The sequence below is a fragment of the Pseudorasbora parva genome, chromosome 1, assembly GCF_024679245.1.
Source record: "Pseudorasbora parva isolate DD20220531a chromosome 1, ASM2467924v1, whole genome shotgun sequence".
NCBI lineage: Eukaryota > Metazoa > Chordata > Actinopteri > Cypriniformes > Gobionidae > Pseudorasbora > Pseudorasbora parva.
This window is the reverse complement of record NC_090172.1, coordinates 44,744,243-44,866,138: the sequence shown is the minus strand read 5'-3', so window position 1 is coordinate 44,866,138 and position 121,896 is coordinate 44,744,243. Positions and strand designations below refer to the sequence as shown.

General features: G+C 37.7%; 1 protein-coding gene and 1 long non-coding RNA gene across 3 annotated transcripts; one reads left to right on the top strand and one right to left on the bottom strand.

Annotated features, from left to right (window-relative positions):
* Positions 1-590: 590 nt before the first annotated feature.
* ccdc102a (coiled-coil domain containing 102A) lies at positions 591-84,059 on the top strand. Of its 2 annotated transcripts, XM_067442624.1 has the most exons (9): positions 591-728; positions 36,846-37,608; positions 39,734-39,951; positions 40,272-40,380; positions 42,473-42,589; positions 44,201-44,410; positions 67,899-68,069; positions 68,778-68,881; positions 82,530-84,059. In XM_067442624.1, the coding sequence occupies exons 2-9, from the start codon at positions 36,934-36,936 to the stop codon at positions 82,669-82,671; spliced, it is 1,746 nt and encodes a 581-aa protein (XP_067298725.1). In that variant the 5' UTR covers positions 591-728; positions 36,846-36,933; the 3' UTR covers positions 82,672-84,059. The 2 variants fall into 2 exon arrangements, with proteins under 2 accessions (XP_067298725.1, XP_067298733.1); XM_067442632.1 differs by lacking the exons at positions 67,899-68,069; positions 68,778-68,881; positions 82,530-84,059 and adding an exon at positions 45,288-45,589.
* Positions 84,060-109,785: 25,726 nt separating this feature from the next.
* Positions 109,786-112,780, bottom strand: LOC137084737 (uncharacterized). Its single transcript, XR_010906789.1, has 4 exons — positions 112,717-112,780; positions 112,503-112,624; positions 112,128-112,262; positions 109,786-110,639 (listed from the first exon to the last, which is right to left on the bottom strand). It is a non-coding gene; the product is annotated as an uncharacterized lncRNA (long non-coding RNA).
* Between the last annotated feature and the right edge of the window lie 9,116 nt (positions 112,781-121,896).

Genomic DNA, 121,896 nt, shown 5'->3' with positions numbered 1-121,896 from the left:
TTATATTGAAACCCTTTCCCCCCTAAGAGTGTTTATTGCATAACCATGGCATTGGAACTATATATAGCTATATATATATATATATATATATATATATATATATATATATATATATATATATATATATATATATATATATATATATATATATTTTTTTTTTTTTTTTTTTTTTTTTTTTTTTTGATAGGCTACACGAAGGCCTCTACAATTACAATCATCAAAACTTTGCTGAAAAACTTGTACATCTTGTATCATTGGCCCTCTCATTGAGAGTTCATATATTTTATCAAGTAAACAACCTTTTAGTCTACTTTAGCCTATACTAATAAGTCAAATCTTTAATGATTTTATAAATTACATGTAAAAAAAATAATTGTGGTATTTTGGTAATAACTGGTATTTTTGCATAAGCCTACTATGTAGTAACACTGTTATTTTTCTGTAGGGCAATGGCGGTTTTCTCACATATTGTGGCAAAATACAGGTTATTGTATGGTGTTAACAAAATGCTTCCAGGCTGGAAGTTTGGTGACGGTGAAGGCGCCGCCTCCGTTCTGTTCTGTTATCCCTCCCCTTCCATCATTCGCTCACATTGCTCTTTCCTTCGGTGGGAAAATTCCTGCTGGAACATCCACGGTGGATTTGAACTCAGGAATTGTAGTGGAAAAGCAGGAACCTGCAAAACACGCCGGAGGATTTTCTCGTATGTTCTTCTTCATATTGTTCAGGTAACGTATGTGCACGTTCTAATGGCTCGTGGCATGATCAGAGATGTATTGTTGTGAATTATCCGAACAGCGGTGTCGAGTGACATTCAACACGATAGAAATGAGCACGCAGGCGTCGGTGTGGACGCGCTGAACTTCCCAAATATACAGTTTACCCGCGAAATGCTTCGCTGTTTACTCTGAAGCTGATGTGTTGCTGTCACAAACAGTAACGTTATCTTGTTACGTTGAGTCACGTCGTTGGAAATGTAGTTACTAGATCCTGTGTGAGAACTGTTATGGAGGGTGGAATAGAAAAGTTTAAGGAGGTTTCATTGTTGTTAGTCTTTTTATTATGGTTTTTGTATCAGACTTTTTTATTAGCATTGTTTATATTAGCACATGATCTAAAAAATAGCATACATAAGCTTAAAATTCACTCTGAATATAAGTTAGTTGCACGACTATTTGGAACAAAGTCCACACTTCCTTTGCAAGCCATAGTCATTCATTCATGTTGTATGGCATGTTACAGACTTAAATGTAACCCAGTGACAGAGCCATTCAAATGTAGACTTTTGTCAGGTTGTGGATATGGTTTTAACTATATATGCTTTTCTTAAAGAATACATCATTGTGTTTAGTCCCTTAAAGCCTATAGTGCAATTCGCTCCCTCTGTGAAACTTGCAGTAGGCCTACATTTCACTGACTGGCTAATGACAGTTGACAAACTGGGCTTTTAAGACCATGACATCTGTTTTCCTCTGGGCTCGGTTGTCCCCTTTAACGCCCAGTTTTAAAACAGGTTAAAAAAAATAAGAAAAAAACAAAAACAATAAAAGGAAAAAATGGGCCTTCCTCGTTAATTGGAGATCACACAAGTTCAATAAAGCCACAAGCACGGGGCTCACTTTTTCCATACTCAAAATAGCAAATCTGTGACCACAGAGAAATACATTTTGGTGATATACCCTAATAGCTGTCAGAGGAGTTTATCCGACTAATTTATAGTTATCCACAAATATTAATTTGCTTTCTAAAAATATACATGCATCCCCAGAATGATGATTTGTAAATTACATGGCATTTATTGTATGGTTGGGACCAAAGTTGCACTTTTTTTTCTTCTCTTGTATCTGTCTTCATGTTTTTTTCTCTTCTGCTTTTTTTTTTTTTTTTAAAGGAATGTTGTAGAATCCCACATCTGGAGCACTCTGTTCGCCCACAGATATAGTGATTTCTTAGTTCCTCCTCTGCATCACTGCATGAAAAGAGGAGCAGTCAAGGCCACACTGAGCCTGGCCCTGTGGCCGCTCTAACCACGACCGTCCCAACTGCAATCGCAATGACCAGTTATGTGGTCTGTACAAGATTGAGTTTGAATATAGTTTGTCAGTTCCAAGGACGTTGGGCTTGGTGCATAAAATGTCCCTCTGTCTTCTTGTGTCTTTGGATTTCCTTCAGAATAGTTCACGCAAAATTCACATTTCATCATTGATTTTATCATTCCAAACCTGCTTTACTTTCTTCTGTGAGACAAATAATGTTTTATTTTAAGAATCTGCAAACTTATATGTATCATACAGGGACAGTTTCTAGTGATCACAGCTGTTAAGGTTAAAGAAATTACTTAAAAAACACCAAAAGAATAGTCAACGCATTATTGTTCATTTTTTTATATATATATTCCAGGTATTTGATCAAGCTATCATATGATAGCTTTTTGTAAGGTACCAATTTGTGTCATTATTAATTGACAGTGTTCCCCTCCAGTGAGTTCTTAAGGCCACAAAAACTGTGATAGGATTATTGATTTGTAAACAAACAAGTCATTGAGTCAAAAATGTAACTTAAATTTCACTATTTTAGAAGACGTGGAATTCAACACAAGCAGTGTGTACTATTTTATGTTCTCTTTTTTTGTCTTTCTTGGCTCTTAACAGATGAATTGCCCTATGAATGGCTATATTAAATCATTCATGCCATTTTGTCATCTATATAATAAAATTAAACAAGAAATGTCCAGAAATGTCAAGAAATCAATAATCCATGTAATAAGATGACAGTATTCCTAAATGTAAAATAAGGGAAATGTGCACCAATTAAATATCCAATATTGTCCAATGACCATTATGGTAGACAGTGCATCCCTGTTTTATGTTTCACTGAAAAATAACAGCAGGCCATTTTAAAACAACATGAGCAAGAATAAACAATGACTGAATTGTAAATTTGGGGGCACAGAAACCAAGCAATGCTTCTGTAATGGAGATCTGTATCATGGACTCTCTGTATTCAGGTGTGTCGATGGCCTTCATCAGCTTGATTTAATTACACATCTTGTTTTGGTCTGGGGGTCAGACTGGCCAGACTCCCCTCCCTTTTAACTGTCAACCTGGCAGTGGTCAGCAGATGGTGGATTGCTTTGTGAAATACCACCGTAAGTCACAGAGCCTCCCTCCTTCCTTCTTAAGGAATTCACTTCACTTATGTTGTTAGTGCAGGCAGCTAGCAAGCAAGACAGATGGAAGGTGAAAAAGCACTATTGTCCCCTTTTCACTGAAAAGAGAAAACGACACATGTGAGTTGTTGCTATGGCGACCTCACATTTTCAGATGACTCGAACCCATCTGCTTGCAGGCTGCACGTAGACTGAGAAAGCGGGATATTGAGAGCAGTTATAGTGATTTTCATATTGTGTACGTGCTTCATATTTGCTGCTTAAATGTGAGAATCTGCTCTGTACAAAAACCACATCCTTGTTTTGTTTCATGAGCGGTATTTTTTCTCATGGTGTAGCTAAGTCAAACCAGTGTTTTTTATATGGTAATATTATATTGTTATTATTTTTTTCATTATTTTTATCTTATGCTGTCAGGTTTCCTTTGTCTCAGAGCTTTCGCAGAGACTCAGCTTCTCTAGCTTGCATGCTACATTGACAGTGCCTGTTACAAGTATGCTGGTGGTCCACACCCATCCCCTAACCTCACCTTGAAAATCTCCTCGCTCTTTTTTTCCCCTCTTTTTTCTCTCTGGTTCCAGTCTCCTCCCTCTTTTATGGGCTGTAATCGGTTGTGATGGTTTTGGAATGCTGGCTCTGACTGAAATGTTTCTGTTTCACACAGTTCAGGGATGTGTAGACAGGATTAAATAGCTACAGAAAATCTGGTCCTTCTAAATGATTGATTCATCTCTGAATGTGAAATACAAACCTCTTTGATAGCAGATCCACAGGAAACCGAAATGCGGTCTTCGAAGTAGAACTTATTGTCGTACGATATGACAGCCCTCCTGAGGTACCTCACACCCCTACCGTGATAATTACGGCCAACTCTGAGGTCTGTGTGACCGCAGAACTTTTATGCTGCCTCTTGACAATCCTTAGCATCAGATACAGTTTCACATTCTCTGGCTGTTTTATAAAGTCAAGCTGAGGGTCAGGATTGATCTGTTTAAGCACCTAATTGGTAGTGGCAGCCAAGCTCATGATCAGCATTTCTGTGATGCTCTGTAGTTTGGTGTGATTAGTACAATTTTACTGTTGAAGCCTCAAAAGTTTGTGAAAGTCGAGATGATTTTTTACACTTCTGCTGCACTTTTCTGTGTATTTGATGACATGTATGTTTAGTTACTTATCATACCTGCTAGGGCTGTCAAAATTCCTCAAAAATGACGAATACTCCTTCTAAAAAAACACGAATATTCAAACAACGTTTAAACATATTTGACAACGTATTCTATAACACAAAAACATGTAAATCAACTAGATAAAGCTGTTCTCTGCGGGTACATGAGCGATGGCGCCGCTAATGATCTGGAGCTCGCATCATAATGGCCAAGAGCGCAGACCTCACTCCCTCTCGCCCTCTCTCTCGGCGCATAACGTTTTTTTAAATGAACAAACTTTGAGTGCTGATCAGATTTGTGCAAGCAATTTAAGGTCGCAAATCTTGTCCCAAATATAGCAGGCTTCGTTCAGTGATTTTAAACAAATATTATTAATATTAATTGAAGTTTTACAGCGCTCTTAGCAAGCTGTACTGTGGTAACGTTACGTTAAACATGGAACTTTTCATTGACATGAAACGGTGAATAATCAAACCAGTGGAAGCAGTGCATTTATCCTTTATTCATGCAGTATCTCTTCAGTCAGTACAGTAGCTTACACTTTAGTAATGTTTCTGTTTAACGTTAAATAAAATGAGGCATGATGTTCTAACTGTGTCTTTCATAGCTTGCATACAACTTTATCTTGCGGCTCAACATTTTTACCTCCTACCAACCAAAATCCAAAGTACTTTCAGACATGGCTTTAGATGTTTAGAGTTAAAATCGTTTTTTCTGCCGCGGTCGAGTTGGGCTCTGAACTTTCTGCCATCTTCAATGCATGATGCGCCGTCAACTTTCGGCAGTGATTCCACGCAAGCACGCCCACTCGCAAAGCATACAGCTACTACCATGGGCGTCCCCCCCCCCCCCCCCGCGCCTTTTTTACATTTTAAATTCAAATATTAATTTTCACCTTCTAAATTTGTTATTTTCAAATTATTTTCAAATTTAGAATATTCGTTGACAGCCCTAATACCTGCAGAGGCAGCAGACATAATGCACAATTAGCACTTTTGAAAGTTTATGGGAAATTGTCTGTCAACATCAAGTCAGTTTTAAATGGCAGCATGTGCTTGCCTTTGGGCTAAAGGTCTGATGAAATAAGTGCATGATAGTATGGATTACTTCTCCATAATTATTAAATGTACACCATACTGGCAAAAGTTTTTGGGAAGCCAGCCTTTACATGCACATGAACTTTAATGTCATCCCATTCTTAATCCATAGAGTTTAATATTGAGTTGTCCCACTCTTTGCAGCTATAACAGCTTCAACTCTTCTGGGAAGGATTGCCAGACAGGAAAGCGTTATTCGTCACTCCAGAGAACACTTCTTAATTGCACTGGTCTAGAGTCCAGTGGCAGCATGGACCAGCTTTTACACCACTGCATCTGACGCTTTGCATTGCACTTGATGTAAGGCTTGATGCAGCTGCTTGGCCATGGAAACCTATTCCATGAAGCTCTCTTTGCACTATTCTTGAGGTAATCTGAAGGCCACACAAAGTCTGGAGGTCTAGCTATTGACTGCAGAAAGTTGGCGACTTCTGCTCACTGTGCGCCTCTGCGTGAACTGACCCTGCTCTGTGATTTTACGTGGCTAAACGAGTTGCTGTTGTTCTCAATTGCTTCTGCTTTGTTATAATACCACTAACAGGTGACTGTGGAATATTTAGTAGTGAGGAATTTTCAAGAATGGACTTATTGCACAGATGTCAACCTATCACGGTATCACGCTTAAACTTCACGCTTCACTGAGCTCCTAAGAGTGACCCATTCTTTCACAAATGTTTGTAGAAGCCACTGCATGCCTAGGTGCTTCATTGTCTGCAGCTTAATTTAGTTAAAAAAAACATTCAGCTAAAAACGTCTATGAATGGTTTGTCTCCTACATTTACAGTATTGTATATTTCAAGAGTTTAAACCTGTACCTCCACAGTGATTGGTGTTTTTCTTCTTATAAATAACTCCAAATAATGTGGAATAATTAAAGGAAATAGCCTTAGAATTCTTAAGTCAGACTGGCTTTTCACTTGGAAGTGACTGGATTTAGTATTCAATATCCATGGGATGGGAGGAAAAGTTTTGTCAGCTCTGAATTTGATGCATGGGGTTTGGATTAGGATCTGCGATAAGAAACACTGCGTTCTCACATATTGTCGCCAGATACCTGGAATCTCTATTTTTCTTTTCCCCCCACCCACCCTAATTTATGTGTGTAGAGATTCATGGGGAGAATAAATGTTCTATTAAGAATCGTCTCATTCATGCATGAAGTGTGTTGTGTCCTGTTTTGAACCGGCACTCTAGTTAATAATTGCACCAATCATATTCTTCCCTCATTACAACTTTATGCTTCATATCTCTGATGACATCTTGGCATATAGAAACATCCACTGATCCTGCATCAGTCTGCAGGCTGTCCAGATAAGCACTGGGCAAGCATACTGTATTTGCACACAGCTGATGTTTTTTAAGCCTTTTTTTCTAAAGGTCCTGCTTTTTTGTCACTTCTCCAGCTGTGTCTCTGGACTGTATATTATGGTGGTGATCTCAGTGCTAAAGTTAAGCCTGGTCACGACCACACTAGCTGTTTAGAAAGACATGTAGAAAAAGCAGTTGTTCATAGCTTGTTTAAAGGGATACATCACAGCTTTTTAATATTAAATGTTATTCCCTTAAAGCAGCCTTTCTCAAACTTTTTTCAGTCAGGGCACCTTTCAAAAGTGCATAAAATTTCAAGGCACCCCCGTTTAAAATATATTTTAAAAACACTGCATAACCCAAATTTAAATGCAAATGTCCTGTTTATTTAGACCGGACAGTAATGAACAGAGCATAATACTCCATTTCAAAGTAAAAACTGTCCGGTTCTTGTGGGGCTTTTCTTTTTAAAAAACGATCCATGCTGCTGTTGCTTGTTTCTTGCTCTTTGTGAAATCAAATGTATTTTCGTGGTTAAATTATAAAACAATGTAGCCAACTGCACAGTCACGCGACCCCGGTGAGGACGTCATGACAGTTACTGATGTGAGACGGATTTTTATGGTTAATTTTATATATATATTTATCTAAAATTAATTTACAATTTTATTAATCAACTCATATGTTTAACTCTTTCACACGCAAATGTAAAACATTCTGGCTGACCCCCCAGCGTGAGTTTTTCAAAGCGACCGTTATTAATGTGTCACTTTATGGTTTCCATGGTGACGCGTCATTGCTTGTCATGTGACACGCCGCAGCAACAACAGAGCTGAATGAATGATGATCTGCTTTTATGTAATTTTTCCTTTTTTATTCAAAATATTCACAAATTTGTTAGATATGGCATGCAATATCTGATATTCCGATTGTCAAATATATACAAGTGGAAGTGTTTTGTTGTTTAAACACCTTAACGATCGCGTTGAGCTGTATGCACGACGGGTGCCGCCATCACCGCCGCAGGCGCAGTTCAGAAAATCGGATCTGTTGGATTTACAAGACGTGAATTCATCCACTTCTCCCAAAATACATAAAAGTAAGTGGCAGGTGAACTGGGAGAAGAATAGAGTAAACTTTAAAGTTACTGACACAATGTGTATCTGATATGAATAAAACTAATTATAATGGAAAGGATTATTATTGCCTCTTCATTTTTCATCATTGTGTATTTTACAAACTCTAAATGTATTGTATTGTTAGTACGTATATGTATGAAACCCAAACTAAACATTATGTGGCTGAAAACACTGAAAAGCTGTGATATATGACAGCTCTGAGCGCGCCTGTCTCCAGTGCAAGCCAACGCGAAAGCACATTTGAATTTACATTTGAATGAACGTGATGCACTGACCGTTCTAATCACATGTGTGAATGTGTGATCGTACGTGCGAAAGGGATACAAAGAAGAAGAATGTATTTATATAAATTCAACTATATTTTATATATGAAATTTCAGATTTTTTTTTTTTTAGCCTACGTAATTTTTTGGCGGCACCCCTGACACAGTCAGGGGGCACCCCAGTGTGCCGCGGCACCCACTTTGAGAAAGGCTGCCTTAAAGGGTTAGTTCACCCAGAAATAAAAATGATTTTGTTAATTACTCACCCTCATGTCGTTGGACACCTGTAAAACCTTCGTTAATCTTCGGAAAACAACTAAAGATTTTTTTGTTCAAAGCTGATGGCTGAGAAAGGCTTCAGATAGGACTCCATTGGCTTTTAGTAACATTTCCACTGACCCACTTACAAGACACATAAAAGGCACTAAAAACATCAATACAAAGTCCATCTCACTACAGTGGGTGTACAATAATTTTACAATGCGACGAAAATAGGTATTGTGCACACAAAAATCTAAATAACGACTTTATCCACCTATCGGTGCCGATTAATCGGCAAATCCCAATGAATCGGTCGACCTCTAGTTTTATTTTATGTCACCACACTGGGTCGTTAAACTATTTGTGTAACTGTATTTAAATTGGGAAAATGTGGAGGTGTTTGGTCACTTTTAACTTGATCTCTGTTTGGTACCATAGTGAATGAACTGGGCTTAGTGGGCTAAGCTTATGCTATCAGAATGTCACCGCGCGTCAGAGAGATTAAGAGCACGCACTCAGACGAGAGAGGGATGTATCAACTCGTTTTAGTTAACGGAATAACATAGTTTAATCTGAAAAAGCGGTGAAGTATCCCTTTAACACACAGCTTCTTACACGTTCATCAGTTTCAAGTTCTCAACGAGACCTTTTAAAACCATGTTAATGAAACAAAAAAAACAACAACCTCTCTGATTTTATTTTTCTGATTGCTGTTGTTTACCTGGATCTTTATGTTGTATTCTTGATAAAGATCTTTGGCATTTTGAAGTTGGAGCTCCAGGAAGGAAGCCTGATAGAATGAGAGTTAGACCAAAAAGGATGTTGTCTCAGGGGCCCATGACGACCCCCCCTTACTTTCCTTACTGTAGAAACAACTGTTCAGGCCGGCTTCAGAGTGCTTATAAGTCACCTTTTGGCCCTGCAGCAGGGGCCAGTCCAGCTGGGAATAAATGCACTACATCATTGGATATACTGTGCCTTCCTGTGGCCAATTAGCTTGCACCCCAAGCCCATGAGCAGCCTGCCAGATGCACCATAGCAGTGGTCTGTGGCTTAAAGAGGGAAGGGCTGTGGCATAGTCTATGAGTGGTTATTAGAGAGGCCCCTCTCTGAGTCCACACAAGCCTTGGGATTTGCTGCTTGCCCTTCATTTAGACTGCATCCGGAATCGAACCCTCTGTCAAACTAAAGAATTTCGATGCGTCTCAATAAAATATTGTCCAAACCTTTCAAGCCACTTCAGTTCCCACTTTAATAGTATAATTTACAACAATTCGCCGACTGACTTTCTTCTGTGGAACACAAAGGATGATATTTAGAAAAATGACTGTGTAATGGAAGTCAGTGAGGTCCAAAACAACACTGGACCCCATTGACTTTCATTAAATGGACATCTTTCTAAATATCTTCTTTTGTGTTCCACAGAAGAAAGTCTTACAGGTTTGGAACAACATGAGGGTGAATAAATGAGACAATTTTATTTTTTGGGTGAACTTTCCCTTTAAGTTCAAGTCAGAATTCAAACCATACGTTTTGCAGGCATTCTTTAATATTTTGCCAGATATTGAGTACCATTATCATACTTTAAGAGGTTTTTGAAGGCTTCGGCCTTGACTGGATGATGTCTGACATGGGACTGGCAAATATTGCACACACTCATAAATGTTAGAAGACTTTTGTATTGTTCCGTTGTACCGCTGAGCATAGATGAGAAAACCATGACAAGGCTTTATTTTGTGCTGGCGTCAGCCCTAACATTAATAGTTGTATTAGGAGTGCCGTACCTTTAGATACAATCATCTTAAAGTCCCCAAAGTGTCTTCAGATTTCTTCTCAGTTGCTTTGTGGTTGACTGGTTTGAATCCAGCTGTCCATTGAGATCCCTGCTGCGTTTACTTGGCAGTAAGGCGCTTCGATTGTGATTCCCACTGAACTGGACCTCACGGAAGATGATTTATGTTGACTATCATGTGAGATTCAAAAAAACAAAGTCGCTCTTTCTTTCCGTAGCTCAATGGAATGAGTCTTTTTCAAAAGCTTGGCAACTTGTGATAACTTTTCCTCTTGGGAGTTCACATCACACTCTTTGGTCTTTTAGTTTCTCTTTTTGGCCATTAGCTGAGATATTTACATTGCTTGGTTGGTCACAGATGCAGTACAGTCATATTTTTGATAAGTCATGTCGGCAACTCGGCATACAAACATGAGCCTGCTTACTTTGACCGGCAAATTTCATATACATGCTTAATGACTATTGAACGTAATGTTTAATGTTCCTGCATTCTGAAAATCCTTCAAGACAAAGACAAGCCGGAATATTTGAAAGGGTTAGTTCACCCAAAAATGAAAACACCGTCATATGCTCATGTTGTTCTATAATACTTTTGTTTGTCTTCTAAACACAAGCAAATATATTTTTAATGAAAGATTTTTGTCCCCTCTTTGAAAGTTGATTTACCCCAAACTGATGCTTTAAAAGTTCATACAGACGTTGTAAACGTAATCCATAAGAATCAAGCAGTTTTATCTAAGACTTCTGAAGAGACAAAATCACTTTTTATGATGAACAGATTTAATTATGGAAGCTCAACAAACCATATTGGTTTCTGCACATCAAGCAAACACATTTGAGCTTCTGCTTTATGTGCAAAGTTTATATGTGAACAAAAGCCTAAATTAAATATGTTCATATTGTGTCTCTTTGGATTTGGATTAAACTGCTTGGTTCTCCCAAAACTTTGATGATTCAAAAACTTCATAACAAGGTCGTAACTTAAAACCATATTTTACAGTCTCTTATTAACTTTTTTGAATTATTAACGTTTTGAGTGATTGGACTTTAAATGTTTCATTAAAAACCTCTTTATGTTTTGATGAACAAAAGCCTTAAGGGTTTGGATTAACATGAGGGGGAATAAATGATTCCTTTAAGTAAGGAAAAAGCATTGTCAGTCTGAGAACAGTCGCCTCTGGGAGGGGTTTTTCCTAGGATGTGTTGTCAGAAGTCGATAGACTTTGCTTATATGTGCTCAAATGTTGTGTCTGTTTTGAAGGTTTTGTCCCCATAAACTTTCCATTGCAAATTGTGATGTGACCTCCAACCTGCTCTGTCTGAACAATTCATCTGATTGGTGGGTCAAACAGTCTGCCTGTATGTTTTATCATTTTCCACTTTGTGTATTTATACACCAAAGCACCATGTGTTCCTTCTGTCTAAAATTAACATACGTTAGACTGTGTTTATAGCGCTCTATCCTTTAATCAAAGGAAAGTATGTGAGAGAAATGGGGATGCTTGTTTTCTTTCTGGCGGAGGGGTTGTCCTGATGGCTTTTGTGTTCTCTGGCTGAACCACAGAATAATTTAGATGATTTAGTCTCTTTTGTTTCTCCATTCATAACCAGAGCTCTCAATGGTAGAATGATTATTAAGAAATGTGTAAGTTAATATACCTCCATTATCCTTATTAAATGACCTTAAATAGCTTAATTGTCTCAAGATGCAGTTAAATTCAGTATAGCATTACAATATTTATGGATCATGCAATATTTGGTAACAAATTTGAAGGTATTATTTACATCTTTACCTACCACAGGCATCAAGTGGAGTCTTTTTATGTTTTGAGTGTGTGTGTGGTTTTGGTGTATCATGTTTCTCATCTGATCCTCATTAGAGGTGGGGAACATGAGTCTGTCTGCGGGACTGTAGACAGTCTCATCCTCTCTGCATGTGTCTTACCCTTATGTTGCACCAAAGAAATGACTTAGACCCAAGCAGATGGCCTTTATAATCCCTCTGTGTTGCTGTGAGTGTCAATTGTTTGTCAGTTTGTTTGTTGTTGTTGAGTTTAAAACGGTAAGAAAAGTCAAAAATCTTCTTGAAATATCCTTTTTGAATCCAGTGTTTGACTCCATGAGGGGTAAGGAGGGTGGACAGAACTACATCAGACCAGGATGTTGTAGAGTAAAACATCAGTTATGTGTTGGTTCAAAAATTATTCACAAATTATTCCCATTTCTATTCACCTTGACAAGAAGGAACCCAAAATCAGATATTTTGAGTAATGTTGGTAACTAAACCCCTTTGGTGACCTTTGACTTCTATTATATGGATCAAATATCTTTCATATTTCATAGAAGAAAGTATGTCATATAGGTTCGCAATGAAATGAGGATGAATAAATGAAGACAATTTTTACTTTTGGGTTAGCTATCCCTGTAATTGTGTGTTCACACTGGTAGTTCAGTTCTCTTGGTTTTTTACTTGGCCATGTTAAGGACATTTTCACACTGGTACATAATATTGGTATTACTAATAACACCAGATGAGGAGAGATTGTATATAATTTGTGAGTGTCAGGGAGCTGCTATTAATATGCAAGGTTTGAAATCATTTATTTAATGCTCATTTTTCATTTTCCATCTTGCACATTTTCCATAAGACATTGGTCAATGACACTTCAAAGGTTGTTGTGCAAATCTTTCACCGTCACCTTTCCAGCATCTCTCTTTACTCTCGTTATGTGATAAGTGTGATCTGCTCTTGCTGCAATGTGGTACGACTGTAGGAGATTGTGGTTTGCACAACTGTATGCAGGGCTTGACATTAACACCCGCCATTTGCTGGTGGATTTCAGCTGTGGCGTGTAACACAGCCACTCTGATGTTCCACTAGCCACTTTGGTGGGTTGAAATTGTAGTCTTTTCAAAAGTCATCTGTTATAATCGTGTTGCACATTATAACTCATCAAGTGCGATTCTGTTGATCTTATGAATTCAATGTCTACTTAAGTGTTCAGATTATTCATCACTGAAACTGCAGAGTTTAGTTCAAAGTGTGCTCACTCACTGAAATTGGCACTCATTATAAACAACAAAGCAGAGATGTACATGTGATGTATGTATGTATGTGATTCATTCATAATTCAGTGATTGACTGACTTTGAAACTATTTTCGCTGCTGAAATAGAACAAAGAAAGATCACAGCAGAACCAGAGCACATCTGATGTGACTGTCAATGACAATGACATGAAGTTGGCTTAATGTTGGGCGTTCGATATTCGCAAATTTAGAGTTCTCTATCCCTGCGTTCCAATTCGCATACTATCCATCCTAAATAGTATTCGAAAATAGAATTAGTATGTCCCAAATCATAGTATGTTGAAAAGAGTATTCCAAAGATTCCCGGATGGTTTACTATTTCCGGTCCGAATTCGAAGTATGAATCGATGGGCACTCTAACGGCTGATATTGCCCACAACCCACTGCGAGGTGTATGGGGATTCGACTAGAACTACAAACGCGGATAAAAAGCGTTAAAAACTACAAACATGACGGATGTGCGAGTTCGACGGTTAAGTAGAGAAGTTTAGATAAAGGGGTTTGAGTGACAACCTATCAATATTTAACCTGACAAAAATATATTTATTCAGTGTTGTCCACATTATATTTCACCTGCAGCAGCATTGTGAACTTTTGTAATGACACGTTTGGCCATTAACTTTTAAATGCATCATTATATTTAAACTGCAAACACATGAGGAGAGTCTCTGCATTAAAGACCCACAAATGGCAGATCAACGAGCGGCTACATTTCTCTCCGATACGGTAAGAGATTAATCTGAATGTGGAGGATTTGAACTGTGACGAATCTGACGATGATTGACAGGACAGTTAAACGGTGACGGGATGCACGTAACTAAGCGACAGAGTCCGTTAAAGATGGTGAAGTAGTATGTCCCGAAGCTTGCATACTTTTCTGCTACACACTCAAAAGTATATACTTTTTCTTCACAAAAAGAGTACATACTTTTAGGACGTAGTATAAGTAGGCGAATTGGGACGCAGCGTATGTCTCTAAGTTACATATATCATTGGTGTACACGTTTCTAACTTCAATAGCATTTGAAGAGGATGGCTTCCAGTTTAAAAACAAACTGTAAAGTATTCATCAAGGTGTCTGGTATGATGCATACCTTTTGTGATATTTAATCAAATAAACTGTCAAATCACATGGAACTATGTATTTCACTAGACTTTGTGATCATACACAAAATATGCTAGATTAAAATATTTCATAGCCGATAGAACACAGATGAAAATATTGTTTGAGAATAAATTATATTTAAAAGCAGGTGTTAGTGTTTCTCTGTCTTTAAAGGTGCCCTAGAATGAAAAATTGAATTAACCTTGCCATAGTTAAATAAAAAGAGTTCAGTACATGGACATCACATACTGTGAGTCTCAAACACGATTGAATCCTCCTTCATATGGAAATCTTGTTTGTGAAAAACACCACAGAAAATCAGACTATTTTCAACATAACGCCACATGTGACACAATCGCTGGGATCATTAATCATACTTCATTTCTCAAAAATTGATATTTATTTAACAAATTGACTAGAAGCCTTGTCAAAAATGAAGAGTGGCTAGTAACTTTGGAAAACCACTAGCCACTGTGCATTGAACATTATGCAACATCATGAGAAGAACCAGTTATGCTTAAGCATTCTGTCCTCTTTGGGGTCGCATTTGGTGTTATATTATATCTTGTCTTTGGTCCATGTTGCGTTCATATTTCAGTTAAATTGCACCAAAGTTTGTTTGGAAGCAGACCGAGACTTGTCTGGCTATCACCAGACCAAGCTCAATCTATTAAGATTGAACGTTGGTCTAGGGAGTCTGCTCTGTATTTTTACTGCAGAAGATGTTTGATCAACGGGCATGGTTCAAATGACTGTACGAAACTGGATAGTCCTTCAACCAATTAGACCAATGATCAATCGCTTCTCTCTCCATCATTGTGTTAAATCTGCCAGTCGCACCGCCAGGTGGATGAGCCAGTTTGTGATTGGTCCCTGCAAGTTTGTAACAGAAGCAGGAATGAAAAATTTATAGGTTTCCAGCCTGAGCTGCAGGGCGAAATCAAATCGCCAGCAGATCGGGATGGGTTTACCCAGTCTAGACCGAGATGCTTATTAAAAGGAACCACACAAACAGAACAATCACACTAGCGTTTGTTTTAATCAAACAAACCTGCCATGTGTGAACACCTTAAAAAACATCTTGTCTGCTTTGAATATGGATTTTAGACAGATGCAGAGATCTCAGCAGTTTCGCTGCTAGAGTAAGCAGATAAATATCAGCACTCTCAGGGCCTCATTCTGAGGCAGATCTATCCTTATGAATAAGTAATGGCCATCTGACACTGGTGCAGATCTCCAGAAAGCCACCAGCTTTGCAACTTGACTTCATCCTGTGTTAAAATAATTCTGTCATCATTTACTCACCCTCATGTGTTTCTAAACATTACTGATTTTCTTCTAGTATTGTAGTAAAGAATACCATATATAGTATGGAAGCTATTTCCAAGCAGTAGCAGTAAGATGTACAATCACTGATCTGTAGCATGAAGTGACTTATGGCTCAAAATCAATAGCCATCTTACTGTGTCGAATGTAAATCACTCGTCAGTCCAGTTAACTGTCAGCTGCATCTAATTATGGTGTTCTCTGTGTCCATCACATCAGCTTCAGCACTTGCACTGCAGGAATGTAACCAGTTTAGTCCAAGGACAGGATCTAAGCGTCATGTGTTAATTAGACTAGAGACACAGTGTCCTCATCAGTCTGCATTTAGAACTGTGGCATGCAGCAGGGGGCACATTTATAAACCTTATCAGCATGGCTCATGAATATTAATTAGGTGACATTCTGGGTGCTAGCCAAATTAGGATTATTGCTTACCGATTGTGCATTTGTTTGTTCAGTCCATTGCCAGCATGGCAATGCTTCACAAAGAGCTCCTGCAAATATGCTTGGGAGCCTTTGAAAGCTATCAGCTAGCATAGTCATGACAAAAAAGGGGAGTGAAATTGGCTTGCTTTGGCAAAAATGTTACTTTATAGTGAAATTCAAAAATTTCCCTAATTATCGTCAGCAAATATATTATCTCTAAGTCTATTATCTCTAATATTCAATGTATTGCCCACCCCTTGTTGCTATATCTGTGTTGCTTCAGTTAGTTAGAATTTTTGTAGACTACCATTGTCCCGACGTTTACTGAGAGATCATCAGAAGATTTGATTAAGAAATTGATGATTACATAAGCAAAAACTTTTACTTTGACTTCTATTGCAATTTGGATTTAGGTTATTTTACAAGACATTTTTTCTCAGATTCATGCAATCTGCCGTGATTAACATTTTAATTCCCTCAAGATTCAAGATTGAAGTTTCTCTGTGTGTGTGTGTTGCGACAGTCTGCTGCTCACCAGACATTCCTTTTGACTGTGTTTTGTCGTTTTTAATTGGACCCTTTCAGCTCTCAGATGGAGCTCGGTTGAGATTTCACTGCAGTTTTTGCCTCACAGTCTTCGTAGCGTTTGATCACCCAAACCAGTCTCAAACTTTTATATGTTCAGTCATGGTCATGATGACAAATGTGTTTGTAGTGTGAGGGATCCGACTTATTACTTAAATTGCGTTTGATAATTTCATTAAAGCAGAAAATATTTTGGTCTGGAGTGAGGAATTTTTTTCTGACTCGGAGTAGTTTGATCTCCTCTTTGCCTTTAGAAGATCGTTCTGAATCACCATAATACTTTGCCTGAAGCTGCATAAAAGATGAGCCTGTGGTGTTTTATTTTGCTGTTAGAACCGCTGATCAGTGTGGTCATGTAGGAGCTTGATGTTTTCTTTGGTCTGTTATTGGTACTTCAGTATATGTGTGTGTGGATTTGAGTGCTATGTATATATGCATTTGTCATTGAGTCATTGTTCAGGAATGCACAGTGTGTCCTAGACTAGACTGATACCTGAAACCTGGAGTCCTGGAGAGCTAGAGTTTTCTGTTGACACTTGAGATTCAATATATGATGGGATTAATCAATGTGGACCAGGCTGACGATTGAGAGCTAATGATGCCTGTTATGAGATGATTTTGGAAAGAAATATCATAGTGGAATTGGGAACTTGTCCCAAAGTGTTCCAACCACGGCACACACCACCCCTGCACAGATGAAGAGGAAGTGGTTTACTACAGGCCATTTGAAATGGTCTCATTGGTCACAGGCACCCTAGTCAAGCAGAGCCATAGTAAAAATAATTTTTTTGGGTGGGGCCATATGGAGTTGTTTTACACTTACTCTGCAGTTTGCCTTTTACGTTTATTAGAAAAAGAAAAGCACAGGAGAAAAACTGATCTTTCTTGTGACAACTTAATTATTTCTGGGAGTTCACTGTGGAAACCACCAGTCTGATCAATTTTCAGGCTGGTGAGTGGTTTTCATTTTATTTATTTTTATTTTTAAGAATGTAAATTTGCTTAATCAGTAAAATTAGCAAAAATACAGGTTTGTTTTAAGGTATATTAGGCTAGGTTCTTGTCAGATTTTATTGTTGATTGAATACGTTATTGAAATGTAGTCAGTTTTGGATTATATATGGATTATATATCTCCTATTATTATAATTCTATTCTATGAATACCCTTTTATTCTGTTGTGATCTACTACTCCTGATGGCAGTTTTCATGTGACTGTGCACATCCTTCTAAGGCAGCATTGTTGACTCTGAAATGGTAACATTGGCTTCAAAGTCAAAACCTTTGTAAGTGCAAATCACCACTGAGATTCATCTGGTTAAATATGCTTATGTTGCTGACTCTGGTCTGTAGTGCCGCTGTAGTGGTTTGGACGTGTTTGTATGTTTGCATTGTGACCAAGTTTTGTAAGCACTGCAGAACATCAGGGGCATTTTGTTTGATTCTTCAAGAAGAGTTTGGGTTTAATTTTTGGGTTCCATGCAAAGCTTTGTTTAATGCATGCTAAAGTATGATTGAGTTATTCTGTTTGATGTTTGCAGATTGTTTTTGTGGCTTAGTATCAAAGCAGAATGTTAAATTGAATCATATGTCATAGATGTGAGAGAAAGAAAATGAAATGAAATAAAACACAGTTTTCACAAAAATCAAACCAAAAAAAGTAGTTTCTTCTGTAGTGTTACGACCCCTTCTCACTTTTTCAATCCACCTGCTTTCATCAGCAACTTATTTGCATGTTTATGTAAACCCAGCAGCTTCATCACAGACGTTGCAACACCAATAATTGTGAGAAAATGATTTTGAATGTTTGATTGTAAAGCTCTACATTCCCTCTCTTGCTGGAAAACATACGTTTTCTAATGGGAGCAATTCACATCCAGACCCCTTGAGAGCTGTCCAGATCTCTGCCTTGTTTCAACAATCACATGAATTATGAGGAAATTTGCCATTAAGAGCACGGCTGCATCTGTGCCAGTCACATCCCCACACACTGTGACACTCAATAGTCTTTTTGTTCAGAGCAAATTGATTGAACTGGCAGCTATATAATTTGTACTTACAATGTGTCCACCACCCCTGATAAAATATTTAGGTCATGTAAAACTGACGTGCCATGTTTTTGGAGGTACATTCATTTTAGGAAAGGACAGTTAATGCTAGACGCAGGGTATATTGGCTTTTGGCTTTTTATTGATTATTATTATTTATTTATTTTAATTGTTTTTAATTAATTTTTATTTATTTAGTGATTGCAGTGAAGGGTAAAGCATCAGAGGTGTCACAGTGCAATTCTCAGTGTTGCGGCAAGGCTATAGCTGGCATTAGCGCAGTGGATCTCAACCTTTTTGATTTTAAGGCTCCCATTTTCGACAACAATATTTGAAACCCGCCTCACAATTTCTATCCAATAAAATATTTTAGAGCTTGAAGTTGACATTGCAAGAAAAATGCATTTTTGTTATAAATGTGTGGGCGGTGCGCATACAACAGCACGTGCAAGAAAGAAGAGACAGAAGATTCACAGTTGTCCAACCAAATGAATTATAGGTAGGAGAAGGACACTGGAAATATGGCAGTTAGCCTATGATGTTTTAGTAATGAAAATTATCTAAATCAACTTGACTTTTGACTCCTATTTTGAATTCTGTCTTTGTATTGTCGGCAAAATGTGAGAAGTCACTCCAAGGCAAATGGAAGTAACTTCCACATTATCAATATTTGGTTGCTGATCACCATTTATAAAATCATTTATAGCAACACCTGTATATCTAGTGAATATGGTATTTATTTTGGAGGATTTAGAATTGTTTTGTTATATTTAACAGTTTGGTAGCCTATTCATTGGATAGCTGACTAGCCTATGTATGCTATAGGCTGCTAGCTAGCTAAATGAAGTAAATTGTGATCAATTTAATTTGTTAGTCTAATGCATCTTTTGTCACACAATTTCTTATCTTGACATTGATGTTTGCATTTCAAAGCAATCCCAACATCCATAAACACTATTAGTAAAAGTTGTTTTACCTACATTCAGGTATCGTGTGTGTCAGAAGTGCTTCAGTGACAGATGTATGACACAGGCTACACTGTACTTTAAATGGAGAACTTGAATGGACAGTAAAACAAAAAGGCTGTATACTGTAACTCCAGGCCGACAGTAACTTCTAAACAACGGCTAAACAATAGCAGAGTACCCTGATTCAATGTGATCATTCTAAAACAAAGACAAAGAACAGTAACTGCTGTTATGGTGTTCGGCCTTGGTTTCCCCTGGGAATTTGGAAGTTACTTTTAGGGAACCCATTATTTTCTCAAATAAACAGTAAAATTGACTCAATATACTTATTTATCTAAAGGAGGTCTTGAATGTCTCAAACATATCAATAACAAATTTTCACCCAATTGAAGTTACTGCATTTTGTCTTTGTAGGGCAGAATTGTGTTGAACGCTGCCATCTGCGGTTGAGTATACTTTGAAATCTGTGCGGACACGACTGTATGCGATGTGCGTCCGGACCAAGCCTGCAGCACCCCTCTCAGATACTGAAGCTTTTGCGCCTTGATCGCCTCCCGGTGACCGGTCCCAGTATAGCCGCCCCTCTGTGTTTTCTAATGGACGCGAGGCAAACTAAACAATAAAATTACACTTCCAATATTTTTTATCTCTACTGCGCAGACTCGGTCCCAAGATGTCAGCGCCGTGCTGGCCGCCTGAAAGCTTCAAATCTGGCAAGCGGAAACGGATGATGTCGAGTCGTCCATAATTTTTTACGGTCTATGGTCCGGACGTGGAAATTGAATATACCCAGGCCTTAACTCTGCACTTCAGCTTCTCATCAGATGTTCTGTCCAATCAAATGCTCTCTAGAATCTAAAGTGTCCCGCCTGCAGCTGAAATCGATCACTTGTGCATACAATTACGATTTCTATATGGTGAATGGCACAATGCACTAGGGAAAGGGAACGATTCAGACAGTGTAATGCCCTCCATTGGGGCGAATAATGTCTGGTTTCACATTAGAGCCACGAGAACCGCCGCAGTGTGCGCAGGCTGCTCGGATCCAGAGACACGATAGCGCAGAGCGGCTCATGATTTGGCGCAGGCCACAAAACCTATCGGACCCATTTGAAGTCTACACAGAATGCTATATTTTAACGTGATTAAGAAGGAGATCAGGAGGAGAAACAGTGAGAGACGGACTCGGCATTAGAACAGCATTGACATGTAGAAGAGATGAAGTCGATGCACCAACCTCAATTATACACTTTTCAAACTACACATCCTCAACATCACTATGTTCACTGTTTTGATTAAGTAAAAGTTTCATATTAGATTTAAAAGGGGAATCTTTTTGACTGTAGTAAATGGGACTTAGCCAAACTCAACAGCTCTGGCTGAGCTCTGCAGCAAATTTCGAATAATTATGACATATGCAAATTTTGACCCATATGTGGGTCACACAGCTGAAGTAGTTACATGTTATTGGCCATTTAAAAAAAGGGGAGGAGCTGCTCTATGTCCCGCCCTGTCGTCTTGTTTCAGTGGCAATTGCTTCAACACATTGAATAACGCTGTGTTTCAAGGCACCTCAGTGGGCCTTTAAGTTCTGACTTGTTTTTGTTTGCATGCTTGCATAAGTATGTTTCTGACCTTAAGATTTATGACTGACACATAGCACTAAACTGTTATTTGTTTGAATAAAGGTTTCAGCTTTTATTTGATCAAATGCTGAGTAGAAAAAAAAGAAGTATGTTAAGGGGTAACCAACCACTGCAGTTTAGACAAGAGAAGCTAGCAAAAGTAGACTCCTTCAGATAGTGTGAATGTTGTTTAGGCAGAGCATAGGAATCATTCGACTATATGATTAACACACTGGCTCACAGCCATTTGAAATTAAGTCATGAATTAAAATGAAAGTGTCACCTCTAAATGACTCCATGGTGAGGTCTGAAAACAAATGCCGCATCAGTTCATTAAACCAAGAAATTGGCTTTTATGGGGCGTAATGTGGGAAGGGATACAAATAACATGAAAAAGAAGTAGGCGAGGTCAAAGAGACATTTTGGCAATGAGATTATGATGACGGGAAGATTTATAGTGGGAAATTTGACTAGAGATAGATTGAAGAGAGTATAGATCTATGAGCCAGTTTGCTAAAAGACACTTTCTCAAGGTTCTGAAGAAACTTGGCTTGTGTTTTTTCTCCTCTCATTTGAGCAAACGAGAGAGCTCATTTGGTTGAATCAGCAAGTGGTTGATGTTTCGTCATGCTGATGAGTGTTAAAACGCTCTTGAACTCTGTCAAGAATCCCATCATCTTTATCTATATGAATAACTAAACTGCTAAACTGTGGTTTTGTCACTTTCAGTGACACTGGAAAAGTGCTTTCTGACAGGAAATGGATGGTTGATGTGACATGATTTTTAGCAAGGTGTTTTATCTTTTTAGCAGAGCTTTTGGTTGATTTGTTTTTTCTGTATTACATGGCCCACACGATCTGTGGATATAAGCGTGAACACACGCGCACACGCACACACTTGCCCAGATCAAGAAAATATTATTTCTTCTGACGGGCGTACGTTTTGCTTGCCCGTCTGGAAACACACACCCCCGGGACTGCTATTACATATAAAAAAGACGTTTTACTCACATAAGTTTGTTGCACCATTCCTGTCGGATCCAATATAGAAGGCACAACATTGTGTCTGCAAATCCAGCTCCTGAGACTTATTTACAAACAAATTTGCAGTGAAATGAAGTGAAGACACAAAAGTTCTTCTCCACATGAGCTGGAACTTCATTAAAAATAAATGTAGTATCACACATTCCTAACATTAGGATCCAAAGGAAGCTTATGCAGCAACTGAATCATGTATTTAGAGAAAGAGATAGTAAAATAAATACCTGGTTCTGCAATAGTCTTCAGTCGATGGACGCATCCTCGTGCTGGTCTTTCTCTGGATGAGGACGAGCCTTTTATCTTGCGCTGTGAAAACACTGATGCTCGTGATCTCCATAGCAATTGCCATTGACGCCGAGTGGGGCTGCAAATCCTCCAGTCAGTGTGGTTTGGCCTATTATCTTTTTACATGTCGACAGAGGTGACTAGACTGGAGCCTCTCACTGTGGTGATTATTAGTCGTCAGATAGTCAAAATGCCATCACACTTCCGATTTGAATGGGTTAAAGTAAACTAAGTGCTTGCTGTCGCCATGCTTCTGTTTAACGGTGCATGTACACAGGTGCGTTAACAGCGCTCGCAGCTAACTTTCGTATGAATGAACTGAAAACATTTGTTTATTTCTATCTTCTTCGCGCTAATGTGCACGTACAGTTTGTAACGCTAGCTACAACTTGCTCGTTGCTATCGTGCCTGTAAAGTGAGGTTGCAGTAGGCTATATTGTTTTAGCGTCCCTGCAGTTTGAAACGTGAATCATGATTCGTTTAAAGGGTAACTAAACCCTAAACCAACTTTTTTTAGTTAATGATCTGCAAGACTGGGGCTTTATTAATGCGGTTTATTGATTAGAGTAAATGTTTTGACATTTGGGTATCAAGTGTTTTAATTCTATAATATATGGTTTAAAAACTTCTTAGTGCTGTCCTCTTAAGGTTGAACGGTGGCTACTGCAGTCGAATTTTCCTATTGGACGTTGTGGTGCTTCGTAATGTAGGATGGTACTTCCAACGGCTCACTACCACGCCCCTGGCACGAGCTCACCACGCCCTAAGAAATGTTTTCCCTTGATCACATGATGAGAACGGCTTCAGTCCAGTATGAGCGCTCATGTTACATGAAGTAGAAACATTATGAATGAAACTTTCTCGTCACTTGCTTTCAACATCCCAATGAAGAAAATACAGATAAATAATGCAGTTGTAAGTACATATTAAGCTTTTCTTTTGATATTTTTGCCGCCCGTCATGTCTACAGATAATTTTATACTTAAGACGCTTTCAGACAAACCCTGACGCGCAAATGGTTGCCGTGGTAACGAACAACAAATCCGTAATGTGCTAGACTGCTGGCGTATGTAGTCTAACTTTTTTATTTAAGGAAATCTGTTGTAATAGGCTGTTAGGTTTGAAGAAGGTCCTGTGCTTTTTTAGTGACATTCAGTATAAGGATATGGCTGTTCAATGTTCATAGATTAGTTAGTGGTCTCATTCTTTCTTGCGCTGCTGCTTCGCTAGCATGAATGAATGAATGAAAGCATCGTCGGCCTCGGGAATTAACGCAGTTTGAGCCAGCGGCTCGATTGATAAGGCTCTGTGTCTACAGACATTTCACCCTCCTCCACTTCAGGTGAAGGTGGTGGAGAAAAGTCCTCTACTTTAGATGACCGGTCTGTTGCAAAGCTACTGTTATCAAACAAGTTGTCACTACGGGTCTCAGGTGCACGCCCTCTCGCTCAGCCCCGCCCTCGTCTCCGCTGGGCTCTGCCCACTTTTGCAGCATTTTTCAAATATTGCTAGTGGGCGGAGTTAGGCTGTGAACAGGGGTTTAGTTACCCTTTAACATCTCAACCAATTTGAATCATCAAACATTTGTATCGGTTTTCAACCGACTCCGACTGAATCGTTACATCCCTAGTGAATTTTACAAGTCAAGTCAATGTATCAGAATTAGGGTTGCAAATTAAAGGGGGCAGAACATTTCCAGTACATTTCCAGAATCTTTCCACGGGAACTTAATCTGGGGAATTTTCGAAAATATTCAGATTTGGAAACTTAACAGGAATTTATGGGAGTTTATGGGAATTAATAGGAAATTTAGGGAAATTTTATATAAATCGTATCATTTATAAAACATAAATATTAACACTTTATTTGGTCATAAGTGGTCTCATGCATATTTATATATTTTCCAATTAATTAGTTTTATTTATTAAATGTAAAATAAATAAATAATGTATTATTTATCCTTCAGAAATCATTAATAGGCTACCAGTATGCTGATTTGATACTCAGTTATCAATTTTGAAAACAGTTGTGCTGCTTAATATTTTTTTGGAACCTGTGATATTTTTTTCAGGATTTTAAAAAAGAACAGCATTTATCCAAAATAATAAGCTTTTCTAACAATAAAAAAGTATTTATCACTTTATCAATTAAACACATTCTGGCTGAATAAAAGTATTTATTTATTCATAAAAAATATTAAGCAGCACAACAAATGTTTCCAACATTGATAATAAATCAGCATATTGGAATGATTTCTGAAGGATCATGTGACACTGAAGACTGGAGTAATGGCTGTGAAAATTCAGCTTTGCATTACAAAAATTAATTCGATTTTAAAGTATATTAAAATGGAATAGAAAATAGAAATTTCTAAAATAGAAAACCATTACTTTAAATTGTAGTAATATTTTACAATATTACTGTTTTTTTTTCTCCTGTATTTTTGATCAAATGTGCATGTTATGGCCTGAGTAATGCCCAGTGCATGCAGGGGTGTGGCCTCAACAGCCCTGCAGTACGTAGTGTGCTGTGTGTATTTGATTTGTTTCGCATTTGTATTACGACACTTTAAAACAGAAAACATTGCTCAAGTAGTTTTGTTTTACCTGAATCTTTTGGATCATAATTGTAGAAATTAAGAAAGTAATGATAATTCAAGTAACAATTGCAGGGTTTATTCTAAAATTTAACAAACATTAGGTTGTGTTTTTATCAAGAATAATGTCACTATATAATTTTCATTTCTTGTTTGCTAAGGTATTAACTTTTCATGCTTTACGTCAAACATGTTTCTTCTTGCTCTGAAACCACAGTGCATAGCATCAATTTGAACTTCCTACCAGAGATCAGCAGTTTTGTAATGAACAGTGATCAATAGTTTAAGAGCATTTTAATTAAGTTATAGTCCCATTCGCTTGTGAAATTGCTTTCATTTGAAAGTTCATCCACTTTTTTGTATTTGAATTGTATTAGTGCTCCTAAACTCAGCATTTCTGGATGGCAGCATGCTTTCCTTTTTCTGGTGGCTTTGATATTTCATATTGCTATCTCCCCTGCACTTTAAGATTTTAGTCCGTAGCTATTTCATGGATCATATGGTTGCAGAAATGTAGCATTGGCTTCCTCACTGTGAAGAAAGACTGATCTGCTCATGGTTAATGGAAAACTGCCTCAGTGGAGCGGACCAAGGTCACATGGTCAAGCTGGAGGAAGCGCTTTTGTCACGGTCTGAGATTTGCCACAGCGAAACTTGAACACACAACAGGCGTTAAACTACAGCCAATTGTTTAGTTTGCTTGTTTATGGCCTGGTTCTGATCACATAAATTCTCATTTGATCTGTTAGCTCCCCTAGAGACACGGCAGATTAAATTGGATTAATTTGTCACACGCTGTGTAATATGGTACAAATTAATGTCCACTTTTATTTTGTTATTTGTTTTACTTTGCACTGAACTGCATTTCACAGGATGTTTGTAAATCAAGCATCCTGTCTTTTGCACTGTGGATGAGCAAGAGACCCAAAAGGACATGGACAGAGAGTGGACTCAGACTGACTCGCTCAGCTGTAAGTAAGTGTTATATATTTCACCAGTGGCAGGAGGAATCCCGTTCAGTGGAGAAATATCCTCTGTCATCTGCCCACAAAGACACCCCCCCCCCCCACACACACACGCACACTCCATTTCCTTCCTCCTTTGTTTCTGTCCCATTTCCTTTTCATCTTCCTCAACTTTTTGCCCTCTGTCACAGCTTCTTTTCATGCCTTTCCTCCCTTACTTTGGCTGTCTGCATTATTCAGTCTGGCTTGGATTATTCCAGTCCATTTACATTTTACATTTTCCAGGATCCTTATCACACACATGAATCTGTCGGCCTTTAACATCTGATCCTTATTAAACCACATCAACATACACATACTCCATATAACCGGCGCTATAAGACTGAGCACCATTAGCTGTGGTGAGAAGAATGCACTGTTCCTTGAGTCGTATCATATACCTTGTTTTCATCTTTATATATATATATATATATATATATATATATATATATATATATATATATATATATATATATATATATATATATATATATATATAATTACAATAATAGATTTTATTTATAATGCACTTTTCATTCCGAAGAACCTCAAAGTGCAACAAAGAAAGAAAAAAAAAGATTACTACAAACAATCAACCAACACAGAAAACAACAGAAACAGAGCTGATGGTGAACAGAAACAGAGCTGATGGTGAACAGAAACAGAGCTGATGGTGAACAGAAACAGAGCTGATGGTGAACAGAAACAGAGCTGATGGTGAACAGAAACAGAGCTGATGGTGAACAGAAAACAGAGCTGATGGTGAACAGAAACAGAGCTGATGGTGAACAGAAACAGAGCTGATGGTGAACAGAAAACAGAGCTGATGGTGAACAGAAAACAGAGCTGATGGTGAACAGAAACAGAGCTGATGGTGAACAGAAACAGAGCTGATGGTGAACAGAAACAGAGCTGATGGTGAACAGAAAACAGCTGATGGTGAACAGAAACAGAGCTGATGGTGAACAGAAAACAGAGCTGATGGTGAACAGAAACAGAGCTGATGGTGAACAGAAACAGAGCTGATGGTGAACAGAAAACAGAGCTGATGGTGAACAGAAACAGAGCTGATGGTGAACAGAAACAGAGCAGATGGTGAACAGAAAACAGAGCTGATGGTGAACAGAAAACAGAGCTGATAGTGGAAGTCCCTGTAAGCTCCGCAGCACACTGTGGTCCACTCCATGTTTTAAATTTCTCCCAGCGGCAGTGTCCTGATGACATCGTCGAGGCATGACAGCTGAAGACCAGATGATGGGTCTTCATGACGATTCAAACGATGGGGATCGCCGCAGCACCATGCAGGAGGCAAAACATTTTTCCGGGCACTTCTGTGGACACACTGGGTTCGGTGCAGAAGTCCAAGCCGTCCTCTCAGTGGCTACCAGCAATCAGCAACAGTCCCAATTGTAGCTCTGACTGTTAGACTAGTCACAAACATAATAAAATAAAATCTAAATCTAATAGTACAGTTACATGATTTGTGGGTGGAGAAGCGGCGAACAGACAACGCCAGCGTCCTCTCCCCCACGTTGCCTAGCAACCCTCAATATAGAAATATATATGCTATTTGTGGTGAAATGTGGCCTTGGAAGTGATTGAATTCAATTATTTGGAGGGGTGACCCAATACTTTTGGCAAAATAGTGCATGTATAATTTCTGCTCTATATGAACCCTCCACATCCTGGGAGGATTGACTGTGTTGTCATCATACTGTGAAATCACAAGTTTAGGCATAATCCTGACTTGTCTCGTCAGTATTTCTTGCATGGTATGTGGTTGCTGCTTCTCTCTCGATTTTTCATCACCTTCTGTCTTTGTCCTACTTTTTCCTTCCTGTTTTTCCTCCCCATTTCAATGTCTTATAATGTATTGTTACATTTTTTTGAAAGCCCTGTTTTTAGAGGGCTTTTTTGGTTTCCAAAAAAATTAAAAAGTTGCCCAGCTGGGAAAGATTACAATACGTAAAGTCACATTAAGAGTTTTGAAGGTGCTATTTCAATATATAAAGTCACATTGCAAAATATAAAATCACATTATGAGATGTGCAGTGACAATTGGGACATATAAATTCTTAATTACCTTTTTACTCTGAGGCAGAAATGGGCTTCCACTATAACCTTATTCCCAATAGCTCTATTCAACTCACTTGTTCAGTGTTTTGCCTGACTGAAATCTTGTTATAGTTGATACATGTTTGCAGGCCTGACCTCCTATGTATAATCTGCTTATGCAGGATTTTGAGTTTATTATTGTCGTTTCATGCTTGTTGAATGAGATGAAGAGATAAGCATATTAACGCTTAACACTCTTTAAATGAGCACTTTCCTCTGACATCTCACCAGTTCTTGCTTTCTCTCTCTCTTTGGGTTCATGCTTTAATTTCATTATTCTCTCTATTACATGCTACTCTATATGTAAGACCTTCTAACTCCATGATCCATTAAATTCCTCCTGGGATACTAGCTTTGATCAAGTTACTAGTGATTATTTTCACTAGAGGCCCCTGTAAGTATGTGACAGGCTTGGCTGACCCCCAAATGAACCTTTTCCTGATGCCCCTCTGAGTCAAGATTGTTTTTGTGCTTGTGAGTGAGTAGATTTTTTAAAATAAAAATTATATTATTTATTCATCAATTTTGATATTCAATTGTGCAGTTTACTTAGAAACCTGTAGCACATCTCAAAATGAATATCCTTTTTTCATACTGTAGATTACAATGTTGTGATGCCTAAATTCACTTGTAGCATTTAAAATGGCTGATTTTTTTAAACTTTTTTATTTTATTAACAGCCTAATAATAACAAACAAAAAAAACTAGGGAAAACTCATGTTCACCTGTTGATGCCCTCTGAGATGTTATCTATTCCTTCTATTCTTTAGCAAAATTCGTTTCACTATAAAGGTGTCCAAGTCATTTTCCGTTCCAGACATAAAATACGGACAACACCATATGTTACCCATTTCTCAGACAAAATGTATTAACCACAGATGACCCCAGTATTACGCATGACCTGTAGATTTCATGCATATAGTAGTGTGTGTGTGTGTATGTGTGTATGTGTGTGTGTGTGTGTATGTAGTGTTGCTACAAAATGAGTTCACATTTTAAACTTTAAACGTGATTTATTTGTGTAACCCATATCCTAATTATTATTATTTTTTACACATTTCAACAACACATAGTGGTGTTTCTGTGCATGGTTAATGTAGATGAAGTAGATGCCCATACGCCCGTCTCTACAACAGGCATGTCTGGAGGGGCTGTTGTTGTTGTTTTTACTATGTGACAATTTTGGCTTGTCTACCCATTTCTGGGGTGTGAATCATTTGAATTGAATCAGCCGTGTCACAGTGTGGGGTAATGGCAAGCTTGAGAAAGAAAGCTGAACCTGTTTACACTTACTGTGCAGTCTTACTAAATTACGAACTGTACGAGTTAAACTTAATGCAGAACAGAGAAAATGATGTTGCAGTTGATGCTGCTGTTTTCTTATTTCAGTATTATGCATATTTTTTGCTTGCAGTATGGGTTACGTCCAGTGGTTCTGGAATTTAAAGTAAATGGCAGCTCCGGTTAGGTTCTTTTATTAAATCAGAATATTTAAAGTGTTAGCGTACTATGACTAAATGTTTTATAATAATACATCATTCATATGCCCTAAAGAATCACTTTGACAGTTCATCGTAGGATATTTTTTAGTGAATCAAAGCTATACAGAGAGTGTATATTTCTTTATTTTAACTCATTATGCTGTCTATATGGTATATCGTATGCGTTTACCATCTTTTTACAATATTGAAACAGTTTGGCTGTCACTTTTCAGCAAGTTGACTTGGCTGTAACGATAAGCAGCTTTTAAGGCATGCTTATTTACACTTGGCAAGAACGCTTTCATCCGAGACAGCGGAAGATCTTTTATCAAGATCATCTGCTCTAATGTGGAACGCAAAATGATTGTTGTCACTTTCACAGTCTGCGGTCGGAGACCACATGCGCTACAAGCAGACAAACTTCCTCTTCCTTTAGGGGCCAATTCTTCTGAAAACCACAAGGATCACAGGTTACAGCCAAGGTGAGCTTTCACTCTCACATGACTGAAATTTATGTTAACGGATGCTGTGCTCATAATACTCCCTTCTCTTGGCTATTTCAGAACATTTCTCTGAAGTTTTTGGGTTCAGATTCACATTTTTCTGTATCTTTATAGATATAGATCTCTGCAACATTACTCACTCCCTCAATATCTCTGTCTTTTAACACTTAAAACTTTGTCTTGATGGAAGATTTCTCCTGAGGCTCTACTTTGACAAGCATAGCTGATGAACCAGGGAACAAAAGATTGTACTCCTGGCTTTATGTCAGGAGGTGACAGTAGGGCATCTGAGGGAAAATGGACTGGAGCCATTAGATCGCGTTACACTTTCCCTGGCTCCTGTGAAGGACACTGTGTCTCAGTTTTCCCTTGTTCCTCCAACTCCTACAGAGCCACTGGGAAAAACACAAATGGATAGTGTTTTACACAGAGGCTTTATTTACATCCTGCATTGAAGAACTCTTCAGATTTGTAATTCATTGCTTGCTTGAGTTTGGACCAAGATGTTGCTCCGTGGTGTGTGGTCTTAGTTGTTTAAAATGTTCTTGTGACTTTTCTGTGATGTAATAATAATGACTGTTCTGGGGCCTCATGTATACAACTTTGCATAGATTTCCTCCTAGAAGTATGTTGTACCCACAAACAGAATTTTTTAAGTGGGCAGGGTATTTAGATTTATTAAACCATACATACCTGAGTGTGCTTTGTTAAATCCCAGATAGTACATGCACAAGTTTCAACCGTCTTCTCCAAAATCACCATAAATGAAGCTTAAAGGCATAATATGTACGATTTTTGGATTCAAATATCAAAAAACCACTAAAATAATGCTATATATTTTGTTGACTTGTGTACTTGCATGTTTAAATCCAGACAAATAAGCAATTTTAACCAGGACATGGGCCGTATTCATGTGTTGCCTATCAATGACATCATACCTGCGTTACCCTCTGTTTCCGATTTTATTTTGTAGAAACCATAGAAACACCTTTTTAAAATATTGTTGGGCTTATTAGACCGGTAAGCAACTTTTTGGATACATTCATTGACAGAAAAATATAATTGTTATATAGCTCAAGATGATTTACCGCGACCACGTTTCCATGCCTAATATCAATCTAGCTTACTGCAGTGTGCAACAAGTGTCTTGTCGAATGCACAGAGTAGCATTATAACTAGGGCCGGGACTCGATTAAAAAAATTTATCTAATTAATTAGAGGCTTTGTAATTAATTAATCGAAATTAATCGCATTTTAATTGCATATAAATATTTGACCTGGAACAATGAGAAGTAGCCCAATTTTTCTCATGGATTTTTAGCATACCATTGAATAATGACTGAATACATAAGCTTAATCAACAAAATATTGTTTATTTATTTCAGTCCAGCAGAGCAGTGCAATGTTTGCCATTAAGTGTAGCAAAAGCATATTTGTGATATTTGAGGCTCGATGTGCTGCGGTGATACGCTAATTCCTTGTTGTATAGCAGGGGTGTCCAATCCTGCTCCTGGAGGGCCACTGTTCTGCTGAGTTTAGCTCTAACCCCAATTAAACACACCTGTACCAGCTCATTAAGGTCTTATTAGGCATACTAGAAACTTTAGCAGTGTATTGAGGCAAGCTGGAGCTAAACTCTGCAGGATGTCAGTGGCCCTCCAGGACCGACTTTGGATACCCCTGTTGTATAGCTTGCACACAACCATGCTCTTGTCGACGCTTCCATCATTTCGTTTTTTAAAACTAAATTTCCCATCCACGGGGCCAAGCAAAGCGGTCTCATCAGCTTCTTCGTTCATGTTCACTATGGTTTGTTGTTGTCATGGTTGTTGTCGTGACTCATGAGCGCTAGTTGGTGTTCCAGTATAATCGGTCCGTCAAAACTCATTCATTGAAAAACGTTCCGCGGGGCAAAAATAAGTGCGATAAAATTTTTTTTTTTTGCGTAATTAATTAACGCGTTAAAGTCCCGTAGTTAATTAATCTTAATTAACGCGTTAAAGTCCCGGCCCTAATTATAACATAACTTAAAATACCGTTGTTCGTTTTGCAGAACAACTGCACATTGTTTTAAAACGTTTCCTTGAAATGCCAAGCATAATGGGGCTAATTTGTTTGGCTTATCTCTCATTTCCCAAATCATACTTTCAGGTATTGTTTGCTCTTCTCTTCTCTTCTCTTCTCTCAAATATCATCTTTTGCCCATTTAACATACTTTGTCTTGGCAAAGATTATAATCAATTTCTTCGTGCTTGAACCTAACTGGCTTTTGTATACACTCCATTATGCCTGTCAGCCTCATTCTGTTTTGGTAAAGGGTACTGTGAGCTTCCAGATGTTTCCTTGGCAGAGAAATATGACCTGAAATGGGTGAGTCAGCTTGGTTCAATGGTGAATCAAACTGATGGAAGCAAATTTGTGGATTTAAGATTTCCTGTTGAGGGTATACACTATAGGAGCAGTGTTTGGGGAAAATAATTGTGGCAGGAGAGAAACCATTTTATCCTCTAACACAGTTCATAATTAACCTCTGGCTTTGTAGTTTTGCATTGAATATGATCTATTTTGTATTAGGCAAGTGTTTTTCAATTTGACCTAGGCTGCAATTCCACTCCACTTTTAGACACGCACTTGCAAACTTCCCTAAGCACTTTCCCACGGGGCAATCCCGGCTGCTATTTTGAAGTGCGTTTTATAGAACTTCGCTCCCTCTGTTTTGACCGATTCTATGTCATATGAGTCTACTTCATATGTACACCTTATGCAGGTCCATTTACCACAAAGCAACACTATTGTGATGTCACCGCATATCATGTTTAATTTACCCCATCACAAACAACTGTGATGTATTATATGATATATCATTTTTTTTTTAAATATTTAAAACTTATCAACACACTTGCATATAGAATTCTGCATTAACTATTTCAGAAATAAATAAATAAATAAACTCCACAGGTTTTTACAACCTTGACTAGCAAGATAAACCTGGGACGACCAGCTTAATCAGTTTTTGCTATACCAGCACCAAACCAGTCTGGAAACTGGTGATGGTTTAGCTGCTCTTCTGGGAGAAGAAATCCTTTGTTAATGTCTTTTATCTATACTGTAAACCCGAATAAGTTGGGCTAACTCAAATAAAATTTAGGTAATCAGTTACATCAAATTTTTTGAGTTATAATGTTCCAAATTTTAAAGAGGAAACATAACTATCAAGTTTTGAGTTTGTAGTACTCATGCATGCTTATTGCTCCTAACTTGAAGTACTGAGTTAGCTAATTCATACATTTTTATAGCAATAAAATAAAATATTTAGTTAATTAACTTTTTTTTAATCGCTCTAACTTATGGTTTACAGTGAAGAAATATTTTGCTAGCTATAACAAACTACTTCAGAAAATGCAAACGATCTTCTGTCGTTTTACTTATCTAGTAAATGCATCTTGATTTAAAACATTTTTAGATATTAACAAGACAAAATTACTAAGTAAAAAGAGCATTTTTTGCAGTGTATTTTATTTTGCCTGGAAACGCTTCCAACACGCTTGCATGTTACGTGAAAAATAGCCATCTGTTCTATTTCTCGTATGCACGTGTTTTCAGAGCGGCTCGATCTGCGCCTGAGACGCGCCTCACGCAGGCAGTGTGTCACTGGCCTGAAGTCTCGAGAGATTTTGCGAGATTTCCTGTGTTTACGGTCGGGACTCTTGTTTAAAATCTGTTTGTGTGTGGTCTGCTGTCTTTGCCACATCATGGCACACCACACATCAAAACGGTTAAATCTAGGATTATTTGTCCTCATGTTTATGGTCTATCACATTTTGAAAATCTTGTAAGATGTAAAAAAATCTGTTGGTGTGTACCCAGCATAAGTTGACCCCAGACAACAATATATAAAAAAGACAGTTCATGACAGCTTTTAGATATTTGTTGAGCTTACAAATGTGTATTGAAAGCATGTTTTCCCTTATTGACTATTTGATTTAAGAAAAATCCATCCTTGGTGGGAATTCATTAATTTCTTTTTTAACTTTAGACAAAGGGCAAGCCTGAAACTTTGAAATCAACTGCTCTTTCTTCTAGCTGTCTGTCACAAGAATAGCAACAGGTCCAGTTACACATTTTCCCCTTCTCTTGCTCTTTCCTCACCTCTTTCTATTCATCCACTCATCTCTCCGTGCTGCTCATGTTTCTGTTGGAGATGCTGCTCAGATTGCATCATTAGGGTTAATCAAGATCTCCTGTGAAAGGCTCTGGAGCTAATTCAAATCTTCTGCCTCTTTCTCACTTTCACTGTTCTGTTGCTTTTTGCTGCTCTTTCACATCTTTGCAGGAGCTCATGACAACTGCTTTGCAGCCAACATATCAGCTGTAGCTTACAAAAGAGACACCCAGTGACATATAGACTAAACCATGTAGCCTGTGCTGATATGTTGATTCAGGATACTGATTTATTGTCCACTTGAGTTGACCCACATTGGTAGCAGTTGCTGTTCTTTGCCACCAAAACCATTGTGCACCCTTCGCAGCTTGCAGCAAACCTAATAGCCTTCACATTTTTTTCTCCAGCTGAGCTAATAAAAAGGGGGCTTTTGTACGAGTAGTATTTTATGAGGAGCCTATGCCTCTGTTTCTTGCCCCAATATATTGTAATGCACAAGTCGGCAGTTCCCAAAGCCACAGGCCCCACCCGTAAACTTCCGCAGGGTTTGAACAGTGGCATTTGAGTGTTTTTTTATTTTTATTATAGCCACAGTTTACAGTAGTGCTCTTACAAGGGAAATTTGTAGGGGAAGACATTTCACTAGAAAAAAAAACATTAAATAAATATAGGCACAATACTTAAATTATGCATGTTAAAATTAGACTAAAGAGATAAAATAATTTTTCTGATGTTGTCTATGCAAAGTTATATCTCGGCTTCATCAAAAATCCTTCATGAATGTAAAGTCAGTAAACTATGTAACTTTTACACAAGTATTAGAAATACTACAAGGAGAAAACATGAACCTACAGAAATTGCAGGACCACATGTACATTAATGGCAAAAGTCCACAACTTCATAGACTTCCATTTTAGGTGCATTAAATGTGCACTATGTAGAATTTTTGCCGGAAAAAATAAAAAAAACACTAGGCCAGTGTTATATATTTTGTTCAGTTTAGTACTTACAATATCCCAAATGTTTCCAACTATTTGTAAATTGTGAGAAAATTGCTATTTTAACTAAGGACCGGGACGTTTCAGCATAGCGTTTGAGGAAGTCGCCTATCAATCGCGTCATATCTGCGCAGCGTTACCCTCGGTTTTATTCTGCAGAAGCGCTTTTCTCTTAGCAGTGTGAACATGTCACAGCAGCGCCAAGCGAACGCACAGAGTAACGTCATAACATAATTTTAAACACAATTAAATGTATCTAATATGATAAGCACTACAGTAACGTTAATAACCGCATCCATGAACATGATTTCTGCCCGAGTCCTATTTTCCACCGGCTGTGATGTGAAGACCACATGTCCCAAGATACTGCGCTCACACTTGGCGTCATAAAACTATGACTTTGTTTAGAATAGGCGCCCTCCAGTGGACGGAAAGTTGCATAGTGTACCTTTAACATACCCATAATGTTTTTGTTTTTTTCACAGAAAAATAACCTAAGATACGTGAGTTCATGTCTGTGTATAACTGCATTAAGTAAGGCATATTATGTTTTTCTAGATTTATTTTGGCTTAAACAGATGACATGCTCAGTTGTCTTGCAGGTCAGACACAGGTCTGTTTTAAAAAATACAATAAATCTAATGCTTGTTCACCAAAGCCTTGCACTTTTTACATACACAAACACAAGTTCCTACTCCCGTTAGCTGTAGGGCTGTAACTCTCTCCTCTCGCCTGATGAGAGATGCTGGCTGCTCTGGAAGAAGGCTTGTGACCTGGAACCTCCTTTCTTTGTAACCCTGCACTCTTTTAAGTAAACACAACCTTGTGTGTGGGAGTGTGAGAAAGGGAGAGCACTTGTAAATTAAAGCTGCACTTGGTTGTCATGGTGTGGTCTGGATTGTTCAACAATATTAATGTTATTGGCCCTGTTGCCTCTCTCTGCTCCTGTATGTCTTTGTTACCTATTGAATTTATGTATACTGCTCTTCAGAGCCAATTATAGTGCTCGTTTTTTGTCCTATCTGTAATTTTATTCAAAATGACATTGACTTTGCAATGCATATTTACAATGACTTGAACAGACTTCTTCTAGAAGTATTTTTTTTAAGTCAGCTTCCTTTCCTTCCATTTTCCTTAAAAAATAATGGTATTATGGTTTTGAAAAACTACTGAATAATTAAACATTATTAGTACATTTCTAAGAATTTATGTATATATATATATTATTATGTGTGTGTGTGTGTGTGTGTGTTCTGTGTTTACTCTTCTAAACTCATCTTGCTCTTGTCTCACAGAAAACCATGTTGATGTGGATTATGGCTTCCTGATCAGATCTTCCTGACCACTATCTTCTCTATCTCTGGACTCATCATTGGCTCAGTGATGAACCACACACCCAGCCCTCACATGACAGAGGCTGCCAAGTCTGGGGCCGGCTTGTTGTGTGGCCTGGGCTTGGGCCCGGATCGGGTGCGCTCCCCGGACAGCCTGACCCACACGCCCAGCCCGTCAGGCGGAACACCCAGTTCAAGCCCTCCTCTGCTGCTGTCTCCAGGGCTGGGCTGTGATGGCACTGGGGACTGGGAGAGCCGTGAGGAATTGCGTCTGCGCGAGCTGGAGGAGGCTCGGGCACGAGCAGCTCAGATGGAGAAGACAATGCGCTGGTGGTCGGACTGTACGGCCAACTGGAGGGAGAAGTGGAGTAAGGTGCGGGCTGAACGCAACAGGGCAAGGGACGAGGTCAGGCAGTTGAGACAGCGTCTGGATGCCCTTACCAAAGAGCTGACGGGAGCACGACGGGAGCGGCAGGAATTGGTGGCGGAAAACGAACAACTGCGTCTGGAAGCCCAAAGGGTCCGAGCTGAACAGAACTCTCCAGAGAATGCTTCCACTGCACCAGCATCCAACTCCTCAACTGCCTCCACACACTCCAACCAGCCAAGGGAACCAGACATCAAGCATGACAACCAGGACGACGAGAGCATAAGAGATGGGCCAGGCTCTCCAGAGCAGGAACCTGTGAGAGATGTAGGCACTGACAAACTAGACAGGCAGAAGGTGAGTATTCCTCAAAGATGTAGGGCTGCATATTTTCTGAAAGGACTAGTTGGTGGGTTTCCTGATTTTACCAGACCCCAAATGGACACTCAAAATCAACTACATAGACCGAAACAGAATGCAGGGGTCAGTGTTTTCTCAGAGGAGCAAGGGACTAGAAAAAGCAATTTCAGGAATTCAGTTGCAAGAAGATTTGTGCATTAACCAAAACCGCAGAGAACCATACTTAATTTCACAGGAAGTGTATGCAATATAACCTTTTTAAAAGGGTTCTATTAAGGTTTTTGGGTGCACACCCAAGTTTGGAACAAAAATCATCCAAACGAACCAAACTCTGATGTCAAATGAACCCGGTGCGCATTAAAAGCACTAGTCAGAAAGCACATGTTAAATCAGTTGTAAAACAGATTAATATGAATTAAAACATTTAAACCCAGATGCTCAAACCATATGACAAACCCAGAGAATAACCAATTAGGATAACTCCCAATACAGGTAGCCAATTGTAAATAGGTCAGCCACCGACCTGGTTCAGTGCAACTCCCTGTGATTTCTTTACCTGACTCTGTGCTTTTTGCTTGTGTGCGGGTTTCTTTTTTTTTTTGGTCCTATTATTAGAACCAGCACAACCCCCCATGCGTTTCACCCATGGGGCCAGAGCCTGGGGTACCGCACCAGTTCCCACTACCCATAAACCACCTTTTTCATTCCTAGATTTGTTTGAGCATCTGAAACCCCTTTTTCATTCCTAGACTCGTTTGAGCATGTTCATTATTTCCTTAATGTGTTTGTAACTAATCTTTCAAAAGAATTACCCATCACACAGATGTTCACCTCTTTTCTTGGGTTGGTAAATAGATGCAAAGACAACACACCAGCAGAGAGAGAAGGAGAAATTAATGTCAGTGTCAAACTTGACCTTCAGAGTTTCGAGCATGATGAATGTATACTTCTGCACAGATATCAACATGGGGTAGCCTAGATAACTCAAGAGGCTGATCCCTGTGAACAGTGACGATTACCTGCTGAGAGCAAAGCTGTTTTTGCTTTTTTTTTTTATTCACCACAGAGACATGTACCTTTTCTGAAGTAGGACCCTTATTCAATCTTAGCTAAGTAAACAAATACTAGTTAGCTTAGTCTAATTCTCACTGGATTGTTTGATACCATCCCATTTCCTGATCTGTTTCCACACAGGCATGCTGAGTGCTTCCACATGTGGAACGCTGTCTCTATTTGTATGCGTTTGGTTCCCCCTGGTGGTAGGGAGGTGTCATAGGCCTTTTAGCGCAGTTACTCAACTGTGGCCGTTCTGGGATCCTAGGAAGTTGGCAGCATGTTTAGTGTCTCATGTCTGTATCCTGGGGCCCATGTCTTTGATATGTAATCCCTAATGTGTGTAGGAAGGAAAGAGCAAGGATGGTGCACTGAACTGTAAAGCCGTTTTTTATTACTCCTCCAAAGAGCTTGTGAATTTCATTCATGCACACAGGAAATAAGAGAAAGGTGCAATGTGATATTTGTTATGTGGATGACAGAGAAAATGCCTCTTCTGTGGTTTGGTTTAAAAGGGAGTAAAAGAAAGGATGAAAGTCTTTGTTTTTTATTGTTTATGTTTTTAATTAGTTTTCACATTGACTATGAAAGCAGTATATTTGTGAAGCTATATTTTGCTTCACAGCTCAGGTTTTACTTATGACATTGTTTTGCAAGCAACACAGTATCAGAATGGTTTATTGTACAAAAGTAAACAGAAACATTCCATCTTTGGCATCCATCTGTCTTCGAGAGGTGATGGTGTAGCTTCTTTTTGATTTTCTATCTACACCTTCGCGACTGGCTATAAAGCCTGACTTATGATTAGCAATCTTTGCTGCATTTTCTCCAGGTGAACGAAGATGCACGCTGAGACTGCAGTTGTTGTTTTTTTGTGTGTGGTTATTTTCATGTTATATTTTGACATGTCATACAACTTTCTTTCTTTCTTTCTTTCTTTCTTTCTTTCTTTCTTTCTTTCTTTCTTTCTTTCTTTCTTTCTTTCTTTCTTTCTTTCTTTCTTTCTTTCTTTCTTTCTTTCTTTCTTTCTTTCTTTCTTTCTTTCTTTCTTTCTTTCTTTCTTTCTCAGGAGTTGGAGTTATTGGAGGCTCTTCTCAGGGTGAAGTCAGAGGCTCCAGACTCATGGGACGTTCGCAGTGCCAGTAGCTTGCGCTCCGTTCTCAGTCGACAGGACCGGAGCAGACTGCTGTGGGAGGATCTGGCTGCCCTGGAGGAGGACTCTAGCAAGCTCAATGCTCTCCAGCTACGCCTGGATGAGTCCCAGAAAGTCCTGCTAAAAGAAAGAGAGTAAGAGATCATTGCCCAGGTGGCAACAATACATGCATCAAACAAAACAGAAGTCAACAAATTAAATCAAAGGCCTTTAGAATCTTTGAGCTCCTCATTACAATTACAGGGATAGCATAGATGTATCCGTCACTGCCAAGGATAACTGATAATAAAAATTATTTAAATTAACTGTGCAATTGGACTCATCATTGAAAGTGAAGGATACATCTTAATCTATCTCAGAACACCAAATGTTTTGAGAACAATCTATTTGGCTTTGCCTTCACCTCTTTATGATGATCTGTGCTGTGTGAGAAGCTATCATGTCTCTCTATCAGGGATAAACACGCACTCATTAAGAACATTGAGAAGCTAGAGGCAGAGCTGAGCCAATGGAAACTCAAATATGAGGAACTGAACAAGAGCAAACAAGAGGCACTAAAACAGGTGAGGAACATAAGCAACATAACTCACTTTTTCCCCTGGCAGACTGACTGAAACCTTAAACTGGTGTGCATATTATGGATGAATGGTATGTAGAATATTCTTCATATGTTTGCAATTATTTGCTAGTGATATAAAATAATGCAACATAATGAAAATGTCTTGATTACTTTTAACTAGATTTATACTTGGCATTAATACCCTGAATCTATTGATCAACAGTGACTGTTTGGTTTAAATTATTTTTTGATTGAAAAAAGTAATTTCAGTGCAGTTACATTACTATTGAGATGCATATTGTATATTGTCAAAATGTTGGGGAAAAACAGGAATCCCATTTACTCAATGAAAGTTATTCTGCAACTTGCAATAGATCACACTCAGAAGCCAAATAGTTTTGCAATAATTTAGTTTATTTGGCTTAATTTATTGGTATTATTATTATTTATTGCCGTATTGGTATTAAGCAATTTTTTTTTTGCTTTTCCGGCATCAAGTCAAGCTAATTGCTTTTTATGTTTTATTTATTACTTTTTTTAGAGTGTGTTATTTGGACAATAACACCTACTCGTTCTTTGCTGTTATTCTAAAATGTGGAAAATAACAAGTCATTTATTATTACTATACTATTGAGAAAATCAAGGAAAGGCAAGTTTATTTGTATAGCATATTTCATACCCAATGGCAATTCAAAGTGCTTTACATAGAAATTAATTAAAATAGTGATAACATATGCATGAGAAATAAGAATACCATGTGTAACAATTTAAAATAAAATAACATGGTCAAAATACACAACAGTGGTCTGAAATAAAAATAAACAACAAACTAAATAAATAGACAGAATGATATATCCAATTGCATTCATTCTCTACATAATACATTCTTCAGTTTACAGTCTACATACATGTACCATCTTAGTTAGATCACCTCTCATTCATTTCTTTCTCAAACACGTTCATAACATCCATTTCAATCACTGTTCCCTGATTTTTACTCAGGTACCTTCTTGTTAAACCCATTTCCACTCATACCTTTCCAGATTTATACTTACTCAAATCATCTTTAAACTTTTCCAAATGAAGCAATGCATATTATTAATAATAAGAAATTATTTATTGATATATTTACGGTAGGAAATGTACAAAATATCTTAATTGGAACATGATTTTACTTAATAAAGTTAAGATCATGTTCAATAATTTTTACCCATACAATGTTTTGTTGGCTATTGCCACGAATATACCCATGTGATTTATGATGGTTTTGTGGTCCAGGGACACTTTAACTGATAGTGTACAGGAGAATACCACCAGGGGGCAGCTGTTAGCTATGAATGAGACAGTCTGGCATTGTTCATGAATGATTAGACTTGATGCTTAGGATTTCTTTCAGTCAGGCAATTTTATGAAAGACAGCCACACTGATTAGCTACCACACCAGGGAAAGTTTCACTCTCAATTCAAGCCTTCCATAGAGAGAATAACGGACCGATTCATCATCATAGACCTAGACCCTGTCATAGGCATATAGTGGAGAGATGATGAGTAGGAAGAGATGTGCTTCTCTTTTTGATAACCTCAACCTGTAAGGAGTTGCATGAATATCATTAGATGGTGTGTAGGAAGAATGTGCATGCCACACTCGGTAGTTTAATAGATGAGCTGCCTTTCCTCAGCCCAGCTGTGTGAGCTCACGACCTGAAGCGAATGTTAATCACTACGTTTGAGTCACAGTATGCCGGGTGTGAGACGCTGCAGAGATATCAGACTTTAACCGTAGCGCCCCTCTTGCTTAATGGCAAATGTGCTAGACCGTATTGCCAAAGAATGTCAGTACAAGTCGTATTAAATAAGCGCAGTTTCACAGAGTTTCATCAACTGTGAAATTAGTTTAAAAACCAGAGTTATTCTCAATCAAAATGTAAAATCAGTTTGAATACCAATGACATCTACAGAGTATTGCATAGTTAGGCCGTGTGCTTTATTTGAATACTATAGATATCTTCCGACAAAGCAAGGGGAAGAAAGTTTTACTTAAGATCATAAGTTAAGAGATAAAAGAATGACTCTGTCTTATTCAATCTCTCACGCAGCTGAATTTGTTGAAGGAGGTGCATCAGGATGAGCTGGGCCGCATGTCTGAAGATCTGGAGGACGAGCTGGGAGCTCGCAGCAGCATGGACAAGAAACTGGCGGAGCTACGCACAGAGGTGAAACGCATGTACATTTGTTGTGCCCTACCCATGCTGCACTGTTTTGCATGGGCCAGCCGTTCGGTGTCACCCCAGGACTCGCTGTGATCTACATCAAAGTTAAACCCCCTTAGGGCTTTAAACATCCATCCACTGTCTCTCCTGCGTTTCGACTAGCGTGGTGCCAACCACCACATCTCTCTGTTAGTCAGGCTGGCGTAATGACAGGACGCTGGTCTAACACATTCCCAGCATGCAGTGTTATCAGCGGGGTGTTGCTGAGATGAACCTGGCAGGAGAGAGTGACATTATGCACTTTGATGCGCTCCTTAAAGAGCGCCGCCACTCCTGTGTCGGCTCAGATCCGCTGTGTCCCCTCATCTCCAAAACCCCATGGTGACCTCCCTTCATCTCTGCCCTCAGGAATCGAGGCAGTTCACAGGCACTGCCTCGTCTCAGCAGTCAAATGACATTATAGAAATATTAATGACTAGTTGGTCTGGAGAGAGTTTGGGGTATGAAAGTCAGCCAGCACTTAAGGTGAATCTAGGAGAGATGGTTTCCCATTAAGCTGCTTTTAGCAGCAGGTCAGAACTGGGAAATCATGGAGAGACCTTCACTTAGTTCAACATCATTCTGGGGTAATAGTTGTCCTGTGTGCTAATGCAGCATTAGTCCTTCCTGATTATGGGTATACACATGGGAAACGTCTTCAGTTCTGCATGCAGTATTTGCATTAGTAGTTTTCAGGAATATTAGTATAACAAAAAAATGATTTGGTCTAAATGATTTATATAATGCTTTGATGATACAAATTGTTCCAAAGCAGCTTAATGGGAAAAAAGTAACATGCATACAAAACTGTTTTTGTGAAGATTTTGTGTGTGTGCGTGTGTGTGTGCGTGTGTGTGTGCGTGTGTGTGTGCGTGTGTGTGTGTGTGTGTGTGTGTGCGTGTGTGTGTGCGTGTGCGTGTGCGTGTGCGTGTGTGTGCGTGTGCGTGTGCGTGTGCGTGTGCGTGTGCGTGTGCGTGTGCGTGTGCGTGTGTGTTTGTTTATTTGACAGGGTGATACTGAATATCGTACTTTTACAGTTTTTCTATTCAACATGAAAAATGTATCATCATTTCAAGTCAAATTTATTCCATCACAGGAATAAATTAATAATATTTTAAAATAACAATATATCACAATATTTCAGTTTTTATTGTATTTTTGATCAGTGAGAATAAGATGTTCTTTCAACGTCAGACCACAAACCTTTAGCCGACAGTGTGCATGCATGTATTATATATATATATATATATATATATATATATATATATATATATATATATATATATATATATATATATATATATATATATATATATATAATCAACCTACACAATATTGTACCATTGTAAATATTTAGATTAAGGGTTAAATGCTTCATAGTGATAGTGATTTTTTTGTTTGTTTCTAATCTTGTGCTAAAATTGTGCGCTTGTAGAAACTTTGTACATGTTAGGAATAGACTTTTACATTCAAATTTACTTTATCATTTTCCTCAAATATTTTGTTTTCTTATGTGTTGTCATGTCTCTCTTTCCTCACTCCTATCTTACTAAACGTATGTGTGTATATATGCAGATGGAGCGTCTGCAGGTTGAGAATGCAGCAGAGTGGGGTCGTCGGGAGCGGCTGGAGACGGAAAAGCTGGCTCTGGAGAGGGAAAACAAAAAGCTGCGCGCCCAGATGGAAGACCTGGAGGAGCAGCTGGCACGCAAGCGCAGGCAGGCCGCCAGCGCCCTGGACACTGACCTCAAGACCATCCAGTGTGAGCTGTTTGAGAGGAACAAGGTGAGTGAAGGAGAGTGTCGCCCACACCGTAACCTCACACAAATAATCACAAACCTATTTAAGCGTTTCTCAACATCTCGGTATCAGCTACGATTCTACTGTACAGCATATGAGAGATGGATGAGGTATAGCGGCAGTTTGCAAAGTATCCAAGCCTCTTCCTGCAATAAATCCAGGCAGTGTCAACTGACATAAAGAGGCCATATCCATCAGAACCTGTGCTGAGAGGCATGCATAAGACACGCAAGCAAGGATGTGTGCAATAGCTGCCGTGCAGTTTTAATGCCGGTCTTATGTTATATATTGGCTGTGTTGAGAAACTGTGCTTGAGTTGTTCTTTGTGTGTGTGTTTGTAAGATGCTGGTGAAGCTCTATTAAAGTAGTGTGTCAGGAAATCCAGACACTTATGGCCAGAGCCCTTATGAGCGACCATTAGCGCAGCAAGAGATTTATGAAGTGATCCAAAGCTCCCCTCATATATATGCTGTAAATCACTCGCTCACCTGCTCTCTCACTTCTGCCTGGAAAGTAGGAAAGATTTAAAGAGAGTGATGAAGAGGGAGTGATGAATATGAGCAGAGAGAGTTGTTTTAGAGGTAAGAGGTGTGCTGAAAGGAAAGGAGCAGCGAGAAAGAGGTTAGAGTGAGCATGGCATGTCAATTAAAACCAGTAACAAGGGAAAAAGGATATTGTGCCAGGAAATGGACATGTAATCCCTGCATGCGAGGCTCAATGTGTTGGCTTATTTGTTAAATGCACAACATATGGCCATCTGAGAATGTTGTTGCGCGCGTCTGTGCTTGCGTGTGTGTGTGTGTGTGTGTGTGTGTGTGTGTGTGTGTGTGTGTCCACATGCTGTTGCACATTCCCACACGAGCGATGTCCTGATAGTGGCCGGCGGCCTGCAGTCTGGGAGAGAAACACAAAGAGATTGATGAGCTTGCTCAGGAGCTGTTGAAGCAAATGGATCGATGAGGACAGGAGCGGCGAAACAGGCCACGGCACACTGAGGACGATGCACCATCACTGACAAAAAGAACAAAGTGTGATTGATACTGAAATCATATCCCACTCCAGTCGCTTTCTCACTTTCTCCTTCGTTTCCTTCGGCTCCCACCGGTAGATTGATGTATACTGTCTTCTTTGCTGTTAAACCCTGCATGTGCAGAATATTGGGAATGGGACTCTGTGGTTATTTCCTCTGTGTGTGATTTTTTTTTTTCTTTTTTTTTTTTTTCTGGTGTTTGCCATCCATACGAAAAATGAAATCTTAATTTGATTACTCATTGGTAGTGTCTTTTTACTCAGGGCAGGGTTCCCACAGTCATGAGTCATGGAAAACTGGGAAATGTCAGACAGTTTAATTGAGATTTGTAGGTGTGGTAAAGTTATGCACGTTATTAAAATCCTGGACATTTCTATAGTGAATACATTTCTATAGTGTGTTTGTGTGCAACTTGACTTTCACATGTATATGCATTTCTTTTGAACTTACTATTCATGAAAGAATCCAGAAAAAATATATCTGAGTTTCCACAAAAATATTAAGCAGCACTGTTTTAACATAATAATAAGAAATGTTTAAGGATAATAATAAGAAATGTTCCTCTAGCACCAAATCAGAATATTATAATGATTTCTAATGATTTCTGGAACATGTGACACTGAAGACTGGAGTAATGATGCTGAAAATACAGCTTTGACCTTTGACATCACAGGAATAAATGACATTTTAAAATATATTAAAAAAAAGAAAAATACATTTTTATTTTATATCAGTCTTTTTTTTAAATAAATTAATAATTTTATTCAGCATGGATGTGTTAAATTGATAAAAATGTATAGTAAAGGAGATTAATATTATTTGAAAATATGTTTTTATTTTGAGTAAATGCAGTTATTTTGAACCTTTTTTCATCAAATATATTAGGCAGCAAAACTGTTTTTAACACTCAAAATAAATCAGAATATTACAATGATTTCTGAAGGATCATGTGACACTAAAGACTGGAGTAACGATCCTGAAAATTTAGCTTTGCATTACAGAAATAAATGATCATTTACAGTATAATAAATTGAAAACCAATATTTTAAATTGTAATATATCACAATATAAATAAATAAGAAAGTTTTTTTGATCAAATAAATGCAGGCTTGATGAGCCGAAGAAACTTCTTTTAAAAACATATATATATAATAAATGTGTGTGTATGTTTGTGAATGAGAGTGAGTGCTGGGTTGTCAGGAAGGGCGTATCCTGCGTAAAACCTGAGAGAGAGAGAGAGAGAGAGAGAGAGAGAGAGAGATGCTTTCGCGATCTCTTCTTTATGTCAGTCTGATGATCCCCTCGTTGCTTAAGCATATCGAACATAGAGAGAGAGAGAGAGAGAGAGAGAGAGGAGTAATTCACAATATTACATTTTTTTCTGAATATTTGATCATATACACTCACCTAAAGGTTTATTAGGAACACCTGTTTAATTTCTCATTAATGCAATTAACTTATCAACCAATCACATGGCAGTTGCTTTTAATGCATTTAGGGGTGTGGTCCTAGTCAAGACAATCTCCGTAAACAGAATAAGAACATGGCTCCATCATGCCTTGTTACCACTGGGCAGGCTGGTGGTGGTGGTGTAATGGTGTGGGGGATGTTTTCTTGGCACACTTTAGGCCCCTTAGTGCCAATTGGGCATCATTTTAAATGCCACGGCCTACCTGAGCATTGTTTCTGACCATGTCCATCCGTTTATGACCACCATGTACCCATCCTCTGATGGCTACTTCCAGCAGGATAATGCACCATGTCACAAAGCTCGATTAATTTCAAATTGGTTTCTTGAACATGAAAATGAGTTCACTGTACTAAAATGGCCCCCACAGTCACCAGATCTCAACCCAATAGAGCATCTTTGGGATGAGGTGGAACGGGAGCTTTGTGCCCTGGATGTGCACCCCACAAATCTCCATCAACTGCAAGATGCTATCCTATCAATATGGGCCAACATTTCTAAAGAATGCTTTCAGCACCTTGTTGAATCAATGCAACGTAGAAACAACGTAGGCAGTTCTGAAGACGAAAGGGGGTCAAACACCGTATTAGTATGGTGTTCCTAATAATCCTTTAGGTGAGTGTAAATGCATCCGTGGTGAACATAAGAGATAAAATTCTTTCGCTTTGTCATTCATCTCAGCCTGTTTAAAAATCACAGATATTTCCTATTAGCAAGGAAATTTAAAGATTTTAGGTTTAATTGAATATCCCAGCTTTAAGGCCTGGATCACAGCCCGTCCTAACATGGTGTCTGGTGGTGCCCATCTGGAAGGCTACATGCTGATTCGAAAAAGGGATTCATCAGGTTGGCCGAGGCTCAGTCAGAGCTCGCAGTCTGACTGAGACAGTGGTGCATGTACAAACACACAGCTGCAGGTCGGACACACATACACACACACACACACACACACACACACACACACACACACACACACACACACACACACACACACACACACACACACACACACACACACATCAAAAAGGCTCCAGGTGAATCGTGCAGGTGGAGACTCTGCTTTTGGTTCTGCTGTTGTCTCTCTTGTTTTTTTTTGTGTTTTGATCAGGGACTCATGGTTTTGTTTGGGCGCATGACCTCTTACAAACTTCAAAGCATGTTTGTGTGGGGCTAATACACGATGACGCTTGTGTTTCAACAAACACAAATAAAATGAGTAGACCTCCATCCAGATGGAGGAACATTGGCAAAACAGGCTCTATTTTTTTTTTTATTCCTAAAGGGTTTGTTGAGTCTAGAGTAGACACTCTTTGAACTGAAGTAAAAGTCTGTCTCTCGTCCCGGATCAAAGAGAAGTTTCTTTCTGGAGGTCAGTTTAATACCATACTTTTTCAATCTCTCACACTCACACTTTTTTTTCTTTTCTTTTTTTTTCCCTTTCTCTCTACAGATCGTTCACACTTCTAGTCAAATGTTTGACCAAACATATTACAATGTTATAAAATGTAAAATGTTATAAAATAGTAATAAAGTCAACAATAAAGTCATATTGCATATAGTTGTGAGTATAAAATTTCAAAGTATGGGGACATTTTTTGAATTATTATTTAAAAGTTTTGTAATATATTAAAATATTTAAGCACAGTTCACATTTACATATTTATTTTAATGTTTTTATATTCTGGTCTGTAAAGCCCTTTAAACTACACTTTATACATAAGTTTTATACAAACAATTATATTATTTTTAACTATAGAATAACAAATAGAATAATAGGAATTGTCTAGTGAAATAAATAATTGATTACATTGTAAATTATTTAAATAAATGTAAAAGGTTTGTATAGTAATATGTTTTTATAATTATAATTTATTATTTCATATATGTATTATAAAAAAATACATAGATACAATTAACATTGTCTACAAAATTTATTTCAAGCATTTAATCATGATCGTTTGAGACTATGGATTTGGAGGATCATGAAAAACAATTGTCCCGTCTCAATTTTTCTCCGTATACAGGTGCTGGTCATATAAGTAGAAGACCATCAAAAAGCTGATTTATTTGATCAATTCCGTTCAAAAAGTAAAACTTGTATTCATTCATTACACACAGACTGATATATTTCAAATGTTTATTTCTTTTAATTTTGATAATTATAACTGACAACTAAAGAAAATCCCAAATTCAGTATCTAGTTTAGAATATTGTAAAAAGGTTAAATATTGAAGACACCTGGTGCCACACAGCTAATTCACTCAAAACACCTGCAAAGGCCTTTAAATGGTCTCTCAGTCTAGTCCTGTAGGCTACACAATAATGGGGAAGATTGCTGACTTTACAGTTGTCCAAAAGACGACCATTGACACCTTGCACAGGAAGGGCAAGACACAAGGTCATTCCAAAATAGTCTGGCTGTTTACAGAGCTCTGGGTCAGCACATTAATAGAGAGGTGAAGGGAAGGAAAAGATGTGGTAGAAAAAAAGTGTACAAGCAATAGAGATAACCACACCCTGGAGAGGATAGTGAAACAAAACCCATTCAAAAATGTGGGGGAGATTCACAGAGTGGGCTGCAGCTGGAGTCAGTGCTTCAAGAACCCCTACGCACAGATGTATGCAAGACATGGGTTTCAGCTGTCGCATTCCTTGTGTCAAGCCACTCTTGAACAACAGACAGTGCCAGAAGCGTCACTTGGGCTAAAGACAAAAATGACTGCTGAGTGGCCCAAAGTTATGTTCTCTGATGAAAGTAAATTTTGCATTTTCTTTGGAAATCAGGGGCCGGATTCACAAAACATTCTTAAGAATAAAATTATTCTTAACTGCCATTTTCTTCTTATTTTCTAACTTAAGAAATATATATATATATATATATATATTTTGTATTTTCAAAAACTTTTCTTAAAAATGTTCTTATCTTTTTTCTTATGACTGTTTTTAAGATAAAATTTAAGAAGTATTCATATTCACGAAAAGAATGTTCTTAAAACATTGTAAACATCTTAAAACATCTTAAATCATTGTAACTAACTTCTTAAACCAATACCCAAATGTAAGATGTTTAAACAACTTATTGGGTCGTTTAAAATATTAAGCTTGGATGTCTGAGATATGATTTGTCTTGTGTAGATCTAACGGACGATCCTTGGTACCTGGGCAGCATTCTTGATAAACAGCTAGGCTCTTATAAGATACAGATTTTACATACACGGCACATTAAAAACACAACATTTAGTGATTTACTCCCGTCAAGCCAGTCACGATGAAAATAGATTGCACACATATCTACAGTAATCTGCAGGAAGCACAAAAAGACAGGCTTTGAGGTGTTTTTCATTCAGCGAGTCTTCAGTACCTTTCAATAAAATAACCTAATTTTTTTTTCTTAAGTAAAAAATTAAGATGTTCTTAAGAAAATATTTGAGAACTTCTTAAGAATTTTTCAAGAATTGCACTTAGGAACATTCTTACGAACTTCTTAAAATTTATCTTAAGAATTTTCTTAACTTCCCTATGCTTTTGTCTCACACAGTGTCAAAGCAGCCAGTACCTGGTTAAGGACCATGGTATCCCTGTTCTTAACTGGCCAGCAAACTCGCCTGACCTTAACGCCATAGATAATCTATGGCGTATTGTGAAGAGGAATATGCGATATGCCAGACCCAACAATGCAGAAGATCATTTGTATTGGTCTCGAGTAATATTCAAATTTTCTAAGATACTGAATTTGTGATTTTCCTTAGTTGTCAGTTATAATTATCAAAATTAAAATAAAAAAAACTTTAGAAATATATCAGTCTGTGTGTAGTGAATGAATATAATATACAAGTTTCACTTTTTCAATGGAATTAGTTAAATAAATCAACTTTTTGACGTTATTTTAATTATATGACCAGCACCTATACAGATGTGTTCTTCACGTTCTGTTCAACAGCCTGCTTCTCCTTAAAATCCTTCAACATCTGGCCAGCCACTTGCTCCTCCACACAGGTGTTTATGCCTCCTGCTCTGATGGCGTAGAGAGTGAGTTCATTCACCAATCACTATGATTAATGAGCCTATATTGGCTGCTCATCTGCTGCTGTTGCTCCCACTTTCTGATGGAAATGCGGTAAACAGTATCGACAGCCAATGTGGGAGCCCATGTGCTCTGATTTGCATCTCTGGTTTTTGAAGCTGTGTGTGTGTGTGTGTGTGTGTGTGTGTGTGTGTGTGTGTGTGTGTGTGTGTGTGTGTGTGTGTGTGTGTGTGTGTGTTGTGTGTTTGTGTGTTTGTGTGTTTGTGTGTTTGTGTGTTTGTGTGTTTGTGTGTGTGTGTGTGTGTGTGTGTGTGTGTGTGTGTGTGTGTGTGTGTGTGTGTAAATAGTGTGCTACATCTGGAGTAAGCCAGTGTGAAATGAATTGTCTTGCCATTCAGGTTCTGGGCTGCTTCTCCAGAGGTTTTCCATTTGGGCCTGCTGTGTTTTTCTCACAGGGGTCATCTTAACTTATTGAGGTGTCTCATGCACATTTTTCTTTCTTTTTTTCATCCATCACCATTTGCCAGCTCTCGTTCCTCTAACTTTATCCTCAGAATCTTTTTATGATTATTCAGTTGTTACGCAGTGCAAGAGCTTAAATGAGAAGCGTCATTTTTTTCACTATTAGCAACAACAAAATGGATTAAAAAAATAATAAGTTTCCCACCCAAAATCATGCTCTTGGTTGAGTCCAAAATGTACCATGTTAGACTGCACAACCAAACAGAAAAATGTTTAAGCAAAATAGTTTAAACTGCATTTATCAGGAGCAGATTAGATATTGACCATGAAAATCTACACACACTTTCTTACCCAGTGTGGTTTACATTAATAAACCAAGTCTGTTATTTTAGTATTATTTATACTATTATAGTAGGGTAGCATGGAGCACAACGTGGGATTAGTTGTAAAATGCATGGTTTAACACTTTCCACACATGCCAGGATGATAAAACTTTGTGTATTTACTAGTTGCCATATCAACATTATTTAGAGACAAAATTGCACCAAAATGTAAAAAATCTTTGGAAGGTATCACTGAACATTATTTAGTCATAGCAAAAGCAAATTTTTTGTTTTTATTTAAAATAAGACAAATGTGATATTATTTTAATCTTTTTTATGTTATTTAACAGTTGAGATGGTTCTTTAATAGTGGTCTAGCCAGCAGAAGACACGAGCCGCTGTTTAAATCCCAGTTGCGCTGATCGGTTGTGTTGTAACACTGCGTTACACTGCAATGAGCCCCTATAAGAAATATGCTGTTACATTGCCTTGCGAAAGTATTCGGCCCCCTTGAACTTTGCGACCTTTTGCCACATTTCAGGCTTCAAACATAATGATATAAAACTGTAATTTTTTGTGAAGAATCAACAAAAAGTGGGACACAATCATGAAGTGGAACAATCTTTTTTATCAAATCAAAAACTGAAAAATTGGGCGTGCAAAATTATTCGGCCCCCTTAAGTTAATACTTTGTAGCGCCACCTTTTGCTGCGATTACAGCTGTAAGTCTCTTGGGGTTTGTCTCTATCAGTTTTGCACATCGAGAGACTGAAATTTTTGCCCATTCCTCCTTGCAGAACAGCTCGAGCTCAGTGAGGTTGGATGGAGAGCGTTTGTGAACAGCAGTTTTCAGTTCTTTCCACAGATTCTCGATTGGATTCAGGTCTGGACTTTGACTTGGCCATTCTAACACCTGGATATGTTTATTTTTTAACCATTCCATTGTAGATTTTGCTTTATGTTTTGGATCATTGTCTTGTTGGAAGACAAATCTCCGTCCCAGTCTCAGGTCTTTTGCAGACTCCATCAGGTTTTCTTCCAGAATGGTCCTGTATTTGGCTCCATCCATCTTCCCATCAATTTTAACCATCTTCCCTGTCCCTGCTGAAGAAAAGCAGGCCCAAACCATGATGCTGCCACCACCATGTTTGACAGTGGGGATGGTGTGTTCTTTGAGCTGTGTTGCTTTTACGCCAAACATAACGTTTTGCATTGTTGCCAAAAAGTTCAATTTTGGTTTCATCTGACCAGAGCACCTTCTTCCAAACTTTAAATGACATTTTTTATGGATATCATAAGAAATGGCTTTCTTCTTGCCACTCTTCCATAAAGGCCAGATTTGTGCAGTATACGACTGATTGTTGTCCTATGGACAGAGTCTCCCACCTCAGCTGTAGATCTCTGCAGTTCATCCAGAGTGATCATGGGCCTCTTGGCTGCATCTCTGATCAGTCTTCTCCTTGTATGAGCTGAAAGTTTAGAGGGACGGCCAGGTCTTGGTAGATTTGCAGTGGTCTGATACTCCTTCCATTTCAATATTATCACTTGCACAGTGTTCCTTGGGATGTTTAAAGCTTGGGAAATCTTTTTGTATCCAAATCCGGCTTTAAACTTCTCCACAACAGTATCTCGGACCTGCTGTTGTGTTCCTTGTTCTTCATGATGCTCTCTGCACTTTAAACGGACCTCTGAGACTATCACAGTGCAGGTGCATTTATACGGAGACTTGATTACACACAGGTGGATTGTATTTATCATCATTAGTCATTTAGGTCAACACTGGATCATTCAGAGATCCTCACTGAACTTCTGGAGAGAGTTTGCAGCACTGAAAGTAAAGGGGCCGAATAATTTTGCACGCGCATTTTTTCAGTTTTTGATTTGTTAAAAAAGTTTGAAATATCCAATAAATTGCATTCTACTTCATGATTGTGTCCCACTTGTTGTTGATTCTTCACAAAAAATGACGGTTTTATATCTTTATGTTTGAAGCCTGAAATATGGCAAAAGGTCGCAAAGTTCAAGGGGGCCGAATACTTTCGCAAGGCACTGTACATTGTATACTTTTATCAATTCATTTGAGAAACCATGAGAAAAGGCTGAATAATGACTGGGAGTCAATGTTCAGAAATGATTCACTATTATTATGTTTTGAACTATGCTGTATAGCTGTATTTAGCAGTGTTTGTTGTCAAACTCAAAAATGGGTGTTAATAATTGTAAAAAGTAAATAATTGTATTGTATTGAAAAAATATTTTAGTTTTGATACACTGTATTAATGAAACAAAACCACATAATTGTAGTAGACGTGTCCAATTAATATGGGAAAAAAATAAATACTCTGAACCACAAGTGAATTTACACAAACTGAGAAAGTCAAAAAGCGTTAGGTTGTGCCCCTCTCTCCCCTATTTAAATAATAAATTTTTCATTTGAATTTCAATTTTGGCTATGTGTGTTTGTCAATTTTTGTTTCTATAAATACTTCTATTTAGCTTTATTTTTACTTTTATTTCAGTTTTAGTTTATTTTAACTCTTCAACAAACTTTTATTGAAATATTATTTGCTAGTTTCCACAGCTATATTTCAAACTTTCACTTCCTTTTTTAAATAAATATAAATATATATATATATAAATATGTATGTATGTATGTATGTGTGTGTTTGTGTGTGTGTTATCTAAGTACACTTTTTTTATCTCTGTTGTTTAACAATAACAACACTGGTCCAGGATACTCGCACCCTATATTTAACATTGTCCTCATTTATTGACATTTGTGCCATTCCAAATTTGCGTGTGTATGGACAAAAACATTTGAATCATTCTTCAGATATTTTCTGCAGAAGAAAGTCAGTCGTGCAGGTTTGAATGACATAAGAGTGAGTAAATGACATATTTTTAACTTTGGTTGAATTCTCCCTTTTAATGCTGTTGTGTTCTGTGTTATTAGAGTTCCTATGTGTTGGGAGCATGACACTGTGTCCACACATTAGTCACTTCTCCCATGATCCCACGCCAGTCAGCAGAGCTTTATTAGACCTGGTCTGAGTTTAAATGAACCCATTAGCACCTACTGCTATGGCTTATTTATGAGCCATTGAGGCTAATGTCCCAGTTAGCCAGCACTGACAACATGCCATTACTGCTGATCTACAGCCCACTGTCTGACCCAAACGGGACAAACGACAAGGTGTACGTATCTGTGTGTGTGTGTGGTGCGTGGTGTAGAAAATCTGTGGAATGCATAAAGGCTCCAAGGTTTCTTTCCCCCCTATATTTCATATTGATAAATCAGTTTAGGATCTGAACTCAAGGGAAATCATCTTCCAGATTTGCATATTTGTAGATTTAGAACATTTTAAATTAAGATTCATAAGCCTAGACACTGATATTAAAGGGTTGAGCAGCTCTTATACCAATGTCTGGGTCCAGGTTTTTTTTTTTCTCTTCATATCGAGAGAGCTCTCAGTCAGCAAAAAAAGCCTTCTCTCAGGACCGATAGGAGGGAAAAGTGGGGGAGGTGAAATGAAGGTTAAACAGAAGTCAGTCTGCAAAAAGGAGTGAGAGAGAATGATGAGGATGACGATATGAGGATAATGTGCTGAAAAAGTGCTGTGTTCATCTCACTTACAATAGAGAGATTGTGAAAGGGGGGAAGAAATGGACGGCTGGACAATACAATCACAGAGGACAATGGATCCGCACTGTGAAATTGCATGGAGGTAATGAAGGTGAGACATAGAGGTTGAATGGAAGAGGTGACAGGAGAGTGAGAAAGAGAGAAGGGAAGCAAAGGAAAAAGTAATTGGAACTTCAGGATTGAATGAGGAAAGTGAGAGGGGCTAGAACAGGTGAAATAGTCTGGCTTTAAATCTGATCTCGGGGTTAAAGATCATGTGATGTTTTGAGGGGTGCTATGTAGTCTGAATGAGGCCTTTCTTGCATGCTGCAATTTATTGCTTCAAGAACCCCTACAGCAGTGCAAAAACTACCAGCACAGCTCTTCAGAACAAGCCCATGGTCAGGGTTGTTTTTGTGTGTGTGTCTATCTTGTGGCATTTCAATGAAGCTTTGTTTAACCTACATTAGATGCTGTGGTTAAAGGGTATTTTAAATTCATGACTTTTAATCAATCTGATAAGCAATAGCGTGAAATGCCACATATATACTAACTGACTGTCACTGAACTGAGAACATTTACTGGCCATAACTTACAACCATGATTTGTGTTATCTGTTTTAAAAAGATCCATTTATGCTTTTGTCAACAGAATTATTTGGATACTTACTTGATAAATTAAAAGTTATTTTAATTATTTTAAAAGTAATTATACTTTAAATGTACTTATTAATGATCTGTTCATAAAATCTGTTTATTTGTATTGAAAATATATATCTGGTAGACGCATTTATCCAGAGTGCTGTCCACTGGAATATGTTTTCTTTTTAATAAAAATAAAAATTAAAAAAATTATTACATAATATATATAATAAATTTTTACATTTAAATAAAAAGTAATAGCTGTTTATATCATAATTGTAATGAACAGCACAGGTCATTGTGTTACTGGTAGGATTATGTTACAGTTCCTGGTTTTTACTTTACTTAGCAAGTGTTAATTTTGGACCCGGTCTGGAGGGGATGCATCTTAAAACCTCCAAGGTGAACTCCAATTTAGGTTCAGGCTGTGTAGATTTGCCCACAAAGCACCATTCATTTGAAAGGCACAGCAAATTCTATTTGTAGACGGCACATCCATTTTCCTGGCCAGTTGGACTGCGTGTTCCCTGGTCTCAGGTCAGGGCCACTAAGAGCCACGTACACTGTTTGATCATAGCTCCTGGTCCCCTGTAAAGCTGGAGTGAGTGAATCATCCTTTCAGTCTGTCAAGAGAAATAGTGTTAGGAAGGCACAAACTGGCAGAGAAACCATTATGGCTCTAGCAGCTCCTACATCGCCCCCATTTTCCCATCGACTGAGGCGTCCCGCCCCCAGACTGTGCTCTCTCTCTCAGCTGTCTTATTAGACTTGATCTAATCCTCAGCTGTAACGATAGCTGTAAGGCAAGGTCAGGGGTTTGTGCTGGATTTCAGATGCACTTGAAGTTAAATATAAATGTAACACAGGTGTAGTGTTTGTTCATTAGAAGATGCATACTTATGTAAAGCAACCTAATGTAGGCATTTCCCTGGAGCAGCGCTCGAGAAGAACACCATAGTAATAGGCAATCTTCAGCTCGTGGATCCCCACTTTGTGGATTTATTCTTACAACCCTGTTTTACTTTTCCAGATCTTTAGCCACAAGATACCACAAAGTCCCTTGGCTGCCATATTCATAACGCCCCCGATCAGCTATTTCCAGCAATGCAAATTCAGCTTCTGTCTACTTAAATATGGACAGTCTTAAATCTATGGGTAACACTTTACTATGAGGTCCCATTTGTTAACTTAATGTATTAACTAACAATGAGAAATACAATTGTTATTGTTATAGTATTTATTAATCTTTCCTAAAATTCATGTTAGCTCAGTAATATTAATGGAACCTTATTGTAAAGTGTTACCAATCAATGTAACAGTTTGAATACTAAAATTAATAATTGTTGTTGAAGGTATTTTTATTATTATCGTTAATAAAATTACCTTTGCATGACCGTTTTCCACCATTTATCTTGCCTTTATAATTAAATTGGCATTTTTTGTTTAGTTTAAATAATATTAATAATTTAAATAATAAATTAAATAATGATTATATTACATTTACGATATAAGCATTCATCAGATCTTTGTTTATATGTTTAAATACTATTAATAAATAATATAATAATATTGTATATTAACATACATTTTATATGACAATTTTCACCATCCCTCTCAGGCCATTTTGGGCCCATTTATGTTTTATGAATTAAAAATAAATTACTAGGCTTTTGTTAATTGTTTTCCGGGCTGGTTAATGAACTTTCTAGAGCAAATTAGCAGGCAATTGACCCTTTTAACAGCTAAGCAAGACTATAACCTACATATTGAGCTTTATAATTTCTTCTGAGCATTACATATTCTCTGCTGGCTGGGTTGTATAACTAGATATGTGGGTGTGAGGCATCAGTATGTCAATATATGAACACCAGGAGTGGTGCTCGTTTTTTTTCCCCTTGTTGGGTGCGAGTGAGAGCTTCGGGTTAGTTGTAAGCTCCAGACATGATATAAAACCTACCGTATGCCATAAAACTGCAAAGAAGAAGTGCAAAGTGGACAGAAATAGTTTGACATTTATTTAGCTAAGGAACTAAATACACTAATAATATATATTCCAAATTAAAGCCTCGTCTGCTTTTATAACTGGCTGTGCATGGGCAGCAGCCATTGAAGCCACTAGATGCACACCATTTGGTGAGCACGTCAAAAACCTCTCGTCTCTCTTCTCTCTGTGCCGCTGCATGAAAGGCAAATTGAAAAGAAGATAGAATATTCTAAGACTGTGCATTTGTGTATTTCTGATCTTGGAAGTGTGGAAGTGGAAGTGAGAGACAGAAAGAGGTGTTTGTGTCTAGCGTCGCAAGGTGTGTGTTCTGAGCGCAGTGGGCCAGATGTTTAAGCAGATTTCAGGATCTGAAAGCCAGTGAGGGGGAAACATTTAACAGCTTTCCCCATGCGGCTGTACAGCCTCACCATCCCTTCATTTACTCTGTTTGCATTCATTTTTATATTATACTTCAAGTATTTTTTTGTCTTCACATTCTCTTGTTGTTTTCTCACATGTCTAGAACTGTACGTCTAAATCTGTGTGTTGATCAGGTGTCTGTTCCCATATCCCAGGTTTCCATTTCTCACTTTCCATTTCCTTCTGCTGCAGTAAATTTCTGTATAGCATCATAGATCATTCATCAAGATGTGGCATGTTTTATTCATCCAGCCCTCTCTTTCCTTCCACTTTCTTTTTTACTATCAAAACACTCACCAAAGATGGCTAGGCCCAAATTACCCCAGATGAAAAATTAAACTTTTAAGTGGAGAAGGCTGTTAAATCACAGGCTCCTTTCTTCAATGTGATGTCATTTGTAATTTTACCTTCCCCACACTTAACATGTATTTTTTATCTCCTCAGACAGTTTCTCCCCTCTGTCTCTCATGCTAATCTTTATATTTCCTTTGAAGTTTTCTACTTTCCCATACAATATTTCACCACTTTGCATGACCCCAGACTATATCATTTCATGAAACATGTTGTAAACTAGATGAGTGACATTAATTGATGTGAAAATATTTACAATTCAAGATCAGGGCGGCTCCAACATTCTTCCGATCAGGTTCAATCACTCTTAACACACCTCACACCACAGCAAAATCTGATAAGATAATCTGTATAACCATAATAGGGATTTTATCTAGCATTGTCAGAAGGGGAGAAATTGACCCAAAATCGCCCGATTGTTTTTTTTTTTTTTTGTGTGTTTCCAGTGTTATTATGTCTGGTTAAGTGATTTTAAAAAAAGCAGGGTGGCTTTAGAAGTTTTTCATCTAATATTTATATTTAATTTAAAGTGGTGATGAATTGAGAAATCAACTTTCCCTTGAGCTTTTAATATATTACCATGACCTTTTATATGAGAATATCCTGTAAGTTTCAGAGATGAAAACTTCCTTGCTAGTCAAGGAAAAGCTTTTATATGTGCTTTATCCTTACGTCATCGTGTGGCAAAACACGCCTCTACAGAATAAAAAGCAAGTGTAGTTTAGTAGCCCACTGACTCATCGGATCATGCTAGCCAGCAATAAACATGTCAAAAAAGATAGCAAGATAATGGAAGAACAGTTGCTGCATAATCTTCCTTTGGATCCTAATATTAGGAATGTGTAATACTTCATTTATTTTAAATGACGTTCCAGCTCATGTGGGGAAGACATTGTATGTGTTTACTTCATTTCACTGCGAAATCGTTTGTAATCAAGTCTCAGGTCGAGCTGGATTTGCAGACATATTGAGATTAAAGCACAATTCTGTGCCTTCTATTTTGGATCCGTCAGGAATGGTGCAACACATTTATGTGAGTAAAATGTGTTTTTAGTAGTATAGTAGTCCTGAGGCTGTGTGTTTTCCAGACAGGCTACCAAAACATAAGCCTATCGGCAGGCTGGTGTATCTCAAATGGTGAAATATAATATTAATTTCTTGATCTGGACGCGCATGTGAGTGTGTGTGGTTCGCGCTTCTATCCAATGATCATGCGGGCCAAGTAATATAAAAATAATATTACAATTAATCACGGCTGGATGAGAGATAAATCATTGTGTTTGTTTGATAAAGATGTTTACAAGCCCTGTGATCGAGAGAATCATTCCTGTTGCCGCTTTCAAAACAATCCCTCTCTCATGTGAACTGAACTGACAGGGGAGCTGAAGCTCATTAAATATGCAAATCTTATCCAATCCTAGCCGTGGGCGTTTATTTCCAAGTCTCCAGTGCGCATCATACGTGCGTAGCTGGCCTGTTTCCTCAGCCTTTGAGTAAGGCTGAAGCTATAGCTCTTTCTGTTTTAATACATTTCTTCAATATATGTCTTAATTACAGTAGGCCTATAGTTATTATTTGTGGTTGCACTGGGGTCCGTCATTACTAGGTTAAAGTTACGCCACTCTCCTTATTAAGAGAAAATATATGTCCTTTTAACTACATTATATCTTAAGTTGTTATTACGACACAATTGATTGGAAAATATAATAGGCTATATAGGCCCTATGTTGCAGCAATGCGTCACCGCACCAGGTGAGCTGTAAATGCGGAAAAAACGTTTTCATTGCAGTTTTGCGAAAATGTCCTTTTTTGAGTTGCCTGAAAAACCACCTCATGAGAGCGTAAAAACTTTTTTGCGATTTATGGGAGTTTTTGCGAAATTGCTGCGTTTCCATTGGGCGTATTTTCAATTCGCAATTTCAATTTGCTCATTTTTAAGGGTAATGGAAACGCGGCTAATGATGGCCTTCTGGACAGTAGTCAGGTCGGCAGTCTTACCCATGATTGCGGTTTTGAGTAATGAACCAGGCTGGGAGTTTTTAAAAGCCTCAGGAACCTTTTGCAGGTGTTTAGAGTTAATTAGTTGATTCAGATGATTAGGTTAATAGCTCGTTTAGAAAACCTTTTCATGATATGCTAATTTTTTGAGATGGGAATTTGGGGGTTTTATGAGCTGTGTGCCAAAATCATCAGTATTAAAACAATAAAAGACCTGAAATATTTCAGTTGGAGTGCAATGAATCTAAATTATATGAAAGTTTAATTTTTATCATGACATTATGAAAAAATAATGAACTTCATCACAATATGCTAATTTTTTTGAGAAGGACCTGTATATGTATGTATGTATGTATGTGTGTGTATGTGTATGTATATATATATATATATATATATATATATGACTGTGATTTTTTATATATATATATATATATATATATATATATATATATATATATATATATAGGGAAAGATATATAATTGGGAGAAAAAGTTGGGACAGTATGGAATGTGCAAATAAAATAAAAAAAGGTGATTTCTAAAATTACTTTGACTTGTATTTCATTGCCAACAATATGAACACAAAATATTTCATGTTTTGTCTGGTCAACTTCATGTCATTTGTAAATATGCATCCTTTCCTGTCATTCAGACCTGCAAAACATTTCAAAAAAAGTTGGGACAGTAAAGCATTTACCACTTTGTAATGTTGCCATTCCTTTTCACAACACTTAAAAGACGTTTAGGGACTGAAGACACCAAGTGATGAAGTGTTTCAGGTGTAATTTTGTCCCATTCTTCCTGCAAACAAGTCTTAGGGTGGGCAACAGTACGGGGTCTTCGTTGTCGCATTTTGCTCTTCAAAATGCGCCACACATTCTCTATTGGAGACAGGTCGGGACTGCAGACAGGCCAGTCAAGTATCCGTACCCTCTTCCTCCGCAGCCAGGTCTTTGTAATGTGTGCAGAATGTGGTTTTGCATTGTCTTGTTGAAATATGCATGGACGTCCCTGGAAAAGATATCTTCTTGAAGGCAGCATATTATGCTCCAAAATCAAATCAGCATTAATGGTGCCTTCACACAAGTGCAAGTTACCTTTGCCAAGGGCACTGACACAACCCCATACCATGACAAACCCTGGCTTTTGGACTTGTTGCTGGTAACAGTCTGGATGATCCTTTTCTTCTTTGGTCCGGAGCACACGGCGTCCATTCCTCCCAAAAAATACCTGAAATACTGATTCATCTGACCACAGTACACATTTCCACTGTGTGATGGTCCATCCCAGATGCCTCCGAGCCCAGAGAAGTCGACGGCGCTTCTGGACACTGTTAACATAAGGCTTCCTTTTGGCACAGTACAGTTTTAACTGGCATTTGTGGATGTAACTGCGTATTGTGGTACTTGACAAAGGTTTGCCAAAGTAGTCCTGAGCCCATGTGGTGATATCGCTTATAGATGAATGACGATTCTTGATGCAGTGCCGCCTGAGGGATCGGAGATCGCGGTTGTTCAGCTTAGGCTTGCGGCCTTGTCCTTTACGCACTGAAATTCCTCCAGATTCCTTGAATCTTGTAATTATGTTATGCACTGTTGAATGTGAAATATCCAAATCTCTTCCTATCTTTCTTTGAGGAACATTGTTTTTAAACATTTCAATAATTTTCTCACGTATTTGTTGGCAAACTGGCGATCCTCGGCCCATCTTTGCTCCTAAAGTATTAGATCTTTCTTGGATGCTGCTTTTGTACCAAATCATAATTTCGATCACCTGTTGACATCACCTGTTTCAAATCAAATCATTATTTAACCCTTTTACCTCATTACTAGCCCTAAATTGCTCCTGTCCCAACTTTTTTTGAAATGTGTTTCAGGTCTGAATGACAGGAAAGGATGCATATTTACAAATGACATAAAGTTGACCGGACAAAACATGAAATATTTTGTGTTCATATTGTCTGCAATGAAATACAAGTCAAAGTAAATTTAGAAATCACTACTTTCTTTTTTTATTTGCGTTTTCCAAACTGTCCCAACTTTTTCTGATTTGGGGTTGTATATATACACACACACCAATTCCCACCATTGCTCATATATATATATATATACATACATACATACATACATACATACATACATACATACACACACACACACACACACACACACACACACACACACACACACACACACACACACACACACACACACCAATTGCCACCATTGCTCTAACTTTTTAAATGGAAATTAAATGTTTTTTGCTTATGTAAGATGTGTAAACACATTTTTCACATGTGGAATGAATAACAATGCTTACTCAGGGTGGCAGGTTTGCTTTCGGGTCAAATCTAGTTTACGCAGCACATCTTCCAAACAGCCTCTTACTAAACCTATAATACATTGTGACAAGTTCTCAAAAGAATCTGCACACAAACTATTCCGATCTGACTGACATGATCAGGGATCAGTCACTCTTCCCCAACACTACTGATAATCACAGTCAGTTAATTCTCCTTATTATTGGTTATTAGTTATATATTAACAGAACTCAGGACAGATTGCCTTCGAATATAAATTTAAATGTCCTCTGAGGGAAGTGAAAATCTTAGTCTTTCCTTTTAACTGACAGCAGTGCTAGTGGCTGTGTCCCAATTCAAAGGCTGCATTCTTCGAAGGACTTGGACTTCAAAGGGAACACCTTCCAAGGCTGTGAAGGTTGGACTGAGCATTGTTGAATGTGATGGTGTAGCCTTTTGTCGCCTAGCAACTGTGACAGCTGCCGTTGGCAGTAACGTTTGTACTGCCTAAAAACAAAACAGGGTTCACAACCTGTCTACATATGTTCACTTTGGTCAATTTATGTACATAATAAGATTTTAAACAAAATTAAATTGCATCTTGGTAAGATATGGCAACATTTGAACTGCTTCAAAGGTTTTTTTTTGTTTTTTTTTTGTTTTTTTTACATTTTATATCATTTGATATTTGAGTAAACTAAAACCCGATACTAGATTTAAAAGTGTAATTCGGCAATTTCTCTCAAATCCTGTCGTCAACGGTGCACAAATAATTCTGGGGTTGGCAAAGTATTGATGGATCCATCTGTTGTAGTCATCATTACACAGGAAACGAAGGACTTATTTGGAGGCCGCATTTAGAGGAGCCTTCGAATTGGGACAGCCTTCGCCAGAATGGTCTTCACTTTGGGAGAATGCATTTTGTCATTGTCATGCTGAAAGAATGCCCAACAATGCAGGGAATGAGGCGAGGATAGCATTTTCTGTTTCAAGTTTTTGTATTACATCACACAGTGGTGTTTGAATTCATGACAGCATTGATAAAGCACAACTTCCTCACGCCTCAGCAATCATACATCCCTATATAAGAGCTTTACTACTGTTGAAATTCACTGAGGGAACTGGGAACTTCTCACTGTAGCAAGAACAGGACATTTTGGATGCTGTTAGATCCAAAATAATTTACTTGGTCTCATGAGACCAGAGTATGGATTCCCAGAAGTCTGTATTTTGTAAATATGGTCCTTGGAAAAGGCTAATTAACTTCTTTGTACTTTGGCTACAGTAAGTAGTTCCAGTGTGGACAACAACCATGCATGTCATTACTGCAGGCTGTATCTTACTCTGTGAAATAAACAGTCACTCTCTTCATAGCTTTTGCTGGCTCTGAGACACTCGCTTATTTCTCCTGCTCTTTGTTGAGCAAAAAATGACTCATTGCTAAATGAAAGCTTAAATTGAAGGCCTGATTAATTCAGGGTCTTTGTCGCAAGTCCATTGTTTTTGAATTTCTGTTACTTTTGCTATATTTTCATACTTAGAACAATAATTTAGTAATCCTCTTGTACAACTGTCCTCTTTTGTGCTAAAAAAATAAGTCTCCTGATAGTTCTCTCCCAAGTGATTCAGTGGGCTAAATTGCACTTTTAATTGTCCAGAAATGACTTCACTTGGTTCAACATACTTACCTGTTGATCAAAAATAGCCCTAAACTTGCTCTAGAAAACAATTATTGAGTTTTATTTAATAACTTTCAGAATGGTGTACATTTTTGCAACACTTTATTACTTTGATAATAAAATCTTATATTACTGAGTATTTTATCAAGAAGTCCTCCTGGAACATTACATCTCTGAAGAACCCCAACATGTCTTCTAAGTAAAGAGTAATTGCTGAATTTAAGTTTCAGAGGAGATGTACTCATTTATGCTGTGCACTATATATTTTCCACATGACTGTTTTAAAATACATTTGATTTTGCAAAACCACCACTTGTGTAGTTTTGATCACCCCCCCCCCCACACACACACACACACACACACACAAAGCACCTCGGCAGGCCATATTGAGCGATGTGCTCCACATACAAAGCAGTGTGATTTGCTCAGGGGTTAACTATGCTGTGGCTCTCTCGGTAAAAACACAAGTAGATCTTGTCCTCCTTTCCAGTGACCCAGAAATCAATAGAACACAGCAGCATGGGATTCTCATTCTGCCAGGTGGCCGTGTGTGTGTGTGTGTGCGTGCGTGAGGGTGTGCATGCGAGTGTGCGCGCGCGCGCTTTTCATTCGTCTTTATCTTTTTATGCTATTACTATCTTTTACGGTCTTTTCTTTTAGATTTACTCTTACTCTTTCATACCAGTGAGAAAAGGCTGAACCACTGATGCTAAACAAGTATGAATCTCCATATGTGTACATACATGCTCCCGTTATAAAACATATAGATAGTTTGGCTGCTCATGTGATAGGAAGGTACATTATGAATGAGATTTGTCTAGCTACTTGATTATCCTCTTAAATTATTAATGGATTCTCGTGCTTCCCTTTGGCTTCCACCCCCCTCAATCTCTCTAGATTTTCCCTCCCTTTGTTCTTCACTGTTATGGCCACACAGAGGTTTGTTTGAGCTCTCTCTGTGTGTGTACAGGAATGAAAGAAGGTCACAACACTAAGTAGATCATACTGGGTCATTTCTCACTTAGAGATACGCATAAGTATTTGACTTTACTGTTGATTTGAAGTGATTGTGTGTCAGACCATATGTTGCCAATGTTTTGGACAAACCCTTGCATTAATACATGGACTAAATTTGTAGATTTTAATTTGTAGATTTATTGATTATATTAGTTTTTTATTTTACTTGTTATTTTGTCTTCTCCAAACATGTATTTAGAAACACTCTCTCAGAGCTCAACTACTGTGTTGCCAAGTCCGCGTTTTTACCCACGGGTTGTTTTCTATTTCCGCGTGTTGAAGCGACTATTATGTGATATATAGACCCATGAGTGCAAATTTTAAGCAGGCAACCTTGCCAAAATAACACACATTTTACCCCAAAAACTCAAAGTCTTATTTTTTTCACATTTTATCCCCCAAACCTATTGTTTAGGGCTAGGAGTTGATGTGTTTTGTTGTAAAAACTTGGCAACCCTGTCTGCACGCGTGCTGGAATAAACAATCTTTGCCGGTTTTGTAAAAAAATAAAAAAATGTAATGGTACACAGAGTACTTACCCAACATGATCATCATTTCTGAGAGAAATTGTGAAGGTGAATGCATATACAAACAAGCTCTCCATTTAGGATTCGAACAAATGTAACCCAAGCCACTTTGATGACGTGCATGATTACGTTACTGTTTATCATCTGTCCGTCATCGTCTAAAGCCCGTCCTGATGATTTCATTGGTCTGAACAGTTTCTGTTCGGGGATAATTACTCCTCTATGGAGCGAGGCCAGACCAAACCACCCGACCTAAAAAAAATTGTGGGCGGGGCTAAGTTCAGCTGGCATCCAGGCTAGGTTTTCACAGGCACCCTTTATTTACATCAGTTTGTTTTGTCTTTACTTTCTATTGTCGTTCAATATATAGGATGTGGGATAACGCATACAAGAAACTGTCTCCCTTCAGAAGCCTTGTCTAACCGCAAAGTCTACTTGGACAAATACCTAGATACAGAACACATTGTCAGTGTTAGTTTTCTTGTCTGATTTAAATACTTAAGGCCGTGGTTTCCAGATCCTAATCAGGGCACAGCTTCTAGTGGCGGGTTTGAGCGGTTTTCAAGATAGTAATGTGAAGAGATTCTTCCCAGGCTTTCATAATATTAAAATGATAATTGAACATTTCTGTATTGCTGTTTTACGTACACTGTTCCTAAAACTTTTATAAAATGTGAGGCAGAGCAATTGTAATGAGAAATATGGAATACGCTGTTCTTTTGATCCATGGTGGGACACATTTTACAACTTTGTACATAAACATGACAACCACTAAGTTAAACTTTTTAACTATACTGCTCTATAGTCTGAACCAAACTCCCATTGCAGCAGAATAATAATAATAATAATAATAGGAGAAAACTCACTCTATAGGGGGGCAATGCACTTTCTGTTGGCAGCATAATGTTCTTTGTTGGTCGTGGGGTGTTTATTTGGTGATTAGATATGACTTGGGCTCCCCATCACAGTCCCCTGTGTTGTGATGAGAACTGAAGCACAGTGTCCTCTTTTATTAATGTCTAGGAAGGAACTCCGCTTTATTTTCATTACTAAGAATTTAATAACACTATGTAACCTGTGTTCTCTCCAAAACGGTTCAAAAAGGATATCCACTGGATAGCATGTGATGACATATTGAAAATGAGCATAGAATATTTTTTCTTATTTCACTCCACAATGCTAACAGCACTTTTTGTCTTTAGCAGGGGTGTAGTAACCATTATAGAACTTTAAGAATTTTTATAGATCATACCTCACACTCGGGCAATAATCATAATATGTATGAGCTTTGTTTTGCTTGGCTGCAGTGCAAAAAAACTGCACTTTTTTTATTATTTATTATTTACTCTTTCAGGCCAACAGCTTTTGCAAACCAGTGAATTTACCATCAGTAAAGTATAATCCCAATGTGTCTAGAGCCCTAATTAATATTCATGAGCCAGAATGATAAGGTATATAATACCCCCCAAAGTGCACACACACTCACATTTTATATCGATTCTGTGTCAAAGTATAAGAAAAAGTTACTGATACTTGGCAGTATACAGGTTGGTAATGATGATGATTGAGCTCTCATCTGTCTTGTATCTGGAACATGGTGTCAATACATGGTGTCAATACTCTTGCAGGAGCTGGCAGATTTGCGGCACGTCCACTCCAAGGTTAAAAAGCAGTACCAGGAGAAGATGGCTGAGCTAGCACATGCTAACCGGCGTGTGGAGCAGCATGAGACAGAAGTTAAGAAGCTCAGATTAAGGGTGGAGGAACTGAAGAAAGAGCTGGGCCAGGCTGAAGATGAGGTGAAACACTTTCTCAAAATTATATTCATAATTGCTTAGTGTGTATTCTGTAATTTTTATTTTTTATTTTATTTAAATCTAATACAGGGCTTAAGTAAATTGCTTTTATTTTTAGCCTTAGTTTAGAATTGTACTCTCTCTAGCAACATTTGAATGGGCTCCATCAATTGTGTTGTGCTTTGATGATATACAATTATAACTTAACTTTCATTTTAACTTTCGCCAGCTGAATAACATTGCTTTAGTGACATATTTACATCAGCAAAATTCTCAATTTGTGATTTATTTTAATAACTCACAGAAAACCAAGTTTTTAAAGTCCTCCTGTAGTCAATAATTGTATTCCTTAAAAAGTAGCACCAAAATGACATTTAAAAAATAATCCATGTGAAAAAAAAATCTTCATGCCTTAAAATAGCTTGACTGTAACTCTACACCCTCAATTTATTTAGTATACTTGGACTCATGAATATGCAAATCAGATTTGACAACTGTGATAGATCATGTGACACTGAAGGCCATAATGGCTGATTAAAATTCAGTTTTTCATCACATAAATAATATTTTTAGGAATATTTTATTATATTAATATTAGAAAACCATTATTTTATTACACACACACACATTTATATTTATATATTAATATACACACACACACACTGTAAACATACATGATCCCTAAACTATGAATTATGAACCTGTTTTTAGTTGGATGAGGCTCATAATCAGACCAGAAAGCTACAGAGATCCCTGGATGAGCAGGTGGAGCAGTCAGAGAACCTACAAGTTCAGCTGGAGCACCTACAATCCAGGTAACCTGATAAATATATTCACACACACTGACTCTGAAGTATCTCTGTAGCAGGTAAACTGTGTGATGTGTTTGAGAATATTGTGTTCAGTTCACATCTCTTTTGATCAGTAATGAATACAGGATAAGGTTCTCTGTTACACAACATCATGAATAAAATGGCAGGTTTATAGTGTAAACTGTCAACGATTCCCTCAGCTTATTCTCTCTTTCAGTCTCCCTCTCTCATTATTCTGCCTGCATTCAGGCTTGCACCTACCCGCAGCCAATCCCAGGCTGCCTGGCTGTGGGTTACCGTAGTAACAGGGAGACTTGAAGCACTGTTGTGGGCTTGGGCCCCCCGCAGCTGGAGAGAACAGTGACAGGCATGTCGGCATGGTGGTGTTTGTAGAGACTTTGATGAAAAGCTTCTAATTATTAAGACATTCACACAGCATAATTCCTCCACTTTGCACCTGTGCAGATATATATGATTAAATTATGAGATTGTCATGAAGACATAAGTCATTTATCTACAAAATGCAGCCTTGCAGATTGGGTTCTTCACATTGGATTTGTGCATGGCGTTGGTTATTTTTCCTTTATGGGCATAGTAAGAGATGACATTTGGATTCAATCGAGGCTGCTGATAAAAAAAAAAAAACAGCTGACTCTCATGTGAGGTCAAATGGCATTGAAATGGAAAGGCGATTTTTGAATAAAAAAATAAATGTTGTATGGTGGAGTGATTGTTAGAGCATTGCAATGTGTTGAATGATTTGTGTCGTTGACTTATTGCATTTCAAAAGAGCTCAGCCCCATGTCTCTGTGACATTCTTGTCCCACCTTTTAAATTAGTTTTTTATTGTTTGCCAGGCAAACTCATTAGCCTGACATAGCACACTTCTCAACAAGTTGCACAATTTGAGGTATCATGCATGTCTACATTTTGGAATAATAATAAATAATTTAAAGGTCCCATGGCATGACATTTTCATTTTATGAGGTTTTTCAACATGAATATGAGTTCCCCTAGACTGAATATTGTCCCCAAGTGGCTAGAAATTTTGATCGGTGTAAACTGAGTTCTGGCTGTCTTCCTCTTCTTTGATGAAAATGAGAGCCCAGACGAGCTGATTTTGAATTCTCCTGTTATGACGTCAGAACAGGAAAGGTTTCCTCCCCTTCCTCTGCTTTGCCCGCCCAGAGAATTAGTAGAGAATGGATTCAGTTTATCAGTCGCGATGACAGCAGCACAAGCTTTTCCATGTGGATTCAACAACACCGCCACAAACAGTGTTCATTAATGCCTGATCTGGGATCAGTGATGTGTAGATAATCATTCAAGTTCACACAGACTTTCTTTCTAAATCGTTTAATACTGTTAGTCCCGCCGCTGGCCGTCTTGATGCACTGTTGATGCACTCCTGACTAAACCACGCCCCCTCCGCATGTAATCTCATTTTAAATGCAGATGTCAGCCAATCACAACAGTTGGTGTTTTCACTGAAGACTCACAGCAGACACGCCCCTTGAAACAGAGCATTCAAGCCAGAGGGTTTATATCAGTATAGAAAAAAATGCCTTTTATTTATAAATGTTGACATTTTTTGATGTAAAAACCATACTAACAATATAAGTAAACCTCAGGAAACATTATAAAATAATAAAACAATCCATGCCATGGGACCTTTAACTAATCCTGTTCCTTAATGGTTTCATGAACAACAAACATACACTGCCTAACCAAAAAAAAAAAAAAACCTATTTGGATTTAAATAGGGAGATGTTTAAAGGATTAGTTCTCCCAAAAATTAAAATTAGACCATGATTTACTCACCTTCAAGTTATCCTAGGTGTATATAACATTCTTCTTTTTAAAATCAGATTCATATAAAAAATCCTGGCGCTTTCAAGAGTTTTTAATGGCAGTGACTTATTGGGTCATTTTTGAAGTCCATAAAAGTGCATCTGTCCATCATATTACTGCTCCCCACGGCATCGGGGGGTTAATAAAGGCCTTCTGAAGCGAAGTGGTGTGTTCATGTAAGAAACACATCGGTATTTAAAACTTTATAGACTAAAATAAGTAGCTTCCGGCAGTCAGCGGATACAAGTGGATATTTTTCTTACACAAACTTGCCACTTCCCTTCAGAAGGCCTTTATTAACCCCCCATATACACCTAGGATGTCTTGAGGCTGTGTAAATCATGGTCTTATTTTGATTTTGGGGGGAACTAATCCTTTAAGGGTATATAATTGGATTATTTTTTGTGATTATTATAATTCTAGCATGTTATATGTTTGGCAACAGGCTCAAATTGTGAAAGATTTTGCACCTCTTGATGGAAATTAATGTTGTGGTGATATTTCTATCAAGAGGTCAATTTTTGGTCAAGATCTTTTACATATGGTAGTTGTTATACCCTGGCATTCAGACAAAACAGGAAATAAACAGCTCATGATGCTGCTCCTTATTTCTGTTGCTTAAGTCGGCCTTTGGCTGAGAGCAAATTTCAACAGCCTAACACCGTGTCCTAACCAGATGTGATGCGATTTCCAGCGGCAAGCGATTTTGTGTGTCCAAACCAGAATCGACCCAAGACGTGACAAAATCAATCAAAAATCACAGCCAATCAGAAGAGCTTATGGACAGGCTATCTCTGTAAACTTGCATTCACAAAAAAAGCATGATTAAATTTCTTAATCTTATATCATTTTACCATGAATAAATATACATACAGTGACAGAAATATTTTTTTAACCATATAAAACACTGGTTTGTTCACCTTAAGTTGACAGTTTGAACATTTTATCAAGTAGGCTGTGTTTATAAAGGTCCAAGAAAATGATATTCAAACTCACATTAAATATAGCAAATAATCAGCACCTGAGATTATCATTGTCATACTTTGTGTTTCAGCCACAGAAATAGAAACTGTTTGTAAAATAGAATCTCAAATAGCCGTTGCAGCTGGTTAGTACGCTTTACAAAACATGGAAAATAAAACATTTCTTGCACACCGTGTCATGTTTTAGTTAGAACATGGTGTAGCCTTATAAGGTTTAGAATTTGCATTGATTTCGTATAGTTGTTAAGTTTGTGCATGTCTGTGCATTATGATTGCATTCTTTCAGTATGGTGGATTTTTGTTCAGATATAATATGATCACTTGGGAATGTTGTTGCATGTCCAGAAGGAATCATGCCATGCCCTATAGGTTAAATGTCAACTGATCTCAAGATCTTGATTTGCAAGATTCGAGCACTCTGTAAAGTCTCCTCCAGCACATCCTCAAGACTTTCAATGAATTTAAGGTCTGGACTCAGAGATGCCGATTCATGTGTGAAAAAAATCCTTCATGCTCCCTCCAGCAACCATTCTTTCACATTTTGACCCTGATGAATCTCGACTTTGACATCCTGGAATATGGCAATGTGTGTTCTTACATAGTTGTTTAAGAAATTAAAAGATGCACACTCCATCAATTAGGGTTAAAATAACTTTGACCAAATATTTTAAATGCTAGGAACAATCACTGCAATTCATCGTTTACACTTTTCGTCACGCTTATAGGAATGCCCACCTGGAGGTCAAAACAAGGCTTTTCTCCATTGTACGGCAGTAATTTCTATCAGGTTTGTAGTCAGTATTAATGCAGTAAGACAGTGATATTAAAATACTACATTTAGTATACTTCTTATTAAGTTGCATACTTTGTACAGGAAAGCAGATGAACACAATATTAGTGCAATACGAGATTTCTTGTTAGGTGTTTTCCCCATCGAAACTCATTATAAAGAAAATGCGTTGTGTTCATATTTGAAATGCTGTTTCATGCATACTGAGCTTTTTACACTGTTAAAGACTTGGATTCCAATCCTAAACATAGACAAAGTTTCAAAAACTAATGTTGGAAGTTTGCTGGAGTATTTCTGTGTCAAAAATACTCCTTCCGGTTTCTCACAAGTTTTGGAGAGTTTTTTTCGAGTATGGGTCGGCTTGACGTTGACAGAGCGGAGGGTCCTTGTATGAGCCGTACGGGCTCTTCTCCCGGTAGGGTGCGCGCGCGTGACTAGAGCGAGAGAGGGAATGCACGGCCATAAACACGCTTTCAGCTGCAGATCCACTCGTCCGTGAACACTTATGATGCGCCACGCTCCACTTTATTCCTATGGGTGACATCAAACGACTTTAATGCGGCAGCATAGCATTCCGGGAAGGCAGCGCTGCATTTGAACCGATTTGAACGCAGAAATGACGGGAAGCTTCATAACATTGCTTTAGTCATGTCGCAAAAGTCATGTCTCTGCTGTCACAGGACTTCACCAAATCAACAGTTAGCAAAGAAGTGTGTTTTTGTCTGAGAGGTCCCAGCGATAAAGGTTCGGTCCTGCTTTGGAAGCAGGCGGTGAGTAAAACTGCTTCAAATGTCTATGTTGTTGGCTATTGTCGCGTGAGTAAACATCAGTAAACAACACGATCGTGTATAACGTTAGTTAATTTATCAATGGAGCATGCGATCTATGGTGTGTGTTTAAATACATTTGTTTAGCTGACCACTAAAGGTGTCAGTTTATTTATTTTAAAACCACCCAAACATAAACCTAGCGTTCTCACAGAGCGTGCTTCGTCATTCAAATGCGCTAAAGGTTAACGTTACTCCATTGTTGTTCTATGTATAACGTTACACTAGTCTGACGTGCAAAACCGCTTTGCTTGCTACTGCTAAGGTTTAGTCGCATACAATAGTCCATAAACCGAATCATGTCCTCATAAACTGCGAGTAAACACACACAAATGTTGACTAAATACAGTACATACCACAGAGACGGACGTCCTGCTATTGTTGCTTCTCCTGTTCAATTTATTTCAGCCTCCGGATCTGATTCTGGATCATATCTGTATTAGTTAAATCTGATTGATATAACCATGGTATATTTAGCGTTTTCTTCTCCACGTCACCGATTTGTGCGCACTCGTCATTCTTTAGCTCCTACACGATACGCCTCCAGGCTCGTTTTTGATTAGGGCCTTTTTATGATTAATTGAAATACATTTCTTACAAACAGTTCCTTTAGGCTTGGGTTGCACTAATAAGGATTCTTTAGCCTGCCGTTGGTTCAACCTCAGTCTGCTGCTTGATCAGCTCTTTAACGGTTTTGCTGTGTAATTAATCTGTTTAAAATTAAGTGGTGCAACAACTCCATTTAAAATAAAACCTATATCAACAAATCCTAGATTAGCATTAACATTTGCTTTATTTAATCCTTATTGGTGCAACTCACCCTATAGTGTTTTTAATGTTAAGCGGCTTAAAAACTTCCTGCTTTTAGTGATTGAAATACTGCAGCAGGTGCTGTATATGGATCATAGGTGCCCAAAACGTGCATCTTGTACACGTATTTTAGTTTTAAGAAGGAAATTTGACAGACTTTTGCTGCAGTTCAATGGAGTTCTATGGCGGTTTTGCCCTCCAAGGCGACAGTCATGTGACTGAAGACTATGAATAATGATCCAATCAATGACTCTTAAGCATTTGCCTATTTAAATCCAAACAGGGCAGAGTACACCTTATAATATATTTGAGTTTGCTCAAAAACACAAAAAAGTGCTCTATTGGGAGAAAAGTTTGCTCACTAGGCTGTCAGCAAGTGCTAAACATGACTATAAAAGAGAAGGAGTTCAAGAAAGGATGCGAGAACAATCATCAGACTGTTCCTCTGAGAGGTGGGCCAGGGTTCAGCACTAGTGCAGCGATTGAGGAAGAGAGGAGCAGGCCATGGGTGGATAGGGTGACAGATGGAGTTGAGCGCTTGTCCAAGTTGTCATGGAGACATAGGATGGTCTAGAGACTGATTTGAAGTAAGCGTTGTCAAGGTGACAGGAGAAGGCTGGAAATGACAGGATTAAGGAACCGATAGTGCTTCAGTCGTTGAGTTGACTTAGAGTTCATACCCATATCGGATGCCACAGGAAGTTCAGAGTCGCTTCTTTTCCCAGCTGGCTGTGACTCCGCCCACTTTATGCCATGCATCAAGAATACCATAAACAATAATATCTGCTGTGGGCACAGTGAAGGACCAGAAAAGGACCAGATCTCATGATTGAGGTTTGCTCCTCTTGCAGGGAGAACTCACCCGCTGTCCTGCTCGCAGCGGCCGTGTCTGTCTGTTAGTCTCGCAGCATGAGACGGCAGCTCTGCTCAGCCCACCGGCAGCACAATTTGGCACCCCCACCGTGCCTATTTGCTTCTTTCTTCATTGGAAAGCTGTGAACTCGCTGTCTCTCATCTCAGTTTCACCCTTAGTGGCTTGTTGTTGTTCTCTCTACTCGTTGTCCTCTCTGCTGAGGTCCCTGTTTGGACTCCCTCTTTTTATTCATGTCTCTCTATCTCTCACTCTCTCTTTTTCTCTACCTTGTCCTCTTCAGAGAGTAAATGGTAATTGACTGTATGTGCCTCAGTCTATAATCATAAACTTTGTGCGTAAATCGATATGTGAGGGCAGACAATGCTCCTAATCCCTGCAGGAAGTAGGGAAGCCTAGCAGGTGTGCATGCACACTCAGGCGTGTCCCATATGCCACATGCGTTGAACTCTGTTGTCCATTTATGTTGACCGTAAACCTCATAGTCTATTCGTGGTTTGTAAGACCACAAAGCCTTTTGAATGGCTCAAAATACAGTACTTAAAGGGACAGTTCACTCAAAAATTCAAATTCTGTTGTCATTTATTCAGTCTCGTTCCAAACCTGTATGACTTCTTTCTTCTGTGGAGCACAAAAGATTTTGGTGACCATTGACTTCTGTTGTATGAACAAAAGCATCATCTGTGGAAAATTCCACAGAAGAAATTCAATCATACAGGTTTGGAATTTTCATTTTTGGGTCAACTATCTTTCAAATATTATTTTTGTTTATTATTATACCTTCATGTAACCAGGGAAGAAAATCACATTTAGATAGATATCTCATTTACAATTGAGCCCTGGCCAAGGTAGCAGGGCACAAAAAACGAAATAAAAACCAACAAAGTGAAATTAAATACGGTACAAAAAACAAAAATCACAACACGACACATTTTCAGCTATAAAACAAGATTAAGAACAAGTGAAGACATTTTGGAATGTTCGATTAAGATATAGCTTAAACTCATCGATTGAAATAAACACACTTACTTTCAATGATCTTTGAATCTTATTCCAAGCAGTTGATGCACTATAGTAAAAGCAGTTTTTTTCCCAAACTCTTCAAATTGTAAAAAGATTTTGCACCTTCATTAAGGGAACTTTTAAAAGAATGTATCTAGTCATTTATGTACAAAACATGCATGCAATGAGTCATATGCCAAGGAATGTATTATAATATAGCCGTACACTTCTACCAGTAGGATTCATTTTATTTTATTTTATTATTAAGTTTTTATTTTTTCTGTTGTGTAAAAAGAGAATGTCGCCTGTCTGCAATGTGCTATAGTGACTATAGCACATTGCAGACAGGCGACATTCTCTTTATTCTCTCTATAGTATAGTCCACTTGCAATAAAAACATCAATAATATATGCCCACTAGGCTTTCATAATGTGAAATACTTTCAGTACATCCAATGAGAACAAAGAGTGGGACTTTCATGTATTATGAAAAGTGGTCACTATAGTAGATGAAAATCATGGGAAACAAGTGGGATTGGTGGCATAAGCTTAAAAGAAGAGTTTAGACAGAAAGTTATATTTATTTTACAAAAAACAAACTCCATGGTATGTTAACTTGATAAGAATTCAATACTTTAGCCTAAATGATCTGTCATTGTTTTTTTCTTTTATATTTTGTTACCTTGTAAGACTACAATTTTAATAGGGAAAGTAGTTTGGCTGTACTGCAAAAAAATAAAAAATAAAAAATTACTGTCAGTCTCAGCAAAATATGATTTAAGCAGGGTCTGTTAAACACAGTGTGCATGTGTGTGTGCGTGCGTGTGTATGTATGTATGTATATATATATAGGGTTTGAAATGAACTTTTTCACTCACTCAAATTGGCTACTAATTTTGTAAGTTACCGACCGCGTTCAGAGTGTGTGTATGTATGTATGTATGTATGTATGTGTGTGTGTGTATGTATGTATGTATGTATGTATGTATATATATATATATATATATATGTATATTAGGGATGGCTCGATACCACAATTTTGGCTTCGGTACGGTACCACAATCTAATACCGAAGTACCGATATTAAATCGATACCACACGGTCTGATATTAGCGCGGGTATATTGCACAAGAATGAGTACAATTATGCAAGTTTTGAGTTTATAAAGTGGGAAATTACCACAAATGTGTATTAGTAAATTAATCAGCAAAGCTTATCACATCAAATCAGTCATTTGAAAACTTTCTTGTGAGAAATAATTGCAGCAAAAATCTCTCAAAATTAGCTAATTGCTTCTGGGTTCAAAAGACATCGCACTACACTAAAGCGATCTGCATAATCTGATTCAACATTTCACGCTCGTCTCTGGATGGAGAACGGAAATAATTTGAACATGCAAGAGATTTTATAGCATTTCGTAATAACAGTTACAGGAGATATGAGCTCATAACAACGACACACACACTCCTGTAACGTAGAGCTCGCACATTACAAATTAAATTTCCTTAAACAGTCAAATACACAGAATTATGTAAAAATGTCCGTCTTTAGTGAGTATTCACATAAACACAGTCGGTTGTGTCTAACGCGAATGTAAATAGGGCAATAGTACGCATGCAAATATTAAGAGATCTAAATGTCATTGGTTGAAACGTAAGCTGGAGATTGTGATATTCGATCTTATGTTAGGCTCTTGTGTGAGCATTGATCAGTGTAAAAAGAAGGTTTGATTCACTAACCTGTCGATCTCTTCAGAAGTCAGGATAGTGACAGATGCTTCTTGGCTAGGTTTGATGGTTCTTCATCAGTTTTATAAGCAAAGTCATTACAAATGTCACTTCTACTCCCCTCTTTATTAATTCGTTTTGGGCATCTTGAGTGAGATTCAACTGCTTTATCCATTTTGTTCGTCTATGTTGTTGTCACATTTGCCGGTTGTTTCGGGTGAGTTTGGGTAGCGCGTTGCTATCTAGCGGTGAACTTCGGAAAAGCAGGATATACCGAAATGTGCAAAATCCTGATATCGTACCGTTTGAAATAAAATATATACCGGTATTTTTCCAGTACCGGTATACCGCGCATCCCTAATGTATATATATATATACATATTTATATATATATATATATATATATATATATATATCAGAGTGCTGTCAATCGATTAAAAAAAATACGAATTAAATCAAACATCGATTCTGTAATTAATCGTGATTAAAAACATCTGATTTTTAAAATATTTTTAATATTGTAATAATTCCAAATGAATGTAGAAACAACTTAAAGACTATATTTTAAATATTTGTTTTAATGGCATCTTTCTATGAATGAAGGCCAGTATCGATAAAATGGGCACTTTCGCATAATTCTGTTTTATTGTTTGTACATGCCCAAAAGGTATATAGTTAAAAGTTTATAGTTATATATACACAACACAAAGTGTAAAGTATGCTTATGTGCATATAGTGTTATTTTCCTGTAACAAACTTGGTAGACTTGATAGCTTGAAAGCTCATAGGAATGTGCCAGATACGATTCTGCGTGGAGGAATGAGCTACACAAAGACGGAGACATGGTGATGGGGCTTTGTGTGAGATAGATCAGATCTAGAGAGCTGATGGTATGGATCTGTGCAGCTTTAATGTAGCTCGCCAGCTACATTCTTATCTGAGTTTACAGACATTAAAAGGCAGGCACTTAAAGCACACCTCCACTGAGTGACAGGCAACTCATCAGCTTTGTGCTGCAGAGAGAACTAGAGAGAGGGAGCGTGTATTTTATGTATGGGGGAGTAGAAGAGGGGGATATATTAATAAATATATCAAACAAAGGATAATGAAAATGTCTGTGCTGTAGAATGGGATTATCATGCATGTGACATTGGTGTCGTGATTTCACGGTTGCTTTGTCTGACTGACATGTTCTTTATTGTACATGTCTCTGTGCCAGTAGCGCTGGGGTTGAACAATTACACAGCTGCTTTCCCATTGGTCACATTGGTTTTCCATTGGTTTGATAGTGCAGAAGTCAATTCCATATCCTAAATGATGGGGTAATGTTTTACATCAAAACAGGACAGATAATATGCCTCAGGGTCTGAGTTTATTCTTTGCAGAAGAATAAAAGAGTTGCTGATAAGAATTCAGGAATTATAAATGGGTGGTTGACATGAAATGTCAAGCAGTGACAGCAGTCATATTCAATACTGTTCAAAAGCTTTAGGCACATTAGTGTCTTCACCCCCAAAAAAGGTTTTGAGCTAATTATTATATATTTTGCTGTAGTATATCAGTAGCCAATATCAGTTTACAATTCCAAACATTCACTTTGCCGTTAATTATAAAAATCCAGTGAGATTTGTGTATGCGCATGGTGTTTGACAACAGCCAGCATGATCCACAAAGAGATCTGATCTCTCCATCATCAAGTCCATCTGGGATTACATGAAGAGACAGACTAAATCCAGAAGGACTGCGGCGACGTCTCTACGACACTTGAAGAAAGCTACCTGCAAATCTACAGAACTGTGAAAAGTTTTAGCCACTTGTGTAAAAATGCTCTAAAGATTTTTGTAAAGAAGCAAGTGAAAATACTTTCAAAAATAATGTCATAAAGAGATTGTACTAATTAAATGTATTTAACTAAATCAAATCAATATATGGTGTGACCACCCTTGCATTTACAAAAAAAAGCATTTGTCCTATGTATACTTGCACATTGTTTTTCAGGTAGATTTGCAGGTAGGTTTCTTGCAGACATTGATGCATGTGTGTTGTATGTACATCGGTTCCACATGATTCAATTAAGTTAAACAAACATAATTCATTCACATAACTTCAACATCATGGAATGAAGTAATTTTTAAGTAACCCAATTGAGAAGTCTCAAAATGATTTTAATATGGCTTCCTAACAACATGGTGTGCACAGGGGGGCTTGAGACCCTACCTCTTTAATCAAATCACATGCTTATTTTGTTTTTAGTATATTTTAGTGGTCACTTGACTTATTTATAAGACTGCACAAGCTAACTTTCATTCTGTTAGCCAGCAATAGCACATAATGAACATGTCAAGTGCTATGTATGAAATTCTCTTTAATGACATGCTGTCTAAGTCCACAGTATAAGCAATCGCTCGGCTCTTCTCCACTATGGTAACCCAGTATAATTTGAGTGATTCTAAATATTCCAACATAATTAAACATTAAAACACTATTAAACAATATTAAGTCTCCCCCTTATCTAATTTTGCCCAAAAAACACATAAAATAACAGTTAAGTTCAAAATTGTTTCTCTTTTCGTCAAGTCCCATGCAAAGCATGCTGGGAACTACAGTTTCAGCAAAAATCATGTTCGAGTACTTGATTGGTTCACATTAACCCCAAATAATGTAGTCTAGTAGATTGCACATTTAAGAGAATTACATTAATTGAAAGCAAAGAAATCATGTTTAGAAGAGAAACACAATTTTGTTGCATAGATTGCAAATAATATTACATAAATTGGACAATGTGTGTTTTCCTTTTTTTTCAGTGTATATATCCATATATCCACATATATCCATATATCCAGGGTGATTATTCATATATTTTTGTCTCTGGTGATTGGCTTAAAGAAATATCCAGAACTGACAGAAATTGAGACGGAAAAAATATCCTTTTTACATGTATTTAAATAATTATGTCTATTTATCTGCAAGCCAAACGTTAAAATGCTAAAATATTCATGGTCTCTCAGATTAAGCCTGAAAAGACATGAGTCACTGTGTGGGCTCAACAAGAATCAGTTTTGTTTCATTGTTTGTGTGTGTCTCTGTATTTATGATCTCTAGTGTAAATTGTAGCCCTGCGAAGCTTTGGACTCAAAAAGCTTTTAGCCTCTGTGAGTGAGCCACTGTGGTCAAAAAAGTGTAATTTAGCAGTGTTTAGTGTTTCCTGACAGTAGGTCCCTCTTCTGTGGAGGATCCTAGGCCCTTATACGCCCCTGAAAGGCACGAAGCTTTTCATCTGTTCAGTTATACAAACACTAACAATATAGTGAGTCAACTGTTCAAAGACAGGAGGAGGGTTTTTCTCTCTTCCTCCTTTTTTAACATCAACCTCTTGTTTTTTTTTCTGTATTATTTGCTGTTGTGATTGTTTTACCTTGCCTGTTTACCCCACAAGCACTTTAATGGCCAGGAAATGTTTCCTAACGTGCCACAGGGCCGATATTTCCTTACAGTTACATCACAAACTTACAAATACAGTGCCTGACAAGAATAGAGACACAAAAGAGAGAGAAAAATTCCTAAAAGAAAAGGGATGGGCATTAAAAAGAATGCTGTCAGAAAGAACTGTCTGTGCTAATGACCAGCTGTTTGTGTTTGCTGTTATAATACACTCAAATATTCAGATATCATATAAACGTCATTATAAAAAACTGATTTATTCCATTAATTTGTCCACTGGTTACTCATTCTGAGATCATTTGCATTGGCCCATGTTTATTTTCTGATGCAGTACTGGCCTCAGCTATAGCTGAACTGATGCATTTAATTTATTTATTAGCATGTATCAATATTTTTTGCCAGCGGTTGTCATGCCAGCACTAATGGAGATATAGTTATTTTGATTCCCATAGTTCCTGTTTGTTGGTGTTATTCTGGTTTCCTGTTCTTATTTTAATGGAGGTACCAAGAGTCCTCATGACTTACAGAGTTACTTACAGTGACAAATTTTATTTAAAAATGAACTGTATTTATATTAAACAAATCAACAGTGACAAATGATGCTAGACCTTTTCTTAGACATTCTACTGTTTTTTGAAGAGTACATTTATTGTTAACAATTTTAAAAAAATACTTTTAATAAAAAAAATGTTTGCTTGTATTTCATCTCTTTAAATGAGATGTGATGCTTGTTTCCATCTAATGCAGTGATTTCACATTTTTAAGGGTTATTTCACCCAAAAATGAAAATTCTGTCATTAATTACTCCCCCTTATGTTGATCGACACCCATAAGACCTCCGTTCATCTTCGGAACACAAATGAAGATATTTTTGTTGAAAACTGATGGCTGAGAAAGGCCTCCATTGGCCAGATTGTCATTTCCTCTCTTAAGACCCATAAAAGGCACTAAAGACATCGTTAAAAAGTCATACGATACATCGATACACTGATTCATTATTCTCCAAGGCTTTACGAAGCTTTGCTTTGAAATCGGCCCATCACTATATAAGTCTTTATTTAGAGTTTTTTTGCCCACAAAAACTATTCTCGTCGACTATTCAGGACAAAAATATCTTCATTTGTGTTCTGAAGATGAACGGAGTTCTTACGGGAGTCAAATGTCGTAAGGGTGAGTAATTAATGACAGAATTTTCAGTTTTAGGTGAACTAACTCTTCAAGTGTGGTCTAAGTGCCCAAATATACTTTGATTCCACTGTTATTATGTTACACATGATTTCTCATTCTTTCTTCTTTACTTCTCTCTTTTGTCTTTATTTAATTTATATTATTATTTATTTTTTGGGAAAGGCTTAGGCGTCAGCAGAATCCTGGCCATTTTGGCAAGATGAGGACATCAGCTTCAACACGTTTTGGGCCTGAAGACGCAGACGGCCCCCCTAGTGACCCTGATGAAGATGAGGAAGAAGAACTGCAGCTTCAGATCTCCTAAACTGTTCACTCCACACCTGGGAAAGGACGAAAGACTCATAGATCACAACCAAGCATTTCACCTTCCCTTTCATTTCATCTCTAAGCTGATTCCAGAAGATGACAAAGACTTCAAAATCCTCAGCAGACAGATAAACAGCTATTTTTCAGTAGTCTGTTTTCGACAGCTTAAAAAAGTGTGTGCCTGGGCAAAAGCAGTGCTTTAAACTGTGTGAAGTCTTATCTAAAAAAAAATCTGCCTGTGTCTCCACCAGATAAATTGATGGTTACAGTCCAAGATGGCACATAGATGATCAACATAAAGATACACATGACTTTGTACAGGTTCATAGATCATTAATGGACCAAACTGTTATAACCATATGACTTTTGATGGTCTCATGGAGCCCACTTGCTGCCAAGTGACCCCTAGAATGCACATGGAAAAGTAATAAGCGGACGCATGTGGTGGCACACACAGTTCAAGCCTGAAAAAAGCCCATTGTAACCTGTTCACACTTTCAATCAGTAAACCTGGAATGCAATTGACATGGTCTTGATCACATTCTCATCTTTTGTCTGGCCTGGGATGACCTCTAAAAGCACCGATGCATCCATACAGCACCTCTGCATTTCTGTTTACATACGTGTACCCTGCCTCCTCTCTTCATTTATTTTCCATCACCTGGATTATAATTTTGTCTTGTCACCCGTTCATTTCCACTGTTCCCTTTTGCTCTTCCCATTCATTTTGATTTCCCATTTAATCTTTTGTCAGCCCTCCCACACACCCCATCCCTCAACACCAACTCTCACATCAATATTCAAAACAACCCATTCAGAACATGATGATTATGTTCCCTGTGTCTGGGGAACATTTTATTTCTGCTGTGTTGTTACTGAAGAGGCAGGCAAGTGCTTTGTTTTTCGCCAGTAGTCCTGCTTTAATTGTCCCAAAGTTCTTCTTGGTGACCATATAAATGTGTTTCTGTCTTTGCAGTGGAGGAGTAGTCTTGTTTTATATAGGAAGTAGGAAGGGGGGTGGGGGCGTGGGTAGTTTGTGAACAAGTCGGTTGGAGTCTTATTAAATATATACAAGCATAGTTGCTTTCCCCTTTTGCATTAAAACCGTTGAAAGGGGCTGGTGCACGAGGGAACATTTAAACGAATGTTCTGTTGATTTTAAACAGACTTTTAAGCAATACGATACTGTCTATATCGGCAATGGGGACCAATACTGACTGATCTTCAACTGGGACATTTGTACTGTTCATAATAAAATATTTATCAGATGTTCTGTTTTTTTTTTTTTACCTAAGTGGCTTGTATTACAGTCTTTTGTATGTTTGTGTTTGTATTTTACCTCTATAAATGTTAAGTGTATATACAGTAAATATTGACTGACCATTATTTAGTGTCAAAGGAGTGTGATTTAATCTACATTGGGTTTGTGTGTAAATGTCACTTCCTTTGATCTGCAAAACACAAAATATAATGTAATTACTGTTTTTGCCCATATTATTAAAGTCATTGGGCTCTAAAGCAACATTTAGAACCCATTGACCGTCATTGTATGGACAAAACACCACCAAAATATTATTTTTTCCACTGACAAAAGAAATGCATACGTTTCGAAGAACAGTGTGAATACATGACAACATTTTCATTTTTGAGTGAACTATCCCTTCAGAGCATTTCAAGTTACCATGAAATCAAAATTGAATTTTTTTATGAAATATTACATACTTGTTGACTTTATACTTTTTTTTTTAAATGTACATTTGTCATTTTTAATCTCAAACACTCCCATGAGATTTGAAATCCCAATGTACAAAATCAACTCCCGCCCTATAACTTTTTTTTTTCTCATTTGGGAAAACATTTTTCTTGGTTATACCTCACAATAGTAGTGTAGTACAACCAGCAGCAGAAAAGCATATTTTATCAAACTAAGTGGTATAGTATGACCATTAAGAGACTATTGATGTGTAAACTGGATTAGGTGACTACTGTGAGTAATATTGAAGTTGACTATTTATTTTAATTTTTTTGTAGTAGCACTTTTCGGGTTTTAAACTTTGCAGACAGTCCCTTTGGACTCGTCACTCAGCCGCCTGCTCAAATAGATCTATTAATAATCATATAAGGCTCATTTTGAGAAAAAATTGGCTGTAGCACGCTGTCTATACGTTAAAGATGGTTAATTTGTGTTTTAACAACATTTAGCTCACGAGTTATTGGTCTGGGAAGTTCAAATCTATGAATATATATATAGCCAACTTTAAATGAACTCCTTGAACACCGTATTTCTTTATACTGAAGTCACAAATCAAAATAAACTCTAACTCCGCTTCATTGGTAATTCACTGAGCTGTTTGAAACACTGCCAGTGGGAACATTATACAGGAAGTGTTTATACTCCAATCTTACAGCAGGTTTTGCGAGGTAATGCAAAAGATTTGAAAAATAACCTAACCTAACCCTAACTTTTTTCCACCACACCCCTTTAGGGACACCGTACAATAGTGAAGCAAAGATTATCATAATTTCTGTTTCATGCTGACTTTAACTAAAATTATGTTTGATCACACCTGTCCAGGTATGCTTTGCCTCTCTGTGATATCTTTATAATAACATCTCTTAGCCTTTCTCATATACTTTGAGTATGTGCATTGTTCACATGATAATTAATTATAATGCGGGTAGTGTTACACTTGAATCGTTCTTCTTTTAGATGCGCTTCAGCAACCAAAGATGACCCCAGGACAGGTATCTCTTTCTTTACACGTCTCTGTGTATTAATTGGTTTGTAATGGGTTGTATGGCAATATCATATTGTGTGTGTAGCTCTTTCAGGAGAGCTTGATTATATAGCAAAGCAGACCCAAAAATAAATAAATTTTACTTTGCAAAATGCATTTACACATTGCAGATGCAGTTGGAAGGTCAATGTGCTGGTGCACTGAAGCATAACGTGCCAGAAACTAAAGTCCCTACAGACCTATTATTGTGTGAATTAAAAATATGTTTAAACTGCATCAGGTTTTGTTCTGCTTCATTGGATATTTTGGCTATTACTGTGGCTTTGAGGAACTTTCCGGGCCATTATAATGATGATGTGCAGAGACACAACGGTTTTAGTGTCCAATGGCCGACGTGTACCTGTTAATCTAGTTTTATTATCCCCTATTTTTCACGTTGCTTACCATGTTAAACTTTTAAAATCTTCACTTAAGCTCATCTCTGGTATATCTCGCTGTCTCCTCCACCCATGTATGTCAGATGCTGACAGAGTCTTTCTGAGTCACTGAAGGAGAAGAGACGAAGTGTTAACTTTTTTGCTACCTAATGTAGTGTGTCCTCAGTTCTACCTGCACTTATGGTTAATGTGGCAAGTCATAACCTGAAGCAGGCAAAGACTAAAATAACATCCTTACTTCTTCCCGGCCCCTTTAACAACCTCCAATTATCCACATCTCAAACTTCTCGAGGAATCGGAGTGCTTCTGTAGAAATGAAATCCAATATTGACATTGGAGACCTCATGGATGACGGCTTAAAAGTGTGCATGCACCAAGAACAGTATGGTAATATCAATATGGAGATGAACAAGGCTTCCCCACGGAGTGTCTAGAACACACTTACTGCTTTGCCACATTGACACCTACTAAAGATAGTCAGCAGTTTGTGGAAGGAACTGTATTGACTGTAATGAGATACAACATGTAGTGCTTAAGCTTTCCTTGTGTAGCTCTGCCTTCCTTCATATAATATGTTGCATATATACATTTAGAATTTAAAAATGAGATCTTCAGTGGAATGCTGCTTCTACAGATTTTTACAGCTAAAATGTGTGTGCTAAGTGGTTAAGGTATGAGTGATAATGAGAGCGTTGCCATGTACGGTACTAGTGGCTATGTGGTTCCTTGTTGGTGCAAGTCCCACCACAGGTGTCTATGATATTCTTGTCTCAAGAATACAACTGGAATCCACCTACAATGCAAGTCTATGGGAATATTTTGCCTGTTTCAATGTTCGCCTGGAGAAAATTGCAAGTCTGAAAAGTAATAACACACCTCTCCTCAACAGCTGCACTTTTGGAGGTATCATTTATGACTAGTACAATGGCTCGAGCGGAGACATATTACAGGCTAACACAATGTAGAAGAAATTCTGTCATCCTTTACTCAACATCAATCGTTCCAAACATGATTTTTCAAGAAAAAATATCAGTTTGTTTGTTTTTTTGTTGTAGAAAGTCATAGTTACTTTCACTCTGATGTCATACATATAAACTAAAATGTCTAGCAGAAGGGTGTCTGCGCACAGCTAAGAACAATGCATCTTGAGGAGAAAACCAATGGTAACTTAAGCTTCTAACAATATGAGCCATATGCTAAAAGTGCAATACATTCTGATTCAGTAAAAAAAATGCCTGTTCTTTTTTTTCTTTATTATGATTTAATTTGCACCAAAAGTTGCAACAATCCTCAGATTTCAAATGTATTATGGTTGCCTGGGCTTTTTTAATGTGGTATTACTTAATATGCGCTAGCTTTAGTGTTCATATTTACAGATACTCTGACTTACTTAAATATCTTGTACTTTTCGTCCATGTTTAAAGCTACACTGTGTGATATTTTCCCCCATCTAGTGGTGAAAAGGTATATGACCATCCAGTGAATAATAGTTTCTGTTCCTCTCAATTTCGATTTGGTTTCAACTCCTACGGTGGCCGATTTAGTCATGGCTTCCAGTTCGACCTCTTCGGTGAGTGTTTCTTCAACTCAAGTGATGAGGTAATTTTTGAAAACTATTATAATTTGCAGTTATTTAATTTACCAAATGATCTATGCTCAAATTAATCTATGTAAAATGAATAATAGTTTTACGTTTTCGTTATTTTTAACCAGTTCATTGCTAACATCAGCTATCAGGTTCCCAGACGAATGCAAGCTCTTAGTAAAGTAACTTTTATCAGTGCTATCGTTATTCTGTATATTGTACGACATCACTAGCGTAAGGCAAACAAATTATAATGCAATTAAAATATTAATCTCATGTTATCCGTCATAGAACAATGATTTATGTTATAAGGTAAACAATACTTTTTCATCATTGACGCGAGGAAAACTATCCTAGACGTCGTTCTAGTGTTATGCACAGCACACCATGATATAATTAGCCAAGCAACAATAAAACTTCCAATATACACTATAGGCGGAATTAATATTACCTGTCGAGAAGAAAGCAGGCAACGTCGGCGTTCTTTTTAAAATCGTTGCTCCTCATGAGCTCTTTCCATCTTGTATAGGCCACTCCAATATTTACTTTTGTCTTGTTGATTTGCCTGTTGCGTTGCTGTCTTAATTCTCTTTTCCGATTCCTTGGCGACTCTGATACATATTCCACAATGTTACTAGGTCCCCGACCCGGGTCGAATTCGGTAATCAATTCCGGGACGTGGTTGCTTTTACACAGAAGGCGACCCGGCAATGTTCCGGGAATATTGCGGGTCCGACGAGCAGTGTGAAAGGGGCTTAAGAGTGATGATCCACCATCATCATATAGCAGCCTCAAGCAATCCTCCTCTTCACATTCGACACAGTGCCATCGAGTGTAAAAACGTGAAAAGCGAAGCTTGAATTTACGGGTATGTCCCTCTTTGGCAAATGTACTTTCAAGATGGAGGAGCAACATGGCGACCGCCATCCAAACACGTATGTATTTTCAATGGTATATTATAAAATTATGAGAATGCATTATTACTTGAAAGAAGTAAATATACATTAATGAGCACATATATTTTTGAAATAACTAAGTGATTTTAGCTAAGAATAAACTAAACAAGTTACACAGTGTAGCTTTAAGACTATAATTTGTATCATTCTCTTCAAGGACCTCCATGGTACCTGAGCAAACTGTGAAAATGACAAACCTTAAAAAAAGTGTTATTCATTTAAGATGCATGCTAATGTACCACCCACGGAAAGTTTTAAATGTCACCATGTGTCCTTTGCGTGACAGTTCTTATATTAGCTAGTGTCATCTCAAATGAGACGCACACCTATGGTGAAATCCAGATGTTGTACTGAAGGCAGCAGGCTCACGTACACCCATGGCTCATTCACAGGATCATTTCAAGTAGGTGTAAGAGTGTTTACACAGTAAAGGTTACACATCAGGGCCATGAATATATTAAAGCCATCTGTGTTTAAGAGCCAGTGGACTGTGGTGCATTTAAAGAGACATGAAAAGAACTCTTAGAGTGTAACCTAAGAGTCAACAATTATTAACTTCAATTAAATTGTCAAATAAGAAGACGAGAAATGATGTTGTTCTAATAAACATAATATTTCAATTTTTACAACCCAGCAAATGACCTTGCCAGTTTTATTTACTTTGACTGATTCAGTGTTGACAGTAACTAAATAGCAATGCTGCTTAACTATGTTTTCCTATTTTAAAGGTAATTTCTCTCTCTAGTTAAAAACAGGTTAAAAAAATCTCTCTCTCTCTCTCTCTCTCTCTCTCTCTCTCTCTCTCTCTCCCTCTCTCTCTCTCTCTCTCTCTCTCTCTCTCTCTCTCTCTCTCTCTCTCTCTCTCTCTCTCTCTCTCACACACATCTTGCATTGAATATCTGTTTGAATGGTCTTTTCTTTCATGTAGGCTTGGAAAGTGAGATTCAGTGAATCAGGTGTTCAGACTGTTGTCTCTAGGATTCATTTGGACGGTACGTCAAATAAAATATTAACCCACCCCCCAAAAAAGATAATGTAATGAGATCGTACCTTGAAAACCCATAAAAAGTTTTGTTGTTGGTGTTGGTGTTTTTGGTACTAAATGAAAAAGAAAAACTATATGTGTGTGTCTGTGATGCAAACTATAAATGCTTCTTAAAGCCAGAATTTGGATTCAAATATCCATAAACCACTAGAAAAATATTATGTTACATTTAATTTTAAGGTGTCATTGTTACAGTGTACTTATATATTTAAGGACTGCATAATATTAATTAACAACATGTCCTTACTGGGTTAGGGAAGGTTTGTTTAAAGGCTAGCTGCATGTACATTTTTGCTGTTATTACTATGGTAAGTAAATATGGTCACTGTAAAAAAGTGTTACCCAGTGTTGTATAGTTGATTTGTGTACTTACATTATCCCAAATGTTTCCAAGAATGTTTAAATCCAGAGAAATAAGCAACTTTAACCAGGACATAGAACGTGCGTAGAAACCATGGAAACACCAAAGATGCTTTAATATGTTTTTTATTATTATTATTGTTGTTGTTGTTATTATTATTAGACAGGTGAGCAACTGTTTGGATACATTTATCAACAGAAAACTAATCATCGTTATATAGCTCAACATGGTTTTTGGGGAAAACATTGTGGTGTTGTTTTTAATCTGGAGAACTAATTTAGCATGTGCAACAGATCGATAAAATTAACCCACTGAAAATTGTCACACAAAGCTGAGATTCCTTCAGTTTGATTAAAAAATGGATTAATTTACCAATTAAAATGAACCACTCTTAATTACTGATGCTAGGTGAATACAAGCTCAGAGTGCCGCTATTGTTCTAGGATGCTAATGAGAAAAAGCACATTCACATTGCTGAATTGCTTACAAGCCAAGAAGATTAGAGCTAGTAATTAAACTCTTGTCCTCCATATTAGGCAGTTTAGTCCAAACAGCTTTTGTGGAGTTTATCCGTCCTTTAGGGTTGCAATTATCATTCTATCACTCATTTTATTTTTGGAAAGATAGGCTTCCTTTTTCAATGAATGAAACATCTTTTTTGTCATGTCGGTCAATGTACTGAGAGAGGCGAGCTGAAACAAGTGAACATGACAGGATCATCAGCTGGAATCTGCGTCATGACTCCACTAGCGATTGTGCGAACCCTTCACCGTGTTGTCAACTTCAAATGAAGCACCTGATGCCAACCTTGGTGACAGTGTGGAGGAACAGAAAATAAACAGTTTCACAGACAACAGGACTTTAGTTCCCCATTTCTGATTTAAATTCCCTTTTCTCTCCTGTAACTATCGCAGAGCTGTCTTTCCAAGCGGAGACATTTGACAACAGAGAGAAACTTTGTAAGCTTCCACTTGTGCAGATGCTATTTCCTCCATATCTCTTCTCAGCATGCTGTGATAGCTAAGACTGAGATAGCATAGCACCACGTCTGTGGGAGAACGAGCGAATTAGATAACAGATTCTCAAATATCACTTGCTTGTAAAGCAGAAAGTCTTTTGATATTCATCTCACGGTCAGCTGTCATTTCAGAATGCATGTCTCTGGAGGCAGGTTGGTGTGGGTATAGTGTATCTATACCGCTTGTTTTGCTTGGTTTATATTATGGCTGTTCTCAGGTATCTGTGGTGTATCTGACTGTCATTCTTACAGCTACACAAGCAATCATGAGAGATAATGGTTAGGGCACTAATAATCCTTACCTTGTTTACTGGAGTTATCTGGCCAAACCACAGATTTTTTCATTCATATATTCATTGTTGCTCTCAACAGCTCTCAGACCATTGGTGGTCCCGTTTCACTGGCATCAGATAACTGAGAGGGAAATAAATTCTGTATTTATCTTTACCTATGCCTAGAGATTTATATACAGTTGTTGGGGTAGTGCATTACAAGTAACACGAGTTACACAATTCAATTAATTTTTTCCAAGTAACTTTTTCAAAGAAATAACGCAAGTTAAATGTGTCCTAGAATGAAAAATGTAATTAACCTTGCCATAGTGAAATAATAAGAGTTCAGTACGTACTCAAACACCATTGCCTCCTCCTTCTTATGTAAATCTCATGAATCAAAAACACCACAGAAAAATAAGGGCTTCTCAACATAAGGTCAACCATTATGCAAGTGTTGGGAATCATTTATATGCACACCCCCAACATTTGCATCTGTCCAAACATGTTCATTGTCAGGCGGAACTGACGGAGTCGAATAATCGAGACTGTCTGCAGGTTAAAAAAAAACACTTGAGGATAGCAAAAACAGCAGCTCTTATGACACGTCATGTTCAGGCTGTGCAGGAGACGTGAGGACTTTTCATATGTCAACATTTATGGTTGAGGTTTATTATAATCGGATATCACAAAAATTTATTTCAAAATCGTTCGTTTGTTCGGCCCATTTCAAGCAAGCTTCACTCAGCATTTTAAACTGAAGAAAGGGGCAACTGTATTCCTGCGAGCAGTAATTACTGATTTTATGCACTTATTGACTTAAATTGGCTGTTGAAATAATTTCTAATTAAATCGAAAGTTTCTTAGAGAGACCGCATTGTCTAGATGACGCAAGATGCTAGTACAGTTACAACAGGAAACTCCAAGTACCATACAAAACTAAATAGTGTGTCTAATGACAAAGGTTAAATTGAAAAAAGTCTAAAATGTAGACTGAATGACACTGAAATGAAGCTTACTTGTTTATTGGTGTTTTCAGCTCGCGTGCATATGGTTGCCAGATTGGACATGTTTAGGTAAAACAGCGGATAGTATTTGTGTTCTTTTCACAGAAAAGCTCTGTTTGGGGAATTTAAATGACTGAAATCTGGCTACCGCACGAACGCGAGCTCTTTATCGCGCGTGGATGATCTGAAAACACCAATAAACAAGTAAGCTGCATTTTATCAATCTCCATTTGAGATGTTTTGCTTAAAGTCTCATTCAGTCGGTCTGTGTTCTTTCAGGACTCACGAGCCGCTTCGCTGAACAACTGAACTGCTGTGAGCTGCTGAAATAAGCCAATCAGAGCAGAGCTCAACATTAATATTCATGACTCTTCCAAATAAGGCAAAAACAGAGCATTACATCCTAGAGACAATTTATAGGGTTGTAAATGGGCCTGTAAAACTGTATCTGGACAATTTTTGCCCTTAAATAAGCCACATACCCTCTATGTAGATATCAGAGAACAATTTAACATATTGTTTCAACTCATTCTAGGGCACCTTTAATGTGTTTCCCCATTTATTGTTCCCCAAATTATTCATGGTAGAGGTGTCAGTGAGGCCAGCAGGGGGTGCTCACCCTGTGGTCTGTGTGGGTCCTAACGCCCCAGTAAAGTGATGGGGACACTACACTGTCAAAGAGCACCGTCTTTCAGATGAGACGTTAAACCGAGGTCCCGACTCTCTGTGGTCGTTAAAAATCCCAGGATGTCCTTCGATAAAGAATTGGGGTGTAACCCCTGCATCCTGGCCAAATTTGCCCATTGGCCTCTGTCCATCATGGCCTCCTAATAATCGCCATATAATGATTGGCTTCATCAGTCTGTCTCCTCTTCACCAATCAGCTGGTGTGTGGTGAGCGTTCTGGTCAAAATGTTGCAATGAAAGAATAAATCACTTTTAATTGCAAGTTGATAGTGTGCAGGACTTCTCTTTTCATTTGGCAATATGGCTGCCGTCACATCATTCAGGTGAATGCTGCACATTGGTGGTGGTTAAGGAGATTCCCTCTTCTATGTAACGCGCTTTGAGTGCCAAGAAAAGCGCTATATAAATGTAACAAATTATTATATTATATAATTATTATATATTGACTGTTGAGAGAAATCGTGAATAAAGGTGCTGAGGCGCTAAACATGGCGGTTGTAGTCTAAAAGTGAGAATTAACTTTTTCATCCCTTTTGCACAAAAACAGATTCAGTATTGTGGTTATATGTGGTTACTCCACATCACATCATCATATCGTACACCCCAATACATGTGCCGTGATACGAAATTAAATGCTAATAGTTTCAAAACATGTGCTGTAAAATAATGCACTGTAGGCCTAATAGGTAATTTCTCATCCAAACAGTTTTAAACTGCTGGGGTGCGCTTCACAACCTCCACACTATTAACAGTACTCGTAATTTGGGTCCATATTTGTTTGTTTTTTGGGTGCCTTTAAACCCACTCTTTAAACTCCCAAATAAAACAGTTTCGCTTTTTTCCACTTCCCTGGTAATTGTCTCGATGGGCGCGTCTCAATCATCTCACTAGTTCAGTAGTCAGAGCACTGATCAGGGAGTCAGCCCATTGACTTATGTCCTAATCAGTGCCCTGACTAGTGGACTAGTGAGATGATTGAGACGTGCCCGATCTCCACGTCGGAGAAGTTTCGCTTTTTTGCCGTCTTCCGTGTGTCCATGGCGTAAAATGAGGGCGTGGAGGAGGCGGAGACTTGAATATATAGGGATGTGTTATTCTAATGACGATCGTTTTCAGCCGCGGCATTTATCAAGGGCAAGTATTGTGTACGCCTGGATTGCAGAGGTGCGCACAGCTTCATAAATCAGGTGGTGAGAGCAGGAGTGTAAGCATAATCTTACGCCAACATATACACCCGTTTCTACGCAAGATTGATAAATGAGGGCCAATGTGACTGGCTTGACCAGAGTTTGGTTTTTCCACCTCAGAAGTCTATTGAGAGTTGCTAGACTACACTCGAGGCAGATTAGATTGGCTGCTTCCAGGGTGTGTCTAGATTTCTAGGCTTACGCAAACCTGCAATAATTAAAATAACACAAATATACTTTATTTATTTAATCTCACATTATTAAGTATTTGCAGATGACCTTCGATGATCCAGTTCAACCATTCTAATAAGCAAAACTGACTTTAGATAAACATCACATTTGTGTTTCATTTTTTGTTTTTACTGCTGAAGTAAGAGCACTGAACTTTCTTCTCCTGTGTCCTATTCTTCTGATATCCAGAATGGCAGCACAGCGGAAAGTTTTGTCTATGCTGCGCACTCTACTGTTCAGGTGTGAATTTGCATTTCCTTCAGCCTGATGAGGCTTTTCATTTCACTTTTGGTGTGAAAGGGCCTTTACAACATTTTTGTTAATAAAAATCAAATAAGTAATCCCAGCCTACACTCTTAAAAACAACCCAAGTTGGGTTGAAAATGCACCAACCCAACAATTGGGTTGTTTTAACCCGATGGTTGAGTTGTTTTAACCCAGTGGTTGGGTTAAATGTTGCTTAAGACAATCCAATTGCTGGGTAAGAACAACTCAACCATTGGGTTAAAACAACCCAATCGTTGGGTTGGTGCATTTTCAACCCAACTTGGGTTGTTTATAACCCAGCATTTTTTAGAGTGTAGGTAAAAAAAATACGCAAAAGTAATGTAACATTGCACTCCATAGAAAGTTACTAAGTAATGCAATGAATTACTTTTTAGGGAGTAACGGAATATTTTGTGGCTATATTTTGTTCAGTATTGCTATATTTTGTGCAATGAGGCTATATTTTGTGCAATATTGTAACAGATTACTTTTAAAAGTAACTTTCCCAACTACAGCACCAAATTAATTAAAATTATTTCTGAAGAATCATGCAACAATGAAAAATGCTAAAAATTTAATTTTGCCATCACAGGAATACATCTTAAATAGTATACATATTTAAACAGAAAACAGTTTAATTTGTAACAATATTACAGTTCTTTTATATATCAATGTTGATATATATTTTATTGAAATGTTTATTATTATTAACCTACTGTTATCTTGTGGGATCTGCTATGGAGTTTTGTTTTCAGGGGAGTAATAAATCTTGTATAAAAATAATTATGTTTGCATAACACATATTTACATAAATTACAATATGTTGCCTCGATTTCAGCTTTTTGTGATAGTTTATGTGATGAATGTGTTTTCCTGAGCTAGGTTTTGAGGCATTCTTAAATTTCTGCCAAAAGAATAGCTAGAGCAATCATATCAACGACATATAGTAGAACTAACCTAATCATTTAGGTAAATGGCCGATCACAAACTGAATGTGTTACTAATGCTGGCTTAAGTCAAAACACATTATAGCATAAATGTTCTCCACTGTACAAACCAGATACAACTGCACAGTAGTTGTTCATGATTATAACCACTAGAACAGTAGAATGCAAAAATTCTTTCTTTTTACCAGCTAGCTACCTTTAAGGTAGGATTAAAAAAAAAACCTGCTGGTTCTTGTTTCATGTCAAATGCCATTTTTGTCAACAGCAGGGGTTTGCAGTGAAACACTGTTCTGGCTGAGAGGACTGTAGCCATTTTCTTTGCCTCTAAGCCCTTAAGCTTTCTACAAATCCTCAGGTATATAGTGCCGGTTTCTTGAGGTTTTGAGCCTAGCATAACCTGAGCAAGGATGTTTGAAATTATAGGTTGTGTGTTACTGAGATGTCTGGGGTTTAGCACCCACATGGTGTTCAACACACTCAATAAACATGGCTAACATTTGGCATCACGCATGCAAGCTGTGTCCAGTATGTTTCAGTTTCCATGATGATGGAAGCGCTCACTTCCAGTAATGATCATGCATGCTATTTGCACCATATCATGTGGAGATACCAATCACACCGTAGGGAACTGTAAACCGCCGTAAGACACACAGAACACAATTCTCTTCAATGGACCTCATCCACTCGCCAGGGCCGCTAATGAGTTAACCATGGCAACCACGCTGCAAAGATTATTTCAGAATGACAGTAAAACCAAGACAGCTTTTAGGTGCGTTTGTAAATTTTCCCTCTCTGCAAAACCAGTTGTCTGATCTCCATGGTGATAATTGCAGGCCGTGTCACCTGACACCTAGTCATTACAGCCCGCGTGGAGCTTGGCACGGTATCGCATTCAATATTGAAGCGACAGAAGATGAGTGTTACCTCTCCCTCTCCCCACCTTCCCAGCATTAATGACAGCTTTATTGGTTCATTAGGAATTCTGTAACCTGTGCAAGGTAATGGACTCTAATGGAATACAATCACAGCTGTAATGAAATCTAACCACTTGGTGCATGAAGATGCATCGTGACCTTGATATCGTAATTGAAAACAGCTGATACAGATGGAAATACAGACAGAATTTGAAATAAATGGAAGAGGATCTATACACTATAAAAAAGAAATTGTTGTGGTGAAAACACAACCTGATGCATTCAGATTGTCAAGGTTCTAAGTAACATTGTTTAATCTCAATTTGAATTTTTTTTGGACAATCCTGTTTGCCTAACATGGGTTTGTAAGTAATTCACATTTCTTAGTATTTGTGATTCAAAGGCCTGGTTTCACAGAGAGGGTTTAGATTAAGATATAGGGTTTAGGCCTTAGTTCAATTAGGACTTTTAAGTAGATTTTATTGTGCCTTAGAAAAAAACATGTGCATCTTGAGACAAAACAGTGGCACTGACATATTTTAAGGTTTGTTGCTTTCAGATAAAACAGCTCAAACATGCATTTTGTTCTGGGACTGGGCTTAAGCCTTGTCTGTGAAACCGGGGGGAAAGGTCCTCTAAACTTAGCTTAATCAATTCACATTGTCACCCTTCCATTCTTTCCACTGAGATCCCTCACTCCTGAGGAGGACAGGGCGAAAATGACAAGTGGAGCTACTGGAGAGTTGCTGGAGAGAATTGGTTATGGAGTGGCTCTGAGTGTCCATTTAGAGACTGTCTCTGAGAAAATACACTGCAGCCCTTAAGAAACGGCTGAGGTATTATTTTTTTACCCAGAAGAAACCATGCATTTCATTTCTTAACACATCTAAGGGAACCAAAACCAATCAATCCTAAAATGTAGTTTTCAGTGCAGTAGGCCAGTCTAAAGAAAGTTCAAAAGAAAAGTTCTTGTGGTTATAAAGGACATTTTCCATCACTATTGTTTCTCTGAGTGAATGTATAGTTCATTGTGGCGTTTTTAAAAAAATATAGCTGATTTATGATCAGAGATTCATGTCATGTTCTGTAACAGACAATTCAATTAAACCAAGAAGCTAATGGGAGAATATATGCTGCACTTCTATTGCTGCTGCCTCACCATCTGTTATATAAAAATTCATAAAATATTAGATGAAATAAATGCAATTTAAACAGTTTCTTATTGCTGGCTTGAGTTTGTGTGGCCCAAAGAAAATTAAGGGGGGGAAAAGTGCATCTGTCTCTCTGTTTACATCTAATTTGCACATTAAATGGGCAAGCAAATGGGAGGCAATGCTAATGAAGTTGTTAGACTGTTTCTAAGCTCTGACTAATACTGCCTGTTTGTTAAGGTGGGATTTTGTATTAATGTAACTGAGTGTTAATTGTGTTTGTATACAATATGATAATGTTCTCTATGCCTCATTCACTGTGATACAGCCAAATGAAATGATAAAATGAACAGCAATGCTTTCTTTATTTTGAAGATTTGACAGCAGCATTGTGATTGCTGTGTCAAATTTAAATCACAGAACAGAACTGTTATGGATTATGTTGTCAAGCTTGCATGAACTGGTAGCCTGGTTAAAACCAGACCATTCAGTAACTGAGTTATGGTCTGGCAAAGCTTCATAGACATATCGTTTCCAAAAGGGCGTCACCAACGGACGATGGCGTATACAAAGCGACTGAGAAACATCTGAGACTCTAACAGCAATTCTGTTTGTGATTTCGAGAAAGATGTTGCAATGGCTTCTGATGACTTTTGCCGTTTTTGTAAAAGAAATATGATAATAGCTGGTGTCGACCGCCACTCCGTCAACATTTTGGCAAAATTTGGAAAACCTTAGCCTAGAAATCTAGACGCACCCTAGCGGCAGCAAATTTAATCTGCCCGCAAGTGTCGTGTAGGAACTCTCAATACCCTTCTGAGCTGTGTTCCTCACAATCTGGACGGGCCAATCACGTCGTGTATAGAGTCGGCGGGCGGGGCCATAATGACGACGGCCGAGTTGCATTTGCGTGCTTCTGTTGTCTAGTAAACACAGAAACTGGCGGCGGCCTTTCGAATCAGCTTTGACTGCGATTCTGGAAGACTTGGAGTTAAGTTTTTCTCTGAGAAAAGAACAAAGAATGGCACTGAAGTCATTCTTAAAAAGGGAAGATGTGTTCGGAGTTTAGCCGACCGGATACGGCGAATGTTTAATCTATCAACAAGCTCTGCTTCACCTTCGTTGCTCTGGTTGGTGTAGCGCAGAGGTGGGTAGAGTAGCCAAAATCTTTACTCAAGTAAAAGTACAAGTACTTACGGAAATATTTACTCAAGTAAAAGTAAAAGTAACAATCGTAATAGTTACTTGAGTAAGAGTAAAAAAGTATTAGATGAAAAAACTACTCAAGTACTTAGTTACTAGTTACTTTCGATCTGATTGATAAGATCAAAAAACCCTGAATTTCAGACTACTTAGAGATATATATATATATATATATATATATATATATATATATATATATATATGTGTGTGTGTGTGTGTGTGTATGTGTGTGTGTGTGTGTGTGTGTGTGTGTGTTTAATGGTTAAACAGTGTAAATTAATGGTGTGCTGGGCTAACCACAGCTCTTCTTAAAACATCTTTGCTCTTATATTTTTATAAGTATCCATTCTTAAAAATACAGTCCCATTTTTAAATGTATATATACACTGCAGACTGTTGTCTGTCCGGATATGTGTATAAATGCAAGATGTTACATTAGGCTATTCAATTTGTTTCGTTTTTAGCCTGATCTCATCAGTACCTATGGCAACGTTTTTGCAAACCACACAATATGTACCAATACGTACATATTGCGACAGTTTCAAAGTGAAATGTCCACTGGGTGGCGCTAAAAGCTCATTTTTTTCCAGAACAGATTTGCGTGAATCTGACATGTTTTGTTACGTTGTGTTTTTAACGTACACCCACACTAAACCCTACCCGAAAGTGTTAACAAAAGCAAATGTGACAAAAATAAAATTGTGTCCATGTATTTTTAGCTTGTGTTTAGAACTCGTCTTTGAGCTCTTATCATGACTCGTTCTTCATGGGGTTCGCTCTCAAGCTTTTCGCATTGCAAATACAAATCTGTATCAGCTGAGCTATCGAGCAAATCTGGTGAATCAGAAAAGCAGAACATGGAGCTGTGACGCAAAATTCAGAATGTTTCAGTTTACAAACCATAGACTAACAAAAAATGCAGTTTTTCTGATAGTGTTCATTTCTGTTGGAAACTGCAGTGTATTGGTACGTATTTTGTGGTTTGCAAAAACACAGGTACATTTTGCCAATGAGGTTGCTCGTTTTATGAGAAAAAAAAGATATGTAAATGTGCAGATGTGAACGTTTGTTTGTGGACGTGTGTTCGGAGGATTCAAACGATTTGTCAATGCTTGCACAAGGGCGCATATGAGGAAAACACTCGGACAGTGTGTGAAATAGTATTACAATAAAGGAAAAGTGCCCATAGTTACCAAATTACCATTAATAGTGTTCAAATATAGGCATCATTGTTACACTTACCGCTGTTTTCTCAGGTTGGAGCTGGAATTATTGTATGCTGAGATGTCCGTTCATATTGGTGCACACAGCATGCATTACATTATGAAACTGTTCTTTTTGACATCTTTGACTGAAAACAGGCTGAACTTGAGGCCACGTACGGGTGATCTGCCGTAGCTCACACACATCTCCCTCTGCTTCGGCCATCATCTTCTGACTAAACGCGCGCTAATTTTATGCGGGTGATGTGTATCCACCTCTCGCGAAGCAGCCTCTCCAACGTTTCGCGAGACTTGCGAACAAGTCATAACTTATTTTAAAATATATAATTAACTATCACCATTGACAGTAGCGGAGGAACGCCACCGAATGTAACGAAGTAAAAGTACAGTTTTTTCACAAGAAATGTACTTGAGTAAAAGTAAAAGTACCCATTTTTAAATATACTCTAAAAGTACAAGTTACCCAAAAAATGTACTCAAGTAAATGTAACGAAGTAAATGTAATTCGTTACTACCCACCTCTGGTGTAGCGCTATCCTATCGTGTGCAGAGAGAGTTTGAAAGACAACTGTTTATCCCGCCCCTCGGATTGCGCCCTGTCTATGGTGAGTTTCCAGACCAAACATCTTGATGTAGGTCGGTCTGGCTTGTCAGGCTAGGAAAACCTAGCATTTCAGACAGACTGAAAAATCTCGGATTGATGGTCAAACTGAAAACATCAAGCTCTGAACGCGTTTGCCCTCATTGTAAGGCAATTAGAACGCGATTTGCAATATTTTGAAAATAAAATAATATGAGTCTTTGGAAAATTGTGTCTCACAAACTTTATTCAAATTCAGTCATTTCAGATGTGTTAGAACATTGTCAGACTTCAGCATAGTTACGCTAGTTATTTATATACAATTATTTACAATTTGTATACGACTACCAGATCTAGTGTGAGGATATAAGCACAGAAAGGCCAGATCAGAGCTGCTGTGTGGTGTTGGCACGATCACACTCCCCATCCTCTTCATCAAATTAACCAGTGTAATCTACATCTGGTAGCCGAGTGTTGTTCTTTGCTCGGGTTTTAATGAAAAGGAAAAGTTTTAATAGCTTAAAACAGATGCGATAGCTGATTCGAATTAGTGTTGTTCCACAGCGGCATCCATCTTTGTAATGTCTGTAATTGTAATGTCAAAATCTGCTTCAACGTCGCTGCGCTGTCTTCGTCGTGTAAAGCCCCAACGTTTCTGATTGGTGCCACGATTTCGCGGATTAGAAATGCGTTTAAATGGGCTCTTGCAGAGCAAATCTAAATTTGCCGGAAGTTGTCTGGGTTTTCCCAGGCTAATGAACTGGCATACGTTTTGTTCTATTCAAGTGATCTCAAAAAAAGGAATGGGTTTAGTCAGAGATGTGGACTGGCTGGTATGAATCTGGCATTTCACAATTGTATTAGTAATAGTAAATATACTTTATGAACTTGACTGTCTGATAACCCTAATTAAACATTATGAATTCTGTTCCTCATTACTTCCTCATTCAGCTTTGAGTATTGCATGTATTCTGCTCTGTGAGGAACTAAAGTACACATGTAACTGTGCTGGCAGAAAATCGTTGAGTCTGATTCCATCCAAAGTGCCTCTATCATGTTGCTTAACTCAAGCAGGTCTCATGAGAATCTGGGTGGATTATAAATAAAAACAGGCTCCATATTACTGGGATTTTAGAGCACATCTAAACATATCTTTGTACTAAATCTGAGTAGGCCGTAGTGAGGCCTCCTCCCTGATGTGTTTTAATGGCTTATGACAGGCTGGTCTCCAGTAGATTAGAAGCTGTTCTTTTTTGTGTGAAATAATCATCCCTGTTGTGCTCTAAGCTTCGAAAGCAAAGGACAACTCTTACACATTAAACAATTTTTGCTGTTTGCTCAGTAATTAAAATATGGTGATAAAAAAACAATTCTAGAACATTTATACACACTGTCAAATCAAAATTTATTCAGAAACTTCATTCAATATTTATTCAATATTTTCTCAAATTATCACAGTTTATTTGTTATAGTTTAGAAAATGGTAACAAAATATTACAAGAACTCTGAGTTAAATTGTGTCAGAACAATCCTGACTGAAAGAAGCCACAGCCACCAGGGAATACTGTTTCCATGGAAGGTTGTACATGGTCTGCAACAATATTTAGGTAGGTGGTAAGTGTGAAAGTAACATCACATAGATGCCAGGCCACAAGGTTTCTCAGCAGAACATTGCCCGAAGAATCACACTGCCTCTGCCAGCTTGCCTTCTTCCCAAAGTGCATCCTGATGCCATGTGTTCCCCAAGTAGGTGACGCACATGCACGTGATGTAAAAGGAAACGTGATTCATCAGACCAGGCCACTTGGTTACACTTTATTTTGATAGTCCACTTTAGACATTCTACTAACTATAAGTAACTATGCAACTACATGTCAACTAACTGTCATTAGAGTATTAGTAGACTGTTAGTAGACTGGTAGGTTATGGTTAGGTTTTAGGGTTCGGGTTAGAAGAATAAGTTGAATTGTAGTTGCCAATTTGCTTATAGTCAGTAGAATGTCTGTTGGGGGACCGACAAAATAAAGTTTTAGTAAATATTAATTAGACAGTCTACTAATACTCTAATGACAGTTAGTTGACATGTAGTTGCAAAGTTACTTATAGTTAGTAGAATGTCTAAAGTGGACTATCAAAATAAAGTGTTACCGGCCACTTTCTTCCATTTGCACGGTGGTCCAGTTCTGATGATCACGTGCCCACTGTTGGCGCTTTTGGCTGGGGACAGAGGTCAGCATGGGCACCCTGACTGGTCTTTGGCGATACAGCCCCATAAACAACAAACTGCAATGCACTGTGTGTTCTGACACCTTTCAATCAGAACCCGCATTAACTTCTTGGGTCATAATGTTATGCCTGATCGGTGTAAATATACATTATTATTGCCAGAAGTATTTGGCCACCCCTCTAAATAATTGAATTCAGGTGTTCCAATCACTTCACTGCCAACAGTGTAAAATCAAGCCTCGTGTCATGCAGACTGCTTCTACAAACATTTGTGAAAGAATGGGTTGCTCTCAGGAGCTCAGTGAATTCAAGCGTGATATCGTGATATGTTGCCACCTGTGCAATAAGTCCAATTGTGAAATGTCTTCACTACTAAATAATCCACAGTCAACTGTTCTGGTATTATAACACAGTGGAAGCAATTGTAAACAACAGCAATTCAGCCACAAAGTGGTAGACCACATAAAATCACAGAGCGGGGTCAGCGCATGAAAAAGCACACAGTGTGCAGACGTCGCCAACTTTCTGCAGAGTCAATAGCTACAGACCTCCAAATTTGTGTGGCCTTCAGATTAGCTTAAAAACCATGCATAGAGAGCTTCATGGAATGGGTTTCCATGGCTGAGCAGCTGCATCCAAGTCTTACATCACCAAGTACAATGCAAAGTGCCGGATGCAGTGGTGTAAAGCACGCCACCACTAGAGTCTAGAGCAGTGGAGATGTGTTCTCTGAATTGACGAATCAAGCAAATTAATAATTTATGTCTGGCAATCCGATGGACAAATCTAGGTTTGGCAGTTGCCAGGAGAACAGTTCTTGCCTAAATGCATTGTGGCAAGTGTAAAGTTTGGTGGAGGGGGGTTATGATATGGGGTTATTTTTCAGGGGTTGGGCTTGGCCCCTAAGTTTCAGTGAAATTAACTCTTAATGCTTCCAAAATGACTGCTTCATCATACAAAGACATTTTGGTCAATTTCATGCTCCCAACTTTGTGGGAGCGGTTTTCTGCATGGCCCCTTCCTGTTCCAACATGTAGCATCATGAGTCCTGACCTCAACCAGATTAGACCTGAGGACTGCGAGCCAGACCTTCTCTTCCAACATCAGTGCCTGACCTCACAAATGAGCTTCTGAAAGAATGCTAAAAAAATCCCATAAACACTACTAAACCTTGTGTTATAGGTGCAAAAGGTGGGCCAACTCCATATTAAACCCCACGGATTAAGAATGGGATGTCATTAAATTTTATGTCCATGTAAAGGTAGGGGGCCTAAAACTTTTGACAATATAGCGTATGGTCAATTTCATATGTCAAAGAGTGATTTCATCTACAAGCATAGGCAGTTTTCTTAATATCTGGTACAGAATTCGTTGTAGTATCAGTATGTAGGTGAACAGTGTTTTAAAATCTCATATTGTATATTACATTTTGCATCTAGTTGGCATAATTAAAAAGTACCAAGACAAAGTACAGGACAAAAATGGCTGGAAAGGGTTCATTTAATTGCATGGAAAAGTTTTCTTATAATTAAGTTCATAGAATGGGTTTATTTATTTATGCACTTTAGATACTTCAAAAATGGGCCTGTTTTGTATTACAAAGAGAAAACCATCTCATGAGCCTGATAAGTAGATGTTTTCTTCAGGACTAATTGTGAGATTACGATTTCTTTAAGCACTGCACATTTAAACCCATAAAAGTATTGTAACAATCAACTGGAACATGCAACTGCACAGAAAAGAGAAGTCATTAAAGCACATAGATGAGATAGAAGCAAGTTTTTAACTGGCAGGAGTTCAGGGGAGTTGCTTGTGTCATGAATCAGAGCTGTCAGAACTGGTCCCTCCAAACAAGCATTGCTAGAGTAAGTTGAAATCGATGCATAATTAAATATACAACTCACGTCTTTTGTGATGCCAAAAAGCAGTTTCCTGCATACAAACTGAGGAATTACAGCAGTGGAAAAAATACTCTTTTCCCTCTGCTTCATGTGAGTGAAAAGAACAAACTGGATATTATATGGAAATGCAATGAATGGAAATGCACAGAAGGACAAAGTGCTATGAAAAGATGGATGAACTGATAGAAAACTGAGAACTTTGCTTTGCGTGGGGTGTTTGAAAGGATGAAATGATAAAAACGATGCAGTCTTTTCTCATGCGCGCTGGCCACACCGACAGATGGCAGAAGGCCACGTCAAGAGAACCATTTGCCACGCAAATAAAAATGGAAGTGCAGCTCTGCATCTCCGATAAAAGCACATTTAAACTGTGCTTAGAGGGCCCTTAAACGTCTGCCACTGCCATGAATGGCACAGAGGAAGGTTGAGTAAAATCCTAAAAGTGAACATTGAATTGAAAAGTAAATTAAATTAAAATACTCAACGGACATGGCAAATCAGCTATGAATATTTACAGCTGCATTCTACATCCATTGTTCTGCTTTTTCATTTACTGATATTATGGAATAATAGTTAAACACTTTAGAATAATGGTCATTAGTTAACATTAGTTAATGTATCAACTAACATGAATTAGACCATGAGCAGTTTATTTGTTACTGTATTTGGTCATCTTTGTTAACATTAGTTAATATAAACACCACTGTTCATGGTTTGTACATGTTAGTTCACAGTGGATTAACTTATGTTAACAAGATTTTAATAATGTATTAGTAAATGTTGAAATTAACATAAATAAATGCTTTATAAGTGCAGTTCATTATTAGTTCATGTTAACTAATGAACTAATAATGAACTGCACTTATAGCATTGCAAACAAAAGGCACCATGGAGAAACTCAACAGCAGTTCATGAAACAACGATGCAGAAAATCTGAACGAAAATGGCGGAAGACAAAAATTGTAGTCCATTATAACATCTATAAAGACAGCCTTCATGCTTTCAATGTTGAACTAGGCAAAGCTAGACAGACCTTCTTCTCAAATATTATAAATAGACACATAACTCCTCACTTCTCTATGGGACTTTCCAACCGCCCTTAAAACTGCAATAGTGAAGCCTCTTCTGAAAAAGAGAAATCTGGATAACTCCATATTTAGCAACTACAAACCAATCTCAAATCTCCCCTTCATTGACAAGATCATTGAAAAAGTTGTTTTCAATCAACTGAACATATTCTTAAACTCAAACGGATTCTTTGACAATTTTCAATCTGGTTTCCGACCGCATCACAGCACAGAGACAGCGCTCATAAAGATCATAAATTATATTCGCTTAAATACTGATACAGGCAAAACATCAATTCTGGTTCTACTCGACCTCACTGCTGCATTCGACACTGTTGACCACAACATACTTCTTGACAGGCTGGAAAACTGGGTCGGGCTTTCTGGGTTGGTCCTCAAATGGTTCAGATCATACTTAGAAGGGAGAGGTTATTGTGTGAGTATAGGAGACCATAAGTCTGAGTGGACGTCCATGACATGCGGAGTCCCACAAGGGTCAATTCTAGCACCACTCCTGTTTAACCTTTATGCTGCCACTGAGCCAAATAAGTAAGGGATAATGTACACCCAGCCGGTTGTTATCGCAGAATAAACCCCGACAGTTTATTCTGCGATAAAAACCGGCTGGGTGTACATTATCCCGCTTATTACACGGCTACTAGTCTCAAATAAATAATTATTAGACACAAAATATTGTCTCGAGATTAAATATTTTATTGGCTCTTACGCAAAGTTTCCGCGAAGGAAAACAGTTCCAACCTAAGCCTTTATCTAACTTATTGCTGAAAATTTGCCATATGCCCTTGCTAAATGTTGAAAATTAATGCTGAAAGGGTTAGTTCACCCAGAAAATGAAACCTAGCCTATGATTTACTCACCCTCAAGTTGTCGTAGGTGTATGACATTCTTCTTTCAGACAAAAAGAAGAATGTCATGGAAATAACGTACCGCTGGAATGCGCGATTGACCAATCAGAATCAAGTATTTCACAGAGCGGTGTAATAATGAAAAATAACAATATTGCTTACCACAGCTATGCTGACGATACCCAGCTCTACTTAGCACTTTCACCTAATGACTATACAGCCCCATTGACTCCCTGTGCAAATGCATTGATGAAGTTAACAACTGGATGTGCCAAAACTATCTTCAGTTAAACAAAGACAAAACCGAAATCACTACATTTGGAAACAAAGATGAAATTCTCAAGGTGAATGCATATCTTGAGGCTAAAGGTCTGATAACAAAAAATCAAGTCAGGAATCTTGGAGTGATTTTGGAGTCAGACCTGAGTTTCAGTAGTCATGTCAAAGCAATAACTAAATCAGCATACTATCATCTGAAAAATATTGCAAGAATTAGATGCTTTGTTTCCAGGCAAGAAACTCATTTATGCTTTCATCTAGCCTAGAAATCTAGACGCACCCTATCGGCAGCAAATTTAATTTGCCCGCAAGTGTCGTCTAGGAACTCTCAATACCATTCTGAGCTGTGTTCCTCAAAATCTGGACGGCCCAATCACATCATGTATAGAGTCGGCGGGCGGGGCCATAATGAGGACGGCCGAGTTGCGTTTGCGTGCTTCTAGTAAACACAGAAACTGGCGAACGGCGGCGGTCTTTCGAATCCGCTTTGACTGCGACTCTGGAAGACTTGGAGTTAAGCTTTTCTCTGAGAAAAGAACAAAGAACGGCACTGAAGTCATTTTAAAAAGGGAAGATGTGTTCGGAGTTTAGCCGACCGGATACGGCGAATGTTTAATCTATCAACTAGCTCTGTTTAACCTTCGTTGCTCTGGTTGGTGGTAGCGTTATCCTATCGCGTGCAGAGGGAGTTTGAAAGACAACCGTTTATCCCGCCCCTCGGATTGAGATTGTCTATGGTGAGTTTCTAGACCAAACATCTTGATGTGGGTCTGGCTTGTCAGGCTAGCTTTCATCACCAGTAGGGTGGACTATTGTAATGGCCTTCTCACCGGCCAATTAGACAGCTGCAGCTCATACAGAACGCTGCTGCCAGGATTCTGAGCAGAACCAGAAAATATGACCATATCACACCAGTCCTCAGGTCTTTACACTGGCTTCCAGTTACATTTAGGATCGGTTTTAAAGTACTATTACTTGCTTATAAATCACTCAATGACCTAGGACCTCAATACATTGCAGATATGCTGATTAAATACAAACCCAACAGATCACTCAGATCAGCAGGATCAAGTCAGTTAGAAATACCAAGAGTTCACTCAAAGCAAGGAGAGTCTGCCTTTAGCTTGTATGCCGGCCGCAGTTGGAACCAGCTTCCTGAACAGATCAGATGTGCTCCAACAGTAGCCACATTCAAATCCAGGCTCAAAACACATCTGTTCAGCTGTGCATTTACTGAATGAGCACTGTGCCACTGTACGTCCGAATGATCGCACCTTATCTATGCATAATTTTTTTAATTCTTTTTATAACTGTTTTAGTTTACCTTCATTATTTTCTTAGGTTATCATCATTCTATTATTTTTAATTCTCTTTACATTGTATTCTTTTTCTTATGCATTTTTTATCCCTATTTTAATTCCTTTCTATGTAAAGCACTTTGAATTGCCATTGTGTATTAAATGTGCTATATAAATAAACTTGCCTTGCCTTGATTCTAAATTCGAGTACCCCTATCTAAGATGGAAGAGATGGAGTAGATTCGTAATGTTTTCTGGACCTTACAAGTCGGTCCAAGATGGGCTCCTGTAGGGGACGTTACCTATGCCCCATAGGGCCTCCACTTTCTTGAGTCCGCTTCTTTACATTATTGATTACCAGTATAAAGATTATTGATTACCAGTATGATTACCAGTAAAAAGATTATTGATTACCAGTATGATTACCAGTATAAAGATTATTGATTACCAGTATAAAGATTATTGATTACCAGTATGATTACCAGTATAAAGATTATTGATTACCAGTATGATTACCAGTATAAAGATTATTGATTACCCGTATGATTACCAGTATAAAAATTATTGATTACCAGTATGATTACCAGTATAAAGATTATTGATTACCCGTATGATTACCAGTATAAAGATTATTGATTACCAGTATGATTACCAGTATAACGATTATTGATTACCCGTATGATTACCAGTATAAAGTTTGGAAGAGCAATGCTATTTTGTAATAGAACTCCAATTGTGTTAGTCGGAAAGAGGATAGTCATATACACCAAGGATGTACAGTGCATCCGGAAAGTATTCACAGCGTTTCATTTTTCCCACATTTTGTTATTTTACAGCCTTATTCCAAAATGGATAATAAGTTTTATTATTATCTTTTTTCTCAATTTTACAAACAATACCCCATAATTACTACATGACAGAAATGTGTTAGAAATATTTGCAAATAAAAAATAAAAAAAATCTAATTTATGTTTGGTGAGGTCAATGACATTGATTTTTGGTTTCATCTTGTGACAATGGCCATTAAAAAATTGACACTTTAATGTAAGCCTGAGTATTTTTCTCGCTGTCTAGAATTTGGGCTGTACATGGTTTTATTTGAGAGAAACATGCACTAGAAATACACGAGACAAGAGGCTAAGGAATACAATGGTTTAATGTCCTCCAACAGTCAGAGAATTATATTTATTATGATTTTGCACATGCTCACTCATAGCACAGATATGCTGCCCATTTGATCAAAATTGTATTAAGAGAGCACTTTTTCCTCAGTGCTGATGCAAAATGCCAAAATATATACAATGAAGGATGAAGAGAAGAAAGAGGCAGCAGGGCTGAAGAGCGAGAGTTTATACTCTCTCCAGTGAGTTTGTTTTCTAAATTGCTCTTTTCATTCCAGTTATTGTTATTGTTTATGAATGTTGCTGTCTTGTATTTGTGCTGCATGTGTGTTTGGAGGTGTTGTGAGGCTCTGACAACTGTTTTGACTTCTAAATGTTCTTTTGGTATCATCACTGTCTTTTATTCCCTGTGCAATTCAACAGAAGAGTGTTTTCTTCAATTAACAACAACATTTTAATTTGAGGTATCTTAGGTTTTCATGTCATTGCTCATGTTAGCATGAATGCAGTGTTTTAGGTATCTACCAAATGTAGCGCCACAACTACTCACTTAAAAACGTTGGGTTAAAAATAACCCAACACGTAACCCAACTGTGGGTTGGTATAGCACCTTCCCAACGTTGGGTTATTTTAACCCAATGCATTGGGTTACAAAACAGTTGGGTTAAAAGTAACCCAACAGTTGAGTTAAATTTTTATTTTTATTCAAGCCATTATTTTAATAAATAAAATACCCATTGTTTTCAAATACAGATTTTTTTATTTGTATAAAACAATACATGTGCTTTAAAATATATATTTTAAATGTCAAACTAAATATTGGGGAGTAAATATTTATTGTAAATATACATAAATGTGTAAATATTAAATTCAAAATACACAGCACACATAATACACAAAAATGTACATAAGGTAAACATACATAAAAGGTGTGCATACAAAACAAAAATTAAAAATGAACACAACAAATATTAAATTAAAAACCTATACAAATATGGACAGAATACACAAATTCATAATATTAAATTCTTCCAGAAATAAACAACTTTATTAAAAAATCTACATTGTACACTGTATGCCTTTATGTGTTGTTAACATATCTTAAGTAGCAAAACAAATACAAATTATGATAATCAAAGTTTTTAATGAGGCAGCAAAATATATATTCAAGTTTGCATGCTACAAAATCTCCCAAATGGGGCAGAGGTCTTTGGATAGTTCATGTCATAAATAAATAAAAAATCTGAAACATACAGCCAGTGCTTGAAATAAGGTCTTCTGTTCAACTGCCTCCACAATGAAAATGAAAAAAATCAGCGAGGTCTCTTTGTCACCAGGCATCGTCATGTGGATCCTGGCTTGTCTCACTGTTCAGCTAATGCTGCATGTTAGCTCCAACCTTAAAAGAATTAAAAAAAGTTCAGTTTGCTTGCACTGTAACAACATCAGCAGTGTTAAATTACGTAAAAGTTACAATGAATCAGTGTTGTACTGAATTAAACACATTGTCACTAATTAGTCATTACATCTGCTGTTCATTTTTCACCAATCAACATACTAATCCTCATGCTGTTTCAAACCTGTAAGACTTCGGTTCATCTTCTGAACACAGAAAGGCCAAGAAAGGCAGTAAAGATATTAATGTAATCTATGTGACTCCAGTAATTCAACCTCAGTTTTATGAAGTGACAAGCGTATATTCTATCCCTTAACCATAATTTACCACTTTATTTACAAAACATTAATCTCAACACATGTTCACGAGAGCCCCTTGACGCATGCGTGTTGTGTTGAAAAGAGAGCAAATGTTGTTGTGTTTTTTTTTGTGTTGTTGTTGCAAAAAGCACTCGTGTCGCTTCATAAAACTGAGGTTAGACCACTTGAATCCCATGGATTACTTTAATGCTGTCTGTCCTGGGTCTTAAAGTGGTAGTTGCGTAGGTAGTCAATGGAGGGACAGAAACCTCGCAGATTTCTTCAACATTTGTGTTTTAAAGAACAACGAAAGTCTTACAACAACACGAGGGTAATTCATGAGATAGTTTACCCAAAAAAGAAAATGACTCCGTGATTTACTCACCCTCAAGCCAACCTAGGTGTGTATGACATTCTTCTTTCAGACAAAAACAATCTGAGTTATATTAATAAATATCCTGGCTCTTCAAAGCTTTATAATGGAAGCCCCTAATTTAAAGCGCAAAAATGCATCCATCCATTATAAAAGTGCTTCACATGGCTCCCGAGATTAATAAGAACCCATTGAAGTGAATTGATGGGATTGTGTAAGAAAAATATCCATATTTACCACGTTATAAAGTAAAATATCTAGCTTCCAGTGGACCGCCTTAAGTATTCAACTTCTGAAAAAAGCTTAACTGCTGTGAGAATAACGTCGGACGTAGCGTAAAAAAGCGTAAATGCCGAGACGATTAAGTTGAACGTAGCGTAAGCGTTTTGAATTGCGAGAGGCGTTACACTTTCTTTGTAAGTTGAATAAGGAAGGCTGTCTGTCGAAAATTTGTTATTTTAGTCTATAAAATTTTAAATATGGATATTTTTTCTACAAAAACCCATCGATTCACCTCAGAAGGCCCTTATTAACCTCATGGAGCCTTATGGATTACTTTCATAATGGATGGATGCACTTTTTTGGGCTTCAAATTTTGACCATTATAATGCTTGGATTAGTCAGGACATTTATTAATAACTGATTGTGTTCGTCTGAAAGAAGAATGTCATATACACCTAGGATGACTTGAGGGTGAGTACATTATGGGATATTTTTTGGGTGAACTATTGGAAATCTATTAACAAGCAAAATCACTAAAGGAAATAATAAATGGATGCACTTTATCAAAGCTAATTTGATAGTGTTGCTTTTACTTACAGGCTGATGGGTGAATGTAATTAAGCTTCTCTTCATTTCAGCATATGTTGGACACACCATGTTGTCCATTTGTGAGGTATGACGATGATGGCAGGATGGCAGGAAGGGTTTTAAAGGCAATTTCTCCATGATCATCTTTGAAAGACAAGTTTACAGAAAAAGAGAAAAAAACAGTTTTCACCTACCAAATGTGTGGACCTGATTTCATATGCACTTAGACACAACCAAAACAACTTATTGAAATTAAAACATACTGTATGAAAATGAGAGAAGACAGCTGAAAAAAATAATAATAAACTGGTTGTTTCCCAAACAACCTGGTTCTGTAGTAGCCCCTGCACTGCACATTGGCCTATCTAATGTTATTCAACTTACCAGCTTGTTAGTAGAGACTCCAAACCCGGAAATGTGCGTCAGATAAGGAAGACATCGAACTTGTGTACTATTGGTGATACTCCAGGACTAGAGTCGAGAACCACTGAGATCCAATCCTCCCTCTGCATTAGAATGAAGCAGGGGAAAATAACCAGAAAAGTATATAAGTCTTTAAAAAATAATTGTGTAGAACTTGTTTCAATATCGTACTCACCTTTAATTAAATGGCAGAGGTTCAACTGTTCTAGTCTTTGCTTCACAAATGAATCCATTGGTCTACAACACAGTTAACACATTTAGTACAACATATTTAAAATAAAGGCAAAAACTGTCATAGCTTCATAAGAAAACGTACTTTAGTTGTATGATTTAGCTACTCCTGTAATACGTTTAATAGTAACATGCATAATATATATTCATATGACAACATTCATTATGAATATAGGCCTACCACATTTCTGCCAAATTATCATAGTTGCAGTTTGTGTTAACTTACTACGGTACAACTAGGTAATTTGTGGGTTGGAAAACATTCTAACTGTTGTGAACTAATGTTACAATTGTTAGCACAATATTTCAGTTTTCTGCGTCAATGCTGTTGTGAATATCTGCACTCATTCATCTCACAACAGATATTTAGAGTAGTAAGTTATACAGTTGGATATTCGGCGAATTCAAACGCTTCCCCCTGGATCTCACAGCGCTGCTGTGGTGTCGTGTGACCGGGTCTGAGCTCGCGCTGCACGGGCCGAGCTGATAATGCTCCGCGCAGCATTATTTCAGACCAGGCATAAGTTACTTACTTTCTTTCTTTATCGCCGTATTAAGTTTCTAAATAGGTACACTAGAATAATGTACATTTTTAGTGTTAAAGTAGTTCTGCTATTTCTATGAATTTTGGCAAACTGCTTTATCAAATGTGTGGCGATAATCACTGTCTTTATGTCTGAGATGAGGGTAACGGGATCACTAAAACCAACCTGTAGTGTTGGAAAACTAATCCATGTGAATACATTGTGAATAAAAACCTAAATTAAATCTGTTTATCATACACTGAAAAAAATGACTTTGTGGTATTGTAAAATCTATTACATTAATTCATGTAATTTATACATTGCAAAATCAAGATTAAGTTGGAACTATATATCTCATGTAAAATTTACACAATTTATTAATGTAATAAATTAACTGAGAAGAAAGAGTACATTTTACCATATATTTACAAATAGTATTTAATGTTTAATAGTCACAGCACATTCACCTAAAAATACTAAGTAAATTTTAATCTGAAAAGCAAAGTGAATCTGCCCGCCCCATTTTTGTTGTTGCTCAAAAAGATTCCGGTTCAGTGGCAGAGACGGTCGGTTTGGGATGTCGCTTTTACATGGCTGACTTATTCTCGGTAAGTTCTGACCTTTCTATTTTAGATTTGTGATAACGATGTACTTCGTTTTGATGGTTTGATTATTGCATAGACGTTACGGTTTAAAATTGACTAAAAGTGAGTTTTAATCACAATAACGGTAGCTAAAGCTAAAGCATTATCCACTTCTATAAAGTTGAGACTGGTGTTTAGTCAAAGATAGAGGGGATTAAATGTAGTTAGCCACGTTCTTGTAGAAAAAGTCACCCTGTCTGGTTAACTTCAAAATAATTTAATGTTAGCTGGCCGTGATTAAGTGCTGGCTGCCTGTGTGTGTGTCCTCTAACGTTAGCTAATGTTAGCATTTTTTAAAAGTGTCTAAGTTAGTTGTTTTTATATCCACTGAAAATTTCACAGCAATTATTATATCAAAGCATAAGTTAGTCTGCACTCTGCACTAAAGAAGGAAAGTTTGGATGGAAGGTGAACTATGATACCAAATAAGCATTGATGTATAACGTTAGCAACAAGTGCATGAATGTCAGCAATTCTATTTTAGTGAGCTAACGACATGAAGGTCCGGTCACCTTTTTAATGAAAATAAAATGTAATGTTATAAATGTAATTCTATTTCTTAAATGGAATTGTGTTCTTTCTTTCTTACAAACTGTATGCAGGAGGACAGTCGCAGTGTTGCCGCTGAACATATCCTTAAGATGGTCGTCCATGGAGCTGATCGAGAGGATCCAGTCGATGAATGAGCATTAAGGAAAAGTGACCATTCTGTTTCAGCTGGACTATGCATGTGCTCGTCATTAAAGGGTTAAGTTAGTTCAGTTCAGTCAAAAATGAAATGTCTGTCATTAACTCCTCTCCCTAATGTCGCTCCACACCCGTAAGACCTCCGTTCATCTTCACACACAGTTTAAGATATTTTATATTTAGTCCGAGAGCGTATGCAAGTGTATGCACACTATACTGTCCATGTCCAGAAAGGGAATAAAAACATCATCACAGTAGTCCATATGAGACATCAGTGGGTTAATTAGAGTCTCTTGAAGCATCCAAAATACATTTGGGTCCAAAAATGACAAAAACTACGACTTTATTCAGCATTGGCTTCTCTTCACCGTTTGAATCTTTATTTGAGGATTGAACATAAACACGGAAGAGAAGACAATGCTGAATAAAGTCGTAGTTTTTGTTATTTTTGGACTCAAATGTGATACATTTCATATTTGGCTGAACTAACCCTTTAATGTTAGTTATGCCACTGTTGGCTGCTGATGTTTAGTTGAACCATACATGGTTAATTCTACAGTTATTGTAAATTATAATGAATGTACCTTAACTACTTAATCAGTTGATGTGAACATTACTGATTTAATGGTTAATTGTAAATTTTGACATAATAAACTGTTCAACTTTATTGTATTTATGTGTGATTTGTGATAAATGTATTTGATGCAGAGAAAATTATTACATTTATTTGGTTTAAAATAGCAACATTTACATAATAATAGTGAGTAATATAAATTAATTCAACTAAGTAATTCAAAATGTCAAATGGACAAACATTATAAAATCTACTTAATTACTTCATAAGAGTAAATAATACAGATTTATAAAATTTACTTGATTACCTTTAATAAATACAACATGCTAAGTTAAATATAATTAAGTAACATTTACTTAATGTCTTTGCAAATGTTACATTTATAGTTAAGTACATTTTACTTGATATTGGCAAGTAAGTTGTACTTGATATCGCAGCAGTAAATTTTACTTAGAAAAACTGAGTGCAAATTGTTACAAAGATTTTATCAAGTAAATCTTACAAGTTGTTTTTATCAGTGTATAAAGGAATTATGTTTCTTCAGAAAACTTGGACTAAACCACTCAATTCATTTGGATTCGTTTTACGATCTCTTTATGAACTTTTTGAAGCGTAAAAGTGGTAGTTACATCGCTGTCAATGGATGGACAGAAATTGCTCTGATTTGATTAAAAATAAATTCATTTGTGTTTAGAATGGTCTTACAGGTTTGGAACAATGTGTTGGAACAAAGCTGTTTTGGGCTTGGCCATCCTTTTATTGTTATCATTGTAAGACACAATTCTGTAGCTTGTATAATAAGCTGTAAGTACTCTGTCCACCATTGTAATGTCTCATTTCTATTACTCTGTTTCATCCAAATTTATTCTGCTCTCAAACAGACAATGCAGGATTTGTGGAACCAGATTGTCAGGTTTAATAAATTGTATTGTGTCTTTGGGTGGGATGCAGTCTTTAACCTTCTGGGATGATTTAGGCACCAGTCTGAATACCTGTTCAAATATGAAATTACTCTATAAGACTGTGCCATTAAAGATTGAATCACAATAACCATGGATAATTATTATTAAAAGGCACATTTCCTGGCAAAGGAATTATTACAGCAACCATTCGTTTATTGAAAATAATTATTTTTAACATGCTCCTCATTTTTCTTTACACTTTTGATTAGATGAAACATGTTAAAGGTTCCAGGTTCAATGTAAGCATCCAATGAATGCGTCCAAACTGCAAATTTGAAATATGAATGTGAAACAGTATTATGTAAACATTAGGGGTGATGTATTTTTGTAGGTCAAAACCTAGAAATGAGTTAGCATTTTAGCACTTCAGGTTCCATTGTCCTGAATATCCTGAAGCTGATTAAATTCCTGAAATTAGGTCTGTGGTGTGGTTAGGGTATTTTCATGTTTTATTCTATGTTATAAAATGCATCAATGACACCATCTTGTGATTTTTAAAAAGTTTTTATTTGTCTTGAAAAAGGTGGTTGTCATGGACATTCAATGTCATCATGCCAAACAGTTAAACTCTTACTCACTAGTCCACTTTTACAGCCCTATTGTGTTTATAATCATACAAACTATTCTAACTCACATTTTCAGGGAATTTGTTATTAAAGGGGTCATGAATTGAGAAATAAACTTTCCCTTGAGCTTTTGATATATATAAAAGGTCATGGTAATATAAGAATATCCTGTAAGTTTCAGAGCTGAAAACATCCTTGTTAGTAAAAGAAAAGCTTTTATTGACACCAGACCCAGCACCGCAGGCGGCGAAAGCGTCAAGGTGGCCGGAAGTCATCCATTTTCAATGGGAGCCGGTGGCGAGCTCTGGTGAGAGCGGTGCGATGCGTCTTGGGCGATTTGGGCATCGAGGAGAGCTGAAATCAGCTCAACTTTATGGTAATGACTGAGCTATGACGCGGTTCGGCGGCAACTAATTGGAATGTAGAAGTGTTCCAACGCAGGCATGAAAACTTTGGTTCTGCACACCCAAATGTATGAGAAGGTGATCATTGCTGTGCGGGTTTCCCTATCATTTAAGATGTGATCATTCATAGTGATGTGTAATTTGTTAAGAGCGTGCGCAACACTAGCTATTTTATAGGCGCTAGAACGCTCGTTTTCTGCGGAAATGCAATTCATTCTTACTTTCACATTTAAACAATTTCATGAGGTTAACTTATACCCTACTTGTGGTCAGTCTGCCCATCAACATGCTTGTTTTCTTTGCAGCCTCTTTAAATACAGTTTTAAAAAAGCATTTGATCTACGTCAGCGCAGCAGTGCGTCCACAAAGCTTTCTACAGCATCGTTAGCAGGGCGGCAAGAGCAAACTTTTGCCGGCAGTAGTGTGAACACGGTCAGAATGTGCCAAGCTCATCGTGTGGTGAAACACCGCCTCAACATAAGATGAGCAACACCTGATTCTGTAGCCCCGCCCACTGACTCGTGCCACTGACATGACATAGGCCTACATAGAGCCTACATAAACGGATCCAACTTCTAAGCAATAAACCACATAAACTTCATTCGGATTCCAATATTATGAATGAATGGATGAACTTTATTTTTAATGAAGATCCAGCTTATGTGGGAAAGACCCTGCGTGTCTGCATTTAACCACATACTAATTTGTAAACAAGAGAATGGATTTGCAGACAGGATGAGATTACATGAATGAATGAAGTAACACACTAATTTGAGTAAAAATGTTTTTTTTGTTTTTTTTTTATGTGATAGTATTGCATTGTTACTTATCGTTTGACAACCATTGATTATAATTTATGTGTGTCTAACTGAACAACTGAATTTAGCATGCTGTCCTAGGCTGAAGAATATGTTATTTGTGGTTTGTCGTTCATTGTGATTTGGGATCAGACTCAGGTATGTATGTGTTTTCCAACGTCTCGGGGCTAAGTGTTTTCCAGGCGGGGTGTGTGTGTGTGTGTGTGTGTGTGTGTGTGTGATACAAAGTTCAGGCTTATCCACCAATCAGATGGGCCAAGTAATAAAAAAATAACATTCCAATCAGTCGCGGGTGGATGAGAGATAAATATGATAAAGATGTTTTGCGAGCCCTGTGGGATGAATTCTTCCGGTTGCCATTTCCCCACACACTTCAAAACAACCCCTCACGTGTACTCAGGGGAGCCAAAGCTCATTAACTATGTAAATCTTATCTAATCCTAGTCTTGTGTTGTTTACTTCCAAGTCTTCAGTGTGGCGAGACGGATTTCACGAAAATGCGTATAAATAGTACGAGTTTGCAATCTCGTGGAATGTATACGCCAAAATGAGTTTTGGCGTGCTTATGGTACGCGGTTTTTAACGTGCATATGATACGCACTTTATGGCGTATTATACATACGAACCCCCCACCCCACCACCCTAAACCTACCCAAGAGCGTGTCATATGCACACCATAAAGTGCGTATCATATGCACGCGAAAAACCGCGTACCATACGCACGCCAAAACTCATTTTGGCGTATACATTCCACGAGATTGCAAACTCGTATACGCATGACCATGAGATCGTGTTGGTGTGGCACGCCCATAAAAACCGTACGTTCAGGAGAGAGCCTCAAAACCAGTGTAGAAAGCCTAACATTGATTATGATGTTTTTGAATGTAAAAACCATGCAAACGTCATAAGTTGACCTCAGACAACAGTATAACATTTTTAAAAAGCCAGTTCATAATACTTAAATACTGAAAGAGTTGTCAGAAGCTAACTGTAACGTTAAAGTCATGTTGTGGTTGTGTTTATAGTCTATGTTTAGCTTTTGCTCCTTCCAATGTATTTAGTTGTGAACATTATGATTAAAAACATCATAAACTTTTATTGGTCACAGAACTAATTTTCTGCAATAATCCAATGTAAAGATCAGATTCTGTTTTTGTCAAGGGAACCTGGGTGTTGCTAATTTCCAGGTTGACCTACAAAAAATATGTCATCGCATTCTTATTCGGCAGATTTTTGAAAGGCTCAGAACAGTCCCTACCTCACAGTGAGTTGCTGCTACCTGGTGTTCTTTACCCAGACATTTGCATAAAGTTAAGCATTTATCAACCTTTATATGCTCTTGGCCAATCTTCTTTGAATCCCACAATTGGCTGTGTCAGCATGTCATTCAGAATTAATTGAACAAAGCCACTCAGAGCCGCTCACTCCGTGCAATTGGACACATGTCGTCAGAATTCTGTGATTGACCAATCAAAATCAAGTATGCAAAAGAGCTGTGTAATAAGTTGCTCCATTGCAGTTTTTTCCCTGTTTTATTTTAGGTTTTGGTTATTTTGTGTGTGTGTGTGTGTGTGTGTGTGTGTGTGTGTGTGTGTGTGTGTGTGTGTGTGTGTGTGTGTGTGTGTGTGTGTGTGTGTGTGTGTGTGTGTGTGTGTGTGTGTGTGTGCGACTTTGACTGATGCCCCTGTTAGTCCACTGACCTTCCTCATGACAGCTATTCTCTGTCTTCTCTCTCAGTCTCACTCTCTCTCTGTATCACAGGGGACCTGTTAACCAGGCCCAAACTGTGTAAAGGCTGATGTTCGGGAGTCAGAGCACACTGGCTTTGTTTCATATTAATCACCTCCTGTGCCTGGGGTGCAGTTATTCTATCCACACAACAGCACCCGGCACTGTGCTCTACCCGGCCTGACACAACCCCACAGCAAGTTGCCAATCACTGACAGAGATTGAGAGAACGCGAAAGAGGGAGAAAGGGGGGAGCGGGAAGAAGTAGATGACAGGCTGATGCACTCCCTTAGCTCATGTAGCAGAGATATGAGGGCTGTCTGTTTCGAATAATAATAGAAATCAGCAGAAGAAGCGAGAGTGTCTGCATGCTGGTAGGAGGGTACAGGGAGATTAATGAGAGTAGCCAACAGTGCAGGACATTCATCAGCATTGGTTTAGCCATTTGGGTGTAAAGAGTATGTTCTCATCAAACGTGATTGTGCAGGTTTTTGGTAGGTAAAAGATGGTTTAAAATCAACATGACAAGGCATCTTCTATCCAAAGTTAGAGAAGGGGACCGCTCTGGGTGATGCTGATTGGTAGACATGCAATAGGGGACAGAGACAGCTGGGGGCTAGTAATAATGATCTGCTGTGGAATCATTATGTTGGACAGTGGAGATGGAGCAAAAGGAACGGCACAGCGGCAACAGAACACATGTAGAGAGGCAATTACGTTATTTCCAAAACTTTACTGCAGAAAACAGATTTACTATACTCTCAAAGATTAATGACCTATAACATTTGCTATTATCATATTTAGAGCTGAATATTACAAAAGGATGGAAACTGTACTGCATGTGGAAACATATGAATTAAAGGGTTAGTTCACCCAAAAATGAAAATCCTGTCTTTAATTACTTACCCTAATGTTGTTCAACACCCGTAAGACCTCCGTTCATCTTCAGAACACAAATGAGGATATTTTGTTGAAATCCGATGGCTCAGAAAGGCCTCCATTGACACCAGTGTCATTTCCTCTCTCAAGACCATAAAGGCACTGAAGACGTCGTTACAAAGCCCATCTCACTACAGTGGCTCTACAATCATTTTATGAAGCGAGGAGAATAGTTTTTGTGCTCAAAACAAACTAAATAACGAATTATATAGTGATGGGCCGATTTCAAAACAATGTTTAGAACGGTTATGAATTAGCGTATCGATTTATGATTCGGATTGTGTGTTCAACTGCCAAACTGCTGAAATCATGTGACATTGGCGATCTGAATCATGAATCGATATGCTGATTCATAATGTTCGAAACTTTGTTTTGAAATCGGCCCATCACTATATAAGTCGTTATTTAGGGTTTTTTTTAGTACAAAAGACTAATCTCGTGGCTTCATAAAATGATTGTACAGCCACTGTAGTAAGATGGGCTTTGTAACAACGTCTTTAGTGCCTTTATGGGTCTTGAGAGAGGAAATGACATTGGTGTCAATGAAGGCCTTTCTGAGCCATCAGATTTCAACAAAAATATCTTCATTTGTGTTTCAAAGATAAACAGAGGTCTTACAGGTGTCGAACGACATGGGGGTAAGTAATTAAAGACAGAATTTTTATTTTTGGGTGAACTAACCCTTTAACTAAACAGAGTTAAACATTAATGTGGATTTGCAACACATTCTTGACATGGACACTTGACCAGGTTTCTCATTGAAATGAATGGAGCACCCAGCGCGTCGAAAATTGACGATAAAGGTACGCCCAGTTCATTGAAAAGTGACGACAAGGGGTCCTGGTCAAGCGTCCATATGTGACGAGTTGGGTGTGAGAATGTATTGCGACTTTGTATACAGCAAATGTTCCCTTTTACAGTGTTTTTAATTAGAAAAAGTTACAAAATATCTACTAAAGAGGAACTGAATATAGAATATATAAATATAAATATAAAATATAATATAGAATATAGCTAGATACTTCTGCACACCTCTTACCCATGTGTAATTTTCTCCAGACAGGGCAGCCTGTGGTGAGAGGTGTTAAGAAAACAAACTTTGGCCAGAACCTAATTTTCTGCTTGTAAAATAATAATGTGCATCTCTCTGCATGCATGTGAGAGTGTGAATTTGAATCTTTATGTGAATGTTAGTCTCTTTGTGGAGAACAGCAGTTTGCTCTTAATGAGAGAGTGACGGAAAAGGAAGATTCAGTGCCAGGATCTTGCATTGAAGCC

Bases quoted from the DNA above. Each gene is read 5' to 3' on its own strand.
- ccdc102a (XM_067442624.1), top strand. From the start codon at position 36,934: ATGAACCACACACCCAGCCCTCACATGACAGAGGCTGCCAAGTCTGGG. The intron at 39,952-40,271 runs GTAAGAGATCAT...TCTCTCTATCAG, and splicing joins GTCCTGCTAAAAGAAAGAGA to GGATAAACACGCACTCATTA. The intron at 44,411-67,898 runs GTGAGTGAAGGA...ATACTCTTGCAG, and splicing joins AGCTGTTTGAGAGGAACAAG to GAGCTGGCAGATTTGCGGCA.